This window comes from Mangifera indica, chromosome 4 (genome assembly GCF_011075055.1).
Source record: "Mangifera indica cultivar Alphonso chromosome 4, CATAS_Mindica_2.1, whole genome shotgun sequence".
Classification (NCBI taxonomy): domain Eukaryota; kingdom Viridiplantae; phylum Streptophyta; class Magnoliopsida; order Sapindales; family Anacardiaceae; genus Mangifera; species Mangifera indica.
In genome coordinates this window covers 13028276-13143670 of record NC_058140.1, presented here as the reverse complement: position 1 = coordinate 13143670, position 115395 = coordinate 13028276, and the positions used below count along the sequence as shown (strand labels likewise).

Genomic DNA, 115395 nt, shown 5'->3' with positions numbered 1-115395 from the left:
TGGTTCGACTAACTAAATTATGAACTAATTTACAATCGAGTTTGATCTCTATATATATTGACTTGTTTAAAATTTGGTCAAATTTAGTAAACCCATTAAACTTGAAAAACTATTTAAAACCAATAAAATCAAATTTACATCATACTACACAAATTCTGTCTTACCAAAACTTCAAAGAGTTGCAATTTGTAAGATTTTAATTGAATTAATGATAAAAATTATAATTAATTTTTTTCTTTATCTATGTAGTGGAATGTTAATTGTTTAATTAATATATTTGAAATTATATTTCATATGTTTTATGTTTAAAAAATATGATAAATATTTGATGTTATTTAAAAAATATATAATAATTTGATAATAAATTGAATAGATTAGTTATTCAATTGAACTACAAACCAATCAAATGACCAATTCAACCATCCTCCGGATTTACACTCATTGTTTAAAAACTTTTTAATAACGTGGGATTTATCTTCTTCTTTATAATGTTGACTTCTAATTTGGAACTTTTAAGGGAGATATTCATTTATACATACAATAAGAACCTCCATGGAAAGCCAAGCTGTGATCGTTTTCCATGCATGGGAAAACCCGTTGCAACAAATGGGCACCTTAATCAATAAGGTAGAGATTATTCTTCTCCATTATTATATTGACTTTACATTTTTATGACCTATTGAATCTCGGATTTCATTCACTAAAATAAGATGTCTTATTAATTAAACTACTATATATAATATATAGTTTTTATTTTCAAAATGCAACAATAAGGGATGATATTAATTTATGTGGATACCTTTTTTGTTTATTTATAATTGGCCTTATTTATTTTTGTCAAAAGTGGGTACCGCATATTGTTTGAAAGTAAAAAAAGAAAAAAAGAAAAAAAATGTCAATTTTGGGAGACGTGGAAGGATTAATATTCAAATTGCATTATGTCTAGGTAATTCACCTCTAAGAAATTACCATTAGCATAGAACAAAAAAAAAGTCATAGTTTATAAATTGCTTTCGTAGTCTATACAAGTAATCATTGATAAAATTGATAATTGATTCGATCAAATTTGAAGTTTAAGATAAATTTATAATCAATAAAACCCGTTTAATATTGTCATTTGTAATATTTATGGATTTATGTTTTTATTAAAAATCTCTGATATAATACAAACGAACAAATTTTAGAAGGATTAACCAAAAGAGTATGTTAATTAATTAATTAATTAATTAATAGTAGTTAAATTATTGGGTTTGACTTGAGGAGGTTGATAAAATAAAACCCATTTCACATCTCTAATTATAAATATTGGAAGTTTCATAATTTCACTAACAAAAGACAATAATCTCATTGAAATTATCAAATTTGGGTGGATCGATCAAAAGGGTATGACAATTAATTATCAATTTAGGTATAGTTGATTCCTACAAATCTAAAGTGTTTTTCTAATAAAGATAATGTGCATGTGTAACATGTCATTGATCATGAGATGGTCATGTCATGTCTCAACAATCTACTTTATTAATTTGGAGTCTTGTTGAATTAGGTTAACTTTACATCAAGGTGGACCTCTTGACCCTCTGAATTTTGAAGGTTTGATGATTAATTTTTATTTATAATTGAATTAATAGATAATTAAACAAATCTCTAATTGGGAAGTCTTGTGAATCCTCATCCAAAGTGTTAGCCATATTCAATGGACACCCATTTAAATTTAAGATTAATTTGTAAACCCATAAAATAATGTGTTAAATTTTCTTTGGCCTATAGTCATAGACATGTAACATATGGCAACATAATGCCTCCAAAGTCTATGTATTCTAATAATTAAGGCAATTAATTAAAATTATTGGAGAGATTGATGATGCAATGGAGTAATTTAGGGGGTGTTTGGTTGGGTTCATCCCACAATATCTTTTTGAGGTTACTAAAATTGTATAATATTTTTATTCTATTTTATAAATTTAACTTGATTTATCATTGTTAATTGTCTTAGTAAACTCAATAGAGCTCTAAATGAAACATTAATTCATAATTAATTAACAATAATGGCGGGTCGATGTTCTTATTAATAATAAAATAAAACAATATTATGTATATTTATCTTAGTTACATAAATATATACATACTTATACTTGTCATCATATAATTAAGTGTTATTTTATCATTAATTTAAAATCATCCAATCATATGATGACACATATGAGTATATACATATTTATATACTAAAAATGGGTATACATAATTTTATTAAATAAAATAATACATTGAAGATAAGATTAACTAATGTTAATCCACTTTTAACATTTCCAATCGTCACATTGCACACTTCAAAGAATGACATTACATTACAAACATTAATATTGTAAAATAAAGTATAGTTTGTATTCCTTCGTGTCTTTATGTGTAGACATAATTAACAAATAATTAATTACATAAACAAAATGCCTGCTAATCTAATTTACCATCTGGTGTTCTATATTTAAAAGCATTGCACCCTGGGCCTATCCATGGGCCCGCCCACATTAATGGACCTTTGTGTTTCAATCCACATCTTTTATAGATACCTGATAATATCTATTACAAATCTATTAATGGGCTGTCCCGGCCTTCTACTGTAGTGGCCTGGCCTGGCCTATGGGCTTTTCAGACCTTGACACAAGGCTCACGGGTTGGCCCATCCAAGCAGATACTGTTTTTATAATTATTTAAAAAATTAATTAATTAATTATTGTAATATAAAAAATTATTTTTTATTAAAATTAACCGGCCAACTCATTATTATTGGGCCCAATCCAACCCTATATATAGGATTCAGTTATATGCTATATACTTTTAATACATCAGTCTTGCCCATAAAACCCGCTCATAAAACCCGCTATTATGTGGGTTTTTGGCCCAACCCCAACCCACCATCACTTCTAAACATAATTATCATGCTCCCACAAAGGTTTAGCTTAATCACTTTTATCATTTGTATGCAAAAATTTTTGTTTCCACTCAAAACTTAATTTTGTTAATGAACAAGTTATAATAAGAAAGTCAAAACTATCATTTTTTACTTTTTAAAAATTTCATTAAACTCCGTCACCCTCACATCTTTACCATTATCACCATCACCAAACCAAATATTGTCGCATCATATTCTTCAAACAATTTTATTTTCGATGTCATTCTCTGCTTGTTGGTGGATTTATCTTTTCTATTTTTTTCTTTCAATACTCTCGTTACTTATCTCTAAATCTCTTTTTTATAAGATAATATATCATTATAAAATTAAGTGATTTTAAATTAATGAGAAAGTTAGATTTATGTATCACTTTTGGATTTATTACTAATTTGGATTTTCATATGGGCCATGGATTGGGCAGTCATATAATCCGGGGCTCCGAACCTGTACCCAACAAGCCAACCGGTGTCCCGGGCTCAAAATCTGAAAGTTGAGCGGAAGCGCGAGTGCGAGAGAGTGTAGTCCCGGACGTTGTCTAAATCCTTGCGTTTTAAACACATTTGAGCTCATATTCTGTGTCGTTTTTACTTGTATTTAAGCTGCTTCCTCTCTGCTGCTAATCACGATCTTCAGGTTAGTGTAATTAATTAACTCATAAACGAAACACAATGCCTGATGTTTTAACTTGATTTACTCTCTTTGTTTAAATCGAATATTATAAATTTGTAATCAGAACTTGAAGTTATTTTAACTTAACAATTTTGCGTTTGTGACTGTGAGTAGTTAAAATTTTTCATTGAGAAAAAATTGTACATGCATTTTTGTATGGATGCGGCTAGAGACTTGTGAAAGTAATGGATTTCGCTTTTTGTATGTATCAGTTTGATTTTTAGGAAATAGAGGAGCTGTTTTCGGATTAAGGTTTTAGCGGCACAGGTGTGGTTTCTCGGGGAAGCTGTTCCGCGGGTTGTTTGGTTAGAAAGGAGCAAAATGGATTTTGATGAGTATGAATACTTGGAGAAAACGGTTGAGAATCCTGAGCCTTCGAAACGGAAGGAAAAGGAAAATGGTGGTGGTGGTGGAGCTAGGAAATCTGCAGAGAGAGAACGTAGTCGGAGTTCAAAGCATAGGAGTGATGAGAAAGACGAAGATTATGATGATGATGATGATGGGAATCACTTGAAGGGCTCCAAATCTAGATATGAGACACGTGATGGTGATAGAAGGAAAGAAAAGGGCTTATCCCGTCATCGCTCAAGGTCTAGAGATGAAGTGAGGGATAGATACAAGAGTAGCCGGAAACAGAAGGATAGAGAGAGAGGTAGGGATATGTATAGAGAGGAGAGGAATTCGAGGGAAAAGGACAGCGATAGGGATCAGGAGTGTGATTATGACAAAGACAGAAGAGGGCAGGAGCGTGATCATGACAAAAAAGGAAGAGAGCGGGAGTGTGATCATGATAAAGGCAGAAGAGAGCAAGAGTGTGATGGCAAAAGAGAGAAGGAAAACGATAAGGAGAAGGAAAGAGAGCTGTCATATTGAAGTGGCAGTAGGAGTCGATCAGAAAGGCATCACAGTGATCGGGATGAAAGAGAGAGTAGTCGGGAGCAGGAGCTTAGGGAAAGAGAAAAGGAGAGGGATATAAGGGATCGAGATAAAGAAATCAGGTATTCTTATTTTTGTTGTCTAATTTGGCCTTCTTATGTATGTAATAAATCATACTACAGACTGTATGTTATGGAGTCTGCAGATTGATGTTGGATCAAACTTATTTATCATGATTACATTTCTTGTTAGATTGAAAAAAGAAAATCGATTGCATTTGCTACATGAAGTAGCATATTTACCGCCTGAGTAGTTATAAAAGAACAAATAATTAACCTATGGCTTCTATTATAGAAGTTGGTGTGGTATATGTTTGTTCTGTTAAAAATGGATCGATCATTCTGTTGTGTGGATGTTTTCAGTCTGCTATTTAAAGTAGCTTAGAAAGGTTTTTGTGTTAGATTTGGCAAAACCTTGTTTACATTATGTGATCTGTGGATGTTTTTAGTCTAATATTTGAAGTAGCCAATTAATGGTGTTAAATATTAGGTTCAGCAAAACATCATTTATGTTAAACGGTTTTTCAATGGGAAGTTGTGTGACTATAATATTTTCTTAATGCAAAGTTTTCAGAAACCTTTATTTTTTCACATTTTTTTCCAATTAAAAGTTAGTACTGCACAATTTAACAAGGCTAAACTAAGCACAGCATTTTATGTATGTCAAGGGGAAGTGTTCATGTCTTTTTGGGGAATGGCTCTCTGGATTGTTAACACAACTGTGTTCCGAAGGATTAGAACCCTTTTGTAGTGGTGCTATCTTCCTCGGAACCTGTGTAATGTGTAAGCTCATATATATACGTATATTCACCCCAAAATTTCTGGATGTTTTCTATGTGTTCACCAAAGTCAAAGAATGAGGTCCCTTCTAGAGTTTACAAGGTTTGTAGCTGTAAGAGTTGTGTGATATAATATCCCAAGCAGATAGCTCCAAGGAAATTTGAATTGTTGAACTTTTGGTTTTAAGCAAGGGCCTTTTGCTCAACCAACATCTGGTGTCAACATTCACCACCCAGTTCAAAATTAGTGCTTACTAGTTGCTTTGCCTTAATTTATTGTTGTATGTGGAAGTTTGTTGACACACATGCACACATATCAGTGAAGTTTATGATGCTTTAGTTTTTTCTTTTATTTTTCTGATATAGTGCTGATTATTGTGCTCACTTTTTTAATCTTTGTGGATTTGTTATTCCACTGCTTATTCCAAAACGTCTAGAACTTATTTCCCCTTAATTTGCCTTTGATTCCATCTCAGTCCTGTAGGATATACATTTAATTTGAAATTGATCCAACTTATCTGCTCGTCAAATTTTCCTCCTAGTACAATTCTTGCTTGACGAGTTTTATATTGCTCTAAGCATTCTCATCAATATTTCTTAAGTTTCATGCAGTTACTTGTGCTATTTAAACAATCTTAAAAATTCTGGTTATTGAATATTAGATTCTGGGAACTCGCAGATTCGCTAGAGCAATCTTCAGATGGTCCCTCTGGCAATTGGGCCAGGCACAGGAACTCAAGTCATGGGTTTTATATGTTTCTTCCTAGACTTTAAAGGCTTGCATTGCAAGTTGAGGATTTCAGTGGAGTTTTTGACTGGGGTGGTTATGTCCAGTAGCAATTTGTCATTCTCCTCCACCTTTGAAATCATTTGCTTAATTATTTTATTCTGTTGCAGAAATGCTGGTGAGGGTATGATGGCTTTGCTTTAGAGAACTTCATCTTCTGATGCTTGTCAGAAGCTCAATGTTCAGTGACTACAGGATTGTCCATAGATTTTTCTCTTTTCTTTTTGTGCAGGATATATTAAGATTTCAAGTTTGAAGTTATGGTCATTGATTAACCATATGCTCCGAACTGATTTTTCAAATTGCTTTCTGTTCCTTGTTTTGCCAGAGTCAAAGTTTTGTTTTATTCAGCATCATTAAAAGACATTTTTTAAATACTTTCTTGCTAACAAATATTTTTGGCTTTATTTTACTCTTTTTTTCCCTGTATACTGCTTTCTTTTTTATCCTATTTAAAACTTGAAAAAGGAGAAAATTTTTGTGGTTTCCACATCATATCCTTTGGTTCACATGTATCTCTGTAGTCTCAAACCTTTTCATTGTGAACTCTAAATTTTTTCTAGCTCTTTTTCTAAAATTTTTTTAAAAGGTTCTGATTGGTTTGCAAATTGTGTAACTTTTCATTTCTGTCTGCTAATTAATTATAGTAAATCATCTTGTCTTTGTGTATATAAGCGTTACAATACATACAGTCTGTATGAAATATTCTCCATATATATAAGATATTGTATGTTTCAGTAATCCAACCATTATAAAAGGACATTAGTGTTTTGCATGTAGGGCTGGATTCAAGCCGAGCTCGCAGCCAGCTCAAGCTCGGCTCGGTTCATATATGAGCGGCTCGAGTTTGGCTCAAGCTCAGCTCGTTTCGGGCTCGCGTTTTGCTCTGCTCGTTTTTCCTTATCAAAACGACATCGTTTTTAATATATATTAATCAAAACGACGCCGTTTTGTATAAAAAAATTAAAAAAAAATCTACCGAGCCAAGCTCGTTTCGGGCTCGACCGAGCGGAGCTCGGCTCGGCTCGGATCCAGCCCTATTTGCATGTTTAAATTTGTTTCTTATTTTCGCCTTAATTATATATTCTGGGAATACACTGATTCCAACTGGAATATAATTTTTAACAGGTTCCCAAATAAGGCAATTAGATCCTTTGGCATTTCCATCTTCACAACTTGATGGTGCTATGCTTTTAATATTATGATATTTATTAGATGCAAAATCTGTTTTGGCTTTTGTACTTCACTAGGTCTCATTGTCCCTTTTTTTTTGGGAGAACATTAGGTCTCATTGTCCACATTTTCCTTAATTGCAGCATTGTATGCCAGGTTGGTTCTTATTGACATAGATGGAAAAGTCTCTTTATTTTATCATGTGCATTCATTGGTCTTCTCATGTTAACTCAGTGTGAATCCCTGCAGGACTATGGTACATGGGATCAGCTTTTTAACTCATAGTGGAGATATATTTGATGATGTTTGTGGGTTTCTCCCTTGAGTTTATAATTTAAGGAAAAATACCAAAAAAAGTGTCATTTAAAGACCAAAAAATTATTGATCTGTTACTCTATGAATGTTCTTGTATGTTGGGCTTGGTATCCATAATATTTTACATAAACATGTTGTGACCGATTGAACTACTTGATCAATTATTTTACATTTACATCCATTGTAGACGACATAAAGAGAAGAAAAATGACGTGGCAGAGCCAGAGGCTGATCCTGAACGGGATCAAAGGACAGTATTTGCATATCAGGTAACAAAAGTTCTTTGGCACATGCATTTTGTTTGTTGATTTTATTTTATATTAATTTAGATGTTTCTGATTTATAATTTTTAGTTAACATATGACAGATTTCTTTGAAGGCTGATGAAAGAGATGTTTATGAGTTCTTCTCAAGGGCTGGCAGAGTTAGTTCTTTTTCGTGGGAGTTGGATGCTTAACTTGCCCGTTCATAATTCTTTGATTTTAAAGTCCATGTTATCATTCATTTTTATGCTTATGAATTTTAAGATAGGAAATCAACACAAATCCATGTTTATGAATCTTTAGTTTTATCATCATTTTCTTAATATTCATGTAAAGTAAAAGTAAATGTTATTACATTTCAACTCTTTTATTTTTCGTATGGTGCTTATATTACAATATTCAGGTTCGAGATGTACGCCTCATAATGGACCGTAATTCAAGGAGATCCAAAGGGGTTGGGTAAGTTCTAATATACCGTTACTGCACAATTCTAACCTTCTCAAAATGATTCTCAAAGAGCAAGCAAAACAAAATGGCTGATTATATATGCTGCCTATAAAGAAATTTGAGAGGAGACAGCCCCAAGAATGGGTAACAAACTAGGCAGTATAATGTGCCCATTTAGTAATTTAAATCATTTACGACTAAAAGTAACTTGTTTAGTTTTTTGGGAGTATTCATATTGTATTGTTCCTTCCTTGTGAAGAGAACAGCACTTGGAAGGAGACTATGGACGCATTAATTGTTAGTTATAGAGACTATGAACACAAAAATTGTTAGTTATAGATTGGGTTAGCATACATTTCAAAATTCAAATAATAATAGTTGAAACTATTAAACTTGATTGTAAAATGGTGTACATTTGTCTTTTGTCAGTTGAAACATAGTAGACATTGTTTTTTTTATAACACTGAGTTGTTAGTGTAATCCCAGGGGTTTATTGTATTAATTATAGGTTTATTAGAACATTGCAATTTATGGTATTATTTATCTCAACTTATCGACTTATAATTTGTGGATTTATTTTTGTTTCTGTCTATATGTTCACGGGTATGTGTGCATGTGTTTTGTCAACTCTAGTTTCAAACAATGTTTATGGCTGCAGGTATATTGAATTTTATGATGTAATGACTGTCCCTATGGCAATAGCACTCTCTGGGCAGCTTCTTCTTGGTCAACCTGTGATGGTTAAACCATCAGAAGCTGAAAAAAATCTTGTTCAGTCAACTATAGCTGTGGCTGGAGCATCGGGTGGACTGACTGGTCCCTATTCAGGAGGAGCTAGAAGACTGTATGTTGGCAATCTGCATTCTAACATGACAGAAGACCAACTTCGCCAAGTAAGAATTTCTTTCTCTGATTTACTTTTACCATAAAGAGTGTGACACTCATACTGTATGACTGAAGAGAGAAAATTTGTAATTTTTGTTTGAGGTTGCTGTTATGGGTAATTTTGGATGGAGATGTTCCCTGTAAGCATACTTTTTGATATATTTTTCTATTATTTCATCTTATACATTCTTTTGTGATGAATATTCAGGTTTTTGAACCATTTGGTTCTGTAGAGCTGGTGCAATTGCCTCTTGACGAATCTGGGCATTGCAAAGGTTTTGGTTTTGTTCAGGTGAGTCTGGTTAGAATGCATCTATGCTTGATGAAGAACCCTTAAATTGCTATTGTGGGTTTTCCATTACGAAGATGTGCAAAACCATGAATTGATTGAAAAATGAAATAGTGTTAAATCGGAAATATATATTGAGCTTACAAGTGTGAAAATTAAACCCATGTTACACAAAACCAATTGGCTTGTGTTAAGGTCCAATTTACACACTTATATACTACTCATTTTACTTAAGTTTATTTGATGTGGGACTCGCTTTCTTTATTCTTTATTTGAGTCTCCAACACCCCCGTTTAAGTGCAAGCACCTAGGCTGTTAGACCTGTCTTTCGGCTCAGCCGATTTTTGGCTGGGTGCATTGTTACTTGTATCTAGAAACACTTAGGTTGTTAAGCCTGCCGTTTGGCTCATGCTCTGATACCATATCGGAAATATATATTGGGCTTATAAGTGAAGATTGAAACCCATGTTACACAAAACCAATTGGCTTGTGTTAAGGTTCAATCCACAACACTTATATACCACTCTCTTATGTTCTATTCATTAGATGTGGGACTCTTTTTCTTTCTTTTTTATTTGAGTCTCCAACAAGCCCATAGGTCTCAAAGTTCTATAAGAAAGCTTGTAAATTTTTTTTACCTATTTATCAGTTTTAATTTTAATCATATTTGAATGATCTTCTTGAGATTATAGGTTAATTGTATAAGCTTTTTTATTGCAGTTTTCACGTCTTGAAGATGCTAGAAATGCATTGTTTTTGAATGGACAGCTGGAGATTGCTGGCTGGGTGATTAAGGTATTGTCTCTTCATTGCCATCAATGCAAAATCTGTGGCTTGTTATCTGACCAAGAAAATATCATGCTTTTGTATGTCAGCATGCCTATGTTCATTGGTAATTTTTATAATACCTGTATGCAGGAAGAAGTCTGAGTTATTTTGTTTCCCGTTATTAAATTAACTTTTTTTGGAGTTCCACTAAGTGAACTTGTTAGTGGAGATGAATTAAAATCCTGGAATTGAGCAGTTGAATTGACTTAAATATTGATATGAAGTTGTCTAATTATATATTCATGTTACAGTCTTGTCACCTGGAACATGAATTCTCTGGATGTGTGAAGGAGTGAATAAATTACAACTAATGTCATTGTCTTTCATATTACTTGAGTATTTAAATGATACGTATAAAATGGCGTGAGTGATCCTTGTTGTTTTTCTATGGCATGAACTTTGGTGAAAATTTGTTTTCATGGATGTTCTCACTTGGAAAGTTATCTTCTTTTTGTTTGGTTGTTTAGGTATCAGCTGTTACTGATCAAACTGGGATGCAAGATATTGGGGCAAATACTGGTGATTTTGATGATGATGAAGGTGGTGGTTTGGTCAGTGATAAATTCGTCACTTTTGTATCTGTTTATGTTAATTATAATACGATTGGCCCTCTAGATAAGAGCTGACTTTCCTAAATAGTGCAGGCTCCATGTTACTTGATGTCTCTTAAAAAAAATCTAGTGTTATTATAAAAATTAAAATTCAGGAAAGAAAGAGAGGTGTCCTTCGTATTTTCCTAGTCATCGGTTGTGATTTTAGTACTTCTGCATTTTGATTTTTCTGAAATTTGGACTGCCTGAATGCATGATAATATCTTGGAAATGCATAGTTGTAAGCTGTTTAATTGTCTTTAATTTCTTGGACTCTAATTTTCATATTTCATATCTTGAATTTGATTTTGTCTCTGCTGTTGTCGTCGTAATTTTTCTTTTTCTATTCTAATTCACTTCAGAATTTGTATCGTGTGTAAATGATTTTCCAGTTAAACTAATCTTATGTTCTTACAATTTGCAGTCTTTGAATGCACAGTCCCGAGCACTTCTTATGCAGAAGTTGGATCGCGGTGGCAGTACTTCAGGGTATGACTACCACCTTCTTTTTTCTTTTTTTTCCTATTATATTTGGTGTGTTCTTACATCTGCTTCCTTTTCTTCAGCATAACTAGTTCATTAGGCACCTCTGTTATCAATAGCATGGGCCTTACATTACCAGTGGCACCAGCTCTTGGAGTTTCACCTGCGGTTTCTTCCCTTGTTCCTGCTCTTTTACAGGGTTCTGTTCCTACTCTTCCTGGACAACTTGCTGCAAATCTTCCAGTGCCCACCGCCCACATTACTACTATTAATACAATCGGTGTTCCAAGTGAATTTATTCTGTTGAAGAATATGTTTGATCCAAAAAATGAGGTTAGTGGGCTTTTGGGAATCTGTCATTTTATTTTTTTGGTGCTTCTAATTTGGGTCCTGTTTTAACATGTAAATGTGGCAGACTTATGAACACTTCGATGTGGATATTAGAGAAGATGTTGAAGGAGAGTGTTCGAAGTTCGGAAAATTGAAGCACATTTATGTTGATAAGTGCGTTCAATATAATCTCTGAGACTTCGGTTTTCTGTTATGAGCATATATATTTAATATTTTCTCACCATGTCCCTGTTTCCTTTTTGGAAGATCTATCTCTGTTTGCAATGCTTTACCATTGTTGCTCATTTCATTTTTCTTCTCTGTAAACAGGAATAGTGCTGGTTTTGTGTATTTGCGATTTGAAAATACTGAAGCTGCGAAGAGTGCCCAACGAGCTCTTCATGGAAGATGGTTTGCGGGGAAGATGATCACTGCAACATTCTTGGTGATGACATTTTGCCTGATTTTATTTAATCTACTTTATCTTTCAGTGGTTGGAAATTGTTGAAGGAATAAACTTACACACTTTTTCCACAAATGTAGACGCCCCAGACATACGAGTTTAAATTTCCGGACAGCAGATAAGACTATGGACTTCGATGGTTCAGGTGCAGCATGAAGCAGTGGACAGACAGTGTACCGATACTGGTTTTTCATGGATGTTTAAGTTATGAAAAAGGTAGTAGCGCGGGACATTTTGCCGAAGGAAAAAATTTAGAATCTTCCGGTGGAGTAGTGGTTATCGTAATACCAAATTGATATACGTTGATGACCTTTTGTTGAATTGATTGTGGGCCAAAAGACTAATTCCCACCCAAGGTTTGTTGGGATGACAAAGTCTCCCTTTTTTTAAGTGTTGAAAAATCAAATTTTTAAGTATTGCTTACTTTTGTTAATGAATTTCTTTAAATAAAAAAATAAAAAAGTCATTTTATATAGGTTTTTATATTTTCTTTTTTTCTTTATTATTTTTATTTCTCTTTTCATCATATTTTTTCTATTTTTCATTTTCAAAATTTTAGAAAGTTAATAATAATTTAAAAAAAATATATATTAGGGTAGTAATGACATTTTATAGATGGTTTTTAAAAATTCTAAAAAGTTTGGAGGTGGTTTCAAAATTTTGAAATTTTTAATGTGCTTTTCATTAACTTTAAAAATGATGGTGACACTTAAAGAGTTGATCAAAAAATAATATTTTAAAATTAATTAGAGTTTTAATATTTTTAAATAAAAATATAAAGATAGTTTAATATATATATTAAATATTAATAACGGTTTTAAAATTTTAATAAAATGAGAAAATTTTTATTTTAAAGAGAATTTAATAAATTTATTAAGAGAAATAGATGATAAAGGATAATTTAGTTTTCTGAAATATGATAGTTGAATTGTGTATTGAATATCGAATTGTGGCATATGATACAATTTTTAATAAATAAAATTAAAAAATTTAATTAACACGTCATTATTTTAAAAAATATTATAAATATTATTAAAAATATAAGATTTTTTATATATGTTCTCATGATATGTTACATATTACGTATCGGTAATATGTATCATATTGTAGAATATATATCATATTATACGATACGTTTATTGTATTGTATTAATTTGATATATTTTATGATACGAATTATTTTTTATTTATATCATATCGTATAATACGTATTATATATAATAAGATATTAATAACTATAATCTGAAACTTAAATGATGAAAATGTGATGTTTCCTCCAACCTTATGTGGGAAACAATCATTTGGCCTTAATTATATTATATATTTTGAGTAGTTAAATAACAATTTATTATTATATAATTGGATAGTTAAAAATTAAAGATAAAATAATATCTAATTATATAATGATATATTATTATTTCTAAACAAAATTATGCACATAATATTAACTATATATTTTTGCTGGATTTGAGCTACTTCATTCTTGGATTTTCTACATTTGAAAATCTATGTTTTGTGCAGTGTCCAAATAGGCAACCACCATGTACATTTTATTGGCCTGGTACGTGATGACTTTGGTACTCTCTCTCCAGTTACATCATAGCATACGTATACAATATGCCCCACGAAGTTACGACTGGAGAAAATCATATGATTGAGAGAGCCTGTTATGTGTTTTTTTGAAATTTTGAGAAAAGAAAAAGAGCAGCCACCATGAGTCAGTGTCCAAATTTAATAAGCAACGAGTCATTTAAATAATTGTTGTTGCAGACTTAACAGTGCTGTGTATGCCTATTTACATAAGCGCTTGCGTGTAAAATATCCATTGTCACTATTAAGCACTGTACCAAACTTTGGTCATGGTCACTTATCTCTTTGTTTTGGCTGCTATATATATTGATATGTCATCATCATCATCATCAAACCCACCTTTCATATCGTTCTTATTTCTGGAGCTAAACATTCATATTTGCACAACCCTCTTACTTACTCATTTTGTCTTTTGAAGATGATGGAAGTAGTGGAAGATATTGTGATTGTGGGAGCTGGGATTTCAGGCCTCACTACATCTTTAGGACTTCACAGGCAAGTAGCAGTGCAAGTGTGCATGCTTTATAGTTGTGCTTGAATTTCTCTTTCTACATAGTTGATTAGTTTTTTATTGCAGGATGGGAATCAAAAGCTTAATATTGGAATCATCAGACAGTTTGAGGGCTGCAGGATTTGCTTTGTTGACATGGACTAATGCTTGGAAGGCTTTGGATGCTGTTGGCGTTGCTGATTCTCTTCGCCAACAACATCAACTCATTGAAAGGTATCTTCATTTAAACCTCTCGCCCTGCTTACTAGTACTGCTGCCTATATGTTATTTATTTATTAAATTACAACTTCCCTTGTTAGATTTTTTTGAAGATTTAAGCCAATTACTCAAGCTGGGATAAGGTGACAAGTCACCATAGCAAACAACAATATTTTAGAAACATCGAAACTTGCTGTGAACCATATATGTTTGTGTGAAAATGTTCACCTCAAATCATTTGATGCAGGATGGCAGTTGCCTCTGCAATACCAGGAGAACCCCCTTCAGAGAGATTACTAAAGACCGAAGGAAAATAGTAAGTTATGCATATCAAGATTTAGTGTCTTAATTTTTTTTTTCCCTCTCTGTGTATGGATATATGTTGACAATGTGGGTACATATGATGTTTAGTGGAGACCATGAAATCAGATGTGTGAAAAGGAAGTTACTGATGGAAGCACTTGAAAGGGAACTACCAAGTGGCACTATTAGGTACTCCTCGAAGGTGGTTTCTATTGAGGAATCTGGGTACTTTAAGCTTGTGCATCTAGCTGATGGAACTATCATAAAGACTAAGGTATAAATTGAGCTAACTTTGTGTTTTCAAATGTAGATAACTCAATAGTGTAATAGTTAGTGGCCTAATTATCTCATGAATGCATTCATAAATATCAGGAGTAGTTCATTGTCTCTGTGCTATCTAGCCTCCATTTTATAGAATCCTGTTTAGTCTGATTGTTAATCTTAACTTTATAATTTGATTTCCTTATTTTTGAAAGGTGTTAATTGGGTGTGATGGAGTAAACTCAGTGGTGGCAAAATGGCTTGGTTTCAAGAAGCCAGCGTTTGCAGGCAGATCTGCCATGAGAGGCTATGCTGATTACAAGGGTGGTCATGGCTTGGAACCCAGGTACCTGGCGTTTTTTGGGAAAGGCATTCGATGCGGTATCCTCCCTTGTGATGATCAGACTGTTTATTGGTTTCTCACTTGGACTCCCTCCAGCCAAGGTAATGAACCCTTCTTTTTCAGATAAGGCATTGTTATCTTAGATTGCTTAATAGAAATGACAAGTACGCTAGATACGGTATGAACAGATCGTGGCATCCGATTTTTTTTTTTTGGCTGAAAAGTTGTTTGAAATTCAAAACTGCATTATGTTGGCATTTCCCGACATCTTTTTTTCCTAAAATTTCATTACTTGTAGATGGGGAGCTAGAGGGCAACCCAGAGAAGATGAAGCAATTTGTGTTGAGCAATGTTCATATACCTGATCAAATAAAGGCTGTTGTACGAGATACTCCAATAAACAGTATCGTAGCATCACCGCTAAGATATAGACAGCCATGGGAATTGCTCTGGGGAAATATCAGCAAAGGTGGTGTTTGTGTAACTGGAGATGCCCTCCATCCTATGACACCAGATATAGCCCAGGGTGGGTGTTCAGCTTTGGAAGATGGAGTTGTTTTAGCCAGGTGTATTGCTGAAGCCTTAACTGAAAAGCTAAGCGGACAGATTGAAGAGAGAATCAGTGAAGATGAGAAATTTAAGAAGATTGAAATGGGATTGAAAAGATATGCGAAGGAGAGGAGATGGAGAAGCTTTGAGCTGGTCAGCACGGCTTATGTGGTTGGTTTGATACAACAAAGTGACGGGATGATTGTCAACTTCATCAGAGAAAAAATTCTTTCAGGCTTTCTAGCCGGTTTATTGAAGAAGAGGGCTGAATTCAGTTGTGGAAAGCTCAGGATTTCTTAAATGCTAAGGCTTCCAATCATGGAGGAATATAAAGCTTATCCTAATAAAATGATCATGTGAATCAGTGTCTATGATATGTACAATAGAAATAATTTGTTTGAAGTTATAAAAAATGTAATGCATTTTCTTTCAAAAACCAATAAATATTCATATATCATGTGTAAAATTATATGTACACATTTTTTGTATATAATTTGAGTATACAAATAATATGTTATTATTTTGAATTAAAGATAAAATAACACCTAATCACATAATGACATATTATCTGTGTATCTAAATTATGTATAAAAAATATGTACATATAACATTGTTCATCTACCACCTCAATTTAAATAAAAGCCAAAAAACTTATTACCACTCAAGTTTTAGTCAATTGTTAAACTTTCATCAGGTAAGTTTTGAAAATCTAAATATTCATTTATCAATGGTTAAAATTAATAAAATTCGTATTATTTAATCAGTAATATCAAAAAAAATAAAATTTTATCTTATTTCCCCACCTTTATTTTAAAAATTAACAATTTCTTCTCATTCTAAGTTTTGAAAACTTAACTTTTCCCCATAAGGTTTCATTCATTTTCTCTCTTCTTAAGTGACCAGAATTCGATTGACAACCTATATTCTTTATCGTCGACACTCTTTATCACCCTTGATTCATGTTCGTTCAATGATCTAAATCAGTTTAATTCGGTTTCATTTGAATGCATCTTGTTTGATGCACCCAATTTATTTTCATTTGGGTTTCGTTTGAAATCGGTGCTCTTTATAGGCCAAATGAAGAGTCCAAATGTGTTCAAACAAAACAATGAAGACGAAGGAAGATTAATCAACCTTTGAAGCCGAACGATGACGATGGAAAACGAATTGGGAGCGTCAAATAATATGTATTTGAACAAAATCAATTCCAATCATCGAATGAAGCCAAATCAAGAGTGGGAGAGAACACTAACTAATAAAGAATATCGGTTGTTAGCCAGATTCCAATCATTAGATAAGTGAAGAAAGAAATGAAACCTTAGAGAAAAAAAGTTAAGTTTTTAAAATTTAGATCGGAGAGAAATGGTTAATTTTTAAAATTTAATTGACAATTATATTTATAATATTAATGGAATTGCTAATTTTAGTAGTTGATAATAAATTAAATCTTGGGTAAAAATAAGTCTTTTAGCCCTAAATAAACTAGCAAGATTTGTTTGCCAGGTAATTTTATCCTTTTCCAGTAAAGTAAATTGAAAAAAAATCAAATTACAAATGCATATTTATGATTTCTTCTGCATTTCCAAGCGACATCGTATTTATTCAACTTAAGACTTAACCCAACCTATTTGCGACGTCGTTTTACCTTTTCGTCTGACTTGCAGAGGAGGAAACCACTCTGCCAGTCTGATTCAAACCCTAACTAGCTTGATTCCACCATCTCACCATTTCCAATCTCAGTTCACTCAATACCTCTTATTCTCATCAATCCCGTTCCTTCCCTCAAGCTATTCGTTTCTTTTTCTCTATTTAATCTCTTCAGAAGATGACTGAGGACGTCGAGATGAAAGAGCTCCCCTCCAATTCCCTCTTGTCCTCATCCACTCCTTCCACTCTCCACCGTACGATCTGAAAAATCATTCATTCATCTGAATTATTGTTCAATTATGGAATTAGAGATATTAAGTTTCAATTTTTATATTCATTTATTTTGCTTCAGATTTGAAGGAGATTGCCTCGTTGATTGAAACCGGTGCTCATGCACGGGAAGTGCGGCGGATTTTACGCGCCGTTAGGCTGACGATGGCGCTGAGACGGAAACTTAAGGCTCCCGTGCTTTCAGCTTTTCTTAACTTTGTTTTGACTCCGGGATCCGACGTGCACGCGCGCTTAAACTCGTTTCTTCCCATGGTAATTCTGTTATTTTGACCTGATGTTGGGCGGAGGAAAGGGTAACAAAGTTTTGATTTTGATTTGAAAATTTTGGTGATAGGAAGATGATAATGAGATGGAAATTGATACGGTGTCGTCTGTGGCTCAATTGCCAGTTAAACACTCCTTGCCTGAGATAGAGATATACTGCTATTTGCTTGTGCTGATATTTTTGATTGACAAGAAGAAATACGATGAGGTACATTTAAGGGTTCGCTTATTTAATTTTTTTCATTTACGGTTGAATGAATGTGATGTTAAGTGTGTTGCATTGTGATGTTCTAGGCAAAAGCTTGTTCATCAGCAAGCATTGCGCGGGTGAAGAACGTGAATAGGAGAACTGTTGATGTTCTAGCATCCAGACTTTACTTTTACTACTCTCTTTGCTATGAACTCACTGGTGATCTTGCTGAAATTAGAGGGTGAGTCATGTACGTGCTTAATAATTTTGTACTATTGATCATTATCTTGTGTTATGTTTCATTTTTATTGCTAGTTATAATTTCATGTCAGACAATAAAGGAGATTTGAGTATACTAATTTAACTTGAGTGTTTATATTTTAAACAGTAACCTTCTTGCTCTGCACCGCATTGCCACACTGCGCCATGATGAGCTGGGTCAGGTATATTTTCAACCGTGAAAAGAGGTTTTACTGTGTTTCTGAAAAGAGTGGGTGTTGTAATTGGACAACTTGTCGATGATTATGTTTGGATATTATTGTTGTACAGGAAACACTTCTCAACTTGTTACTTCGTAATTACCTCCATTACAACTTATATGATCAAGCAGAGAAACTGAGGTCAAAGGCACCTCGATTTGAAGCTCACTCAAATCAACAGGCAACTCTTAATTTTCAAATCTTTTCCTTTTTTTTGTTTTATTTGTTGAGGCAACTTCACAGTTCATTCTATGTATAAATTCTTAAACTATCCTTTTGTTTATTGCACATTCTAAAAGTATGGTAGTTCTGCTTATCAACTAGTGTGAATATTGAACAGAGAAACAAATGGTTTTTATGTTTTCTTCTTTTTGATGTATAGTTAGTCTTGTATGAGGTTTCTAAAAGTAAGTTTTTGGGATTTGGAGAGGTTAGAGATGTGGGGTTGTGTTTCCATTTTAGTTGATAGAACAATAGTTATGACACAGTTTATTGGAGGCCTATTGTGATTTATGTTTCAAGTGATTTTAGCCATTGTGGTTTCATGCAGTTTTGTCGGTACCTCTTTTACTTGGGAAAGATAAGGACAATTCAGTTGGAGTACACAGATGCTAAAGAATCCCTCCTTCAAGCTGCTAGGAAGGCACCTGTTGCGGCACTTGGTTTTCGAGTTCAATGCAACAAGTGGGCTATCATTGTCAGATTACTGCTAGGAGAGATTCCAGAGAGGACTGTTTTCATGCAGAAAGGAATGGAGAAGGCTTTGAGGCCATATTTTGAGCTGACAAATGCAAGTCTTGGTTTGTTAAACTTGAGTAATTGATTTAATTCTTTCATAAAAATAAGTTCTAAAATATTCTGATTCTAATTGTCTTAATTCAACTTTAACTAAGAGGATAACTTACTTGTGGCTATAGTAGGAGTTTGTTTCCTGAAATTGGTAAGATGGGCCTGTTGAAACTTGTTAGGGTAGAACTACAATTGTTTTACTCTCTTTTCTGTTTAAGTTTTTATTGTTTTACTCAAAATCCAATCCAATCAGTACCAAAAGATGACTGCTTGAAATTGAATCACCAACTTATCAGTTGTATATGAAATAGTATAACCATCCTACAATTATTGATTTTCAGGCCGTACGCATTGGAGATTTAGAGCTCTTCAAGTCTGTTGCTGAGAAGTTCTCAGGTACTTTCAGTTTGGACAGGACACATAATTTGATTGTTAGGCTGCGGCATAATGTCATAAGAACTGGGCTGCGGAACATCAGCATCTCTTATTCTCGCATCTCACTGGCTGATGTTGCCAAGAAGCTGAGGTTGGACTCGGCTAATCCTGTTGCTGATGCTGAAAGTATTGTTGCCAAGGCAATTCGAGATGGTGCAATTGATGCAACATTGGATCATGCAAATGGTTGGATGGTGTCAAAGGAGACTGGCGACATATACTCCACAAATGAGCCTCAAATGGCATTCAATTCAAGGATTGCATTCTGCCTCAATATGCATAATGAAGCAGTGCGTGCTCTTCGTTTCCCACCGAATTCTCACAAGGAAAAAGAAAGTGCTGAGAAGAGGAGGGAAAGACAACAGCAGGAGCAAGAGCTTGCGAAACACATTGCTGAGGAGGATGATGATGAATTTTGATTTTAGTAATCTGCAAATACCATCCATTTGCACCACGTAATGTTTTCGTCAAGGTTTTCATCTTCCTCTGGAACACCACAGTATAGCATTTCGGTTCTCTTGTTCAAATTGACTTTAATTTGTGATGACTCTTGCTTTGATTCATGTTAGGTTTAAGCTTGAGCAACAGTCGCAATACTATTTTGAATTAATTTCTGGGTTTGCTCTTGCTCATCGTTTTGAATTTTTCTTTTTCACTTAATTGCTGTATGTTGTTGTTTGACACCTATGGAGCTGGCAATGACGAAATTCTCGTCCGCCTTTTGCGCTCTCTCGTTTTGAACCACACCTCTGAATTACAATGGCCAGTATATGATGGACTATGGCTAGCCTGGCCCTGCAAGAGTCCTTGTGGATAAGGAATCGAACTTGTTCAAGCAATTTAACTTGAAAACAAGTTTAGTTCAAACAAATTTAAAATTTAAAATGAATTCAATTCAAGTAAATTTAAACTTAAAAATTAAACACTTTAAAACTTAAGCTTGAGGGTTTTTCATGCTTCAAACTTGTAGGCATATAAAAATTTGATACGAATTAATTAAAATGATGTTTCTTTAGTCAATATATATATCAAATCAAACTCAAAGGTCAATTCAATTTATATTGTAACCAAATTTGAGATTGAAAGGTCAATTCAATTTATATTGTAACCAAATTTGAGTCAATCTCGATTCTCTTTAAGCAAGCTAAATTTGAACAATTTTGAACTCAATTCAACTCAAATCTAACCTTACTTATTAGTTAAATTTTAACTTTTTAAAGAGAATGAATTTAGGTTTTTTCTCACACGGTCCTTGCAAAATTAGATAATTTTATTTGGTGTCATAATCGAAAGTTCAGTCAAATTAGGGTTAAATTTGAATTGAGTTTATTCGAGCTTAAGCTCAGTTCGAATGAGCTTGAAATGAGCTAACTTCAAACGAACTCGAATTTGTAAGTTTAACATTTTCAAGCTCGAGCTCAAACTTTGAAATGTTTAGCTCATCAAACTTGTGCGTTAAAAAATTTGATATAAAATAATATCGTTTTAACACTAAGCCAACGTATACCTTCTATGACTGGCAAATTTTAAAATGATTCGATATATGACTGAATTCCATTGATTTGAAGAATAAACGACATGGAATTTTTATGGGACTTCAATACGCTTTGCAATTATGGTAACACAAATGAATGTGAAGCAGTACTAAAAGCCTGGAGAAGGAAACACATTGTTTCAGGTGAAGTTTAGCATCTGGGTAAACTGGTAGTCAAGATTACGCCATTAACATAGGATTAGAATCAAAATTACGAATTTTGATGTTTGAAACGAGAGGCAGTTGGCTCTTTCAAGTCACTATTTGCAACATTAGTAAGCAAGAAAAAACACACTAAACGATATTAAATTTGTTTGGTTTTTGGGTGATGCTGAGGGAAAACAAAGGTAATGACTACAAATAATGGAATATCCATAAATTTTAAATCTTACAAGAGCCAGTCACACAGCTGAACTCAATCCAAATGACTTGACAATGGTGCTTACTCTTTCTGCAAAAGTTGTGGATGTTATCTTTTTACCTGGAACGTGAAATGGGTTTGAAACTGCATCTACATATGCGGCATGGAACCTCTTGAAGAACTACACAATAATTTTCATTGACACAGAAAAGAGCAACTGATCAGAGACATAAAATTTAACTTCTGAAACAAAACAACAACTACAACCAAACCAACATCCTGAACACTGTTTTCATTCCATTAGGTAACGACTGAAAGAGGGATAGCTGCCATCTAAATTATGAACATGTTGATTAAAGGTAAAAGTGTGCAGAAGAGTATATTGAAAAGTTGAAGCAACTTGAATCAAGAGGTTATAAATAAAAATGAAGTAACAAGCAGCCAACAATATAAAATTATAAAAATGAAGGCAAGAAACTATGTGATTATATGGAAACTCAAGCTAAGATGATTCATTTCTCATCAAGAACATTCACAATGACAAGCGAATAGCAACGTCACTATTTTTCAGGGAACACAAAGTTCAGAATCTAGACTATGAATTGCCCAAGTCCCCACAGTCTAACTATACATCAAAATGTATCCGTAGATCAGATAAATATAATATATAAGATGCACCTCAAATTGAATAAACATTTTTGTTCATACAAGCTATTTCCAAGCATCAAATTCATGTTTTAGATCGCCAGATATTCATTGCTATTTACAAAGAATCTCGGAAAACTTGTAGGATATCCACATCTACCTTAAATGTCAAACATAATAAAGCATAGGACATTCAGGAATGATAGTTTTAATGCTTTCTGTACAAGTGATTCACCCAAAACATGGCTACACAAAAAACAAATACTTACATTTCTTACATCTGCATCTCTGACATCTAAATCAGTGGTCACTATGATAAACTTCACCTTAGTGTTAGTCAAATAGCCATACCTGAGGAAAACATATTGCAACAGAAAATCAAAGGATACACGATTAGAATGACAACCAAAAATATGCCTAAAGTATAACTTCTTACACTTTATAGTTTTCAGTCGGATAAAGCAGACCCAAAAACGTCTCATTCAGAGTCGACCCAGACTTCTTCGGATTGTTCACTGTGCATATTCGTATTCACAATCAGAAATCAAAATTTGAAACTCCAACTATAAATAAGCCATGAAAGACTCCATGATCTATTCTTACTACATTTACAACACAAATGACTTGGAACAAGAAACTACTGAAATATCAAAACAAGACCCCAAAATTATCAAAATACTGCAATATGAAGTATAAACAGACAGCATGTCCCAGAATCCTACAAAAACGCTAAAACTGGACAGCAAAATAATAAACTTGAAGCATAAGACTACACCTTTTGATGTTTAACGAGCATGATCCGCATACTAAATTATCAAAACCAACATATAAACAGAAACCCAGTCCATAATACTCCAAAAATAATCGAAATTCAACTTTTTCTTACATTATAGAACACGATCACAACATAAAATTGAATAACAAATACGATACATAAAACACACATATAAGCGGAAAAAAAAAAAACGAATGCGGAGACACTTCAATTATTCACATGCCTCGCTCATCGACGACATCAAGGGAGCAGTGAACGATGTGATGCAGTTTGAGGGCGTCATCTGCCTCTGTGAAGCTCTGTATGTAGAGCGGATTGTTCTACAGATGTTTAAAAATAAAAGTAAAAAATAAATTAGATTTAAGGGACTGGGGTGTAAAGATATAAACTTGAAATGAATGACGGTGCACCTGATGGCCAACGACCGCAACGCATACGATCATCTTCTCCTCTGGATGAAGAAGGTGATAGCTGGTTCCGTGTGCTGAGCTGAATTGAGAGGTCATTTGACAAGGCTTTTAAAGTACAATCATACTTGAAGGGCTTTTTTGGAAATACTCCACTGTTTCTATTTCGACTTGGCAAGCTAGGGCCGGGGCTAAGCTGGGATTGGGCCTAGAGAGGGGCCCGGACCCTTGGATAACGGGTCTAAAATAATAATGGATCTGGAAAATTCCTTATATCTAATGAAATTTTTAGTTTAGTATTTCATAAATTATTATTTAAATAATTTTAAATTAATAATAAAATATTATTTAATTATATAATAATATTATAATTAATATCTTAAATATGTAGCTGTAAAAATCAATATCCGTATGATAAAATTTTCTTTTTATTGAAATAAAAACAATATCCTAAAAGTAAAACTACTAATAACAGTCTGGTAAGCTCCAATTTTAGTGTATACATCCAACGGCCACTATAAATCACCAAATTGCTTTGGTAAATGACACTTCATACCCTAAAGTGGATGTTTGTTTTAAATAATACTTTATTTTAAAAATAAAAGTATTATTTTAAAAATAAATTATTTAAAAAATTATTAAATATAAATAATTATTATATTTAATTAAAGATAATAAAAAATATTAATAAATTATTTTATTTAAATATTTTTAGATTTATTTATTTTAAAATAATTTTTATATTATTTATTATATTAATTAAAAAATAAAATTATTTTTTTAAAAAAATTTATAAATAATAATATAATTATAATAAAATTAAAATTATTTCGATAATTTTTTAATATTAAAAATAAATAATTTAATTAAATTATTATTTATATTATCTGTCATATTCATATTGATAATAAAAAGTTATTAAAATATTTTATTATTGACAATATATAAGTTCTCCGTTAATCCTTCTATAGTTCACTAAGTAAATCTCGTTCACTAAGCTGATTATTTTTCATTTCTTTTATTGTGAAATTTATTGTTCTTCCTTTCATTCTTGTTAGTTTGAGCTGGTTTTTGTTTGTAAATCAATTTTATAGGTTTTTATTGAGCTGTTGTGAGCCTTTTTTAAATATGAACATTCATTAGTATTGTCATTTTTGAATGGATGCTTTAGTTGTATGTCGATGCTACGTGTCGTTTGATTTTTCTTTTCGTTTTGATGCTACTTATATTGTTAAAAGCTTTTGTTTCGGATTAGAGTTTATTTGCTTCAAGAAGAATCATATAAATGTAGAAAACCGAGGTTTCAGTTTGTATTTTTTTTATTTGATATTATGAATATTCGTTTCTGAATGTTGGGCTTTGCAAAACTATAGTGGGGAAATGAATAAAATACCGTATATATGTGTAAGCTGTGGTGTATGTTAATTTCTTTATGGGTTTGATGATCTTTTAGTATTTTTGTATTTAGATGGAGACTGGGCAATGTGATACTGCTTCTGAAGTTAATGGGCCTGCTACAAGTATGGAACTGGTTTGAATCGCGATGATTCTAGAACAAATGGGGTTGTTTGTGAACCAAGTGTAAATTGTAGAGGCAATGAAGTTTACAAATTGAGTGAGATTGTCAGGAACTGGCATAGTGTCCCCTGTATATATGGACAAGATGTTGTGAGAAGTAATAAGAGTGGTGTGACTGACTGGGATTGTGAGCGGAGTTGCTGGTGACTCGAATTCAGATAGTAGCATAATTGATGATGAGGATGACAATGAAGATGATGATGAGGATCCGGAAGATGAGGAAGAGGAAGGGAATAACAAATAGAATGAGAATGGTAGCATAAGTAGAGGAAGTGATAGCTATAAGTGTGGTTCTCTTCAAGCTGATCAGGTGCACGTACTTTGGATGGATGACACTGAGCCAGTTCAAAATATCAGTGATGTAACAGTTATTGATCAGAGATTCTTACATGGGGATTATGTTGCTGCTACTTCAGACCCAACTGGGCAAGTGGGTGTCATGGTGGATGCCAATATCTCGGTTGATTTGTTAGCTCCTGATAGATCCATTGTAAAAGATATCTCATCCAAAAACTTGCAGCGTGTGAGGGATTTCACTGTGGGTGATTATGTTGTACTTGGTCCTTGGCTGGGTAGAATAAATGATGTGTATGACAATGTGACTGTTTTGTTTGATGATGGTTCCTTGTGTAAAGTTATGAGGGCTGAGCCACTGCGCCTCAGACCAACTCCAAAGACTACCATTGAAGATGATGGGCATTTTCCTTACTACCCTGGATAGCATGTAAGGGCAGCCTCCTCGTCAGTTTTCAAGAATTCTAGGTGGTTATCTGGCTTGTGGAAAGCTAATTGTTTGGAAGTTACTGTTACTAAAGTTACGGCTGGATCTGTATTTATTTATTGGATAGCATCTACTGGCTACGGACCGGATTCTTCTACTCCCCCAGCCGAAGAACAGAGTCCAAAGAACCTAAAACTGTTGTCTTGTTTTGCATATGCAAATTGGCAAGTAGGTGACTGGTGTCTTCTTTCATCATTGGCAAAAACATCCTCCCTGCCTTTAGACAAGGGCTTGTCAAGATTACCACTTAATGATTCTGTCAAAAGTGAATTAGATCCTGATCAACAGGCCAGTGGGTGTGACTCAGAAGAGATTGCAGTGGAGGATTCAAATGAGAATGATGAATCCATGGACCTTGATCCAGTAACTGCACCTGATGAAAACAGTGTGACCATTGCAAGTAAAGCCTCTCCTGAATCTAGCTCTTGCAATCATTCATCAACAGTTTCAAAGGACATTGGCCATGAACCTTGGCCTGTTCATCGAAAAAAGATCTGTAAGATTGTTCTTAAGAAATACAAGAAGGCTCGAAAGACAGAGGAAAATTTTGAAAAAGCTCTATTGATTGTCTATACTAGGACGAGGGTTGATGTGGTGTGGCAGGACGGAACCATAGAACGTGGGCTAGGTGCGACAACTTTAATCCCAATTGATAATCCTGGTGATCATGAATTTGTTCCAGAACAGTATGTGGTAGAGAAGGCAGCTGATGTTGGTGATGATACTTGTGAAGCTAGGCGTGTTGGGGTTGTAAAAATTGTTAATGCAAAGGAGCGGACAACTTGTGTAAGGTGGTTGAAACTTGTCACTAAGGCAGAAGATCCCCGGGAGTTTGACAAGGAGGAAACTGTAAGCGTATATGAGCTGGAGGGACATACTGATTATGATTATTGTTATGGCGATGTAGTTGTTCGATTGTCTCTAGTTTTAGTTTCCATGCAATCATCCAATGGGGGTTCTGTTGAGGAATCAGATAATCAAATTGGACTTAATGAGGGTAAAGAGGATTTGGAAAAGCACTTGGGATCTAAGAAAGTAGAGGATATATCGGAGATGAAGCCTGCATGGACTTCACAGATCTCTCTTGGTCGGGAATATTACTGACCTAAAGAATGGTGATATTGAAGTTACATGGGCTGATGGCATGGTTTCCATGGTATTTTTACTCCCTTTGTGAATTTGTATATATTATATTTATGGAATGAATTTTTAGGTTCCATTAACTGTCAATCTGTAAATGACTTGAATATCGTATATTATTAACCTAGTAGTTTACTCTTTTTTACTTTCTTATGCATACTGAAACTGCTGTTTATCTCATAGGACATTGTCATGGAATTGAAGAGCGCTGAATATGTTATCTGCCTCTTATTCTTACAGTCATGATGATGGGAGGTCATCTTCTCAACTTCTAAAATTCAGCATACTTGTTTCAATGACTGATTATTTGGCTTGTCTTTAGGTTGGACCTCAGGCAATTTATGTTGTTGGTCGAGATTACGATGATGAGTCTATTGCTGCTGGGAGTGATGTAAGTGACGATGCTGCTAGTTGGGAAACTGTTAATGATGGTGAGATGGATGCTCTTGAGAATACTCAAGAGGTTTGTTTGAAACAGTTGTGTGAATGGCCTTAAATTCAAAATCATCTCGTTTTAATTAGATTAAGTTCAACAAAAATCACTGGCATGACTAGGACAGGTTGAATGTGTACTTGTATTTCATCTAGAATATAGATCAGGCTTAATAGAAAAGGTTTAGCTGATATTTGATTCTGACTACCCCTTTGCTGGACTGTGTCTCTCATGAGCAACCTTATGCTGTTGGCAGATCTTCAATACTCATTTTATTTATTTTATAGATAAACATCTCACTGGGAAAATAAATTTTTGTTCTCTCATATTGAGTTCATTTGATGATAAGTGTTGCATGAATTTATCAGGTAATGATATATTTATTGTTCTTGTTTGAGTAATTGGCATCAGTCTTTGATGTTCAGGGAATTGCATTGCATGACATCACTGGCATCTCTTCCGAGGCTGAAGAGCACATAGAGAATGGTTCTGGAAGAAATGCTGCTTTGTCTCTCCCCTTAGCTGCACTTGGGTTTGTTACCCGACTGGCCAGCGGAATATTCTCCTGGGGACGAAAAAATGTTGATCCAGTTTGTTTGGATGCCAGAGTTGAAAATGAACTCCCATCACAAGAACTGATTCAAAACTCTGGGGGAAGAGATTCTGGTAATTATTCAAGTTCTCAAAAATCTGATGTCAATTGATAGTTGTGGTGGAGGAAACAGTCATGGAAATCATGAACATGTTGATGCAGAGCCCTACAATTTTCAGATGCTGCACAATCTTTGAGTGCAGAATCAGAGAAGCTAGCATGTTGCATGGATGACTCTTTCAATTTCAAGCGCTTTGACATAACTAAAGATCGTCGGGACCATTATTTTCTTGGTGCTAATGAACAGCTTTATATGTGATTTTATCTTGATTATAATTTAAAAAGCTTGCTATTTTCTTGGATTCTTTAAGTTTATGATACATAATTATGCATAGATTTTGCCATCAACAAGGGATGTATAACATCTTAAACCTGCTATTTTTGAATTCACAAATATTGTATTGCAATAACTTAATAACTTAGAATGCAATGATATGGTGAGCGAAAATGATAGATCAAAGTTTTAAGGAAATGCTAAAAACAATGTATGTTTGTCTTTCGTGTGAAATTCTGGAGTCTATCATTTTGTTGCTTTCCTCAATGTTTTCTTTTGATGTCTTGAAAAAAAAAAAAAAAAAACCTAGAATTGTAAAGTTAATTGAAGTGGATGATTATTTTCTGGACATTGATATTGACATGGACATTATTATTGCATGAAACTTGAAACTATAGTTTTACCGTTTGGTTTGTCCCTGTCTAATTACTTCTTTGTCACAACAATTGCAGAATAACAATGGAAGGAGGTGGTTCAAGAAAATTCAACAGGATTGGAGCATCCTCCAGAACAACTTCCCCGGTAGGGATTATGTTGGTGCTTTGTATATAATATATACTGCCAGAGTTACAACATTATCCACTTTACCAACTGCTGATAAAAGCAATTGACAATTTTTAACAGATGGGATCTATGTGCAGGTTTATGAAGACTGAATGGATCTCTTAAGGGCTGTAATAGTTGGGGCATATGGAACACCTTACCAAGATGGCCTCTTTTTCTTTGATTTACATCTCCCTCCAACATATCCGGATGTTCCACCTGTAAGAAATGCTCATTCAATTCCTGTTGAAATGTTTGTACTTTGAAGCTACACTTTGGTCTTATTTCAGTAAATTTACATAATTTTATTATCTTTGGATTTGATGATAACTGATGTAATAGTCTTTTGTCTTCTTCTGGCTGATTCTGTTATGCTGCAGTCTGCACACTATCATTCTGGTGGTTGGAGGATAAATCCAAATTTATATGAGGAAGGCAATGTGTTCCTTAGCCTTCTGAATACATGGGCTGGCAGAGGAAATGAAGTATGGGATCCAGCTTCATCTAGCATCCTTCAAGTTCTAGTTTCACTCCAGGGGTTGGTGCTAAATTCTAAGCCATATTTCAATGAAGCTGGGTATGATAAGCAAGTTGGAACAGCTGAGGGAGAGAAAAATTCTTTGGCATACAATGAAAATACTTTCTTGCTTAACTGCAAGACAATGATGTATCTTCTGTGGAAACCCCCAAAGGTGATAGTTGCTTCCATTAGTGTGCTTATCTTTTTCTTTTTTTTTTAATCTGCTTCTGGTAATTATAATGTTACATTTGTTATGTCTATAACCTACAATTGAGAGAGTCGTGTGACAAAAATACTGGGTCATAATTTTGTTTTTAGTTGTTAAAAGTTTTGGGTGCATCTCATAAGGACCATTCCATTTCCATCTGACTAACTGAATCTTCGTTTATATTGCTTCCGATTGTTAATGCTAAACCAAAACCAAAAAAAAAAAAAAAGAGACTTCACTAAGGCCATCATTTTCAGTAATCTTAACCTTAGTTCACTTCTATTTGAAAAACAGTAAATATCATTTACCCCTTCTTTGGTGCATGTGGCCTAGTTATTGTCAGTCATGTTGCTTATCTGTTATTGGTATGTGTCTACGGTGGATTGCATTGAATCTGTTTTAGATGTTTGGAAACATGACTGGTGTGCAATCCCATTGGATTTAGAATTTAGTTTTAACTTGGTGAACCTTATCATGACTTGGCATCAAGAATCACTAGCATATTAATTCAAGTAACATGGCCAATTTTAGTCAATAAGTATCACTTTCTGTGAGAGATTAACTAGTGATAGTTGTATATTTATTTATAGAGTTCAGGAATTGTTGATTGATTTCTTGCCCATAATTTGTTTCATTGTTCTCTCTCTTCTTTTAAAAAAAAAAATTAACTGACTTGTTTGCTAGAGATAGAATTTTTTCAACCTTTTTCTCTTGGTTATAACCAAATGCAAAAACACTCTATAGAACAGTAATGTGCTCACAAGTTATCTTCGACATGTTTGTGACACATGCAGGACTTTGGCGAGTTTGTTAAAGACCATTTCAGGAGGCGTGGTCACTACATCTTGAAGGCCTGTGATGCTTATATGAAAGGCTACCTAATTGGTTCTCTCACTAAAGATGCATCTGTAAGTGATAATGATAATGGAAATTCAACTTCAGTAGGTTTCAAGCTGATGTTAGCTAAAACTGTGCCAAAGCTTTTCTTAGCACTGAATGAAGTTGGAACTGATTGTCATGAATTTAAGCATTTGCAACAGCCATAGTATGAAATTTGAATGTCCAACTGCCCAGCATTGCCATTGAACTGGTGAGGTCATCTTAATTTCTGCCAGTACTCTAATTTTCAGAAACTCTTAAATGTTAGGGCTTTCATGGTTTATGAATGCTGTGTTCATATAAATTGTGATAGGTAACGTTCTTCAGTCTTGTTTTGTAAGCCTTGTGAATTTTAGGAGCTGGGTTTTGTTGGATCAACTTACAAAGTTCTACTTGTCTTTCAGGTTTTGATATGCTTCCTTTTTTGTCATTTTCTTTTTGGTCAGCTAGCACCACATTCTTTTATCTTCTACCCCGCTTAGATTTTGGCTGCCAGTTTTTGTTCAACCATTACTTCAAAGTCTAAATAGCACAACTTTATCTAGGATATGAACAAGGCATTCAAGTGTTTGATGATTGTTCATTTGTCAATTTATCACTAATGGATAAATAGATTGTAGTTGTTTGTGCGAACTTGAGTGTGATTTATAATTCTTGGCAATAACTATCTTGCATTTACTTTAAACTAGTTATTTTGCTCTGTACTTTTGTTCCAATATCTGCATTCAGTACAGTGAACATTTATTTGCTTGGTGTGACACTAGTTATTCCCAAGTTAAAGGAAAGTTTGTAGGGAAAGAACTAGATGAGATACAAAAAGAGCAACAAACAAAACAGGACTTCAAAGTAGTCCAACTCAAGATGGAAAGAATAGAAGTAGGGATTGTTGATGATGATAATGTAGCAGCCAAGACACAATTTGAGGTTGTCCAAACCAGGACTATCATTAGAGTAGAACAACTGAAATCTGTGGAAGAAGATTTGGATCCATAACACAAAGATGACTCAACTTTATACACCTGAAGGTCAACTAAAGTGATCAAGGAGTTAGGTACACAGTTGGAAAGGCGGATTCTCAAGCAAAGTGAAAAATACAAATACAAGCAACAGATTGATAAGCATTGCAAAAATGTTATTTTCAAGTTAGGTGACTTGGTGTGGATTCACCTTTAAAATGAATGATTCCATGGAGAAAATTGGGGAAGTTGATGCCAAGGGTTGATGGTCCAAAATATCCTTAACTTATACTTGAGGATGTTATAAATCAATAGCATAATCCTGGACAAAGGCTTTTGAATCATCAGTCTAACCATGTTAAAAGTCTTATTAATGTATACAAGAAACCTGCAGTTAAAGCAAAAAAAATGAGAAGATATATCTTTTGTTTCAAGTTTCGTCTACAATCATTTCGAACATTATGTATCCATCAATGCCCTTCCCCTCTTCAGGGCGGGAAAGCGAATTAGTATTCCTAACAAACAGAAATGCCTATCCATCAACCTCATTCATAGATGGCTCAAATCTTAATATCCTATTGTCCACCCCCAACAAATTATCACCCAGTCCCCAGGATTTTAATTATTGTCTCTGACGAAGACATTTGTTGTTGAAGAAACCCTAAATGAAGCAAAAGAAATATAATTTTTTCAAAACTTAAGTCTAAAGGAAATTATTAATATTTAGAGTATAGAGGAGGAAATGAGATAAAGTTTTGTTTATTCTTTTAATATCACTAATTAAATGATAATTTTACTCATAAAACTAAGAAATTTAGTTAATTTAAATAGTTTATGAATAGGTATTTAAGTTATTTAAGAAATAATGAGTAAAAACTTAGAAAAATAGTATACTTTGAATGGGAATAAGTCGGTTGGCGTAATATATATAGTATTTATTATACAAGCTTAATTAATTGAAAACCAGGCAAAATGATCCCAGAAAGGAAAAATGATTAGTTTCACTGGCTGCGACATCTTGATTGAGTCTTTGCTTCACATAGAAATAATCTCGATACATCCTTCCAGTCAATAACATTCCATTACTGTTCTTCCATTAATTTTCTTTCAAGCTTATAAGATGACGATCTTCCCATGTCAATACTCAATAGTACTACTCTTTCTTATGATTAATTTATTGTTCTTAAAGGGCATCAAGTCTGAAGTTTATACGGTTGGTGATGAGCAACACTGGAACACGGAAGCCAATTTTGACTCATGGGCTCAACAATACAATTTCACAGTCGGTGATGTTCTTGGTATGATAATTTCTCCTTCCTTTATCACTCTCATTACTTAGTTTTTTTCTATGAATATTTTGTAATTTGGAAGACTTTTATTTGTTTTTCTGATTATATGATGTAGTCTTCAAGTACAGCAAGGGGCAACATAACGTGTATGATGTAACAGAGGCGACATATCGATCTTGCGATGCGAGCAGTGGAGTTTTAGGTGAATACGAGAGTGGAAACGATGAAGTCAAACTGAAAGAGGCGAAGAAGTATTGGTTTATTTGTAATGTTGCAGGCCATTGCCTTGGAGGAATGAGGTTCTGCATTGATGTAAAAGAAGCTACTTCCTCTAGTACTGATTCCACAAGTGATTCGCCATTGCCATCAGTGGAACCAACTAGTTTTTCTTCTGTAAGCCACGCTTTTCAAAGATGGAACATTGGGATTCTCTTCCTCCCATGTGCAGTTTTGTTATTTAAATTGTATTAAGTGATGGGAAATTTGTTGTATTGAATTGCGCAAGGAGAAGAAAATTCTATTTGTGTTGAAACAAACAAGCTAATTAAGTATCCATTAAAGATGAAGGTAGGAGCAAACATTAATATTGTTTTAATTTAATAAGATTCGGGTAAATGTATAGTTTAGTAAATTATATTTTATACGCATACTGTGATGAATTTTGTTGAATGTTTCATACACTTCAGATGTAAGTGTGAACTGTTGAGTTTATTGAGTTACTGTATATGTATTCTATCACATATATGTATAAGCATTACTAGCACTAAGTTACTGTATTGAAGGGTCCTTATTGGCAATCATACATAATGGAAACTGATTAAAACTAAGGTCTAAGAAGTGTCCTCTTTATAGGGTCAATCTCTAAGAAATTATGCATAATACTTAGTTATGAAGGTGGTGGAGCTGCTGGTGGTGGGAATTCATATGGTGATTGTGAAGGTGGTGTTCTTGTTGATGATGATTGTTAAACATTCCATTGATGCTTTCTGAAGCTTTTGCCATCTCATGAGGCCATACTCTAGATGGGTTTCTCGTTAGCTCCAGCAACGAGTCCCTCACATGATCAGCTTGAACCGTCTCGCTGTCTCTTTTCTGCCACCAAGAATTAGGTTCATAATAATTGGAACAATTAATACTAAGGGAGATTAGTTTAACGCTGCTATCTAAAACGCGTTAATTATTCTTAATTACCTCTACTTTGAACAGATTTGAAACAAGTCCCCTAAAGCTCGTTATGTTGGCATCTTTTACTTCCAGTCCCAAAGAATTCAAAGCTTCCATTAATCTCACAAATCCACCGGGCTTATGTTCGCAGAACACCTTAACAAAAAACTTATTCCCATCTAATTGTGCCACCTCAACTTGCACCTATAAACGTACAAATATACCATACAATAAAATATTAGAAAATTTAGAAAATTTCCATGTGTAGGCTAACATTAATCATTATTTAGGCTTAATAAAACTAAATAATTGAATAATTTAATGATAATTTATAAATAAATTTAAATAATCAATAAAGATAAATTTAATATACTTAGATTATGATATGGGTAAGAGTAATACTATGTATACCCACTTTGGATACACAATTATATACACACTTATATGTGTCATCATATGATTAGTTATTGTTTTATTCTTAATTCAAAATCATCCAATCACATGATGACAGATATAAACGTGTATATATTTGTGTATCCAAAGTGGGTACACATAGTTTTATTGTATGGGTAAATAAAACTGAATAATCAAATACTCTAATGATAATTCATAAATAGTTTTAAACAATCAATAAAGATAAGTTCAATATACTTAGGTTATGATATGGGTAGATAACATTAATGTAAGTCTCAAAGTTTACTGAACATTTGATGGGCAGGTCCAATAACATTCTATATATTAGCTAAGTTTTCTTTCAGAAATTAATACACTATAGTTTTATCTATTAAAAATTGTCATTTAGACAATACTTATGGAGCAAAAGACATGTCACTTTGATGATTACAAATTTAAATTTTCAAATTATATGAGATTCCAAATATTCTTATAACTCTAAAATTTTAATTTTATATTTTATATTTTATGTGTAAATCCTCTGAAGGTAAGATTGAAAAATTTTATTTCGTTAATTTGTGTTAAAGCTTACATAAAATTGACATATCTAGGTCCAATTTAATTAAGAGAAGAAGATGATACTATGGTTAGGGGACGTTACCTCCATTTGTTGTGCCTTGTCACTAGTGATTTCTATGTCCTGATTCTTCAGTTTGGGAAGAGTTCTGCCATTATCTGAAGCATTTGCGCCCCCATGAAATCTATTTGAAGCTTTATCATGTTCAGTTTTAGCCCCAAGAATCGTTCCATTTTGACTGAAAATCTCGGGCTTCAGTATGTTGTGGTTCTCGTTCATGGTTGCATTATTGTTCTTGCCGCCTTCATCATCTGAATGCTTCTCCAGCTCATCTTGAAGCTCTTTTTCTTGCTTCTTCAACTCCTCCACAAATTCGATAGCGTCCCCAAGAATCGAAGCTCTATCCAACTGAGAACATGGAACATCGAATTATTCTATAAAATTGATAAGGTTTAGTTATGGTTACAAGTTCAAACATGAAATTAGAAAGAAGAATGATTTACTTTTGAAATTTTGGGAACCAAAGCTCGAAGAGCATAAAGCCTATCATTGAGCTTTTTCCTTCTTTTCCTCTCAGCTTCAAGGTTTTTAGATTGAGGTCCCTTCCCTGTTCCCCTCCTATACTTAGCATCATCCTCATCATCAATCTGGTCACTGCAATCTGAGATCGAATCCGACCGGCCGTTCTCCAGTTTGTTCGAGTCCTTTTCATTCCCTTGAAGCTGCTCCTCGTTGGCCAAATTTGGCTCCATCAACTGCATATGCATATTAACCTCTGATTTACTGATCAATGCATATTGTGCATCCATCTCTTCATGAGCTATTCCACATCGTGATGAAGAATGGAAAGAGTTCATTTGCTTTTCACAGGCAGTAGCAGTGAAATTAAATTGCTGCAAGAAGTTCATTGGAGTAGTACTAGAAGTACTACTGCACAAAGGAATTCGATCACAGGAGATATCATATGGAAACTGATGATGATCTAGATTTTCTAATGCTGTTGAAACTTGTGGCTCCAAATGAATATCATTGTTCATCCCATTCATATTGTTAACTGGTGATGAGAAACTAGCATCCATGTTGCTTGTATTGATCATGGCAACTTCCTGCTCCATTGATATGCTGCACTGGGCTGTGATAAAATCAATCACATGTGGATCTTCAGGCACCTGATATCATGAAATATAAATATTATGTATTTTTCTGAATTTCTGTTGCGCATTTAACTTACCAATTATAAGTGTCTCATTCAAAGAAAATGCTACTGTAACAAATAGAACAAGTAGAGAGTGTAAATTATACTTCTTTAGTTGCTAACAGCTCAACCAATCCTCCCACCACTGGTATCAAAACCCTAGTCCAAATTGTTCCCTGGAAATTATCGCAAGTAGAGGAAAGTAATGTTAGATATAACATTTTCTTTTAGCAAGAAAAAAGTAGGGTTGGATTCTAGCCACGCTTGTTCAAGTTCAAGCTTGAGTTTGATTCAAACGAGCTTGAAATGAGCTTGGTTTAAGCGAGTTCGAGTTTAAATTCAAGTTTAAGAATTAAATATTTTTGAACTTAAACTTTAGAGATGTTTGACTCATTAAGCTTGTGACCTAAAAAATTCAATACGAATTAACTAAAACATTATCGTTTTCACTCATAGAAATCAAAACGATATCATTTTACTATTAAATGGAGATCAAAGCTTGATTTGAGCTCAAACTCAAGTTTGGTTTCTCTTAAACAAGCCGAGCTGAAATATTTTTGTGACAAGTTTTGTGAGCTCGAGTTTAGCTCAACTTAAATTGTGTCAAGCTCGAGCTCAATTAAATTTGAATCCACCTATTGGAAAAAGTGCAATGGATGCACTTATAATCTATCAATGCGAACGTTAAATCAATAAACATGAGAAGTTAATGGTGATGTGTACCTCCATAACATCTGCATCTGAGCTATTAGAGAAGTTTATCCAGCTTGGATGGTTTGATATCAAAGTCTGTGCATGATTAAACCTGAATTATGAACTCAGATAGTTAGATGTATATTTGAAACATTTATACGTATAACTATGACAGATTAAGTTATTTACAAGAGTCGATGAATGAACTTGTATAAATATTTACCCAGGGTCTAGGGGAATAGAAGAAGGAAGTTGAGAAAGAAGTTGGCAAGATTTGGTTCTTGGATGCTGAATTATAACATCCCTACATGGAAGAACTGGAAATTGAAGCTCCTCTCCACCATTAACATTACTTTTAGTATTATTCATCATCTCAATTCCAGCACAACAGCAATCCATCCACTCAATAAATCTAAGTCAAAACACAGTCACATTATCATCACTAAAGCTCCAAAAGCTACATGCATATATAAACATACATCACAAAGAAGAAGAAAATTTTACCTTTGATCATCACTGAGTTTCCAGAGAACACAGTAATCCCATCCTTTCAATCCCACAAGTTGCCTCAGTGGCTCCATTAAGTTCTGTACAATTCTCATATTATCACCATTAAATCCAATGGAAACACTTCTAGGACTAGAAGAAGCACGTCAAAACTCATAAAGAAAGCAACTTCATTTGACTGAGCAAAAGCAAAGATCCTTAATTGAAAGGAATAGTTAAGTGCAACATCATGAAACATCCAAAGCCATGCAAACCCATGTCAGCAAATGAAGGAAAAAAGAAAAGTGATACGAAAATCTGTGGTAAGGAAGTGGAAGAGCTTATCTAAATAAAAGATTATTTAGAGTGGTAGTTAGCTTGGTAGGTGAAGTTGAGTGTTTGCATGAGAAAGCCAGATTGTTATAATATATGTCTATGTATATGTTTATCTATACAGGAGTTGTAATGATAGCAGGAGCATTTTGCATGACCTAATATGCCGTATTAACCCTAACTACCCTTTTAGTTTATTCATTTAAATTAATATTCTTTCCTGTATCAACTTCTCTATGAAACTTTGAACTCAAATTTACATGCAACATTATAAACACAATTTTGTATTACATTTTTGTATTACGAAATCCGAGAGATAGTTTGAGTGATATGCATTAAAGGACATAAGTTTAAATCTTTTATATTTTCTATTTACCTATCGAAGTGGTTGTGATTGGTTGATTCGACCCTAGAGGGGAAAATTATATTATTGATAAGTGATTAATATTTTTATGTATTTTTTTATTAATCTTAATTAAAATCCCATAAATTTAGAATACTGATGTATGTTTTTTTTTAATAATTGAGGATTTCGTCCGTATTTGTTGAATCGGTAAATCCGAAAAACAGTCACCATATCAACCCCATCCGTATTTTTATAACCGAAGACCTTGTCTGTATTTATTGGAACGATAAACCAAGAAAACAATGACCAAACCAATATCGATAAACTCGGAACACAATGACTAGACTAACAACTGTTGTATTAGATAAATCAAAGTTTCGATAGAAGTTTGAACTTAAGCTTTTATCTTAGAAATTCTAATATTCTATCAGTTTTACTAATCTTTGATATCAATACTGTTGTATGTTGTGTAAATGAAAAAGAAATATATGTCTCCCAAATTGAGGAAAGATCAACTGTCCACTTAGCACAAGGCATAAAAAGGGGAATAATATTATCCAATTCTATATGAAAATGCGCAACTGTTGCTCATATGAAACATATTTAATTTAAAATATTCTTCACCGGATTTTAGTTAAATATCAACTTCGTCTAGTGCTTCAGAGGATCAAGGAACGATCACAAATGAAACATAAACATTTCAACTACTAATTATTATTATTATTAATATTCTTTTATATATTATATGAACACTTACCAAAAATAAAGAAAAATCATTGTTTTTCTAAATTAATATAATAATATATTACCACATAAATAAATAATTTTAATAATGAAATAAAGTCTATTATATAATAATAAATTATTATTAATACTTTATTATATGATAATAAATAATTATTGATTCACATAGTAATATATACACATCATATGCACATAACATTATAGTTATTAGTATCTTATAATATGATATAAACGCTAGTATCATAAGGTATATTAAATTAATTTGATACAATACATGTATTATATGATATAATATATGTATATAAGAAATTTTAAAATTTTAAAGATATTTATAATATTTTCTAAAATAATAATATGTAAATTAAATTTACTATTATTATTATTAATTTTTTTTAAAGATATATTATATAATATGATACAATATTTGATATACAATATAAAAAATTAGATTTTTAACGTATAATATGACACGTGATTCGACTATCCAACATAACATTAGTCTTTCTAAACATGTAATTTTATCAATTGCCAAGGCAAAAAGACTTACTATAATTTTAAAGCTAAGTTTAAGTTGTTGATATAAACTATTATGGGACCATAGCCATGAGCCTTCCTTTTAAAAATCGTAAGAGGCCTCTCAAATTCGTCTTACCTCCTTGTCTCAAATGACGACCTCTTTTCTAAATTTTGACATCAACAAGTATGAAGATATGTTCTTTAATAGTTACATATTAGAAAAGAGCATAAAAAATAGAGAAAGAATTTCCATCTCTAACGTATAAAAGGGACCCATGTAGTCCTGGCCACGGGCCGGTTTGGCCCGTGAACCGAACCGAAACCGGCCCGGATAAACCCGGAACCGGAACCGGCAGACCCGGAACCGGCAGTGAACCGGAACCGAAACCGTGGCTCTACGGTTCGGTTCCGGTTCATATAAATTGAAACCGTGGAACCGCCGGTTCACACCGGTTTATGAACCGGTGGTTTACTGTGCTGAACCGAAAAAAATTTGAAAATTTTTTGAAATTTTTTTAATTTTTTTTTGAATTTTATTTAAAAAGGCAACGGTTCCCTGCGCAGGGAACCGTTGCCTTTTGAAGAAAATTTGCAGGGGACCGTTGGTCCCCTGCAATTTTCAGTATCAGTGAAGTTGCAGGGGACCGTTGGTCCCCTGTAATTTTTTGAAATTTCAATTTACCCCCCTATTTCTAATTTTTTTCAAAAATTTTTTTTTCTATATATACCCCTTTAAATTCTATTCTCTCAAATCTCAATCTCTCTACTCTCTCACTCAATCCTTCAAACTCTCATTCTCATTCTTTAAACTCTTAATATTCTCTCAATCTTTCAATTCAATTAAATTTTCTTAAATTTAATTAAATTCTTTCTTATTTTTTTATTAATTTCAATTTCAATTTTTTTTATACAATTCATAATTAATTATAGAATTTATTTCTATAATTAATTTTATTTATTATTATTTTATTATCTTTTATAATTAATCATATAATTTATTTATATAATTAATTTTATTTATTATCAAAAAATGGCAAGTAGTGGAAATTCTTCCGGTTCACGAAGATTTGGTCAATATTCACATATATCAAATGTGAATGAAAATCAATTTATAGATGATTTTCATTCACAAGAAAGTGAAAACCAATATGAAGAGGTGGAGCAACAACAACAACATCAACAACAAATGGAGATGGAACAACAATCTCAAAAAATTCCTACATCCGATATTTTCAAAATTCATTTCAAGAAAATGCAAAAGGAAGATGGTAATTTTGATGTTGCTTGCAATTATTGTAGGCGAATTTACAAATTCAAACAAGGAGGTGGATACGGAACATTCAAAAGGCACTTGGAGTCAAAACATCCGGAAAAAATGGGACAAAGCCGAGGTCAAACACAAATAACCGGGTATGGTTCTTCTACACACAAATCTTTATTTATGTATAGTGATAATAAAAGTAAAGAAGAATTTGCAAAAATGGTAGCAATAGATCATTTAGCATTTAGTTTTGGTGAAAATTTAGGTTTTAATAATTATTGTAAAACTGCATTAAATCCTGCATATAAAACTATTCCAAGAAATACATTAAAAAGAACATTATTTAGTTTATATAAAAAACAAAAAAAAGAGTTAATTCAATTTTTTACAAATTTTAATGGACGTGTATCTCTATGTAGTGATATTTGGAGTGACCATTGGCAAGTTCACTCTTATATGGGTATAACTTGTCATTGGATAGATGATGATTTTCTATTACAAAAAAGAATTTTATCATTTAGGATGTTTGATGAACGACATACGGCTGATAATATTTATAGAATAATTAAAGGAATATTAGAAGAATATAAATTACTTTATAAAATTTTTTCAATTTCATTTGATAATGCACGTTCAAATACTGCCTCAATAAATAAATTAATTGAAATTTGCAGACCTAATTTAGGTGGTAGATTTTTTCATATTAGATGTGCATGTCATGTGTTAAATTTATGTGTACAAGATGGTTTAGAATGTCTTAATAATTTTATTAGTCCAATAAAAATAGCAATTTCATATTTATGGACACATCCCCAAATTATGAAAGAATGGGGTAAATTTTGTAAACAACATAATAAAAGACCAAAAAGATTTCCTAAAGATGTGCCGACTCGTTGGAATTCAACATATGAATTACTCAACGAGTCATTTGATTATAAGGATTTATTATGCTCATTTATTTCACAAAATGTGCCACAAATTATATTATATCCCCAACATTGGGATATTTGTTCAAAAATTTTAAATGTATTAAAAAATTTTAATAATGCAACATATACTTTAAGTGGGGTTTATTATCCCACTTCTCATTTATTTTTAAATGAAGCTGTTAATATTATTGGAGCTTTACAAGAAGCCGAACAAGATATTCTTTTACAAGAAGCTGTTTCTTTAATGAAAACAAAATGGTTAAATTACTATAAAATAATTCCAGAACTTTTTCTTGTTGCATGTTTTTTTGATCCTAGATTTAAATTAGATGGTGTCACAGATTATTTGACATTATATTATGAATGTTTGCAATTAGATGAAGTTAATATTTCATTAACTATAACTAATATTATGAATTTAATTAAAGAAATTTATGCTGAATATGCATTAATTTATGGTGGTTCTTCTTCCTCTCTGCCACCTATTGCCCCATCATCAACCCAAAATATGAGTTATGGTGATCGTATTATGATGCAAAGGGGCAAAAGACCAAGAGGAACATTAGGCTCCACCTCGGAGCTTGATATTTATTTAACTACTATTTTTGAGTTTGGTGACAGCAATATAGGTAAAGACTTTCCAGTTTTAGAATGGTGGAGTCGACACGCATCAACTTTTCCAATATTGACAGCTATTGCTAAACAAGTTCTAGCAGCACCGGTATCAACTGTCGCAGTAGAACAAGCTTTTAGTCAAGGGGGTAATATATTGGATGAGAGACGATCAAGTTTGGCTCCCGAATCTATTGAAGCTCAAGTATGCGTGGACGATTGGACAAGAGCCGAATTACGACAACAAGAAATAAAAGTAGACTTCAATGAAGAATCGCTTGATTTAACTACAGATAGTTCGATGACGACGGGAAATAATACTCAAGATAGTGGAGGTGAATGATAAGGTAAGGGGGTACTGCCAGCTATTAGATATGCAAAGGTAAGAGAACTACGTAGGCTTTGATTCTTCTAAACCCCAAGAAGATACGTAGGAAGCTTAATTGAAAAATTAAGTCCAAGCCTTTCTTTTAAATTTCAATTATTGTAATTAATAATTTAAAAATTAAATCAAGATCATGTATTAGAATTGATGGTTCAATATCGGTTTCGAATCGAAACCGTCGGTTCCGAATCAAAACCGTCGGTTCCGAACCGAAACCGTCGGTTCCGAACCGGGGCCATGAACCGGAACCGGCGGTTCCGAACCGTGGACGAACCGTCCTGTTACGGTTTCGGTTCAGGGTCCTTATATTTTCGAACCGTGAACCGGCGGTTCCGAACCGAAACCGGCGGTTCATGAACCGTGGCCAGGTCTAGACCCATGAAAAATTAAGGTCAATTGACTTTCCACCCATGGTTTGATGAAATGACAATTTTTACCACTTGGGTTTGAAAATTTCATTTTCCCAGCCATCCGGTAAGTTTGTTAAAAAAATTGTTGAAAAGGAAAAAAACACTTTCAAACGAAATAATATTTTACTCTTAAATTTTATTGAATATACTTTTACCCGTATTTATGTTATTTTAATTTAAAAATTATTTTATAAGATAAATTTAAAAATGGTCACTCATCGACAATATTAGATATATCAAACTGGTATAATTTCAATCAAGAATTGTATTGATCAGAGTGATTTCGATTGAAATCATACCAATTGGTGTGATTCTTATCTAGAGAAGAAGTTATAGGAGTGAAGTGAAAATAGTGAGGAAAAAAAAATGTCATTATTGCTCTCAACTGTTTTTAATTGCCTTAAGTGGTTAAATACAAATATTAGGTATAAATCAGTTCAACCTATTAGTTTGTTTATTTTAGTGTATCTAAAAGTTGAACCATATTTTTGAGATTTTAAATATATCATTATTGCGCTCAACTGTTTTCAATTGTCTTACGCTGTTAAATGCAAATATTAGGTATAGATCGGGTCAACCTATTAGTTTGCATATTTTAGTGTAACTAAAAGTTGAACGGTATTTTTGAGACTTTTTAAATATGTCATTATTGCTCTCAACTGTTTTCAACTGCTTTAAGCGGTTAAATACAAATATTACGTATAGATCGGATCAACCTATTAGTTCACATATTTTAGTGTATCTAAAAATTGAACGATATTTTCGAGACTTTAAATATGTCATTATTGCTCTCAACTGTTTTCAATTGCCTTAAGCAGTTATATGCAAATATTAGGTATAAATCAGATTAACCTACCATACGTTAGCTAAGCCCAACAGTGAGTACTTAAATTTTTTTTTCTTTTAAGTATTTGACTAACCCTTTCTTCTGGACTCATGGTTCTGTCGTGATCTTCCATACTTTTTTTCTTTGTTCTGCATTAATTAATATCCAATACAAGAAACTGACCATGACTAATTGTATGGTAATTTAGGACTTGAGTTGTCTCATTCTAAAAACTTTACTCCAAAAACAGATTTGTGGAGGAAGATGCCTTGCCTAAAAATTATCTCCAAATGTGATGTAACAATTCACTTTACAGATCACAAAATTTGGCCCTTGGCCTTGGTTACCTAACCATGGTCCTTGCCAACCCTTAGATCCAAGTTCCCTTCAACTTTGTTTTAATTTAATGTCCATGCTTGAATCGGGTTCTTGTTGGATGGCCCACTTTGAATATGATGAGTTCATTATATTCTAAGCTTTGAGAGTTGGCACAATTACATTAGTTTCTCAAAATTAAGAGAAAAGGTTCTCCTGCTAGAATTCTTTTAATATTTATACATGTGGGAAGGGAGACTAAATTTATCTGCTTAAATCAATATTTATTATTATGATTAAAAAAATTTTGGGAGAACGATAAATATTGGCCAAATATAGGGTAAATGACTTGTTTGTTCTACTTAAGATTTAGTCTATTTTTAAACTTTCATCCGTAAAACTTTAAAAACTTAAATATTTATTTTTTTATTAAAATTTTTTTAAACTTTAGAGTAAAAATATTATTTAGCTAAAAAATAATTAAAATTTTATTATATTTTCCTTTCATCAAAAATTTAAAAAGTTATTTTTTTTATTAAGTTTTTTTTCTTCTTTTTTAGTGATTATGTTTGCTCCAATCGTTAACCGACTTTTTCACCATTTTCTTCTTCTTCTTCAACCATTACTCTCTCTTTAATGGCTATTTTCATAAAAAAGATGAATTATTTTTTAAAATATTTTTAATTAAATAATATTTTTATTCTTAATTTTAATAAAAAAAATTAACATAATGGATAAAAACCTTGGGTGAAAATCAGCCTTTTGGTCAGAAACATGGTGAGTAAAAAATTGGTAATATGTCAGAGAGAAATCAAATTTAATCATGTAAAATGTGAAACAAAGAAACCTCACATAAAACGTTAAAAAAATAATGATTCTATTTTAATTTTTTCAGTAGAATTTTCTATGAACCGGAGACGGCTGAAAGAGGCCGACACAATTTTTAATTATTATTAGATAAATTGTATTTTAAGAAAATTGTGAAAATTTTTTATAATTAATTTGATTCCTCGTTTATCCTTACGACATATGCAATAATATTTATTTAGTTAGTTAATTAACTAATTAATTAATTAATCTCCCATTTATTGGTAATTAATTAGATCGCGTGTTTTTCACAATTAACATACAAAGTGAAAAGCACTCAATGAAAGTAAATGTGGTCCACGTGTGGGCCAACCAGCTGCCTCAATCGCACAACTGGATTGGGTAGTTGGCAGCAGCCGTCTAGAGTTAAACTGAATTCGCACAACTCTTATTCCTGAAAGATCCCTGTTTGTTTCAAAACTAACACCTAGATCCCCGCATATCGAAGAGAAGTTTATGATCTTACTCATAGTTCTTAATATTAGACGAAATATAATATAAATAAAAAATAAAAATATTATATAATATATTAAATAAAAAATTTAATAAATATATTATATAATATAATATATATTATTAATACGAATAAATAGATTTTTTTAAAAATATAAATTATATAAAAATTTTAAAATAAAATATTTTTGTTCCAAAAATTATAATTATAATATTTAATAAATAAAATAAAATAATATCAATAATAAAAAAATAATTCAAATGAAATATCAATTTAATGATAGTCAAAATAAAATTGGGGGGAGATTATGATGTCACCGAAATCACAGGAGTCCAGAATCTTCCGCTCTGCAGGAGACCGTTAAAAGTCCAAGTTGTAGGCGAGTCAATTCATAACTCACAACGCTCATCTCCCGTCCGCCATGTTTTATTAATGAGTTGAGTTTATGGGGTTAACTTGTGAGGTTACGGCCATTATTAAGCTAATTAAACAATTGGTTTTTAAAAAGATGCCCCGGCCAGCGGTCAACGCTTGCGAATATCCCAAGAACTCCTTAATGAATGATAATATAGTAGTGCGTTTGGTCAATTTAATGCACCCTCTAGAAAGTGAAAGAAGGAAAGAAAGTCCATCTTTCCACATCTCTCCGGTTGAAAAATTAAACAAAGAAACGGACAAGCCATTTTTCCAAGAACCTCTTTCACAAAGCTGATCAGGGTAAGCTTTTCTCTCTCAATTCTTCTTCCTTTTTTTGTGTTCTATTGTTGCATGAAAGTTTTGGTATCCTGGGTATGTTTAAGTTTGTGTTTTCCGTTGATTGAATAATCAGTACTTAATCTTTCTTAATTTTTATGAGTCTTTTTTTGTGTTGTTTCTAGGAAAAAGGTTCAGTTTTTCTGTCAAAGGATTGCTTTTGAATTGGTCTATTCATTCTTATTTTAGTTTAGATTTTTTTTTTTTTCAATTGGATGTGAAAATTTGCGGCCATTAGGCAGTGATTTTGTTTACGGAGTTTGTATATTGATTACCTAATCTCCAGTCTGTTTCAAGAAGAATTTTGTTTAAGGTGAAGTTCAATAGGAAAAATAATTTTGTTGGATTTGTTTGCAGTATTATATTCAGTCAAAGAAAGGACTTTTTAGGATTGAACAATATGGGGTTATTGTGATTGGATAAGAAACTTATCTTGATTTGGAGCTGGTTGTTTTATTAATTATTAGGATTTGCAGGTTGAGCAATCTCAACTGGGGCATGGCTCAAAACGGGAGAGTTCACCCGAATTGTGTGAACGCTAATAATCCTTACCATGAGTGTGGTATGTACTGCTTGGAAAAGATTGCTCAGGGACAGGGACAGAAGGAAAAAAAGAAGTTGGGTAAGTATAGTTATTGGTTGCAGGTATTTTTTGTTCATCTGTTCTATTATTGTGCTATATTTCTAGAGATTACAGTTGATTAATGATCTTTAAGTTTCTTAGATTTGTTATTGTTATGAGGCAGCGCAACTTCCTTAGTCAGCAGACTTTATTTTCACAGCATTGGTTTTTTGGGAAAGTGATACTCCATAGATTGCTTTGTTTTGTTTGATGTATTGAAACTTGGCGATTGCGTTTTATATGCTTCCTTACGGACTCTACTTCTAAGTATAGACATAGATGAGAACCTTTTCAGTTTCTGGTTTCCAGTTTTTAGGAAATGGTTTGAATTTGATAGGTACTCGATTTGTTTTTCAATCATGTTATGTTATATTTATATTACAGTTTATCATATCTTGTTTTCCCTATATGTTTGCTGAATTTATTTAACTTCTTGGAGGTAGAATTCTATTGCCCTCATTTGTCAATATCTGTTTTGTTCTTGACTAGCAGCAATTTTTATGCTATTTATGTACTTTGTTCTATCGACATTGATTAGTGTATATATACTCACTTTATATTTGAGTTCTGTAGACGTCCTACCCCCAGGGCGACCTTCCATAAGCTTCCATTACTTTTGTGATTCTAAAACATTTGCATGATTTACACTAATCTAGTTCTTGTTTATTAAATCTGAAAGAAGATCTAGGTGAAACTATTACCTACTTTTAGGGGGCGTTTGGTTTGGGTAATGTTTTATTACCAAAATAAAAAGATTACCTTAAAGATAAATTACTTAGAAGATTACTGGGTATAAATGATTAGTATGTTTGATAAAATTTGATAGGTATAAATAATTATTATGTTTGGTTAAAGGTAATAAAAAATTACTAGTAAATTATTTTACTTAAATGCCCTTAAATATAAGTATTTTTAAATAGTTTTTATATTATTTGTCATATTAATTAAAAATAAATTTATTTTTGTCTCAAAAAATTAATAAATAATAATATAATTATAATAAAATCAAGATTACCTTGGTAATCTTTAAATACTTAAGGTGAAAGTGGTAATCAGATTACCACCTATATTACCTATCACGTTAGCATTGGTAATAGAAGATTACTGTAATATTTTATTGCTGACAAACCAAATAAAGGAATAAAAGATAGATTATCAAGGTAATATTCAAAAACTGAAACCAAACGACCCCTTAGTTTTTTTTTTTTTTAAAAAATTACACGTATCATTCTGGAAGGATGCTTATTGATAGGGAATTGTTAGGTGGGTTTTATTTAAGTTTTGGTAATCGTGACCTATTGGTAAATCTCATTTGAAATTTTTGCTAGAGTATTTGCATATGAAAATTGAAATATAAAGGACTGGCAAGGTGATAATGATATTGGAATTAGAAGTTTTTGAATTTTTCCCTTTCTTTTAGATAATCACAATGGTATAAGGGACGTTGCAGTTACCAAAAAGAAGGATGAACAGAGAAAAGTGCATCCAAATTGTCCTAAAGCATCTAATCCTTACCACGAATGTGGTGACTATTGCATGTACAGAAATGGCGAGGTCAATGCTCTGGGGGTTAAAAAAGAATCAGGTCTTTATTTTTTTTTCTATGTTCAATTGTATTCTGCTTCTCATCAGTTTGTTCAAAATAATTTTGATCATACTTGATATTTTCACTTTTTCTTTTTTTCATCCCTCTATGGATTCCAATAGAATGATGGAAATCTGCTAATGCATAATTTTGTTAAGTTCTCTTGTAGTCTGAATTAAGAGTGACTTTTGGGAAAATGAATATTTTGTCTCTGGCAAAGATACCCTTTATCAATTCTATACTCCTTGTTACACTGAAAGTATAACCGTTAGTGGTAAAAACCCAATAAAGAGGTTGAGGATTCAAATCTAATTTTCTTAGATGCCAGGGTTGTAAGGTCTAGAAAGCTTGCAGTTTTAGAGCTTTGTCAATGCATTGCAATCGTTGTGGGATTTTTGTCTCAATATAAATAAGTGTGGCCCTGAAATCAGAACAAGTAGGCTTTCACTAGAAGTTTTAGATGTTTTCTGGTTATTGGAATGTCATTTAAATTAAGTGGGGATATAGATTGTATGCTGGAAGCTTTTTCTGCCGAGAATGAATTAATAACTTTCTTCTTATTCTTCAAATTCTTAATTGTTTTGTAGATTTGCAGAGAGTTGGGAAAGGAAATGAAATAAAGAATACTAGTTTATTTAAATTACATGTACTTCAGAAAGCCATTCAGAGATAATCATATCTAATTTTCCTGATTGACAAAATTGGGGAGTCCACCTCATGGAGGATAATTTTCAATCTGCAGTGCACCACCACTTTGATGTGTGACTTCTAACATGGTCCGTTTCTCATTGCAGGCTCCTGGAGCTTTGGTCGGAAAAAGAAAGCATATGCAAGTCAACCAAATTCTCCTCAAGATGGCTCTTTTTCTGGCATTGATCCTGATGCTAGAAATACTCATTCTGAACATAATCCGAAGAAAAAGGCTGATTCAGGAAATGATGAGTCCTTTTCTTCTGAACAATATTCTGCTGAAATTTATCCTCAAGATAATTCTTTCAGCAAAGAGCAAATTAAATCCACTCAATCAATACCTCCATCTGGGAATATCGGAATGGTGCTTGTCCTTCTCTCTCACTTTCTATCATGTTATGTTGGATGGATCAGTAATCTGTTATTGACATCTATTTGTCTCATCTGCATCCTCTTCTCTAACAGAATAATAGGTCCAAAGATCCTCCAAAGGAGATTGTTCCTGCTGCTGATGAAGAACCACCAGCCAAACTTGAAAAGGATGAGAAGCATAATGCCTTCCCGAAGGGTGGGGGTATTGGAGAAGACATTGCTAGATCACCTATTAGGTCTAGGAACTTTAGTTTCTTAGGTGTCAATGATGTTGAAGAAGACAGTGATAGCGATGATGCAGAATCTGTAATTTCAGATTCCTGTGTCTCGGTAGGAAAATACCAAGTGAAAGCAAGTGTTTCCCCCATTTTGCAGACAATCTTGGACAAATACGGAGACATAGCAGCAAACTGTCAATTAAAGTCAAATTCCATGCGTGCGTACTATTTAGAATGCCTTTGCGCCGTGGTTCAAGAACTGCAAGCAACTTCCTTCATGCAGATTACCAAAGCCAAAGTCAAGGAAATGTTAGCTGTTGTTAAAGATGTTGAATCTGCACAAATTGATGTCGATTGGCTGCGTGATATTCTCAGGGAGATTTCAGAAGCCATTGAGCTTACCAATCGGCACCAAACCATTGAAAGAGCAAAACTTACCTGTGATAATCTCTTGGCATCAACAAGGATAGAACTAGAATCCCAAATGCAAGATTTAGCTCTCAAGGAAAAAGAATATGAAGCTGCCAAGGCTCTTGTTGCCGAAACTAAAACCCGCTTGCACGAACTTGAATCAGAATCTTCTGAGCTAGACAAAACCCTGGAATCTACACGGTCCAAAGTCGAAACGCTGAAAAACAAGCCCCTGGCAGATTATCTGCAAAACTAGAATTTCTAGTGTAATGACTCAGTTGTTTGTTCTTATTGCTTAATAGTAGTGGTTGGATGCACTAAGTTAAGTATGTAATTGATTTTGATTGGACTGGTACTAAAATAGGGTGGATATGTAGTAATTTGAATTGATGTTGTATACATTTGGGAGTTTTGAGGGTGTGCTTATGTCTGTATAGCCTCTGCGCTTGGGAATACAAGCGACTCTATGAGTGCTAAAATCTGTCATAAGTTCTAAGGTTATTGTGATTTGTATTAATTATTATTTTTCATGTGAAACAAAGATATAATTATGAGATAATATAAAAGTAATAATTTATTTTATTTATATATATGTATAGTGTTTTCACATTCTAAATTTGGATTTTCCGGATGGGATTAGTTTGTATAGTCTCTTATTAGAAAAATGAAAGAGTGTTATAAATATGTATATTCTGAAAGAATATTGACTATAAATTTATATAATATTAATAAAAAATTTTAATTTATAAATAATTATTGTATTTGATTAATAATAATAAAATATTATTAAAATATTATTTTATTTAAATGTTATCGAAGGATTAGTCTATAAATTATTATATTTTATATATTGTGAAATTATGAAATTAATTATTTTTAAATTACTATCTTATTATCACTGTATTTTTTTATTATTTTAATTAAAATATAAATATTTTTATCTGACAAAATTAAGATTTTACATTTCTTAAATTTTAATAATAATTTGATGTCAAATATTAACCTGAAACAGAGGGGGGAAAAAAATTAAATATACAATTGTCTACTCCGAAACCTAAATGGACTCGGATATGAACCGGTTTATTTGTGCCGTCTGAAAGAAAATTCTTATGTCTCTCATTCATCCTTTAGTCTCAAAATTTCTTTGCTATTTTCTCTTTACCCAAACAAAACCCTTGAGGCACAGCTCAGAATAGAAGGCACAGGTAAGTGTCTATTATCTTTTTCAATTCGATTTTCATTATTATGGTCGTTTGGTTGCGTAGAAACTTGAGGAAATAAATAAATAAAGATACTAAAGATTATGCCTTTTTTTGGTTATGACGGAATACGAATAACCTAATCACATGTACTGCTTGTTACTCGTTATTCAAGAATCAAGTAGCACGTATCATATTACTTTGTAATCAAATTTTAGGGTTACGCGAATTGTTAGATTTTAGCTGAATATTTATTATGTATTTTTTGTAAGTGTTAGGTGAAGCTCTGAAGTTATTTCGACTTATAATGTAAAGGTATAAACTTTAATTGAATTTTGGAGTGTAAAATAAGATTTAGAAAAAAATGGAAAGTAGGTCAGAAAAGTATTAGGCAGGATGTGAACACATCATGGGCATTGCCCATTACACATTAAATCATATCATTCTTATATATGCTGTTTATTTTATTTTCAGCTTGTCCCACTTGTGATTTTTTTTGGGAAGTTATATTAAGAGTTTTGATCACTAAGGCTTAATCTCGTCATTGTATTGTGCCGTGCAGGTAATTAGAGTTGTATAGAAAGGGCTGCAGTTAGTGCAAAAGATGGAGGAAGAAAGAAGAGTTCACCCAGACTGTATTAATGCATCAAATCCATACCATGAATGTGTGGAATATTGCTTCAGAAAAATTGCTGAAGCAAAGATGCAAATGGGTAAAAAAGAAACGGGTATATTTTTTTGGATTCTGTTTATGAGTCATCTGAACTAACAATTCATGTTTCTAGTTTAGAAATGATTTTTTGTCTATAAGGATTTATTTATGTTGCTTCTGTTGGTTGTTCATTTTTGGCTTTACCACAAAAGTGTGAGATAGTATACTTGCTCATTTTTTACTGCATGATGTCCAGCAAAAACTATTAATATAGGATTGAGAAAAGCTTGTGTTCATCCTCAAATTTATCGATAATTAAGTTTTTTAAGGTGTCATTTTTATTTGGACATAAGAATTCTAAATGCTGGGTCAAATTAGTTACTCCTTGAATCCAAGTTTTTTCTTTTCTTATCTAAAGATCTCTGCTTTCATCTAAAACATTTTCTATTTCAATTCTTTTTTTATTTAAAGGAATACCAGAGAGTGAAATTATTATTTGATAGTTCAAGTATATATTCAGTTATGTTAACTGCTTGTATTTTCATCTATACCTAAACCTTAGATTTTGCACAATTTCAGAAGTGCCAGTCAGTGGTGGCAGCAGTCAATCCAACACATCTACTCCTGACACGGTTGCCCATTTCAATGATGAAAGACCAAATTTTGAGGAACATTCACATAGTGACCATGACCAACCAGCTGAGGAGAGTTTGGAAGGAGACATTACAAAGCTTACAGGAAGGCAAAAAAGGTTGTTTGACTTGAGGCTTAAGATGGTAGGTTTCTGTTAAATCAATAATTATTAGTCAATTTTTTCTAATTTGATTGGTATTTCAAAAAATAAACTGTTCTGTGCTGCTATTGTTTATAATCACTGTTGAATTAATTTGTAATCAACAGTGTTTGTTGCATTGTTGCAGAATGAGGCAAGAAAAGCGAATCAAACAGCAATGGTTGCTGAAAAGAAAAGAATGGAATCTCCTCAGGAATCTAGGGGCATCTCTAAACAAAAATGGCTTGAGGAGAGGAAGAAAAAGATAGGCAAACTTCTAGATTCAAATGGTTTGGATATGACCAAGGCACATATGCTAGATACGCAAGAGGCAGCAGAGGCAAAATATAAGAAATGGGAGAAGGATCCTGCTCCATTTGGTTGGGATGGTATTTTGATTTTGCTTCTTAAATCTATAATTCATTTTTCTGATACTTGCTTTTACTTTGCCTGATATGCCCATACCCTGGTGTATGCCTTTAAAGATGCTTATAAATCCACATGTTTGTGTGTTGTTTGTAATAAAAAACATTGTTACATGCATACATTTGATTGCAAACATGCATCAGAACATTGTCCTTGTTGATTTGGTTATAAGATTCCAGAAATGCCATCTTAGGCATGCATTCCTTAAATTCCATTGCTTAGTAGTACTGTTGGACTTTTCAAAATGAAGCATTATTTGTGTTATTCTCTGTTGCTTGTGTTAGCTTACTTTTTTTCTTGAAAAATAAGTGTGCCATCTTCTTGTTGTATGTGAAGATCAGAAATTTACAAGTACAGCGGAATTAAAGTTTTTTATTTTTCATCTAAGTATGAAGTTATTCTTTTGGCAGTGTTCAATCAGAAGACATTATACAATGCTTATAAGAAACGGACAAAGAATGTTGAGGTTGATTTAGAAGAATATAACAGACTAAAAGAAGCTGATCCAGAGTTCTACAGGGATGCTTCAAGCCTCCAATATGGGAAGGTGGGGTTTGTTAAGAAAAATTTTGCTTTTTGGTAGATTTGGTCGTAATCAGGTGCTTTAGTTCATGAATTTCCATTAATTTTCTGTAGGCTCCAAAGGTCTCTGAGGATAAAGTTGAGAGGATGGTGAAAGAACTCAAGGACCAGGAGGAGAAAAGGAAGTCCTTTAGCAGGAGGAGGAGGTTCCATGAAGAGAAAGACATTGACTCAATTAATGACCGTAATGAGCATTTCAACAAGAAGATTGAGCGAGCATTTGGTAAATACACACTGGAGATCAAAAATAATCTCGAACGAGGAACTGCCTTGCCTGACTAAGGTACTTGGTTGTCCGAAATGCCAGACGACTTTTTTCAGAGACATTTGTAACTTATTTAGTTCTATTTTATTAAAGTATGCCGATGGATTCCAAGAATAAAACTATAAAATTTGTTATAATGCTCTTTATTTTCGGAATCCATTGTCTGTTTTTCTCTAGCTAGAGCATATTTTCAGAACACATATTGCAACAAAGTTAGGCCTAGGTCACTAGTTCAATATAATCATATGAGCTACCATTGTCACCTATTGTCCATGAAATCAGGTGTCTCATAAACTTCCTTCATCATAGTGTTATACTGATTTCAGATGTTATAATCACTATGAATTGAGTCCAAACCTAATTTGTGTTGAAAACATAATAATTCTTGCAACTGACTTCTATAACATTTGTCTTCTCCATATATAGTATTCAGAAGCATGAGTTAGATGGTTTTTCCCCTGTTCTTTTTCATGCGTTGTATTCTTAAAATGACTTTAGAATATCTTTGAATGCATTATGATAATTCTCACGAATAGGTAGTTCTCATGCATGTGATTCTAAGCTGTTGGTTCACATTGCAGGATCTTGTAATGACACCAATTGTAAAGATCTTTGACATCATTTGAGGCAAGAGATCTTTTATTAAAGAAAAAATATTGAAGTTGTTGGATATTCAGAACAAAGCTGACAGAATAGCAAAAGATCCTGTTACTCCATGAGTTGAAGTTGTTCGATAAAATGAACCATATCATTTGGGCAATAGATCTTTTATTAATGAAAATATATTGAAGTTGTTGGATAGTCAGAACGAAGCTAATGAGATAGCAAAATCATGTTACTCCATGAGTTGAAGTTGTTCAATGCAATGAACTATGTAGAATAATAAGTTGTGTTTTGTATCTTGAAGAGAATGATGTACCCGTTATCTTAAAATTATTATTCATGAATGGAATCCACCACCTGTCACCCTTCCCAAATTTATCAGAACTAGTTTTCTTTTTTAGTGCCGTGTGTTGTTTGTTCTATTAACTAGGAGTACAATGCTTATGATGTAGTGTAAAAATTACCGTTAGCGATTTTTACTTCGAAATGCGGGCTCACTTGGACGGACTAACTGTTGATGCAAAACCCGTCTTTTTCTTAGGATGGCTCCTCAATTATAAAGTTATAAGACTCGAACTTTTCTTATTTGTAAATAAAAAAATAGTCAAAGGAGTCATAGGATTCGAAAAGTGCATTTCTTGAGACTTGTGTATTGAATTGATTGGGTTTGGCGTGAAGTAGGCTCATCAATTTCTCTGTCGTCTCTCCCCCCATTGACCCGAAAAGAAAACTATCGAAGAGCCATCTAAGAAAGTAAAAGCATGGATTGCAAACATCTTCACACTCAAGTTGGCCCAAAAACATTTTCTTATTCTATAGGGAAAACACACACTTTTTCTTTAAACTCTAACTTCATCAGGAAAGGAGGAAGGGAGAGAATAAAGCTAAATGGTGGAAGAGAAAAAAGAAAAAACAGTATAATATGGTTAATAATATTCTAGTTTAATTTACTCTGATAAAACCGTTGTTCCATACATGGGTGAGGGTCATTTTTCATAGACAAAAGTTCAAATTTGGGTTAAAAAGTGTGATTTATATCATAGAAGGATGGAATAATGTTTCGGGTTTATGGAAAAAAAAAAAATTGACTCAGCCAACGAAGGTGAAAATTTTATCTATGTTTAGTGACAGCAATCATTCACGGTGGTAATGGTTGTTAAGGAAGAAAATCCTCCTATGTGCCGAGTAAGAAAACAATTTGGACCACTTCATATTAAATTCGAGCCCTGGTGATGGTGGAGTGTCAGCCTGGTCTTGGCCCCTTGGAGGACCACTCCTCTTTCTATCTCTCTTTCATTCTGATAAAACCGTTGTAAAGACAGACACTTACTCTTGGCTGGCAGTTGCTTTTGTTTTGTTAAAAGAAGTGAACCCACAGTTGAATTTACTTTGTAAAGCTAAAAATCACTTTTCTTTTCCTCCTCCTTTGGAATTTATTCTGTAGGGTTTTACTGTCTGTTGTTGATATTAATATTTTATACGTTTTGTGCACAGAACACAGGACCCATCGTCAACCTCTCTCACCCCTGATGTTATCCACAACTATGTGATGCCATTTCATTTTTATGCCACGTGACAGTTACAATGCTAGCAGGTTCTGGCTGCTTTAACTCTAGTCTTAATCTCTCTTGTGTTTTTTTTTTTTGGGTTAAGTAAAATTTCTTAGGCAAAATTTAAACTTTAGGTTCAGTCTGATTGGTTGAAATGGACCTTAGTCCAAAAGTTAGGCCATTTCAACAACTTTGGACTTTAGTAAAAAGATCTTTCACATCAATTCCATCTAACTAGCGAAAGCATCTTTCTCCCTTTCCTGGTGCTTCTTTCCAAAAATCCAACTATTTCTTTTTTTTTTTTTTTTTTTTAAGAAACCCTGTCCAAATCGGATTATTTTTTCAGAATCAAAATAAATCACAATGAACATATAAAATCTTAAATCTAATTATTAATCTCAAAACCATTATCACAAATAAATCAACAATATTACCCAAGAAGCTTTGAACTTTTACTTTCTCATGCCAAATATCCCCCTCTTTAATTCCTCAAGTTATTCCTTGGAACCCCCCTATTTCATTGGACTACTGTATGTCAACCCACCACCATGTTTCAATCTTCTAGGGTTTGTTTTAATTTGATAATTTCAATATTGCATCTCTAAATAAGCTTTAAGTGTATCTTCTTTTGTCTTTTACAGACTAAAAATTAAAATAAGGTAATCTACAGAGGACAGAGAGAGATAAAGGATTAAAATTAATTAACCACCACACTAGAACAAATCATTGGAGAGAAGAAGACACAACACCATCACTACTCATTCACAATGATTCACAGAGACAAACTACAATTCAAAGATTAGATTATAAATAAAGGAAAATGGAAAAAGAGACACAATAATCCCTTCTCATACACACATACGAAACAGATACAGAAGAAAAAGCTATTTTGGTGGGGTTTTGAGTTCGATTTTGTTTTCTTAGTTGGAAGGGTTGCTGCGGAATGATCCCAATGCCTTGATAGCAGCCGCTCTCAGAATGTACTGGTGGTATGCCGCTGCAGCCAGTGCTCCGACGAATGGCCCAACCCAGAAGATCCACTGCCCATCTCATTCACATAAACTTGTTAAAATCTCATAAAATTCATCAATAACTCACTCATTTCTAAAGGAAAATGACAAAATGTTAATGTAAGATAGTTAAAAATGCATACTTGATCATCCCAGGCTTTATCATTGTTGTAAATGACAGCAGCACCGAAACTCCTAGCGGGATTGATGCCAGTTCCCGTGATGGGGATTGTGGCCAAGTGAACAATGAACACAGCGAACCCAATTGGGAGAGGAGCCAAAACCTGGAATTACAAAGCATAAAATGGCATTTACAACTCAACAGATAATGAGTAGGGCTAAGTGAGAAAGCGTTGAAGAGGAAGCGGGCATACAGGCACGTGTGAGTCACGAGCGCTTCTTTTGGGGTCAGTGGCGGAGAAGACAGTGTAGACAAGCATAAAGGTACCAATAATCTCAGCGCCCAAAGCAGTGCCCTTGCTGTAGCCGGGAGCCACGGTGTTTGCACCGCCGCGGAGAGAGTTGTACGAGTGCTTCATGAAAGCCTTCACCAACCCAACGCCACAAATAGCTCCCAAACACTGAGCGATCATGTATGCCAAAGCCCTGATTAGAGACACCTTTCTGGCCAAGAACAACCCAAATGTAACTGCAGGGTTAATGTGGCCGCCTGAAACAAAAACAACAAAACCCCCTCAAGACTCAAGAAAGAAACCACCAAAAAAAATCCTGACTTTACACCAAAAAATTAACCTTTGAAACAAAAACGCGCTTGGGTATGATTAAACTTTAAAAGTTGTTAAATTTCTTGGGTTCTTACCAGAAATACCAGCAGTGCAGTAAACAAGGACAAATATCATGCCACCAAAGGCCCATGCAATACCCAAAAGACCGACTCCATCACATGCGTCATGTTGTTTCTTATGGCCGATAACGGTGGCAATGGTAACGTAAAGGAAGAGGAGAGTGGCGACAAACTCAGCGATAAGAGCTCTGTAGAAAGACCAGAGCTTGACCTCACCAAGGTCAAGAAGAGGAGCTGGTGGTGGATCCACATAGTCCTTTCTGTGGTGAGTTTGCCCTTCTTCACTCACTTCCTTAGACATTTTTTTAATCCTTTCTTCTGGTTTCTAGACAACCTCTACAGAAGCAAGAACCCTTGATGGCTTTCTTCTCTCTTGGGAAGCGTATCTCTAACTCTCTATGTGTCTTGCTAATAGGGCACTCCTTTTAAAGTGGGATGGAGACCGTTTTAAGGAATAGCTAAGGGCATTGTTGGAATAAAAGTAGTAATATATTAATTAATTAAAAATTTTGTTGTAAATAGAATTATAATAACTTTTTAATGGTTTTATATGGGCTAAATCTGATATCATTATTTTAAACTTAAAATTAACAAATTACAAAATATTATTTTTTAAATATAAAATAATATTTATTATTAACGAGTTAATTTTATTTATATCATTATAAGTGGTTTTTTATGTACTAATTAACTGGTATTAATCAACATTAATAAGATAATATATTATTATATCATCAAATAATTAATTATTTATTATTATTATTATTATTAGATTAATGGCTTTTTAGTCCTTCCCAAGCTTCATTGTATTTATTTAATATAATTAATTTATTAAAGAACAATAGTAAATGTAAATATTTTAAATACATAATTTGATATATATAAATTATATATTATTATCTTTAATTCAAATGACATGATAATATATTATTATATATTCAATCATATATTAAAAAATATATACATATTATTTTATTATATATTAAAATTTAGTTTAGTTTAAATATAATCATAGTGATTATTAGTAAATACAGTTAAAGTATCAAGGAAATTAGGCATTTTAACACAAATAATTTGCTTTTTAGATAATTAGCTTTAATCAACCGCTTCCTTCCTCCTTACCATTTAAGCCACGGCCAAACTACGTAACAATCTACAAACCAATTTCAACTTCAACTAAAATAACACGGTTGGCCAATTTACATCAATTCAGCCCGATTCAATTGCATTCATCCTACCCATTAACAAAACCGATTACCCGATAATTGTTGCTCAAACCTCTAGTCAAGTTACACATCAATTCAACATGCTCAACTCATACATCGAGGCCACCACCACCACCAAAAAGCCAATCAACTTCACTATCAATTCCACCCACGAAGCCAACCACCAAACCCAACCTTTATTCACTCATATTGCCTCTCCATCCGCTGAACACCAAATTCCCCAAAGTTATCATCGACGTACACATATGCCCTCATTAGTTGATGATTATGTCGAGTCACAAATTCACCCACAACCAAATTTTCAATCAACCCTTTTTTTTTTTTTCGTTTTTAATTACGACAACCTTTCTAATTGTCAACCTCAAGTTGTCAAATCTATGAAATATTGTGAAGCTAATAAAAGTGGTTGTCAAATGGGGTGGTGGTGGTGGTGGGTAGACAGTGTGAAGAACGCTCAATAATCTTAAATATTTACTTAAGAGTACAAAATTTGATTATCCTATAATTAATTATTTCTATAATCTTAATATTTAATCATTTATTCGTTATACTTAATATGATTTCACACTTTAGATTATCTATAATGGCTGATAACTTTGATAATTTGAGGAATAATGTGTCTAAATTTTATGGAGAAAATGACATACAGTATTTAAGTTCAGGATTTATCAAAAGAAACAAAATTGTGGAGTAAGGAAAACTAATATGCCGAGAGCTCATGATGTTCTTGATAATGTCAGTCCACCTGACGACCAATTGTACAATACAATACAACACAATCCAATCCAATCCAATCCACTTTGCTTTTGATGAGTTTTTTTCACCTCTCTCGACATGTTCCATCCCTTTGAACTCTTTGGGTATTGATTAAAATAGTTATTTTTTTTTATTTTTTATATGTATAATTATTTTTTATTATATAAATATAGTTATTTTTTAGTTTAATTTTATTTTTAAAAAAAGATTTTAAGATTTGAGATTGACCAATCGGTCATGGGCAAATAGTTTGGTTAGGTTTGCACGAATTTTTTAATTAATAATAATTTATATAAATTAAATATAAATAAATTTTATTATATTATTTTGTAAGTTTTTTGTTTTGATTAAATAAATAGATGGGTTTTAGGCTTTGAGTCAGTTTATATCTTCACTGAATAAATAAAAAATCTAAAATAATTATAAAAATTTTTATTTCAATAAATATATATAAAATAAAAATTAAATTATTTTAATTAATATTCCGAATATCCTAGTCCACTCATTTTCCTTAATTATTACTCTTCCTTCCATTACTATTGCACCAAGAAAGTGAGCTTCCGAATCCATTTCATTACCAATACTCAATAAAAATAAGCGAGGCCTACGTGTTCACCTCTGGTTGATCAATCATGCATGGACAGTTTGATCGAACGGAGCAGATGAACAAATCATGTGATCAATCAAGTATCACGTGGATTCCAGCTGGAACTAGTATCACGTTCGATGCTGTCGCATCCGCCATCACTTCCCTTTGTCATCTCATCTTTATCCAATGAATGTCCCCACCTTATACCCTGCCAGGTCAGATCCATCTTGTGGCCCATCCGCCTCTGCCCCCTTCTACGCTAAGAAAAGTCTGCGGCATTATTGAATGCTTTAACAAAGCAGGGCAAAGTGAGTATCCGGACGATTTATTTTTTTATTTTTTAATCAACAATTGAAATCAAAATATTATAAAAAAATTATTACGAATATAAATACTCTTTGCATCTAATTTTTCAAAACTCTATCATCGGATTCGGTCTCTATTCTCTCGAAACGGCTGGATGGTTCTCGAGTCTTCTTAAAATAGCCGTTGCATTGGGTCCATCAACGGTCACATTGTCAATTTGTGGGCCACGCCACGCAACGCAAAAAGACATGCGAATGCAATTGATAATCAAAGAAATGATATAATAATAATAATAATAATGCATATATACATGTGGTTTGATGATGATGATGATGATGATGATGTGAAAGTGGAAGTAAAATAAAAAGAAAAGTAAAATAAAAAGAAAAGGAAAATAAACAATTAAAATGGAAGGCCAATCATGAGATGTCATAGTTACAAATTCAATTCTTGTTGTCTCTGCCATGCATCATGAGTCTTATGACACATGCATGTATGTCCATGTCCAGCCAGACAGAAGAAGACACAAAATTTGACATTTATTAATTTCGTGATTTTCAAAAATGTTTAGATTCTATTTCTGCCTGTAAAATTCTCAACTTTTTCCGGCCTTTTCATCCCCACAAAAACACAAAATAAGAAATCAATAGATTATATCTTATGATTATGGTTAGGCCGAAATTTCTAGTAATTTGTGAAGTTCATAATTGAATTGAATGTGGTCATAATGTGGTGGAATCAAACAAAGATTTGATGGACCCACTTGATCAAATTGATCATCTTTATCTTGACTGGAACTTTCATGGTGACAAGGAGGAATAAATCCAGCGGGAATCTTCTCTTATCAAACATTAATTGACTAGCAATTAAGTGATTATGGTGTATTAATCATTGATCAAGATAACAAATTATAATCAACATGTTGATAATCTCAAGGCGTGCTTAAGAGTTAAGAAGCTAAGCTCCGACTGTATGCATTGATTTGACAAAATGGACTCATCAGATGAGCCGGGCTCCTTAACAATTAACTTGGGTCACTTTACATTTTCCATAAAATGTCTGTATATTAATTAGCTATGTGTAGGGGTGAATTAAAAATAAGTTTGTTAAAACTTAAAATGAGTTTTATTCGAACAAGTTTAAATACAAATATGAGGTAAATGAACATGAACCTAAATACAAGTTGAGGAGTAATTGAAAAAATAAACTTAAACCCCTAATTCAAGCAAAGGTCATGTTGAGCTTATGACTCATATCATTAAAAAAATTTAAAAAAATGACATCATTTAGAGAAGTTGAGTCAAATATCTCGTGCAAACTTGAGCCAAGTCTAGCCCATACATAGAAATTCGAGCTAGGTGTGAACTAAACACAAATTCTTAAATCACGAAACAAGTCAAACATGAACTGGTATTTCTTCATACTCAATGAACCCAAACCGAAAACAAACTTCACCCTGTTTAGGTTAGGCTCGGAAATCCAACCCTAGCTATGGGCAGCATAAATAGATGTAATTAGGTAAAATTAACAACTTATATTGATATATATTAATTGAAAAACAAAATTGATGGACTACTTTCTAGTAATAGAATCTGTATGAGAGTAAATCTCTTGAAAAACTGCCAACCTACTCGTCTTTGCTTTGCCGTATAGAAAGACATTGATTTCTGCATCTAAATCCTTCTTCTCCTCGACTAAATCCATGGAGACCACGTTGCTCTTCTGTTGTCAACTAATTCATCATCCTTATTTATCTTGATGCTAGTCTTTGTAATTTGCTCCCCCATTATAGTTGCGATACTGATCAAATATGAACAAACAGATAACAAAGTAGGGTTTTCAGGTGCTACTAAGCAATAAAAACTTTAAAAAAAAAAAAAAAACTCAAAGTCACCTTGATATTGCAGGTTGCTCGAATAAAGGGTTTGTGTCCAGTTTAATCAAAGGACTTGACCAGGGTTTAGGGTTTTTGTAGGAGTTTCTGTAGGGCTTGCTACGTTTAGAGTTTTTGTAGGAGTTCAAAAGGAAAACTAAAATTCTTTAGGAGGCTTCTTATTGTGGTTAGATTATTATCTACTATAACAAGTTCATATGTAAATGGAACTATATCTCCAATACGTACATTAATTCTTGAATTGCTTCGACTTGTCATTATAGTAAGTTTTGGTCTGATAAAATATACCAAAAAACATAAATTAGGGTTAGGGTTTTTATCTCCATAAAAATAAGGATTCCTGTTCTAATCTCATGGTATTTAGGAACTTCTCAGCAAATGTCAATTTAAAGAATAAACATTTTATTATAATTTTTTTTTAAAACATTTTTGTTGATATACATAGTAAAATTATAATTAGGTATGTGCTATGGATTTAAAAATGAGTGATGCTCTTGGCCCCTCACTCAAACTTACAAGACCAATTTTTTTTCTTAATTTCTTTTTGTATCCTCTGGTACAATGATTAACTTAGACAACTTAAAATAAAGGAAAAATATTTAAAATAACTTATTAATGGGGTTAACGATATTAATCAATTCTGTATATATTATATATATATATATATATATACAATCGATAAAATACTTATTTTCTTAACTGGATTATACAACCATATATAGTTGGTTAATATAATTTAACCCAATTAAAAGTAAGTTATTTTAATTAATTTCTCTTATTTTTATTATTATTATTATCATGATTAACTAGTTTTAGGAAAGTTATCGATCCTTGAGGTTGAACCCTTTATATCAATTCTTTTGCTCAAAACATTTTAACCTTAATTAACAACTTGTAAGTTCGAACAATAAAGTACGATGATAAGAACAAAAAAGCCCTGAATAAGCTACCCTCAAATTGAAAAAGTTTGACGAGGACAAAAATGCCCCAAATAATCAAAGAGTCTCACCAAATTGTCTCTCTTTACCTTCAATTACATGTGAAAAGGACTTACAAACCTTATTATGAATGTCCCTCCATCCCTTGCTGGTCAACAAATATGACTTATAAACCTTATTATGCCCATCTCTCCATCCCTTGTTAATCAACAAATATGAATGAACTAATTGCTAGTATTTTTCTATGGTTTTCCACAAATATCAGGTTAAACCTAGAACTAATTTATGTTGTTTCTTCACAACAAATATTTTATTCAACTAAACTATATATACCCACTTTTTATACACAAATAATGTGTTAATCATATAATGACATATCATCTATATATATGAATTATGATAAAAAATGAGTACATATAATACTGATCTATTTAATTGCACAAGAGGATTTTTGTCCTACTTTATGTGTACTATATATATCTACATATATTTTTATTTTTTGATTGTAGTCCCTTTTTAATGATCAATTTTTAAATTTGTATAAAAAACTTTTGTTTATCATGCGGATTTTCATATTTAAAATTTGAAGAGGCAGACTATTTAAGTGTCAGAATTTGGCTGCTATAATCTTTGGCTTCGCAACACACTGTTCTCTTCATAAGATTTGTAATTATCAACATGCTTCTCTTTTATATTATTCTTTAATGTCTTTATTTTCTGTTTTTCTTGGCTGCATTTGCCATTTGGTATGGTTTTCCATTCTCTATATATTCATTACCACTAAAAGAAACAAATGGCTAAAGGAATGAAGATTTGGCGGAACCTAATGATGAAGAAGAAGATGAAGCTAACAACGACAAAAAGGACAATGAAGAAAAGACGAATTTCCAAAATTTGAAGCTGCCTATTGTTGCAATGTTTACAGAGAAAAATGTCTCACTTTTATGGGGAATACTATCAAATCTTGTTGAAGAGATGGAGGCGAAGTTGAAGAAATTAGAGGCAAAAAATATCTCTATCATATTCGTAGCCTATATTCAAGATAATAATATTCTAATTTGAATGTTAGTTAAATTTCTTTTGAAATAAAATTCTATCACCTAACTAAAGATTATATTATATTTTGAAAGTTTGAATTTGAACTCATTCTTTTTTAAACTCTTAACAAATGCGTATTTGTATACACACTTTTAATACACAATTATGGCACATAGATGATGTGTTATTATATTATTAGATGATTTTGAATTAAAGATAAAGTAACATCAATCACATAATAACACATAATTTATGTACCCAAATTTTATATCAAATGCGTATTTGTATACACACTTTTAATGCACAATTAGGACACATAGATGATGTGTTATTATGTTATTAGATGATTTTGAATTAAAGATAAAGTAACACCAATCACATAATAACACATAATCTATGTACCCAAATTTTATATCAAAGTCTGCACACATAGCATTGCTCTACCATTTTGTAGCTACATATAATTAATAATATAAAACAATTAAGTTTAAAAGTTTAGGAAAGATAGGGATTATTAAGTGATCAAAGTTTAAGATAGGAAGAAACACAAGAGAAGATAATGGGGTAATTAATTTCTAGTTATAATGGGAGGATGTGATTGGCTAATTAATTTCAGCAGTAACCCAACAAAACAACAACTCTTAGATCTTTTTAACCCATTAGAATTAAAACCCTAATATTGTTATATATATAGAACAAAACAAGACCCTCATTCTCTCCTTATTTCTTCCTCCTCTAATGGAGAGTCAAGAAGAGGAAAGAGAAGATGTGAGACTTGTTTCTCAGGGTGGTGGTGGAGATGGGGTTTTCCGGAGTTACTGTTTTCTGATTGCAGAGTTTGCAGGTTTCATCATCAACCGAATGGTGTTATTTTATCTAATTTTTCAATATGAATATCCGGATTCATCAATCATCAGTTATCTTATTTACACAACAAACAATCTAATGGAAGCAGTATATCTAAGTGAAATCGTCGCCGGTGATGAACCCATATTAACTCACCCCATCCATGCCTTTGCGGTACGTAACAATGTCAATATTAATTTACCTATCTATGTCTTTGTTTGTGTAGTTTGATAAAAAGTGCTAAATTTTGACCTAATTTGGGTGCAGGGACGATTTATATTTTGGATTGAGCGACTTACACACTTGTTTGCTTCAGTCTATTTTCAATGTGGAAAACATTGGATTATCCCTGCAGTATTATTTTGTTTCACAAATACTGTTTTCATTATCAAGTTTATGCAATGGATTTATAAATGGGTAAGTGATTTATATCTTTTAATATTTTAATTAATATCTTCCTCTTTTGTATATCTTGGAAGTTATTGCAGTCATTAATCATAATTCTCTTATCAAAATCTTCAGGTATTTATCATCAATTGTTGTAATCATATTCAACCAATTTTCTTTTGTGTAATGTTGAAGAGATTTGGCCGTTTAATCTATTCCTTTTAATTCAATATAAATTTTTTTTCAGATGAACAATGGAAAACCGTTTATAAAAGTTGGAATAGTAGAGAAGGATGTGCAGGAAGAGAAAGTTGAGCCAAACCAAGATCCATTGAGAGCTGAAATACTTGAGGAAGAAAACTTACCCGAAGAGAAAGTTGAGTTCGACTTGGAAGGTGGAATAGTTGAGGAAGAGAAGACACCAAAGGAGAAAGTTGAGTTGGATCAAGAGGTATTAGAAGGTGAGATGGTCGAGAAAGACAAGTTATCCAAGGAGAAAGTTGAGTTTCAGGAGCCAGATTTATTTGAAGAAAACAAGTTACCGAAGGAGGAAGTTGAGTTGGATGGAGAAGCTTTGAAATTGGAGTGGGTTGATTATTCGGATCCACATGATTTCGAAGAATTTCGTTGGTTAGCTGTGGCCCTCAGAGATCATGATGAGTTAGTCAAGGAGCCGAAGGAAGATCCACTGAAAACTGATTTTGAGGATAGGCCACCACCACTGAAAGAAGCAAATGGTAAATGGAATGAAGATCTTGAAGATGATGACGATGATGAAGAAGAAAACAGATTGAAAGACTACAAAGAACAATGCCTCATCTTGGAGGAAGAGAAAAAGGTTCTCACTGCTAAGCTTGCTGCCAGTTTAGAGTCTCTAGAACAATACCTTCAAAACGAGAAAGATTATCTGGAGGACCGAAACAATTGGGTGATAGAGAAGCAAAATCTTTCTCTAAAGCTTGACAATGCCCGTGCTGCATATTCACAAGCAAAAGATGATGCTTCACAGGCCTCTTTATCCTCCACACAGACGCAACAGGGACTTCTCAATGAGATAGTTGAAATGAGTTCATTGTACCGATGTTATCACGTACAGTGCCTGGAATTGCTTGAAGAAAGAAATCTTCTATCATCTCAGCTGAATTTCGCAAACTCATCAGCCGAATTTTACAAAGCTTGTTGGGAAGATTCCAAATACGAATGTCGCAAATTGAGAGAAGAGAGAGATGAGCTGACCGCAAGGCTTACTGCCGAAACTTGTTATGCTGAATACTATCACAAGCTAATTCAAGAGATGGTGGAGAAGAACGAAAATGTCGTTGAGGAAATGGAGGAGAAGAACAGAAAATTGGAGGAAGAGAAGATTGATGTTGTTGCTAAGCTTCGTGCAGCCAAAATACTGGCAGAACTCTACCGTAGCTATCTACATAATTGCGGAATTTAGACCTTTCTTGTTTTTTTCAAGTTATTATTATTTACTCCAGTTATCATTTCTCTGGACATTAATAGCCTTGGTGAAACAGGATTTTTTTTTTTTCATCTTTAATCTCTATGTTATTCTGTCGATTGGTGATGATTTACGATTTCATTTTTATTCAGTTCATCCCCATGATGTTTCTTTTAATTACTTTCAAAATCTTGGGAGATTTTACTCTGATTTTCAGAGAATTCAGAGTCACAATGAGGCTAGTTCCTGACTAAAACACAAATGCAAATCACAGTATTAGTATGGGGTAGCAAAAGCACGATTTAGCAAATGTGATATCGGCAAGGGGGACCAACTATTACATCTGGGAACTTGGAATAGACCTGAAGAGTGGAGGAGCAAGTCCAATAAGGATCCTCTGCATATTCCAATTGAACTAATCACAAAGTCAAGAGCTAAAAAGATGCAACAAATCTTAATTAGGTTTATTGAAGACTTGGAGGTCAAGACAAATTTGCTTAAAAGGGATTAGATACTTGAAAGATCTAAAAGAAAGTTTAATCTAATTCAAGCCAAAATCCAAGAGTTCTTATAATTTCGGCCCAAAAAAGTTTCAAGGGTGACGTTCAAGACTGTCTAAGTAAGTTTAATGTTATGTTATTTTATGATAATTTGTATTACGCTAGAATTGTTACTAAAACCCAAGCCTTATTAGTTGAATTATATGTGTTTAATGGACTAAGTTAATATTTGTTACAGATCCAATTGTTATGTTAATTTTAATTAAAGTTTTTGAGTAGTTAAACAGGTAATGAGCTTAGGAAAATATGAAAGTCTATTGGGTCATGGGTTAGGTTAGTCCTTTTATGGTTAGGACTGCTTACTATATAAATATTTTTTTCTCGTAATAACGTATAGATGACGATTTTACACCAAAATTCATATGTTTGTTGCTTTGATTCAATCGTTAAAAAATTTATCAAAAATTTGTTCTTGTGGTTTTCAATCCCTTAATTATATCAAAGTTTGGTTGTTTTCACATCGATCAGTCAGGATCTATCAAAATTTTAAAATCTTGATTCAATCCCAAATTATTTTTCGCTTCAAACATTGAATCTTCACATAATATCGCTAAAATTCGTGTCAAAATGTGAAAGAAACCAACGATTATTATCACAACATATTTGGTTAATATGATACCTGACAATATCGTACTTTGAGAACACTTGATATAGATCAAGTTTTATATTTTATGTTTCATGAATAAAAGTTTGAAGACATGTAACAAGACAAGAGACAAATTGCATAATATTAATAAAAAGTTACAGTAATTATAATCTTATTTTATTATAATTATATCTTTATTAATTAATTTAATAAAAAATATATAAAATATTTTAAAATAATTATATTTAAAGATATTTAAATAAATTAATTTATTAATATTTTTTTATCATCTTTAATTAAACACAATAATTATTTATATCTATATATTTTATTAAATATAATAATTATTTATATTCAATAATTTTTTAAGTATTTTAACTTCAAAATAATCTATCAATTTTAATAATAAAATGGTAACGCCTGAACTTGATTTCGATGATTCATATGTACACATATACTCCAATGCCCATTGGTTCTCCATTCTGAGCCCATCTTCTTTCTCCCGAGTGCTAAACAACAAAATGCCCATTGGTTCTCCATTCTGAGCTCATCTTCTTCCTCCTGCGTGTCAAACACAAATGCCCATTGGTTCTCCATTCTGAGCTCATCTTCTTCCACCTGAGTGTCAAACATAAAATGCCCATTCGTCCTCCCTTCTGAGCTCATCTTCTTCCTCCCTAATGTCAAACCCAAATGCCCATTGGTTCTCCCATCTGAACTCATCATCTACGTCGAAGATCTGGTGAATTTCCTCAGGCATCATCATCCAACGATCAATGTTAGCCTCACAGATCAAGTCCAGCAAGCCCTCGATTTTCAAATAGTCAGCCGCCTGTATTTTTCACCAATTCCAATTATTAAATAAACAAACAAATACCCCACTTTGTGAATATATTTGGTTAACTTCTTACTAAAACTTGGTGCATGTTACTATAAATGAGTTTATCATTATTTCATTTTAGCAAGAATTTTCTGACTTGTTTGATTAAATTTTCCCAGGAGGTGGAGTCTTTTTTAAGGAGTCAGTTGTTGGTTAGTTTTATAATGAACCTTGGGTAATTTAGTAACATTGAAACGGCGATTCTACATATAAACTTTTATTGTTTCCTGTAGCTGCAAGTGTTTCTCTTTTTTTTTTTTTTTTTGTCGCTAAATGGTATCAAAGCTTTGTTAAAGTAAAGTCTCAGTCTTCTTGTATCTTGTTAGAGAAGATTGAAAGTTTGGTGCGGAGAATCTTGCTGTAACTCATAGAGACTTCTAATGTGGGATATAGATTAAACACCCAGTATAGTGTGGAGAAACTTGTCAGCTCAAACTACAAAGATTGGAGAATGTGTGGAAACTTTTCTACAAGGTCGGGATCTGCAGGAGCCAGTCGATAGCGTTGATTCAAAAATTCCAGAAAGCACTCCAGAGAATGCTAAATTAGACGAAAGTAAAAGATTAGGTGTGGAAAAACTCTTTCTGCTTTAAGATTCCTAAACAAGTTTGGTAGACTTCTGAGAAGTTGTTTAGAAAGAAAAGTACAAAAAGGTTTCAACTTTCTGGACAACAAATAGGTAATACTGGCAAAAGGGAAGTATATCCATTGCAGAATATTTTTTGCTAACTAAAAACATTTTTGCTGAAATTTCATAACTATGCCTCAATGATAAGAGCAGTGAGACCAAATATGGCGACTTCCTATTCATGATTCAAAGGAATACATGTCATTTGTCACCTAAAATTTTGAAATTAATTTTCTCAAAGACGCTATTAGATAAAATTCCAAATCTCAAACATGTATCAGTCTAGCAAATCACATTGTCTTCCTTTTAAAGGTTCATCTAACCATTGGTCATAATTTGTTTGAACTAATCTATACGATTTCATCTCGGTAACGTAAATACTCTAAAAATCAAACAATCAAACAGAGAATTATCATGAAACACCAAACAAACAATCAAACAAAAAAGAAAGATGGTTAAAAGATTACCTAACTGAGGTCAGAGAGGGTTTTCTTGTCGACCTGGACGAACTCATGGTCCCAATTCGTGAGATCATAATCAGATATTTTAGGCGTACCGCCTTCCTTGTTGGCAGTGGCTTCCACGTGCTTCTCGCAGTATTCGATTACCTTTGAAAGAATCTGACTGCTGACATTCGACAAGGGGATCACGCCGTCGGCGCACTCGAGATCGATCATATGCTTGATCGTCTGAAATTCCGCCGCCACCACCTCGTCCACCGCCAACGTCTCCCCGTCCGAACTCCTCAGCATTATCTTATTGTTCTCGGCACACGATGACATCGTTTGGTTTTGCCCGTAATGTTCTTCTCGACTGGGTTATGGCTACTTCCGAAATCATTGAATAAAATAGGCCGAAGGGCTATTTCCCACCAAAGTTTTACCCTGATCGATGAACTATATGTTGCGATCTAAATATTTGTCTACATATTTACTCTTATTAAAAAATTTTATTAAAGATAAAAATAAAATTATTATTTTATTCTTAAAGTTTAAAATTTTAAAATTTTATATCATTTTTTCTCTTAATTTAAAAAATTAATAATTTCTTTTTATGATTAAATTTTAAAAAATTATATTTCCTCCTAAAGTTTTTTCTTCAATCTTTGATGATCAATTATCATTCTTGCTATTAATTAGACTTTCCACCGTCTTTTTCTCCCCCGATGAAGATTTCCATTGGACCAATTTTGTCTAATTTAGACAAACCATCTATGTCCAACCAAATAGTCGATATCGAAAGATTTTTTCATCTGTCAGAGATGGAAGAAAAAACCTTGAGGGAAAATACAGTTTTTTAAAGTTTAATAATATGAAAAATTGTTAATTTTCTAAATTAAAGAAAATAATATAAATTTTTAGGGTTTAGAGTTTAGAGTTTATAAATAAAATCACGATTTTATTTTTATTTTTACGAAAAATTCTAATAAAAATTAAACTATAAATAAGTGTTTAAATTTTTTATCTATTGTAAATACATTTTTAAGATTAAAATAAAACTTGAACGGGAAATAGTCCTTTACCCAATAAAATAAGATGATCAAAATTAGAATTACTCCCTCTCTTAACTAAAAGGTTTTATTTTTTTAAATAACTTTATAATAAAATACTTTATTGTTTAAGACGATTTTTACAAATTTTAAAATTATCGGGCTATTATGAGTGAACTATGTCTCATGGGCTTCGGAGTTTGTGGTCCTGATTGAATAGTTCGATAATTTTGAAAGCCAAAAATGGATTACATTATTATATAATTTATATAAATTTATTAATAAAATTTATTTAAACACATAATTTTACTTTCCAATGTATAACATATAAATAATATTATATTCAATTGGTAATATATAAATTGGTATTATTTTAACATAAGCTTAGAATGATCTTTTTTTTATTTAAAAAATCATCAACAATATAGTATTTTCATATAAGATATTGTACATTCAAATATTTAGAATATGAATAATTAGAAATGTCCAAGATGACTTGAAGCACAAAAAATGGTCTATCCCATAAGGGTTTGACCAACTATTATAACAAGTTAGGCCCATGAGTCTTTCAGATCAGTTTTGGATCAAAACACAACACTTATAAGTTGACCCAATCTATTACTATTTTTATAATTATTTAAAAAATTAATTAATTAAATAATAATAATAATGTAAAAAATTATTTTTTAATTAAAATTAACGTATCAACCCATTACTGTAGAATCAAGTTATGGGTCTTATACTTTTCATGGGTTGGGACCGGTTGTAAGACCTGCTATCGTATAGGCCTTAGGCTTGGTGGACTTGATCAAGGCTCTCCCGACCCACCATCACCTCTATAAATAATCACGTCACCTAATCTTAGGTATCATCCAAAATAACTACTTTTATTTTTTAACTCTACAGGACACCCTCAACCTAAATCTATTATACCTTAAAATTGTATCGGTTTATTAAATATGTGTTAAAGATAGTGTAAGTGATAAAAGATAATATTTTAAATATAAATTCTAATTCATTTAAGTGATATTTTAAAATTAAATTTTTATCTTACTTGATATAGTAATTATATAATTGATCACTAAACTCGATATTTTACCTATTTGGTATAAGTGGGTTAGTCTCAAGGAAACAGTCTCACTCGGATGGCTTCTCTTGTTACCCAAAAAAAAAATTTTAAGATGCAGAGGAAAGGCATTATAAGCCTTAATATTACAACACATTAAACAAAGTATACAAGAATTCATCATAACCAATGTACACATGGTTGTCGATGTTTTCCCATAATGAGAACTCACATGAGTCTACACTCTTTACCTCTCACTAAGATATGGTCTATAGGCACCATTAACCACCCGTGTGATGATGGATTCATCCTCTTAGTTTACAGCTTCGAAACAGGTAAACCTGCGAATTACAGTGAGATTGGTAAGGTCAGACTTCCCAAATGCGAGGCAAAATGCTACAAAATATGTATAAATATTTTACCTAAGGCTTTTGAGTTCACAATACTTGGACATGCAGCCGGAGGTGGTGCATTCTCATTCAAGAATGGCACTACCCGGTTCGGATCACCCCATATTGGGTAACCTTTAATCTTTCCCTGTAATATTGACAGACATAAAAAAAACAGTAGCAAGAATATGACAATCAATCATAAGCCAAACCAGAATGACAGTTATTTGGTATTTTCTTATCCTAATTCATACCAGGACATTAAGAGCAGCTAGCGTTGCCATTCCTTCACGAGTCCACTGTATAAATCAGAATGGAACTAATTACAATCTTGGGCAGTTTAACCAGTAGAGACACCTATATATCACTTTAGTCTGGAAAGAGAAGATTCATCAGTGTTACCTTGGATGCAGAAGCAATATGAGGTACTATAACAGCATTCTTCATATCAGCAAGTCCAGGCTTCATGTAAGGCTCGTCCTATTACAACATCAATGATACAATCATAAAGAATGTGGGGAAGCGGTTTAGCTGAATTTGATATAGAGAAGGTGATTTTTACCTCAAAAACATCAAGACCAACTCGGAACATTGGATTTTGTTTCAAATGTTCCACCAGAGCTACTTCATCAATAACTGGACCCCTGCTACAGTTTATCAGGATTGCTTCCTACAGATAAAGTTACAAATTTTTTATGTTAAGCAAGGCACACTTGCGTCTATATTCTCAAGTAACTCCACAAGAACATTAAGGACATTCAAGAGGTCACCTTCTTCATCAATGCAAGCCTTTCTTTGTTAATCAAATGATAAGTGGTTTTATCCAACACAGGGTGAAGACTTACCTGCACAGAGATTCAGAAAAGCAACACAAATGTATTTTAATCACATGTAGAAGTTCGATACAAAACCAAAATACATACTTAGTTCTCAGCAAAATGTAATCTTACCACATCTGCCTGCTGAAGCACCTCATCCATGGATGCTGCTCTTCTCCAAGTAACAGGTTTTTCACCATTGGCTTTCAGAAATTCACCATAAGCTGCCATTGGGACATTTAGAAGTATCAGCACAGAGGAATCAGAGATTGATTAATTTAAATAGAAGATAGAGACATGCCTGTAACAAACTTTTCTAAGCGTGTAGATTGGTAAAGGTCATAGTAAATTAGGTTCATTTTGAATCCTTCAACCTGTTGTAGAACAGATAAAGAATTATTCCCAAAAACATAAACAAAAAGCACTGTTGAAATTCTTTTTGCAGGCAAATTATAAACTGGCTTTGAGACGAGCTCTATAGAAATGTGCAAAAGAATAAGTCTGTCATTCGCTTAGCAAAATATTACCATCATTCGGGCATATGCAGATCCAATACGACCAGCTCCAATCACACCAACAGTTTGTCCTTTCAGCAAGTTTCCAACAAACCTATAAGAAACCAGCAGTCCAGTTAGTAGTCACTGACTTGAAATTTGTGGAGCATCCAAATTTAACCATATATTAGAAATGATGCAAAACAAGCAGAGAATTGAAATAGTATGAAGTAGTGGCCATACAGGTTTGGAAGCCAGCCATCATATAGACCTGCCCTCATGAATTCATCTGCTTCAACAATTCTTCTTGCAGCTGCCAAAGAGAGCGAAGCTGCTAACTCTGCTGTAGTTTCAGTGAGTACTCCCTAACATGTAATTAATAAATTATATGAATTCAATATCTAGGCTACAACGTTCTTAAAACAACAGTCACATATAAATTTTACATGCAACCCAAAATTGTCCTCAGGCGGTAACGTATAACATTAAGTTTACACATAATAGTTATGTTGCACAACATACTGCCTTATGATGAATTCATATAAATGTCATCTGACTGTGTAGTGATTAGTGATTGGCTCTACAGTGTCCTGTTGATAACATGTGGCCATGTAGTGTAAGGTGAGCAATATTGTCACTGATTAGCACATAATGAAATCCAAGAAATTAGCGCCAGATCATATTTCACTACAATCACAATATTTACAAGCCCTTCAAGCAAGTACTTTACATTGACATCAATCATATTGGTATGCATCATATCGTGGATGAAAATGGCCACCCCTACAATCTTTAATGTACACCATGTTCCAGATCATAACACTAGCCCGGTTTTAAAAAGGACTTCCTGATAAGCATATAACCAACCGCATGGCATGCAATCCTTGGCCTCAAGTAACATTAGATGTATGAAACAAACTCAAATGGAATTCACATATACTTGCAATACATAATTTTAAGTAACAAAGAAGATAATACTACGATAAGATACTTTGCAATATTTTGATTTCATATAATAATGATTATGTTACACTTGAACGAATGACTGTTACTTGGAACCAAAACATCATTTTAATAAGATTAGGGGTCTGGTGCTATAACAAACTTCTGAAATCAAATACAGTCAAATTTAAACTCACAGGAGTATTTCCAACAGCAACGCCATATTTACTAGCGGCATTGACATCAACATTATTGAAACCAACAGCCATGTTACTGAAAGCCTTTCCTCCTGCTCTACTCAATGCAGAAAATAAAGTCTCTCCCCAGTCTTCCGTCAACTGAAACAAACAAAAAAAAAAACCATGAAATTTGACAAAGAAAATTATATTTCTAGCAATCAAAATAACGTTCTTGATTGTATAAACTACCTGCCCAATGACTCCATCGCACTTATCACCAATCAAAGCAATGATATCTTCAACAGACAGAATAGTTTTCTTCTGGGTGCATATCTGAAAGTTAATCAAATAACAAAAATTTATCAGACGTGAAGAATTCAATAATAAAAAAATGATAACAAGAAGTTCATAAAAAAATATTGGTTACTTCAACACGACAGTCTTGATCGATCAAGAGATTAATCCAGCGAGTTCCAGGCATGGGTTTGGTGCTAACAACTCTGTATTTCCCATTCGGGTTCCAAACTTCAATTGAAACCGGTTTCGCCATGGCAACCAAGCCAGTAATAAAAACAGGGTGTGTTTTCTAAATGAAAGAACAGAGCTTTTGAAAGTTTTCTCTACTCTGTTTTAAACCATATTCTTTTGAGTGTTACGGTGTGATGCACCTCACCGCTTCTTTGACTCTCAATTTTGTCTAAAATATAAATTCAAAACATAATTAGCTGTAAAATATTATTCGATGATGATCTAATTCGATCAACGGTTGATTTTTAGGGATGCAAATTAAAATAGTGGATTGGATGATCATGGGATCTGACATGTTCAGATAGAGTGGAGTATGGTTTGAAGTATTTGGACCTTCCATTTAGTTGGCATTAGATAATGGTGAGATGGCGTCGCTGATTGATGACACGTAAGGAGGCTTCTATCCTTTTTTTCGATGACTAATTTACCCCTGCTGTGTTTGGACAATATAAGCTTTTGGACAACTGGTTATGGTCCTAATGGGAATTCGATTATGCTAAACTGTGTGGTATCATTTCTCTTTAGGCTTGTAAAATGAGGGCCGTCCATGCATTTGATCATTGATTTGGGGGGTCTTATTGATTTGTGAGTGAGTATTGCGTATTTGTCTTTATAAAAGTCCAATTTTGAATTTAAGTCCATTGGATGACATTTTACAATAGAATAATGTTAAGGGTATGTATTTTGAGTATACAAAATAATTATATTGATAATTTATTATTATATCATTAAATATTATTTTTATTTAATTTAAAATTATTTAATTATATATTAATATATTATTTATTTACTCTTTTATAAGCTCAAAAATATATATTATAAAATAAACACTCATTTCTCTTTATCCAAACTCCACGTAAATTGACATTTAAGAAACAATTATCTAATAACAAGTTACAAAACATAGCAATTAGATAGAGTTAGGATACAAATGAAAGTTTCATCGGTCGATAAATTCTTTGACATATATGAGATTATCTTTTAATTTTATTTTGTGTCTACCAAAAAAAAAATAATTATCTCTTATCAAATCAAGATCATATAATTAATATAATTGTCTTGTTTTGCATAATAAAAAATAGGAATAAAATTCCACACTCATACTTGAATTAGTACTATTTAATACAATATCTACATTTAACTTCCCATCTACTTTCTACAAAGGTAGGGGCATGAACAAGAGGGACTACAAAAAAATTACTAGAGATCCTAGGTAGTGATTTTATAATACATACTTTGAGCATATAAATAAATATATATTTAATATATGTTATTATATGATTAAATAATTTTAAATTAATAATAAAATAATATTTAATTTTAACAAATGTCATTATTATCAGGTGATCGTGGGCTCCTGGTATGGTAAAAAAGTAATTTACTTTAATTACCGTTGTTGATATAATGAAAAGAGGTTTCATTATAAACAGAAATTTTATTACAGAGATTATGGAAATCACCGTAAGTTAGTAACTATCAACTCTTAACCTTTCTACTACTTTTGGAAGAAAGGTCTTATCTTATGTCTACATTTTGAATCAATGTACTAATTAGTAATGCACATTATAACTAATCCTATAACTTGTTACTATATGATAATTAGTTATTTCTTGGAAGAAAGACTGATCTTCTTATTCGGATTGTCATTGTCATCTAAATGAAGTCGACTTTGTCTGGACAACAAAGATCCAGATGAAAAGTTTTAACTCTTCGTATAGATTTCGTTGAATCCAGATGTCGTCGGTCCAATATTGAATACTAGAGAGAGAGACGACATCGTGAGGAAGAGAGATCGGCCATTGTTGGCCAAAAATTCGCGGGGGAAATTGAAAACCCTAGGTAGGGGGTAAAATGTCACTTTTCAAAACTTAATTTTGGACCAAATTGTTAGTTTTTCAAATTAAAGGGGTAAAATAATATAAATGTTAAATATTATTGCTAAATGATGATTTTACCCTTAATTTTATCTTAATTTTGGAGGGTAAATATTAGTTTTCTAAACTATGGACCGGTGTTTAGGTTTTTGAAAGCTAATAGATGAAAATTTAGGGATTCACTATACTTTAAGTGGGAATAAGTCTTTTGGCCTTTTTTAAATGCCATATATGTGAGTTTGATAAAAGAGGAATTTTAAAAGTATAACAATTTATAAACAAACTTTCGAATACAAATTAATGTAATTCGACCCAATGATTATGAATGAAAGATAATTAAATAAATTTAAACTATTGGGCGTTAGAGATGTAGAGTTCACTCATATATTTATATTATTTAAAAAAATCATAAATATGTGTAAAATAGATGTCCTTTTTTTTTATATATATATAATTTACCTGCTTAGAAACCCACTTTTTACCTAAACAGCCTACTCTTCTGTTTTCTATATTGAGGTTTTTTTTTTTTTTAAGCTTTACAATTTGTATTCATTCTATAAAAAATAAAATGATTAAAATGAAACATCCATTCTTTCATTTTTTATATATATAATTAAAAAAATTAGAATTATAGAATTTTATAAACTATATTTTATTTTTTTATATCTCTGCAGGAATTTTTCAAACCAAAAGTCATAAATTAGATTGGGCTTCAGTACCTCAATTTGGGCCGAAATCGTTTAATTGGCGCAGCGTGTGCCGCCCACAAGCCTGCGCGCGGAGCGTAGGCGAGAGCGTGAGGGCAAACGTGGGCGATCCATGTTTTCGTTTGGTAATTTAATTAGTCAAATATGGTAGCTTAAATACCAGCAAATTTCACTTACTTTCTCCCAACCCAAATGCCACGTGGAGCTTTTCCATTTATTACACAAAAAATAGTGTTCGATGGATAATTTTTATATATAATTTTTTATATAAATATTAATATATAATTAAATAATTAAAAATTAAAAATAAAATAATATTTAATCATATAATGATACATTCTTTTTTTCATTTGAATATACCTACAAACCCAAATTTTATTCAATTTGGAACTAATTTTTTCATACTGCATAATTAGGTTACAGTTTATCGCCCAATTGACAGGCCTAAAGATACCCCCACTTGGCCTTATGCGTTGAAGTCAAAACTTGCCCAACATTGTGATTTTTTTGGATATTCCTCTGTTCTACTTAACAATTTTAAAACATTTGGAGATCATCCACGTCTTGATCATATGCTGCTGCCCGGTTAGGTAGCGTGGAACCGTCAATTGGGTATTGGATGTCCCTAATAGGAGGTAATCTGTCCGGCAACTCCTTCGCCGTGATGTCTTCATCATAATCCCACGAATGCCTAAGCAATTTGAAAAGAAAATAATAATAATAAATAATGCGACGTGAGGTCTGGCTGCTTATCGAAGAGGCTGTTGTGTTGTGGCCATATCAGAGACCTCAAATTTGTATAAAAACCTGTCAATTTATCACAATTATTCTATACCTCGCGGAATCTGATTTGATGCCTTTGTGTTGGAACAATTAGATATGTCAAATCAAATTCTGTAAATTATAATAAACATAATTTAGCGTATCTATCTTCAAATTTATGATGAAACCCATTCGAATACGATATGAAACGTTAAAGTAAGTCATTTTTGCAACCCTATTTACCATATATTGCATTTCTTTGAAAAAATATTAGTTTTTGTTTTCTTTTTGTGGAAGAAGAAGAAGAGAGAGTCTTCTGTTTATTTTACATTAATTATTATAAGATGAAAATTTTTAAATATTTAAATAACATTTCAATTATTATCTAATAATCTCTAATAATTACCTTTTAACAGTTAAGTAAATCAGATTATATCGATCGATTATAAGTGAATCAAATACTTTGAAATTTTGTTCATGGAAGTTGGAAGTTAGAAGTTGGCAATTGAATTCTATTAAATATATGAATTTCATAAGAAGTATATATATATATATATATATTATTTTTTCTTATTAAGAATTTAGTTAAAATTTATGGGAAATATGAAAATTTACCATTCAAATTAGATTAATTAAAATTTAGGATTTTAAGCCCTCTTTCTCTTTATAAAACTTTATCCTTTCATCAACTCTCTTTTTCTCATACAGAAACTCTCCACAGGAGCCATGGAAAGGCTTCTATATTCATCTTCTCCTACTCAATTGAAGTTTTTGCCTCTTAAGCCTCGAATGCTGCGATCTGACTCACCAAAACTCGGTTTATTTCCTCTTTCACGGCCCGATTTCAAGCGATTCAGCCCAATTTCGTGCAAAAACGACAACCCATCTCAGTTCGGTTATTCTTCTTCGTCAAAGTTGAAAATTTTGAAGTCTATTTCTTTTTCTCGAGATGACTCGCCCAATGAGAAGACACCCAGTGCTCCTTCTTTCAAGCAGATCGCTGCAAGTGCTGTTGAACCGAAAAAGGTTTGTAATTTCAGCAAAAACTATGATTTTTATTTGATTCATTAGTTTTTTTTTTTTCGAATCGGATTATGTTAAATTATGTGGCTTTGTGTGAATTGGAAGTTCGAGGCAAGCGGGTCTGTGAGTAATGGGCTGTTTGCTCGGTATAATAACAGAGAAAAGAAATAAATTTCGAGCCTTTTGTTTTCATTTTTTACGCATTCTTTGTTCCCAGCAATTTGCTGGAGCCAAAAAAAAGTTGTTAAATGGAAAGTTGTAGTATTGGGCATCTACTAGTATATATGGTTTCGTAAATGAAGCAATAGTTGGTTAAATTCTGAAGACTTTTAAATATTAACCCCTTCTTGAACTCAGGAATTTCTAATGTAGCTTATGACTTGAAAATATTTTGCGGTCCATAGATGGAATTTCGGGTAGGTAGAAGAGGCTGTTTGTTCTTCATTTCAAATTTTTGACTTCATGCAGTATATTTGTGTATTCATTTCAATAAATTTTATTAAATAATATATTCATTGTATTCCGTAAGACTTTTGTAAGTTCTTAGCGGTTTATCCCTCCTTTAAGCAGCTGTCTTTGTTCTAGATAAACAATTTATCAATATAGTTTATTCAGAATTTTGATTTTCGTTATACATTTATGTTGTGAAATCTGACCTTAATTTCATTGGAGTCATTGAACTGGTGTTTGAAAATCTGCTTATTGATTGTTTGATGAGATCACTCAACGAAGTCCCTCAATTTCAATTTGCAGTTGTTGAAAGCATGCCTAGATTCTTCATGAATGAAAGAATTGCCTGTGAATATAGTTTTTCTTTTTAAAAGTTATTTTTGTCATAATTACAGCATTAGGTTACCAATTTAATGTTTTAATTATTTTCTGATTTTGGAACTATTGCTAATGAGGCATTAATTGATTATTGTTCTTTCCTGATCTTCATCTGTTTTCTTTTAATGATTATATTCCCTCCTTATTTTTTATTAGGCTGAAAGTTCTATTGGTGGATCACTTTTCTAATGAAGGATTATTGTCCTATAAATGCCTTTCTATTTTACCGTATGAATTTGTCTATGTTGTGAATTTGTCTATTTTACCATATGAATTTGTCTGTGTTGTGGATTCAACATACACGGGACATGGACTCAAGTCTTAAGGTTAGAACAAAATCTAGCAAAGCTATCAACTGTTTCACTTTCTGATGCATAAGCTGTTAGGCATTGAAGTGCACTGACTTCCTATCAACCACTCTTGAACTATAGTGGTAAGGTTAGAATGACATATAGCTGAGCAAACCCCCTGCATCACTTTCTCCTGCATAGGCTGTTAGGCTTTAAGGTGCACTGACTTGATATTCTGTTTCCATTTTGTTACAATTGTAACTTAACTGGCTGATAGGTAGAGGTGGAGAGTAATGTAGTTAGAAGTTTTCTTGGTGTTCAATGTTTAAGTTTTAGTTCTTTTCTTGTTTGAGGCTTTATTATGATAATATGTGCTAAATTCACTTCTATTTTGAAGCATTTACTATAGCCTTTATCAATGTTGATATTTATATGAACCTGGTAGTTGCATTAGCCCTACTTATATTGTTGTCATTGTTATCTATTTTGAAGGACCTATCTATAGTAGAAATGAGACTTTGATAGAGACTTAATACAAATATTATTAATATCAAATAAATAATGCTGACAAAAGGAGGTTTCAGCTCTTCCCCAAAGGTCGTAGCCTATCTCCCCTTTATATAGCTCATAATTCTTTAATCTAATAAATATTATCCTAATAATATCCTAATCAAATATTATCTTATATACATATCATCCTACTTATATAGTATCCTAATATTTAAATTCAAATTTTAATTATTATCTTTTCATTTAATACCCTAATCAATATTATCCTTATTATTATCATAATAATAATAATAATTATTATTATTATTGTTAACTCCTAACATTATCTATCCCTTTGAAAACTACCTTTTCCTTAAGATGAGTTTTGTACAATTGAAAAATGTTTTGTGTTAAGGCTTAACGGGTCAATGGTTGGACTTAGTGGGTAAGATGTCTTTGGATAAACCTAGTTGGGTATGGGCAATAAGTTATGTTTGGGTTTGATTGTGAATGGTTTAGTAGATTTGAATGATGGTTATTAGAGTGTGGGTTTGAGTAATGATTAGCAACCAATGTAAATCAGGTTGGGTTGTTATTAAGGAAAGGGTTGATTAAGTGGGTTGTTGGATTGGTCGATTCTTTATGACCCAGTTTTTCTTTTCCATTATTCGTTTCGCCCTTTTTAGATCAATCTCTTTTTTTTTTTTTTTTTCCAATTTAGCCCCCCTGGGTAAAGGTGCAAGGCATAAATGTACACAATCAAGTTTTGGTGGTTGGATTTTACTGGAATCTACCATCTCACTGTTGAAATCAATTGATCTTTTGTTTTGGATTAGAATCGAGTTTGTGTGCTTCATCGTCTGTAACTTTACTTTATGTTCTTTTTTCATTGTTCCAAAGCATTTAGCTAAAGGATCTAAACTAGCTTCTATGGCGTCCAATTTATCTATAATCATCCCTATGTTACTCTCCATACTTTTCTCGACCATGTCTATATCTCACGCGCTCTAATAGCAATTTGATAGAGACTAAATACAAATATTATTAATATCTAATAAATAATACTAACAATAAGAGGTGTCAGCTTATTTCTAAAAGTCGTAGTTTCCTTATCAGTCAAAGTCTTCCCAAAATATCAAATGTCAATATTATTCTCCTGGCTCTCCTTTATATATTGCTCAATACTCTCTAATCCAATAAATATTATCCCATTAATATCCTAGGAAAATATTATCCTAATTATATAATATCCTAATATTTTAATTCAAATCTCAATTATTATTTTATCATTTAATATCTTAATAATTATTGCCCTTATTATTATCAGATAAGATAATAATTGAGATTTGAATTTGAAGATTAGGATATTACATATTTAAGATAATATTTATATTAGATAATATTTTATTAAAATATTATTAGGATAATATTTATTGGATAACCTTTGATTGATAGGGAGATTACGACGTTTAGGGAAGAGATATGGTCTCTATCAAATTGGTATTAGAGCGGGTGAAACATAGGCATGGCTGCAAAGAGTATAAAGAGTAAAAGTATTGGTATGCAAAAGATCATGGTAATGGTAATGGATAAGTTAGACGTCATAGAAATCCAATTGGATCATTTGACTAAAGGCTTTGGATCAATGATAGAGCACATGAAAGATTTAAAGGTGTTGTCTTTTAATGGAGACAACAAAGAAAAAACAATGGTGGAAGTGGAGTCACCGACGACGAAGCATATAAACTTGATTCTAGTCCAAAATAAAAGATTGATAGATTTTGACAATGAGACAATTGATTTCAGTGAAACCCAACTATCGAAGCTTGATAGTGCATATCTCTACCTTATATCTCCACCGAGAGAGGTGAAATTGGAAAAGAATAAGGAGATTGATTTGATCTGATCTAAAAAGGGTGAAGTGAATAGTGGAAAAGAAGAAATAGGTCATGTAGAACCAACCCAACCCAAAAACCCATTTAATCAACCAATTACTCAATAACAACTCAAACCGATTTGCATTGGGTGTTAATCACCACTCAAGCTCACGCACTAATAACCATCAATCTAGTCCACTAAACCACAATCAAACCCAAAAACAACTTATTACCAAAACCCAATTATTAGACCTGACCCAAGACCCATTTGAGTTAACCCAATGACAACTTACCCACTAAACACAAAACATTTTCCAATTACAAAAAACTTACCTTGAGGGCAATGTGGTTTTCAAAGTGATGGGCAATGTTAGGAATTGATAATAATAATTAATATTGATTATGATAATAATAAGAATAATATTGATTAGGATATTAAATAATAAGATAATGATTGAGATTTGAATTTGAAGATTAGGATATTATATAATTAAAATGATATTTATATAGGATAATATTTGATTAGGATAATATTTATTGGATTGGAGAGTTATGAGCTATATATAAAAGGGAGTCAGGATTGTAAAAGGAGGGGAGAATATTGATATTTGGTATTTTGGGCAACCTTTGGGGAACACCTCTTGTTTTCAGCATTATTTATTTAATATTAATAATATTTGTATTGGATTTTTATCAAACTCATGTTTTGGTTGTTTTAAGTCTGCAATAGTGGATAATTGGTGCAGGTTAAATATTGATATTTAACTAAAAAGAAACTTCTGAGTTGTATAAATGGTTCTGGCAGATCACTATAGAGAGCTGTTGACAGTGCTTGAGTTTTAGTGGAGTAAAACTTTGCAAACAGCAGAATCAGAACTAGTTTATTGAATATATATGGCTATGGTGCCAAATGCTATTGTTTGACATCATAAATAGAGTATACATAATATTAAATCATTGTTTTATGCATGCCAGTGCAAATTGTGTTAACTTTTTAATAGTAAGCTTGATTAGAAACAGTAATTATGTCTTGTGAAAACCATTTAATGGTAGCTTATCCCTCTAATATATCATGTTTCTGCAACATTCGCATATTTTCTTTGTATTCTGAACAAGGCCTTTATAAGCTATTCTTCGTAGCCTTTCTCTTTTAGTTGAAGGGAGCTTGTTACAATAGTTTAATTCTCTTTAACTTATAATTGTTAAAATTAATCCTTTTTTGCCAGACAAACTTTACAGCTTTACTCATTCTGTGTAGCCTTTTCAGGGAATTGCTGCTGGAACTTTTGTGGCACTCTCTGCTATCATTGTGCTCTTGATCCACCCAGTTTTTGTGCCAGCAGCTTTTGCAACGTTTCAAACTGCTGCAAAGACGACGGGTCCTGCAGCTGCAACAGCTGGAGGCAAGCTTCTCCGGAATGAATTACTGAGTAGTGCTTGGACTGGTTTCTTTGCAGGTTGCTTACATACACTTTCAGGGCCAGACCACCTTGCTGCTTTGGCTCCATTGTCAATTGGCCGTACTCGATTGGAAAGTGCTGCAGTTGGAGCCCTTTGGGGCTGTGGCCATGATGCTGGTCAAGTTATCTTTGGGTTACTATTTCTGCTACTGAAGGATCGGCTCCACATTGAAATCATCCGAAATTGGGGCACAAAAGTTGTGGGATTAACTCTACTTGCTATTGGTGTTATGGGTATTAAGGAAGCATCGGAAGTCCCCACTCCGTGTGTTGCCCTTGAAAATGGCGAGTGTGACGTTAGTGTCTATGAATCTCTTGAAAACCCTGCTGTTGTCAAAAAGAAGATTGGTCTTGCTACATTTGCCACTGGAATTGTTCATGGTTTCCAACCAGATGCTCTGATGATCATCTTGCCTGCGCTTGCTTTGCCTTCACGTTTGGCTGGAACCGCCTTTCTCATTATGTTCTTACTTGGGACAGTAGTTGCAATGGGAAGCTATACAGTATTTTTAGGTTCATGTAGTCGGGCACTAAAAGATAGGGTACCCAGAATCACTGAGAAACTCACATGGGCAGCTTCCATTTTAGCAATGGCCCTGGGAGTTGCCATTCTCATCAGTCAATTTTTTGGATATAGCTTGTATTGATCAATCTAACCCAGTATCAAAATCTGCATTGTGGAAGTCTCTTTTTACCACTAGACAGATCATAGAAAGAGTTACTATTTTTGTTCACCACAAGAGTTCATTGATGCAAAATCCTATCCCATGTAGAAATGTTGCCCTTATCATCTTGTTTTGATTTCAGGTCGTAACCTTTGATAAGGAAACCTTCTGCACTATAAAGTCTTAGAGAAATTCTTTTATGATAGAATATGTGTTTTCATTTAGTTCAAAATTCTCCTGAAATTTACTTTTTCTGTTTAAAATTCAAGAAAACCAATGAATAGTCATAGTACTAAAAAAAATAAAGTGATCAAATTGGTCACAAGCTAAACCAATGCTCATTCCAAAGAAGAGTAACTTAAGATCCCATAATTTTTGCCTTTGTTTAATCTGAAGAAAACAGAGACACAGCCATCTCTAACTTGTAAGTCAGGGCTAATAACAACTTCTTAATGTGAAATTCAAAGCATACACTGGATGACTCATACTTCTTGCTTGTGCCAGTAGTTAGTCCGAGATCAACACATCTCATCTCTAAAGTTTAAATAAATCGTGACTACATCAAAGAAAATTCTTGGATGTTAAAACATAAACATTTCCAATGTGATCATCATCAACATCATGGAGTTGACAGTACGCAAATAGGAGGGAAAAGCTAAGTGCTACTTGGAATGCACACACTCAATGCAAACCAACAACTGCATGGTCACCAAAAGTGTTTGTAGTTCTTTTCAGGCCAATATCGATCAGCCACTTTCGAAACATATGATCGAAAGCCAAAAAGTAGGCAATTGAGGGTAACCACAATGAGAGTAACCTGAAATGGAGAAAGCTGATGAACTATTGCTTCTGCTTTTTCTTGATGTCATAAAGCACACACACATCTGCTGCTGCCTTCATCTGAAACCATGAACACATTTCCAAAACGGTTAACATCAAGAAGAAATATCCTGAGAAATTATTGTCTACAAAAGAAAGAGAACTTTCAATCCATTACAAAATGTCTCCCTGGATTTTTGTTTTGAGTTTTGACAACCCCCAACTCTTGTCATGGAATATACAGTCATGCAAGGATTTTAATCCCCTCTCTACTTCTAGACTCATCTTGGCTTATTCTCAAATAAAGATTAGGTCAAATACACTAACAGAATATGGCTCACCAATCAAATAAGTGCAATACTTACAAATATAACCTAGTTCACAAAATGCATCTTTCTACTGTCAGTAACTAATACTGAGGAAAGGAAAGTACTATTCAACTAAGTCGAGCACAAGAGAATGGGCATCTCAATGTATATATTGCACTACATATACATAAAGTACATATTTTTTGTTTATATATAATAAAGTATGTGCAGACCAACTGATCCCATTTAAGGATTGATTTCATCATCCCAATTCTACCATATAGAAATTTAATATAATATTGTGAAGCATTTGAATATACATGAGTTCTAATCAGAATTTGGAAGTCCAAATGCTACCTGTATAACATTGACCAGTTGCTTGGCTGCCCAGCCAAATAAACTCAAAGCAACCAAAACAGAAAGTAGTGAAACCTGCTGCAGTGTACCTAATAAAACCTGAAAGAAAAAATAGTAAAGAGATCAAGATCTGAATAAAAGCACCATAGATATTGGATGAGCTTGCAAAAAATAAGCCCTTACATCCACTAAACTACTCTGACTCTTGGCAATAAGAAATAGGATTATGTAAAGAACCTGCAAGGATGTAAAAATTGGATCAAGAGACAAATACAAATAACATTTTAAAAAAAGTGGAAACTGAAGAATGAAATCCACAGGTACCTCACAAGACACACAACAGTAAGCCATGAACATCCGGTTTCCATAGTAAGCCTTGAAAAGCCAATTCGTACTGTCTTTTACGTCCTTATGACTTGTTTTGCCAGTCAAAAATGTACTGCAACATATATCCAGCATGGTAGGCATATTTCCAGACAACAGAAACACACTTACAGCAACACATATTCAATTTCATTCAGCAATTACACAATATTATATCAAGTACAAGAAAAGTTACCTATACATCTGCAGCCAATGGCTTGAAATATCTAATGCAAGCAGTGACAAAAAGACCAAGCCAGGCCTGCACAAAGATCCTATCAAATAGCTCATTTATATGTATATTTCAAAATAATAAGCTTTTCAGGATTAAGTAAAAAGAAATCGTGCCTGTATACTTGGGAGAGTACTACCAGCAGACAGGCTGTGCTAACCCTGATAGACAAAACATTATTAATAAATGTAAGCACAAAAGCACAGCAAAGTAATATAAAATTTTATGATTACTATGTCCAAAAAGATTTGATAAATATTGACATGGTATGTACCTATCTGTTACCATGTCCAATACAGCTCCAAAAGTTGAAACTGAACAGAAAGAGAATAAGATAATTAAGAGTTTCATCTTATTTATACTAGCTATCAAATTATGCTCTTAAAATAGAAACAAACATTATGCAATAAAACCTTAAGAATGATGCACACAACCTGATCATCAAATAGAAAACAGACTGCGAAAACACATAAACTTAAGGTTCTGTTGCAGTATAAGACTTCAACCTAGTAATATGGCTCTAGAGCAACAATGCCTGTCATTAGCGATTAATATTATACAAAATGTTTTATGCTAGAAAGGGTTGAAGTCCCTGTCTCATTCAATTCTATTGACCATAACCACAAAATCAAAATAGCAAGCCAAAGAAACACAACAGCAAACATAATTAAAATATATAGTAGGTTGCACGCAGGATAATTAAGAAGCCAAACAAGGGTTTGATTAAAACAGGCAACAACACCTTAATTTGAAAAAAAGACAATAATTTCGGAATAACATGTATCGTCAACATGAAATAAATCCATTCACATCTTTATTTTTTGAAATAACATAAAAGAGTTCCACACACAAAACTTGCATACACCCAAATGCATAAATTCAACACGAGATTAAATACCGATTTTCAAATCTACTATGAACTAACCTTGATTAAATTTTCGAGCACACCAGCCATCAATAGCGTCACAAACAAAGCTGTAACAATATTGTAAACATGATTGCAATCTTAACACTACAAATAATAAATTTAAAACTTAGAAACGAAACAAACCACTCACCTGACAAAGTAAAGAACTGAGAAAGCCCGTTTGTTAGAGAAACATATTGCAAAAGCAACAGAATTCATGAGAACTCTAACATACCCTGAAATTTACGAACAAAGCAATGAACAATCGCTCAAAATATTTCAAACCCAACAAGAAAGTTAACCGCTAAACTCAAAATACCCACCAATTATATTGGGGATGTAAAGATAAACAGACAATTTTCCCTCTTTGGGTCTGGGTTTTGGTCTCGGTCCGGACGCTTTAGCCATGGAAAAGTTTAAACTATTAAGCCAATTACAACACTCCTGTCCTGAACAACACAAAACAACTAAAACGAAGTTTTAGTTAAATCAGAGGGGACCCATAAAAAAAAAAAAGTGGGACCAAAAGCTGAAGTGGCACGATCTGAAGCACAAATGGAGTTATTAAAACCAGGAAGGTATTAAGAGAATTGAACTTAGAAAGAGTTCTTGGATCACGAACACGTGAAGGCGCGGGCTCTGGGTTCTTCTCTTTAGTTTTTTATTCGTCTCTTCGAATTTCCTCTTTTTCGGCCTCCACGCTACAGCACTGGAAATTTTAACCGAATCAAAGTTTAAACTATTGATTTAGAGGGTTTATTCTATTAACAATAAATCTATGGGTAGTCATTAGGCATTTAATTTGGGCCAAAAGAGTTATTCTCCCCCGAGGTTTAGGTTTAGTTAGACTCAAATATGTGAAGTTTCAAAAATTTAAACAGTTATCTACCATTCAACTTCTATCAAATTTTATTTTTTGTGTAAAGATTAAAAATATTATTTAATCAAAAATATTTAAAAAAAGTAAAATTTTATCTAATTTTTTTCACATAGTTTAAAAGAATTAATAATTTCTTTTTATCTAAAGTTTGCAAAGTTATATTTTTTCCTCAAAGTTTTTTTTCTCCATCTTCAGCTACCATTTTTGTTCTGATCGACAATTGACCTTCTCACCATCTTCTTCTCTTGTTGATCTTCGGGTGTTGATGGCCATTTTCACCAAATTGTATTTGTCTGTTTAGGTGGATGAAGACAATTTATCTTTGTCCACTTGAAGATCAATATCTCTCAAACAAGTCTAATGCCGATCTTTAGGTGGACAAAAAATTATTCATCTTCATTTGATGAAAATGGTTGTTGATGTTTGAAGATCGGTAGAAGGAGAAGATGGTGGGAAGGTAAGCTATTGGTTGGAACAGAGATGGAGAAAAAATATCTTGGGGGGAAAAGATAATTTTTTAAATTTTAGGTAAAGAAAAAAATATGAAAAAATTTTAGTTTTTTTAAAAAATATTTTTGACTAAATAATATTTTACCCCTTTACATTAATATCAAAATTTAATATAAATTAAATAACTAATGAATATTTAAATTTTTAAAACTAAACGGGTGACATTTTGGGTATGAATTAAATTTTGGGTGAGAATAAGTCTTTTGGCCTATAATCTTTTTTTCTCTAAGTGCACTAATTACCTCACAATTTCAAAATTAGTCGGAAATCACGAACTCATAATTCATAGTTACTTTCCAGGCCAAATAATTTTGTACCATCCAAAGTTTGATGAACTAACAAATTAATAACATTTAAGTTTCAAAAAATCAAATTCATTTATCAACTTAGTGAATCTATCAAATTTTTCTAAAATAATTAGTTATCAATATATTTTTACAGGTTTAAAAATTTATCACTTATATTTCAAAAAAGTATCAAAACTATAATTAACTATAAAATTTTGTATTTTGGCCAAATTTTTAAGGGAAAACTATAATTTTTTAAACTATTGAGGGGCACATTGAAATTTTAAATTTTTCAAAAACACCTCTAATTTTTTTTAATTTATAAAACCTTAAAATTTCATAATTCATTAGCATTCCTAATATTTTTAAAAATTTTAAACTACCCCTTAAACCTTTGGAAAGAGAAATAGGTAGATAAGACAAAAAAGAAAAAATAAAATAGAAAATAGAAAATTTCATATAAAATAACCTTCCTATTTTCTTATTTAACTCGATTTATTAACGCAAATAGATGATAAATGACCGGTAATAATTTATCCGTAAGAAACTTAGTTTCCATTTAGGCCCAAGTTGCTCTAATTAGGACTAAGGTGCCATTAAGAAATCTAAGCCTGAGCCAGAGGAAAGGGCCGGGCTTTTTAATATCTAGACCAGGATCTTGGGTTTGGTCGAAATATTAAGGATTCTTTTGAAATTTTATTTGATACAGGTGGCTGAATATTTTTTTGGGGGCCCATGTGTAATTTTATCTTGCTTAAGTATAGGTAAGGGCCTAATTTTGTAGGCCCAGGCGCTTGAATAGTTATATTTGGGCCGAGCTAGGGGCTCCATGAAAAATAATCGGGAGTTGGAGTTCATTGACCAGGCGCCTATACTTATTTCTTTGGCATGCTCTATTATGACAAATCTTTATTATTGGACTTTAAAATAAATAATCACATCAATTAAGGGCCAGTATGGTTGGCAGGCAAAAAATATTATTTTAATAATTTATTTTTTATTATTTGTATTTATTTATTTAATTTTTTAATAATAAAAATTTATGATAATTTTATATTATCAATAATAATACAATAAATAATATATATAATAATTTGATTAATATTATTTTTATTTATTAAATTTTAGGACTAAAATACTCTATTTTTAATTAATATAATACGTAATATAAAATACATTTTAAAATAATTATACTCAATGACATTTAAATCAAATAATATCTTAGTATTTTTTATTATCTGTAATCAAATACAATAATTATTTATATTTATATATTTTTATTAAATTTTATCAAATAATTTATACTCAATAATCTTTAAAATAATCTATTTTCAAACTAATTTTCCAATTTTGATAATAAAATATTTTTTTCTAAAATAATTGTTTATTCCCACTTGCAAATTTTATTTTTGAAAAGGGGGCAACTTGGTTTTTTTTTTTTATTAATACTAGAAATTAAGAATGACATGTTTGTTTTTTTTATAATATATTTTTCTATTTATAAAGATAGATTTTAGGTAACAATGTATAATTTAAAGATTATGAGTTATGGAAATTGTTTTTAAACTTGACTTTGATGAAAGATTTAGTTGAGGGTAAAAGATAAGTAATTTATTTTTTATTGTTTATATTATTTTATTTAATGTATAAATAATATATGTTATGTCATTTTATTATTAATGATAATATAACAAATAATATAGTTAAGTATTTAAAGATTAATAGCATAATTTTTATTTTATTATAATTATATCTTATTTATTAATTTTTTTAAAAAAATAATTTTATTTTAAATTAATATAACAAATAATAAAAATATATATAATAATTATATCTAATAATATTATAAAATAATATGTTAGTATTTTTTATTATTTTTAACTAAATATAATAAATATTTATATTCACTGATCTTTATTAAATTTTATTAAATATAATTTTTTAATTTTAATAATAAAATATTATAAAAAACTAAACTACACCCCAAGAAAAATATTTATTACTCTAGTAGAAATAAAACCCACTTTAATCTCTCTTCCTAACTCTATCGAATAAGTGTAATATTTGATCTTCATCTTAATATTATTTTTGAATTATTATAAAAGGTCTAATTGTATTTAAAATATAAGAATAAACCTTATCCCAAAGGACCCAAACCCGATAGAGGATTTGCTTGTCCTTGTCCTCGGTTTTTTCAACCATATCATATCAACATGAGGCCTAGCAGTCAGTAAACGTAGCCGTTGTCGTATGAAAATAACCATTAACCAAACTCATTAAAACCCGGAGAGTTTTGGTTGGGTCAATGACGTGGCAAAAGCCCATAAACAGTCTAAGATCCACGTCATCATCAATTTCCCAAGATTCCCGTGGTGTTTATACTATAGTAAAAAAGATAGTAACAGTGACTGCCATCAACTTAAATATCTCCTCGCGCTATTTTTCTGACACTCGAGAACGTGGGTCCCATGTAATCACTAAAAATTCTGAACGCAAACTGCACGACACGGCCATTGGAAATTTGGAATCAGAACGGTGAAAAAAGCGGACCCATGCTCCAATGGTCACACGGACATCTTAAAATGAAAATTTAGTCCCATGAAGTTTATAAAAATCACAGAATAACCCCTATAATTTTATTTTAGAAAAATTCCTGTTTGTGACTCCAATGGTCACACGTACATCTTAAAATGAAAATGTAGTCCCATCAAGTTTATAAAAATGACAGAATACCCCCTAGAATTTTATTTTAGAAAAATTCCTGTTTGTAATTGTGTATGCCCTTAAAGCCTAACAAATCCAACCACAAACATCTCTAACAGTATATTTAAGGGTAGATATGAGTTGAACTGAGTTCAATTTAGATATGAGTGGAGAGATAAACTATAAAGCTTAGGTGCAAGTGCATTAGGACGAGGATGGAGAAATGGAGACTGATCATTGGAATCGCGGTGGTGAAAATGAATGTTTCTTTCGTTGCAACTATGCAATAAGACAACGATAGATAAATGAAAGAGATCAAGCATTGTAATGGACTAACCATAGTGTTGAGAAAGAGTACTTTGTCACTGTATTTCCACTACAATTGTATAATCATATGATTATCAACAATTGAAAGAGCAATCATAATGTAGTGTAATCAAATAATCATAATTTTTTATTTGAATAAATCCATTATTAAACTCGATTAAAGTTATCAGTTAAACCAATATTTTTAAAATTAGATTAGATCGGTTAATTTGATTGAAGTTATCAGTTAAGCCAATATTTTTAAAATTAAATTAGATCGGTCAATTCATCCGGTTCAATTGATAATTGACCTATGATATGATTTGATTATTATAATTATATGGATTAGTTTAAAATTTGATCATAACCAATAAAGCCAAGTTAGACCAAATATTTACCAAATTTTTGAAGTGTTTTTCAAGATCTTTTGGATTAAAAGAACAACATTTGAGTTTGAAAAACTCTTTTTTGGCTGGATTGCCCAAGAATTCCACATATATGTTGTATATGAATTGATCAATATCAAGGATTTGAAGAAGTTGAGTTTGTCTATACTATGCCCAGACTTATTTCAATTATCATGTCTTGCACTACTCCTACTCTTCAGAGTGAAACCCACGTCATCTTTCTCTCTCCAATCTTATTAGTTTGTTTTTTAATTTTTTGACACAATTTTTTCCTTTTGTAAATTGTGCCTTTTTGTAACTTTTGTAGTATATTAAAGCATTATTTTGTTTAGAATGAAAGTTTAAAAAATCAAAATTTAATTTTAAAACATCAATTTTAAAATATAAAATTTAATACTCTAATTCCGTTCATTCCTTCTATTATGATATGAAGAAAGCCGTGAAAATCAAAATAAAGTGTGAATTGTTTGATTAATATATTTGAAATGTTTTAATTTTTTTAATTATTTTTATTTTAATGAATTGGAATATATAATTTAAATAAACAAATATACTTAATTGTTATTAATTATGGTAGAAAATTAATTTTAATAAATTTTATATAATTTATATTAAAAATATATATATATATATATTAAATTATTAACATTATTTTAAAAAAAATTAATAATTTAAGAATTGAACAGTTGTGATAACCAATTCAATTATCAATTTGACTTAAAAAAAAAAGGGATTATTTCAATACGAATGGTCCACCAACAAGTCTGTGAGATGTACCAAACCAAGCAACGCCCTAATTGGGATCCGAGCCCAAGGTAGATCCCTTTTAAATGCATTGCCTTGATAATCTAGACCATATATATTTAAAGAGACTTAATGAGCAGAATAATTACCATTAATATATGTAAAGGAGGAGCCGAGTGAAGACTTGAGTGCTTCAGAGTTGAGACTCGTGCAACAAATAAATAGTACTGGTAAGAATTGATATATAATTATGTCTCGGTAACTTTTGAAAATTACCCACAAGGCAAAACAATGAATGGGCTAATTAGGGTATTGGAAGTTGGAAAAATGGAAGAGAGTTGCAGAGAAAGAAGCAAATTTAGTCTTTTAATGCAAAGAATTATGAAAGCATCTGTTGCCAAACTGGGTGTAACTTTCTGCTGAAATTTGCAGAAGCAGAAAAGTAATTGAAACTTGGGGAACCAAATCTCATATTGATAGACTTGCTGCTGGTATAGGAAATAAAGAATAAAAAGTTTATTCGTAATGGGAAACACAGTCATGAAACATGTTAATTCTGACATTGCTTTAAATTCAATCCTTCTTTGTCACTGTTAAAATTGCTTGCTTGCTTGCTTCCACCCAACACCAAAAGGCAAATTCATTGGGGAAGAATCTGAATTGTTTAAACAATCAACATAAATGGAGGCACTAAGAGAGGAAGAAAATAATTTTCAAACCAAAAATGTTCATTCACATTAGTCTGTCCTGTTCAATTTCTGTTCATTTGTCTCAGTAAAATCTAAAGAACCAAAGTCTAAAAAGATTTTTACTGGGGATGATGAAACCCATTTTCCCAGAAAACATTTTCCCTAGAAAATTAAGGCTTCTATAATTGCCTTCTTCGGCGTTGAACAAACGGGGCAAGATTCAAGAAACGCCACGCAGTTTTTACATGAACAGAGGTGCCTACAAGGAAGGAACAAAACACACGAATCCCTAGAATTACAGCCTTTGCAGATGTTCACCTTCATTATCTTTCCCCTTTCTTCTGTATTTTCGCTGCGATCAATGCAATTTCCACCTCTGTTTTGCTCTGTTTCTTCGTCTTCTGGTAAATCACAACAAGAATTTGCATCTTCGACCCCATTGTTGAAGCAGCAAGAACCCTTTTCTCTGAGCTGTTCAATTGCGTTGTTGAGTGAATAAACCATTGATTCGTTCTCTTGGGCAATTCTTTGCCACGTATGGTTTTCCATCTCTAATTTCTTCAACAAATTCTCCAGCTCCATTGCTCTGCTGGTGGCTTTAGCAATCTCTTCATCTTTTTGTCTCATTAAAGTTGAAGTCTTTGCCTCTAGTTTCTTCAGTAGCATCCCAAGTTGTTGCTTTCTTTGCTCTTGCAACACCATTCTCAGTCTTTCATTCTATTATAACAAACCCAGAAAAGAAAAGTTAAAAAAAAAAAAAAAATCAACAGAAATACAACAACTTCAACTTTGAATGAATCTAAAAATCAATGCCCACCTGCAATCTGATATAGTGATCAATCTCTTGTATTTGCTTCTCGATTTGAAGATCCATGGCATGAGAAAACGGCATTGACTGATGATGATAATTAGTACTGGTGTTGTAGTTACTAATATTCTTCAAGAAATTTGCAGAATTGGCATCAAAACACAAACTTTGAGAAGTAGAAATACAATTTCTCTCCTGATGCTGATTCTGTAACTGATAAAACTGCTGCCTTTGTTGCAGTTGTTTTTGTTGCGTTTCTAAACAAAACTGATTAAGCCCACCGTTAGCAACACCACCACCACCATAACAACCATTACCATTTTCCATCATCCAATCTTGCGAAGAACCGCACAATGCAGACCCAAACCCAACATTGTTATTCTTCGAATACAACTGCGCTTGTATAGCCATCCAACCAACAAAATAAAAAACCAAGCCTTCGGTTTCTCTTCAGAGAATGAATGGTTTAAACTTTAGAGGAAGATATAAAAACAAGAGGATCAGAAGGTGGGGTGATGAGTGACTATATTTATAAGAGAGGAGGTGGTGGGGGAGAGGTTGAATTGAATTGAATAAAGAATTGATTTTGATAATCTGATATGGATATTGGTGGTTGCTTTGTTCCTTCTTCCTTCTGTTTTTTTAGGGGCGTCCACTTTTTTCTCTTAACGTATAAGAATTAAAGAGTAATTGTATGGGAAGCAGTAAGCAAAGCAACAACGTACGCATGCAGATTTTATGACTAAATTATCGGGTCAGAGATATCAGAGGCGTTTGTTTTGTTTGGTTTTTCTTTCAAACAATCCACTAGGCTTATTTATTTATACATTTATTTATTTATACTTATAATAATAATAATAATAATATTTTAAAAGTCTCAGTCACTCTATCTCTGAATCAGTCAGTCGTTATTTTTTAAGATAAATATTAATAAAATCAGAAATTTGTCAGTTTGGTCATTTGAAAAGCCTGAAGACTAGCATCATTATTATTATTATTTTTTTATTGTTTTTTTCCATTTTTAAAACTATTTTTTATTTCTAGAAAATTGGATAATTGTAGTCCAATTCATTTCTGTAGTCAATGCTTTGTTTATTTGGTTTCCAGGAATTATGAGATTTTGTGAATGGGAGCTGGCAAGTTTGACCTGGTAAAAATTTACTCATTTTTTTGTCCTTCCCACTCCCACATGAGAGGTTAATCTCTATTAGGAAATAGAATTTTATGTATTTATAGATTTGAAAGTTAAAAAAAAAAAAAAGTTTCTAGAAAATATCAAAACATGTTAGACATGAAAAATAGTTTAAATTTATTTTGTTAAAACAATAAAATTATATATATTTATTTTAAATTAATAATAAAATAATATTTAATTTTACCCATTTAATATAATTTTCCCTAAATTAAACATGAAGCTTTTTCTTTTTTGTCGTTTATAATTAAAATCCCACTAGAAGTTTGAATTTGCATCCACCTTTTTTCTGAAAAGTGAAGGAGGAATAAGAATCATAATTTTGAAATGAAACCAAAGATTATTCTATTACACGTTAATTGTTAGAATAATTTTTGTCATTGGTTTTCAAAGTCTGTGTATAATTAATAAATATTGATTAATTTTAATTTTTTGTTAATTTTGAGGTCAATATGCAATACAAAATCGCCCCCAACATGGACGTAGGGTTTATATATTTTAAATTCATAGGATTTTGTATATTAATTGAAAACATTTAAGTAGTAGTAATCATGTGATTAGGGGTTTTATTTATAATATACAAAAAAGATAATGGAGTTTACTAGATGGATCTTATCACTTATTCTTATGGGTATATATTATCTGGTTTAATACAGTTTGAAAATTTTTTAAATCAACCCAAACCATTTTAGATTTTAAACGAAACTAAAAAAATATAGTTTTATCTGGTTTGAATTACGATTTGAATCTATTAAAATTATTTATTTTTAAATATATATTATTTAATAAATTAATTGAATTATAATTTTTTAGAATATAAAAATATATACAATATATAAGTAAAGAAAACTATCCAAACCGTAATTCAAACTAAAAACTATTTTCCAAAAAATTATCAATTCAAATTAAACTATTTGACAAAAAAAAACCGTAATTTGTAAGTGATTCGATCTAGTTTTACTGTTTTCTAAATTACCTGCTTGTTTACAATTATAAAAGATTCACAATTAATTAATTGTTGAGTTGAATAAAAACATGCATGTGTTCATACGATCATGGAAATCATTCTTAGCATGTACAATAATTCTGTTTACTTTAGACAAGTCTAATATCTCCACTAGAAATGGCCAACAATGTCATGCACAAACAAACTTGTATTATTTATTCATTGATATTATTGGCAGCAGATAAAAGTTTCAATCTCAATTCCGTCAATCACTTTCATATTGTGGGTGACATCTTTAATTAGGTCTTGACAAATGGTTATATGTTATTAAAAAAAAAAAAAAAAAAAAAAACTAAGTCTTTTAGACTTTGATGATGAAAACATGTAGGTAGTAATTGGAAAAACCTAGCCATCGACAAATTTAAGTAAATGGAAGAAACAGCCCATTCAACAAGCCATAATGTGTTACCCCACTTGAATCTTATCGTCAAATCAACATTCAACGCCAAGAACCCACAAATTCTAATTAAAATCCTCAAAACCGTGTAAAATCTTGTTGGATTTTTCTTGCATATATTTTTTTTCTTCCTTATCATCTCTACTTTCCCTCTCTAGAATCTTGAATTGGGAACTTGTACTACGTCTTATCAACAAATCGTTTTTGGTATGGCACATCATCATGCATGCAATGTAAACGACATAAAACAAAGGATATGGATCATATCCATGATGAGATCTTAATATGTACTATCATAAATCATATGCCATTGATAGTCAAGAGATAGGTATATTCATCATAAATGTATAACTGAAATAAATTACATTTGGCATAAAAACATTTTTCATTTTTTGGCAGCATAAATCACATTTTTCATTGAAAATAAAACTATTTTAACAACAATATTGTCGTAAAAGAAAAAAATATTTATTAAAAATAGAAAAAGACACATATAAAAAAGTTGAGAAAAAGTTGGGAGTTGTGAAAACATAAAAATGAAGTGATGATAAAGACGAGATCAAGATTAACAATGACGTTGAGAGGATTGTTGGGAGTTGTGATGGTTGGTAAGATGGCGAAAGAGTAGTGGTGGTGGATGAAGTCGAGATCTATAATAACAATAAGGGGATTGGTGCGAGAAATAATAACGTATCTAATAACAATTTGAGTAAGAAAAATACAAAATTAGATTTGGTTGTGTCAAATCGGTGGCCAAAGGAAGTAAAATTGGGGTTTCTATTACTGGTCAAGCAACAACAGTTGTAATAATGGGGTATCAATAACATCTGAGTGGTTGAAAAAGTGTTTTCGGGCTATATCTTGAGTGGGAAAATGCAATGGATCTTTGTTTGTTAATCAAGTATGTGTTTGAATAACTGTTGTGTTTTCGGGCTATCAACACAACCGTTGTAATAACAGGGGTATCAATAACAATTATTTTTATTTTATCTAAGTCTATTTTTTCCCAAATGATTTAAACACTTTGTTTGTTAATCAAGTATGTGTTTGAATAAGAGAAATTGAAGTTGGAAGGTGAAGGCTATCTAGAAGGAGGAAATGTGGGTTAGAAAAGGCACATGGATGTAAAAAAGAGGTCCATAAACACGCCCCACATTAGACGGTTGCAATGGATCGATCCTAAATCACGGAAACTTGTTCATGTCACCAAAGATTCTTATAAAAAAAAAAAAAACCCTAAAGGTCCACCATACTCGTCACTTCACCTATAATTTTATTTTTAAACAAAGTCTTCCATGGAATGGAGAAAAACCAAAACACATAAAAACAATCTCTTTTGCGTTACACTTCCCTATGTCTTTTCAATCAATTAATTGTTTACCAATCCCCCTGTCACCATCTTTTGTTGAAAACATGAATTGGGTTTTTGGTTTTGCATGCAAATGATTCATATATATCTCTTTCTTAATGTCTTATTTATATATATAATTTGGAAGGTGAGAGGAAGAAACATGGGAAAACTTTGTGAGCACGAAGGTTTACAGATGGTGGTGGGGTGTGGCCCCATGTGCTGCCCACCAACCCTGACCCCATGAGCCATCTTCACTGCTTCTGCAACCCCATGGTGAAAACCATGTGAAACGGGTGAAAAAAACACCACCACCAAAACCAAAACTTTTCTCTATTTTCTCACTGCCTTGATTCTCTTGTCTTGACTCTTGACTAGTATTATTATTAGAATTATATTTTAGGCAAAAACCCTTGTCCCCACCTAAGTTTTGATGAATTACAACTGATACATGTCAACTTTCAAAAACTGAAAGTTTTACCCATGAGTAATTTTTTTGTTAAAACTCTCAATTAAATATAAGGGTAAAGTTATCAGTTCAATAATAATTTTAAAAAATATATAATTCATTACGTTTTTTCCCTAGATTTTGAAAAGTCACAAATTCACCCTGCTAAAATATTTTTCATTTTTGAAAAATGAGTATTTCCCCCCAAACTTGGGTTTTTTTCTCCCCTCTCAAGCCACCATTCCTCTGGTGATGTCCTCTTCCCACTTTTTTATCTCTGTTTGGTCAATCGTCCCTCTCTCACCATCAAAATCATTCCGTCGATCGACTCTCCATCAAAATTGCATGAAGAGACCATCTCTTCCTCTTCAGAAGAAGGGATGACGTCTCTTCATCACACGAAGAGATGTCTTCGTGCAATTTCAATGACAAGTCGACCAACCAACGAAGGTAAAACGGCGGGAAAAAGATATCATCGAAGAAGTGGTGGCTAGAAAGGAGAAAAAAAAACTTAGATTTGAGAGGAAATAGTTATTTTTTTAAACTGGAAATATTTTAGCAAGGGTGAATTTGTGACTTTTTAAAATATAGGAAAAAAATAAATAAATTATATATTTTTAATAATATTATTAAAATAATAAATTTATTCAGAGCTTTAATAGAAAATTATCATAGGTGAAACTTTAAATTCTTAAAAGTTAAGCCGTTATCAATTAAATTACATCAAACCTTTGGGCGAGCAAAGTCCTCTGGCCTATATTTTATTCATGAGATGTAAAGATGTGTACGTACGTGGTGGTGCAAGAAAATCCAAACCCTAGACTCTCGAATTTGCTGCAAATGCAAAACTTCATTTTCTTCTTGCAGCTTCCCAACAACTTCCCTTTGTCTTTTTCTATGCTTATCTTTTCCTTTGCCATTGCTATTTATCTGGGATTCAATTTCCGGGTCTCACTTTCCATTATGACTTATCCCCACCACCACCTTAAACAAATAAAAATATAACTATGTTGAAGAGTTTTTTTTCCAAGTTTTTAAAGCCATCATCAACAATGAAGACTCTGCAAAAAATCAGAAAAGGGATCTTTCAGTAGTCACTGTTGTATTAACATACGGGGTAAAATTTTTTGGAAATAGATTAAAAAAGTTAACTTAAATGGTTAAAAAAAAATTTTTTTGTAAAAGACTAGGGTTTGATTAAGATTATTTTTTTATGTCAAAATGATATATTAAATTATTTAATACAATAATTATGAATCTAATTAATATGCTCACAGTTTATTTGCCTAACAAAGTTCAGTAGGTTGCCTATGATAAAAAAGAAAAAATCACAAATGTGGGCAGGTCTCCCATTAATTGATACATAGTCAATGAAGCATATGTAAAGTTGAGAACGTGTGGACCTTGTTGTTATTTACTTCACACAATTAATTAACATATTTTCATACTTACCCAGATTAGATCTTCTATTATTAATCACTAATTCAATCTCTATCGTATTCTCTGCAATTACTTCTCTCTTAAACCTAATTCTTTTTGAAGAGAAAAACAATTAACCTGCCGACAATAATTCAACGTACTATTTAATCTCTCTCTCTATATATATATATGCCATGCATGCATGCCAATGCCATCTTTTCAAAAGAAGCATCAAAGTATTTGCCATTTGGTTGTTTTATATATGTGCAACGTGCAGTCTGCATAGTTTGAAAGAGACGAGACGGTGAGTTTTGGAGAGTTATTGTGAGATCACCAAGACCACTGCACTGCCTCTGCCATTAAATTAAAGCTACTACATCATCCTCTTGTCTTCTCGACTTCAATTTCATTGACCCACCACCACAAAAGACTTTTCATTTCACTTACCACATTCCGTGACTTAAATGGCATGGCCACAGTTCCAATTAATAAACTCACCAATCCTCCTCTCTTTAGGACCATCTGAAAAAGCACCCATCTATGACTATGTAACTTGCATCATAATTTCAATGCTTCAAATGGGCCACCATGCGTGTTAACTCACCCAGTTTCGCAGAAGCAGAGAAAAAGTCAAGTCAGTTTAGTCCATTGACTGGGCCAACAGTGATTGTGATTAATCCAATTAAATTCAGCATATAATAAAGATTTAATCAAAAATCAACATTTTGTATTTGTATAATATAACTTGACATTATGGAAAAGATTAAATGCACAAACCCTAATCGATCCACATAGCTATCCATGCATCTCTTTCATTCATGCACCTTAAACAAGAATTTCAAAAACTGTGTTTTATTTAATTCTTAAAAATATAAATATAATGAAGATGACCGTGGACGAAATAATGGAAGGGGTACTATTTTGCTTGTGAAATGCAATGCTTCTTTTGGCAGCAAGTTTTGCGCCACGTATTACGATTCTGACTAGAAAGAAGAGGCAGAAATATATATAAAAAAAATAATACCAAGATTGTTTTCATGTGTTATAGGGTTTTGGGTCAGCAAGCTTATCATCTCTCTTCCATTATGTGTGTTGAAATTGAAATAGAAATAGAAATAGAAAGAAAGAAGTAGAATTGGTTAATGTGACCCATGCAACATGTCAGGTGATTTCACAATCTTCAATCTTCATTGCAGAGAAGCACACGCAAGTCATGTGAAAGTGCTTTTGGAGGAGGTGATTGTGGAGGTTTCCCATGCTTTTCCTTGAATTTTCTACCAACTGCATGCTTTTCTATTCAAATCTCTTCAATCAATCCAATAAAAGCAAAAGCAAGAAAGAACAGAAAAATTAATTCTTGAATGAATTTTCTTTTCTAACTTCTGCTTCTTCCCGTGCAAATTTGACTACTTATTTTCGGGACCATACCTTACGTTCTCTTTGAATAATGGAATCACTTGTCGGCTTTTTCTATGAAACGACTTCGCCCTTCTTCCCTTTTTTTCTTTTTTTTTTTTCCTATTTAGACTTGCCTCTTCGTTTTAGGAGTCTCTGTCAATGTAATTTCTAACATTTTAATTATTATTTCTCACCAGTCATATTTTAAATTGCTCCAATATTTTCTATTATTGCTAATGGAAATTAGTTAGATATCACTAACCAAGATGGAGTTTGGTGCTTATTTGATATGATTATATTCTTGAAGAAAATAAAAAGCCTTGGGTCAAGAATTAGATTTCCTTCTCAAGGACTCTGGAGAAGTGCTGTCTTTTTCAACAAGTCTAGGAAGCAATCAAAGGGTCTGAATTATTGGTTTTGACAGAGAATTGTCAATAAAAACTTGTACAGTAACTAATTTCATGTCATCTTGAGAATAGTGAAGATATAATATAAAAGAGTTAAAATCGAATTTATAAAGAATTAATTAAAAAATAATGAAATTTAAGAAAAATTAGTATAAAATTTTAGAAATTATTTTAAGATTTTAAATATATCAAGTTAGTAATTTTTCAAGTTTAAATAGGTATTAAATACTTATAATTTATACTTAAGGAAGGTAATTCTTATTTTTCAAACCCAAGGGAGGTCGAGTAACCCTTCTTGACCTCCCCTAGGTCCACCAATGCTTCTTGAGAAGTGACCATCGGTAAAAGCAATAATCAATGTTTCAACTAGCAATCAAATATCCTTCAATTGGAGAATGTGTTTCAGACACTTTTTTTATATTTTATGCTTACAAGAGAAAATAGTAACTTTTTACCTTACTAATCATAACATGATCTTATTTTCAATGTAATCGTTTAGGAAATTACTTTTTGAATTTGTAATCGATAACACTGCAATCCCTTTTTTTGAAACTTATAAGGATTGTCAAGGGAAAGGGGAGGAGCACACAAAACTCATAAATAGTTGATATCTCACATATACACATAGGAATAATCTCATTCTATCTTAAGTTAACCAACAAGACTCTCAAACCCAATAATCTCACTAGAGGTCTCTTTCCTTTGTAAAGTCCTTCTGAGAATGCTCTTTTGTAATTCATGTATATATGTGAAAACATTCTCTCATATCAACTGATGTCATAATTGTGGGTATAGACACTTGAGTAACGAGCTAAACCATGTTAAAAAACCCATCGCTATCCAAGTTTTTTTCCATACTCATCTCACACCACCGTTGTAGATATTATAAGGTTCATTATCGAATCTCCTATATCGCTATCGTAGTTTAACTTGCACAAAATTTTAAATTACATATCTTAGTTGATGGCAAGAAATTTCATCAATAGTTTGATACTAAAAAAAGTGTTTTCTCGTTGAACATGCTAGCGTTAGGTTATAAGATTTAAATTTTTTGAAACTAAAATAAGAATTTATTAATTTTGGATTATGAATTTATAAAATTAGGATTTTATGTTGAAATTAAGGTTTAATTCAATTTTGAAATTAAAGTTTCAAACTGATTGGTTGAACTCTTAAATTAGAGTTTGATAATCCCATATTTCATTTTTCAAAGATCAAATCTCATTCTAGTAAATTCAATTTTGATTTTCAATATCGTTTTTTGGCCAAAGTCGAACTAGAACCATCACCTATATAGATTCAATTTTGTCACAAGTTATGAAAAAAATTGACTTGCCTAAGTCACAACCGGTGTAAGCCATGTTCTCATGCCTCTTCTTGGTCAATTGATAACACTTTTAGGCTCTATTGAGCCTTAGAAAGTTGTCGACAGTGACTTGAATTGTTGCAAATGGCAACATCCTTCTGTCACAACTTTGCAACCATAATCCAATGAATTGATGCTAATTGAGTTGCCTCCAACATAAGACACATTTTAGATCTCATTCCTCACCAACCAACATTGGCAATTATGAACAACGTTGGTGGAGAAGGCACGCATTGGGGTGGAGAGTGATTGCAGATGTTAAGGCAATATAATTCATAGGTCAAAATGAGTTAAGAAAACCTATAAACTTGACCCATATAATCAAATGAATCAATCAAATTATATCAAAGTCAAACCAGTTCAAAATCGATCTATAAACTAGCCCTAAATTTAATTGGGCAACCTAACCCAATGAAGAGAGAGGGCATGAATGCCAAGCACATGAAAAATTGATAGTGTGTGATTAGATTGTTATTGCGTTGAAAATGCTATATACGTGCATGAGGATGCGTGACTTGGAAGATGTCTGATGGCATGCAAGAGATTCTTGGTCACACATGGAAATGGATAATGGAAGAATAACAAACATGTGCATGCACGTGAAATACTATTTATGCACGTGTGAGAGCACGGACAATAATAGCAACAAATGCTAAAGTGTGGAGACTAGAAAGGAAACACTAGAGATAATTTGTTGTATTGTATTCTCCGTAAGATATATATTAACTAATAACTATACTATAAATATATATATTCTAACTATGAAGGTCTAACTATATTAAAGTTCTAATTTATTTTTTTCTATATTACTATACAAATAAGTAGATATATCAAAATCTATTTAGATTTTGATCACCGCTAGCTTCATTTATCTTTTATAAGAATCTAAATTGTGTAAAAAAAAAAAGTAAAACAAAAACCAAATTAGGTATATATATATATATATATATATATATATATATATATATATATATATATATATATATTTTTCCTATTTATAGAAGAGGTATCCTTAGGCATGGAGCGAAGATGGGAGTTCAAAAATTCACTTTTTTTGTCTCTCACCTGCACTCAAGGAAAATGAGTATTGGGCCAAATCTAATCTAGCTCATGGGCCATTAGCCTCATAAATGGACCCAATCTAGCCCAAGTATTGCTCTACTCGGGTAAGGCTTGCTATGGCTCCCAAAATTGATCACACTTAATTAATAATTGTATTTTAATAATTATTTCATTAGTTTTTTAAAAGCTACTGTAAATAAATCTTTTTATGTTCCAAATCATTTTTCTCAAATATTGTATATATTAATATGATGCCTTCAAAATATGATATTAATCCTCAAAAACTACTACAACGGATAACAAATAAAAGTATCAACTAGCGAAAATGTAGTCATGGGCCATATTTAAGGGTGAAAATTCGAGAAAGACTAACTACCTTTTGAAACCCGTACAACAAGATAATTGATGTCACGTCCCCGAAACCTCGACCATGACTGTACACAAAGGGGAAATATTTTATTATTGTTGAACCAGTTTTCTAAACTTCAACAACTAATCAAATACATTTTCTATTTCTACTGTTGCAGAGGCCACTACCAAATTAACTTATAATTATTATTTTTACTTAAATATAATCTCCCTCACTATAAGTATAAGGAGGGAGTATGTAATTTGACGATGGTCTAAGATCAACTTACAAAAGATAAACAATAAAATTATGCGTATCAATTTTAAATATACAAATGAATATACAATTAATATGTATTATTATATGATTTAAATGATTTTAAATTAATAATAAAGTAACATATAATTATATAATGACATATATAAATGAATGAGTACGAATAGTATTGCTTAAAGAAAGGTTAGATCTTATTATCATATTGTAATACATTTTCATTCATGTCAATAGCAACGTGAACACACACTCTCATAAAGTTTTACAACTAAATTAGAGGTGTTACGCTACAGGCTTTTTGAGCTGAGCCATAGGCTTAGAAATCAAGCCCGCAAGCAAGGCTGACATTGCCCATTAAAGTAGTGGGTCATGCCTACTTATAAATTAAATACTAATTAAAATACGAAAAAAAGTATAAAATTGAAAAATGAAAAAAATTGAGTTCTTTGGATCTCTCTCATTTATACGAGACAATTAAAATTTAAGTTTGATTGAAACTTAATATCTAAACTTTTATTTATAGTAGGTGAGATCAATGAAATTGTTAAAGTGTGTCTTTCAAATGTAACACACTTTTGCAAACGTATTTTACATCTAAAAAATACAATCCTAACAACTTTCTTCATCCACTATATATAAAGAGTAAATATTAAGTCTTAACTAAATTTAGGTTTTGGTTGTCCATATAGGTGAGATTAATCACAAAAGCTCAACTTATAAATTTATAAATAAGTTTGTCTTATTTTTAATCACAATTTAATTTTCTAACATTTTTATTGAAAAATATAATTTTAAAAATTACTTTTATTAAAATTAACAAGCCCAACACAATGGCCGAGTTAATCTGCAAGACTCATTTATGGTTTAATACGACTTGGAGATACAATAGATGTCGTTAAAGCCAATACGATCCAACTTCAATTTTAGTATGTAAAAATCTCTTCTGTCATCTTTTCATTCTTCAAACTTTTTATATTCTTATACAACAATCTAGCTAATACACTTTATCCATACTAATAATTAAGGGGACGTTTGGTTTGGGTAATATTTTATTATCAAAATAAAAAGATTACCTTGAAGATAGATTACTTAGAAGATTACTGAGTATAAATGATTACTATGTTTGATAAAATTTGATAGGTATAAATAATTATTGTATTTGATTAAAGATAATAAAAGATTACTAGTAAATTATTTTACTTAAATGCCCTTAAATATAATTATTTTAAAATATTTTTTATATTATTTGTCATATTATTAAAAATAAATTTATTTTTATCTCAAAAAATTAATAAATAATAATATAATTATAATAAACTCAAGATTACCTCAGTAATCTTTAAATACCTAAGGTGAATGTGGTAATCTTACCACCTATATTACCTGTCACATCAGCACTGGTAATAGAATATTACTGTAATATTTTATTACTAACAAACTAAACAATGAAATAAAAGATAGATTACCAATGTAATTTTAAAAACCCCCAACCAAATGCCCCCTAATTGTTATCATAAGTTATATTTTTGTTTCAATTGTATTGCACTATTTAGTGTCACTATAAAGCTTATGAAATAAACTAACAAAATGTCGTGATAACCTCTAATTCTTAACTCACTCTCTTGTATCTATCAAAAATTTTATATTTTAATTAATAATAAAATAATATTTAATCATCAATTTATATATATATATCCCAATTTCATGTAACCTGAACAACTAAAGCCACGTTGCATTAGACAACAAACCAACAAATTTTTAGTACTTATATTTAATTTCTCATTTTTTATCTTTTACATTTATAATTTTTAAATTATTTAGATGAGTCAACACTCTGCTTATGATCATATCTCAAAATTATTCAGGTTTTTATATATTAAAGTCCTTGGAAAAATCGTCCCAACGGCCGGGCCACCGCCTCCTATTGACTATGTTGGCTCGTGAAGTGAACAGACCTCTTATTTGGCGCCAAATCGGTAGGGGGACCCACGTGGACGGTGGACGCGCATTGCATAGTTACTTCCGTTACCTTATCGATCTCTGAAATCCCCAACTGTTAGGACACGTGTCTGATAATGAGAGCCATAATTAAAAAAATAGACGATCCAGATTCCCATGAAGACCAAGACGAGCTTCTGCTTATATATATATATGAAGGACCCCTTGGTTCAATTACACTATCATTGCTACTCTGAGCAAAACTTCTTCTTTGAGATATTTTGATTTTCGTTCTTTTATTTACGGAAAGAAGCTCATTATTCTACTTCTTTGTAACAGCAGCTTTTGGTTTGTAATTGTAAGTGTCATCGAAAGAGAGAAAAAAAAAAATGGGCGCTCTGGATCATTTTTCCGATCTCTTTGACTGCTCCTATGGAAGGTCCAAGCTCAAGAAACGCAAGCAGTTGCAGGTATTTTTCAATCCTTAACTTCATGATCTAAAAAAAAAGGTCTTCTGTTTGGTTCAAAGTGATTATTCTCCAGTAGATCAACCAGGGTTTTACAAATGGTAAAGCTCATTTAGATTTACGAAACAGCGTAGTTAATTGATGTTTATATGTTGAGTTCAAGTGAAGAAATCTACTAAGATTTAGTCTTTCATTTAGAGTAAAACACAGATCTTGTTCCATAAATTAATTCTCTTTATCAAAGTTTCTTCTAAGGTAGTGTTTGGCCAACTCTTCTTTTCTTTTTTAATTCAAAAGACAGATTTTGTTCATCAGTGTTCCAAAGATTTGTATCTCTTTTTCCATACAAAACTGCCATTTCTGGCCTGCACTAAACTTTCAAGCGCAAAGGAACCAGAAGCGCTTCTGAAATTTGTCTGTGTTACTGTCTTGCAAACTGCTTCCAGCGTATGCTTGGGGCATTTTGGTCAATTTGAACAGTGTCTGAATTGACAAAAGCAAACGTCAATCAGATGATTCAAAAGTGAAAAGGCCGTGGTTCGGTCTCGATTCTATGTATTCTTGTTTGTACACGCAGAGCGGATAGCACATTGCCACGTAGAGTGTAATTAGTCTAAATCTTTCGATTTCTATGATCAGACGGTGGAGATCAAAGTTCGTATAGACTGTGAAGGATGCGAGCGCAAGGTGAAACGGGCACTGGAAGGAATGAAAGGGGTGCAACAAGTGGACGTTGAACGCAAGGCTAACAAAGTTACGGTCGTCGGGTACGTGGAACCCTCAAAGGTCGTGGCACGTGTCGCACATCGAACGGGGAAGAAAGCAGAGCTGTGGCCGTATGTGCCATATGATGTGGTGGCTCACCCATACGCCCCAGGGGTGTATGACAAGAAGGCCCCAAGTGGGTACGTGCGAAGAGTGGATGACCCGCAAACGTCACAACTAGCACGTGCGAGTTCCACTGAAGTTAGGTACACCACAGCTTTCAGTGATGAGAACGCTCAAGCATGCGCCATCATGTGATAATCACTCACCACCATGATCATGATGATGATGTATAATTAGGTTGTTGATTTTGTGTGCCGCAATATTTTTATTTTTTTATTTCTAAGAATTGAAGCTGTCCTGCTGTATTCATTTGTTGTAAGTTGTGTTAAATCTATTAAGTATTTCATGTACCGGAGACAAAACTTGTTTCACTGGAAAATATATTTGTTGTAGAAAAAGATATAAAAAAAAAAACTTTTTTTCTTTTAATTTGTGATTATCGTATTCTTTAATATGGGAAATATTTATCAAGCCGTTTTATGCAATGGCAAGAGTGAAAAAGGAGGGAAAAAAGAAAAGAGAATGATACGAGAAAGATGCAACAAAGGGAAGTACTTCTTCTGAAATTCGATTGAATGAGAAATAGAATCAATTGAAAACTAAATGGCAATAGTGGGCATCATAATGGGCAGTTGGTCCACAGCATTTGTTAGGATAAAGGGGAAAACAGAGAGGTAGTTCTTGGATTTATGTGAATTGAATGTGATCAAACAAGCCTTTGGAGACAAAGATGAAGACGTGATCATCTTTGTCGCAAACAAGCCTAGGGAAATCGTTATCTTTGGAAGTGATTCTCTTTTCTTTTGATTCCGCTTATCAAAGAGAGAGAGAGAGAGCAATTGTGGGAGAGAGCGTCTATGAGAGAGAGTTAGAGAAAACAAACTATAGAGAAAATGTAATTTTTTAAAATATAGATTTAAGGAACATTGTTAATTTTTTAAATTAAAAAAATAAGATAAAATTTTATTTTTTTAATATTATTAGTTAAATAATAATTTTATTTTTAAAATTAATTAATTTTATTAATTTTAATAATCTATAAATAAATTTTTAAATTTTTAAAATTTTACAAATAAAAATTTAAGAATAGACATTAGGTGGGGATAAGTCACTTGGCCGTGATCTAAAATTCATCACCCATGTGCACTCCTTTACCTTACAATTCAACAGTTAGATCATGGGCCTTTCCCTTTTGCAATAAATGTTCACTCAATTCAATCACCATATAAATACCAAAAAACATCGCACCATTTCTTCGACTGTTTGTAGTAATATATGACGACAAACGGGAATGTCAAAACTGAAACAATTGTGGAGATTAGATTAGATTAGATAATAACCATACAAATTTTTTGATAAGGAAAATGATAATTCAGCCATTTCAGTGTGAAAAGAGATTAGTGTTGTGTTGACTTATAAGCTGTTGGTCTATGATAATAACAAGACAAAAATACCTGCGAAGTGGACTAATGGTTATCCAATACACCGCCCATCCTGCATAATCCTTAATTTTTAAAGCCCAAAAATTTAAAAGGTAAATTTTGGGATAAGAATTTAAGATACAGCATCACTTTACATGAATTGGCTTTAAAATTTATTATATACGACAAACAGTGGTAAAAAAAAGAAAAAAGAAAAATCGATTGAGTAATGCTATTTTGTTTTTTTTTTTGGGCTTTCGAAATTAATATCTTACCAAATGTATTGGGCTTCAACATTTGCCCAATCACTCTTTTTGGGTCGGACTTCCACTTGGCCCATTTAACAAATTGTTTCTATTTAAATTATCCGAAAGAAGTTCTCTCTCTAAAGGTTTTGTCCTCGTCAGACCGTTTTGGCTGGAAGGAGAAGAACACTAACAGAAACTACAACAATGGCAACGGAGGAGCAAGACGCGAGAGTGGATCAGGTGGATGAGGAGTTCGCTGTATGGAAGAAGAAACACTCAGTTTCTGTACGATCTGATCGTATCTCACCCGCTGGAATGGCCCTCGCTCACCGTTCACTGGGTCCATCTTCGTCTCCGCAACCGTATCCAGCCGACCTTCTCAGTGCACAGGCTTGTACTCGGGACCCACACCTCCAATGACAATCCAAACTTTCCATGATTGCTGACGCTGTGCTTCCTACCAAGGAGTCTGAATCTAACATCGATGGAAAAACTGCAAATCCCGTTATTCCCAAGGTTTCATTAATTATGTCTTCTTTAGGGATTTATTTTGTGGGTATCAATCTGTACGATGAAATGTCTTGCTGACGTGTTAAATTTCTGGTGGCAAAATCTTAATTTTGTTAAATGATTTTTCGGCTTTGCTTTAGGTGATATTTTGTGGGCACCAACTGTTGGATGAAATTACTAGCATGAATTTGGCTAGGCTTGAGCTATTTGCTGCTGCTCTTTAATCCCATTTTCTAACTGCTCATGCCATTAAAATTTTGAAAAGTTGAATACTTTATTGATGCAAACTGTTCCAGAATTATAGTGACAGAGAAAAAAGAAACACACACAGAGAGAATAAGGAAGAACAGAGAGGGAATTCACACAAATGTTGTGACTTATTCCTTCAAAGTTTCCCAGCGTTTACATGTATCTCCAGCCTAATGAAAACGATGCCGTATTAATTAAATGTCAAATTACAAAATAGCCATCAAGACTCTTTAAATGACATTTCTGCTCTTGTTTATTTAACAACTTAACACCATATTACATAAATTGGAAATCCAACGCTGCACTAAATCGCATAATAGCTTCCATGCCAACTCAAACGGTTTACTTTGTATCAATTGCTCCCCTTGTCCTCAAGGGAAAAAGCTGGGAAGTTCTTAGGAAGATTATCTGCAAACTCCCATGTAGTAGTCTCTCGAGGTTCACCTTGCCACTGTATTAGCAACTTAATAGCAACAACATTGCCACAATGAACGAGCTTGCGATCCAAAATAGCCTAAGGCACTCAACATGACTGATGGAAGTGAGGAGGAAAAGTAGCTGAAACAGGAACTAGAGTAATAAAATGAGCATATTTAGTCAGGCGATTGACAGCTACAAGGATGACAGTTCGACCTTGTGATTTCGATAACCCCTCAACAAAATCAAGAGTGATATCAGCAAAGACACCTTCTGGAATAGGTAGAGGATTTAACAACCCAAGGGAAGCCACATTCTAAGGTTTGTATTGTTGACAAACTGAGCATCCCTTGATTTAGTTTCTAACGCTGCACCACATTCATTTCCAGTAGACAACTGAAGATAACTGCTTGACAGTCGAAGCGACGCCTAAATGCCCTCTTTTTGTAGAGTCATGAAACAAAAACAAAAGTCGATTCTACAACTCAGGAAGATTACCTACAACAAACTTTCCTTTCCGTCGAAGTTGATTATTCTACCACTCATATTTCTTAAAAGCAGAAGGATCAGAAGACTTGGCTATAATGATAGCCCATAAGGAAGGTCCTACTTGCCACCTATCTTTGATCTGAGACATCAACTCATCAGATAAAATAGTAAAAGTGAGAGTGACGAGTTCACCATTGTGGCATCTGGAAACAGTGTCTGCAACAATGTTTTCTTTTCCCTTCTTGTATTTTATCTCATAGTCATACTGAAGCAGCTTAGCTAACCAAGCTTGTTGGGATGGAGTAGTTAACCGTTGCTCAAGTAAATACTTGAGACTTTGATGATCAGTGCAAATAACAAAGTGTTGATTTCGAATATAGTGTTCCCACTTTCGAATGGCAAAAAGAATAGCAAACTTTCTTTCTCGTATGCAGAGAGTAGCTGATTTTTGGGTGATATAGTTTTACTACTATAAGCAATAAGGTGGCCACCTTGAATAAGCACTGACTCGATTCCTTTGTTGGAAGCATCAGCTTCTATTAACAATTCTTTGGATAGATCAGGGAGGGCCAAAACCGGTGCTGTGCCGAGACAAAACTTGAGTTTCTCAAATGAATCTTGAGCTTCAACAGTCTACACAAAGACATTTTTTTTTTCAGAAGATCAATGAGTGGCTTAGTAATAAGGCCATAATTGTGTATGAAACGTCGATAGTATCCTGAAAGACCAAGAAACCCTCTGAGTTGCTTCAAGGTTCTCAACACTGGCCACTCTTGGATGGCTTTGATTTTTGTAGGGTCGCTTCTAACACCTCCTCTACTAATAATATAACCGAGATACTCTACTTGAGTGACTCCAAAAGTGCACTTGTTGCATTTAGCATAGAATTTATTAGCTTCCAACAACTGCAACCCTATCTCCAAATGCAGTAGGTGTTCTTCCTTGCTCTAACTGTAAACAAGAATGTCATAAGAAAAAACAAGCACAAACTTCCGAAGGTAAGGATTAAAGACCTAATTCATGACGTGTTGGAAGGTAGACGACACATTGGTAAGGCCAAAGGGCATTACCAAGAACACGCAATGTCTTTCATGGGTTTTGAAGGTCGTTTTCGCAATTGAGGAAGGGTGCATACGAATTTGCCAATATCCAAACTGTAAATCAATTTTGAAAAAAATAATAGCCTTGCCCAATTCATCCAACAATTCTTCAATGAGAGGTATAGGGTAGTTGTCTTTAATCGTAGCTTGATTCAATACACAATAGTCAATACACATACGCCAAGTGCTGTCTTTCTTTTTTACTAATACAACAAGACTCGCATAAGGGCTGGTATTATCTCTAATTACCCTTGAATCCAACATTTCTTTAACCATTTTTTCAATAACATCTTTCTGCATGCCACTGCACTTGTAAGGTTGTAAGTTTACAGGTTATGAGCCCTCTCTGAGCACAATTCTGTGGTCCTGAAACCTTTTTGGTGGCAATCTTGTCGACTCGGCAAAAAGGTAGTCATACTTCAACAGCAAGTGATTCAATGCCTTCTACTCATGAAAAACTCTTTCAGTAACTTGTAACTCAAATAATTGCTTTGTATCCTCTGCACCGGCGAGCCATAAAAATTGCATAAAGATAAGTTGTTGTTGTTTCCTTAGTAGTTTATTTAGCCTGTCATCTCTAATCATATACATTCTCACTTCTTTATCTCTTTGCAACTGGTGGTACTAGTTCCTTATCCAAAACTTCATAGTTAACTCTTTGAAGTTCCACACAATATTGCCCAAATTAGATAACCACTGAGCCCTTAAAATGAGATCATAACTCCCCAAAGGCAATATATAAGCATCTATAAC

General features: G+C 32.4%; 14 protein-coding genes and 3 pseudogenes across 20 annotated transcripts; 10 read left to right on the top strand and 7 right to left on the bottom strand.

The window, feature by feature from the left end:
• The first annotated feature begins 3391 nt into the window (after positions 1-3391).
• Positions 3392-12626, top strand: LOC123213611 (annotated as a pseudogene).
• Positions 12627-14094: 1468 nt separating this feature from the next.
• On the top strand, positions 14095-16404 carry LOC123213612 (monooxygenase 2-like). Its single transcript, XM_044633088.1, has 6 exons — positions 14095-14268; positions 14351-14497; positions 14730-14798; positions 14894-15059; positions 15262-15490; positions 15688-16404. The coding sequence occupies exons 1-6, from the start codon at positions 14192-14194 to the stop codon at positions 16236-16238; spliced, it is 1239 nt and encodes a 412-aa protein (XP_044489023.1). The 5' UTR covers positions 14095-14191; the 3' UTR covers positions 16239-16404.
• A 1139-nt stretch (positions 16405-17543) lies between these two features.
• On the top strand, positions 17544-20665 carry LOC123214744 (probable 26S proteasome non-ATPase regulatory subunit 3). The gene is made up of 8 exons (XM_044634714.1): positions 17544-17839; positions 17938-18128; positions 18211-18348; positions 18435-18571; positions 18719-18773; positions 18880-18990; positions 19360-19599; positions 19940-20665. Exons 1-8 carry the CDS (start codon positions 17764-17766, stop codon positions 20450-20452), a joined length of 1461 nt encoding a protein of 486 aa, XP_044490649.1. The 5' UTR covers positions 17544-17763; the 3' UTR covers positions 20453-20665.
• A 1178-nt stretch (positions 20666-21843) lies between these two features.
• Positions 21844-23899, bottom strand: LOC123213167 (trafficking protein particle complex subunit 2-like protein). Its single transcript, XM_044632544.1, has 5 exons — positions 23759-23899; positions 23572-23668; positions 23010-23088; positions 22843-22924; positions 21844-22109 (listed from the first exon to the last, which is right to left on the bottom strand). The coding sequence occupies exons 1-5, from the start codon at positions 23852-23854 to the stop codon at positions 21969-21971; spliced, it is 495 nt and encodes a 164-aa protein (XP_044488479.1). The 5' UTR covers positions 23855-23899; the 3' UTR covers positions 21844-21968.
• A 1362-nt stretch (positions 23900-25261) lies between these two features.
• On the top strand, positions 25262-31452 carry LOC123214302 (annotated as a pseudogene).
• A 172-nt stretch (positions 31453-31624) lies between these two features.
• LOC123214301 (basic blue protein-like) lies at positions 31625-33479 on the top strand. Its single transcript, XM_044634063.1, has 3 exons — positions 31625-31687; positions 32909-33017; positions 33124-33479. Exons 1-3 carry the CDS (start codon positions 31625-31627, stop codon positions 33477-33479), a joined length of 528 nt encoding a protein of 175 aa, XP_044489998.1.
• A 178-nt stretch (positions 33480-33657) lies between these two features.
• LOC123214053 (transcription factor ABORTED MICROSPORES-like) lies at positions 33658-37774 on the bottom strand. Its single transcript, XM_044633751.1, has 8 exons — positions 37535-37774; positions 37254-37442; positions 37061-37142; positions 36445-36513; positions 35646-36311; positions 35227-35550; positions 34200-34376; positions 33658-34100 (listed from the first exon to the last, which is right to left on the bottom strand). The coding sequence occupies exons 1-8, from the start codon at positions 37630-37632 to the stop codon at positions 33891-33893; spliced, it is 1815 nt and encodes a 604-aa protein (XP_044489686.1). The 5' UTR covers positions 37633-37774; the 3' UTR covers positions 33658-33890.
• Positions 37775-45959: 8185 nt separating this feature from the next.
• LOC123214148 lies at positions 45960-50747 on the top strand. Of its 4 annotated transcripts, none has more exons than XM_044633890.1 (5): positions 45960-46231; positions 46735-46889; positions 48310-48474; positions 49269-49528; positions 49630-50747. In XM_044633890.1, exons 2-5 carry the CDS (start codon positions 46766-46768, stop codon positions 50419-50421), a joined length of 1341 nt encoding a protein of 446 aa, XP_044489825.1. In that variant the 5' UTR covers positions 45960-46231; positions 46735-46765; the 3' UTR covers positions 50422-50747. The 4 variants fall into 4 exon arrangements, with proteins under 4 accessions (XP_044489825.1, XP_044489824.1, XP_044489827.1 ...); XM_044633889.1 differs by having other exon boundaries at positions 45961-46231; positions 46744-46889; XM_044633891.1 differs by lacking the exon at positions 45960-46231 and adding an exon at positions 46253-46303 and having other exon boundaries at positions 46744-46889.
• Positions 50748-51214: 467 nt separating this feature from the next.
• LOC123212711 (pre-mRNA-splicing factor syf2-like) lies at positions 51215-55048 on the top strand. Of its 3 annotated transcripts, XM_044631851.1 has the most exons (7): positions 51215-51370; positions 51927-52092; positions 52596-52792; positions 52937-53177; positions 53625-53761; positions 53851-54079; positions 54643-55048. In XM_044631851.1, the coding sequence occupies exons 2-6, from the start codon at positions 51969-51971 to the stop codon at positions 54076-54078; spliced, it is 927 nt and encodes a 308-aa protein (XP_044487786.1). In that variant the 5' UTR covers positions 51215-51370; positions 51927-51968; the 3' UTR covers position 54079; positions 54643-55048. The 3 variants fall into 3 exon arrangements, with proteins under 3 accessions (XP_044487786.1, XP_044487788.1, XP_044487787.1); XM_044631853.1 differs by lacking the exon at positions 54643-55048 and having other exon boundaries at positions 51927-52077; positions 53851-54482; XM_044631852.1 differs by lacking the exon at positions 54643-55048 and having other exon boundaries at positions 51223-51348; positions 51924-52092; positions 53851-54482.
• Positions 55049-56890: 1842 nt separating this feature from the next.
• On the bottom strand, positions 56891-58448 carry LOC123212907 (aquaporin PIP2-7-like). The gene is made up of 4 exons (XM_044632145.1): positions 58045-58448; positions 57599-57894; positions 57368-57508; positions 56891-57254 (listed from the first exon to the last, which is right to left on the bottom strand). The coding sequence occupies exons 1-4, from the start codon at positions 58328-58330 to the stop codon at positions 57135-57137; spliced, it is 843 nt and encodes a 280-aa protein (XP_044488080.1). The 5' UTR covers positions 58331-58448; the 3' UTR covers positions 56891-57134.
• Positions 58449-65511: 7063 nt separating this feature from the next.
• Positions 65512-67545, top strand: LOC123215044. Its single transcript, XM_044635085.1, has 3 exons — positions 65512-65796; positions 65890-66039; positions 66257-67545. Exons 1-3 carry the CDS (start codon positions 65515-65517, stop codon positions 67451-67453), a joined length of 1629 nt encoding a protein of 542 aa, XP_044491020.1. The 5' UTR covers positions 65512-65514; the 3' UTR covers positions 67454-67545.
• Positions 67546-68949: 1404 nt separating this feature from the next.
• On the bottom strand, positions 68950-71009 carry LOC123213491 (annotated as a pseudogene).
• Positions 71010-72781: 1772 nt separating this feature from the next.
• LOC123212957 (glycerate dehydrogenase) lies at positions 72782-76121 on the bottom strand. The gene is made up of 13 exons (XM_044632223.1): positions 75915-76121; positions 75737-75820; positions 75506-75646; positions 74610-74731; positions 74400-74481; positions 74174-74246; positions 74005-74096; positions 73825-73899; positions 73617-73724; positions 73457-73534; positions 73309-73353; positions 73088-73202; positions 72782-73006 (listed from the first exon to the last, which is right to left on the bottom strand). Exons 1-13 carry the CDS (start codon positions 76035-76037, stop codon positions 72984-72986), a joined length of 1161 nt encoding a protein of 386 aa, XP_044488158.1. The 5' UTR covers positions 76038-76121; the 3' UTR covers positions 72782-72983.
• Positions 76122-79976: 3855 nt separating this feature from the next.
• On the top strand, positions 79977-86214 carry LOC123213921. Of its 2 annotated transcripts, none has more exons than XM_044633547.1 (2): positions 79977-80384; positions 85124-86214. In XM_044633547.1, exons 1-2 carry the CDS (start codon positions 80085-80087, stop codon positions 85970-85972), a joined length of 1149 nt encoding a protein of 382 aa, XP_044489482.1. In that variant the 5' UTR covers positions 79977-80084; the 3' UTR covers positions 85973-86214. The 2 variants fall into 2 exon arrangements, with proteins under 2 accessions (XP_044489482.1, XP_044489483.1); XM_044633548.1 differs by having other exon boundaries at positions 79982-80384; positions 85133-86214.
• Positions 86215-86348: 134 nt separating this feature from the next.
• LOC123213922 (CDP-diacylglycerol--inositol 3-phosphatidyltransferase 1-like) lies at positions 86349-89689 on the bottom strand. Its single transcript, XM_044633550.1, has 11 exons — positions 89599-89689; positions 89300-89425; positions 89128-89212; positions 88995-89044; positions 88344-88383; positions 88186-88230; positions 88034-88099; positions 87799-87913; positions 87658-87711; positions 87475-87573; positions 86349-86890 (listed from the first exon to the last, which is right to left on the bottom strand). The coding sequence occupies exons 2-11, from the start codon at positions 89382-89384 to the stop codon at positions 86831-86833; spliced, it is 699 nt and encodes a 232-aa protein (XP_044489485.1). The 5' UTR covers positions 89385-89425; positions 89599-89689; the 3' UTR covers positions 86349-86830.
• A 5831-nt stretch (positions 89690-95520) lies between these two features.
• On the bottom strand, positions 95521-97065 carry LOC123213231 (probable BOI-related E3 ubiquitin-protein ligase 3). Its single transcript, XM_044632625.1, has 2 exons — positions 96320-97065; positions 95521-96219 (listed from the first exon to the last, which is right to left on the bottom strand). Exons 1-2 carry the CDS (start codon positions 96719-96721, stop codon positions 95665-95667), a joined length of 957 nt encoding a protein of 318 aa, XP_044488560.1. The 5' UTR covers positions 96722-97065; the 3' UTR covers positions 95521-95664.
• A 12054-nt stretch (positions 97066-109119) lies between these two features.
• Positions 109120-110637, top strand: LOC123212891 (heavy metal-associated isoprenylated plant protein 26-like). Its single transcript, XM_044632118.1, has 2 exons — positions 109120-109383; positions 110020-110637. The coding sequence occupies exons 1-2, from the start codon at positions 109303-109305 to the stop codon at positions 110401-110403; spliced, it is 465 nt and encodes a 154-aa protein (XP_044488053.1). The 5' UTR covers positions 109120-109302; the 3' UTR covers positions 110404-110637.
• Positions 110638-115395: the final 4758 nt, after the last annotated feature.

Coding starts and splice junctions, on each gene's coding strand:
- LOC123213612 (XM_044633088.1), top strand. CDS start 14,192: ATGATGGAAGTAGTGGAAGATATTGTGATTGTGGGAGCTGGGATTTCA. Junction 14,269..14,350: donor ACATCTTTAGGACTTCACAG/GCAAGTAGCAGT, acceptor TTTTTATTGCAG/GATGGGAATCAAAAGCTTAA. Junction 14,799..14,893: donor CTAAAGACCGAAGGAAAATA/GTAAGTTATGCA, acceptor TATGATGTTTAG/TGGAGACCATGAAATCAGAT.
- LOC123214744 (XM_044634714.1), top strand. CDS start 17,764: ATGACTGAGGACGTCGAGATGAAAGAGCTCCCCTCCAATTCCCTCTTG. Junction 18,572..18,718: donor GATCTTGCTGAAATTAGAGG/GTGAGTCATGTA, acceptor TATTTTAAACAG/TAACCTTCTTGCTCTGCACC. Junction 19,600..19,939: donor CATATTTTGAGCTGACAAAT/GCAAGTCTTGGT, acceptor ATTGATTTTCAG/GCCGTACGCATTGGAGATTT.
- LOC123213167 (XM_044632544.1), bottom strand. CDS start 23,854: ATGACCTCTCAATTCAGCTCAGCACACGGAACCAGCTATCACCTTCTT. Junction 22,925..23,009: donor CCGACTGAAAACTATAAAGT/GTAAGAAGTTAT, acceptor TGTTTTCCTCAG/GTATGGCTATTTGACTAACA. Junction 22,110..22,842: donor GAGATGCAGATGTAAGAAAT/GTAAGTATTTGT, acceptor ATTATTGTGTAG/TTCTTCAAGAGGTTCCATGC.
- LOC123214301 (XM_044634063.1), top strand. CDS start 31,625: ATGGAAAGAATAGAAGTAGGGATTGTTGATGATGATAATGTAGCAGCC. Junction 31,688..32,908: donor CAGCCAAGACACAATTTGAG/GTTGTCCAAACC, acceptor TTGTTCTTAAAG/GGCATCAAGTCTGAAGTTTA. Junction 33,018..33,123: donor CACAGTCGGTGATGTTCTTG/GTATGATAATTT, acceptor TATATGATGTAG/TCTTCAAGTACAGCAAGGGG.
- LOC123214053 (XM_044633751.1), bottom strand. CDS start 37,632: ATGAGAATTGTACAGAACTTAATGGAGCCACTGAGGCAACTTGTGGGA. Junction 37,143..37,253: donor TCTATTCCCCTAGACCCTGG/GTAAATATTTAT, acceptor TTCATAATTCAG/GTTTAATCATGCACAGACTT. Junction 34,377..35,226: donor ACAAGGCACAACAAATGGAG/GTAACGTCCCCT, acceptor GTACGTTTATAG/GTGCAAGTTGAGGTGGCACA.
- LOC123214148 (XM_044633890.1), top strand. CDS start 46,766: ATGGCTCAAAACGGGAGAGTTCACCCGAATTGTGTGAACGCTAATAAT. Junction 48,475..49,268: donor GGGGGTTAAAAAAGAATCAG/GTCTTTATTTTT, acceptor TTCTCATTGCAG/GCTCCTGGAGCTTTGGTCGG. Junction 49,529..49,629: donor CATCTGGGAATATCGGAATG/GTGCTTGTCCTT, acceptor CTTCTCTAACAG/AATAATAGGTCCAAAGATCC.
- LOC123212711 (XM_044631851.1), top strand. CDS start 51,969: ATGGAGGAAGAAAGAAGAGTTCACCCAGACTGTATTAATGCATCAAAT. Junction 52,093..52,595: donor AATGGGTAAAAAAGAAACGG/GTATATTTTTTT, acceptor GCACAATTTCAG/AAGTGCCAGTCAGTGGTGGC. Junction 53,178..53,624: donor TGCTCCATTTGGTTGGGATG/GTATTTTGATTT, acceptor TTCTTTTGGCAG/TGTTCAATCAGAAGACATTA.
- LOC123212907 (XM_044632145.1), bottom strand. CDS start 58,330: ATGTCTAAGGAAGTGAGTGAAGAAGGGCAAACTCACCACAGAAAGGAC. Junction 57,895..58,044: donor CTGCACTGCTGGTATTTCTG/GTAAGAACCCAA, acceptor TTTTTGTTTCAG/GCGGCCACATTAACCCTGCA. Junction 57,255..57,367: donor ATAAAGCCTGGGATGATCAA/GTATGCATTTTT, acceptor TGAGATGGGCAG/TGGATCTTCTGGGTTGGGCC.
- LOC123215044 (XM_044635085.1), top strand. CDS start 65,515: ATGGAGAGTCAAGAAGAGGAAAGAGAAGATGTGAGACTTGTTTCTCAG. Junction 65,797..65,889: donor ACCCCATCCATGCCTTTGCG/GTACGTAACAAT, acceptor ATTTGGGTGCAG/GGACGATTTATATTTTGGAT. Junction 66,040..66,256: donor TGCAATGGATTTATAAATGG/GTAAGTGATTTA, acceptor ATTTTTTTTCAG/ATGAACAATGGAAAACCGTT.
- LOC123212957 (XM_044632223.1), bottom strand. CDS start 76,037: ATGGCGAAACCGGTTTCAATTGAAGTTTGGAACCCGAATGGGAAATAC. Junction 75,647..75,736: donor GCGATGGAGTCATTGGGCAG/GTAGTTTATACA, acceptor TGTTTGTTTCAG/TTGACGGAAGACTGGGGAGA. Junction 73,203..73,308: donor TAGCTGCTCTTAATGTCCTG/GTATGAATTAGG, acceptor TCAATATTACAG/GGAAAGATTAAAGGTTACCC.
- LOC123213921 (XM_044633547.1), top strand. CDS start 80,085: ATGGAAAGGCTTCTATATTCATCTTCTCCTACTCAATTGAAGTTTTTG. Junction 80,385..85,123: donor GTGCTGTTGAACCGAAAAAG/GTTTGTAATTTC, acceptor CATTCTGTGTAG/CCTTTTCAGGGAATTGCTGC.
- LOC123213922 (XM_044633550.1), bottom strand. CDS start 89,384: ATGGCTAAAGCGTCCGGACCGAGACCAAAACCCAGACCCAAAGAGGGA. Junction 89,045..89,127: donor TCAGTTCTTTACTTTGTCAG/GTGAGTGGTTTG, acceptor ATATTGTTACAG/CTTTGTTTGTGACGCTATTG. Junction 86,891..87,474: donor AACTGGTCAATGTTATACAG/GTAGCATTTGGA, acceptor TCATGGTTTCAG/ATGAAGGCAGCAGCAGATGT.
- LOC123213231 (XM_044632625.1), bottom strand. CDS start 96,721: ATGGCTATACAAGCGCAGTTGTATTCGAAGAATAACAATGTTGGGTTT. Junction 96,220..96,319: donor ATCACTATATCAGATTGCAG/GTGGGCATTGAT, acceptor TTGTTATAATAG/AATGAAAGACTGAGAATGGT.
- LOC123212891 (XM_044632118.1), top strand. CDS start 109,303: ATGGGCGCTCTGGATCATTTTTCCGATCTCTTTGACTGCTCCTATGGA. Junction 109,384..110,019: donor AGAAACGCAAGCAGTTGCAG/GTATTTTTCAAT, acceptor TTCTATGATCAG/ACGGTGGAGATCAAAGTTCG.